The 117,129-nt window shown below is 38.7% G+C and overlaps 7 protein-coding genes and 1 long non-coding RNA gene across 16 annotated transcripts in view; 4 read left to right on the forward strand and 4 right to left on the reverse strand.

The window, feature by feature from the left end:
• Positions 1-355: 355 nt before the first annotated feature.
• On the reverse strand, positions 356-2,963 carry LOC116336428 (kallikrein-2-like). The gene is made up of 5 exons (XM_031760308.2): positions 2,817-2,963; positions 2,550-2,712; positions 1,050-1,351; positions 832-971; positions 356-731 (listed from the first exon to the last, which is right to left on the reverse strand). The coding sequence occupies exons 1-5, from the start codon at positions 2,854-2,856 to the stop codon at positions 582-584; spliced, it is 795 nt and encodes a 264-aa protein (XP_031616168.1). The 5' UTR covers positions 2,857-2,963; the 3' UTR covers positions 356-581.
• A 10,956-nt stretch (positions 2,964-13,919) lies between these two features.
• On the reverse strand, positions 13,920-24,625 carry golm1 (golgi membrane protein 1). Of its 5 annotated transcripts, none has more exons than XM_039621021.1 (11): positions 24,446-24,625; positions 23,202-23,343; positions 20,830-21,009; positions 20,542-20,596; positions 20,339-20,432; positions 20,047-20,167; positions 19,530-19,680; positions 19,173-19,400; positions 17,943-18,107; positions 16,943-17,044; positions 13,920-15,919 (listed from the first exon to the last, which is right to left on the reverse strand). In XM_039621021.1, exons 2-10 carry the CDS (start codon positions 23,328-23,330, stop codon positions 16,944-16,946), a joined length of 1,224 nt encoding a protein of 407 aa, XP_039476955.1. In that variant the 5' UTR covers positions 23,331-23,343; positions 24,446-24,625; the 3' UTR covers positions 13,920-15,919; position 16,943. The 5 variants fall into 5 exon arrangements, with proteins under 5 accessions (XP_039476955.1, XP_031616162.1, XP_031616161.1 ...); XM_031760302.2 differs by having other exon boundaries at positions 19,530-19,683; positions 24,446-24,624; XM_031760301.2 differs by having other exon boundaries at positions 20,330-20,432; positions 24,446-24,624.
• Positions 24,626-24,836: 211 nt separating this feature from the next.
• On the forward strand, positions 24,837-29,331 carry LOC120442960. Its single transcript, XR_005615019.1, has 4 exons — positions 24,837-24,903; positions 25,962-26,045; positions 28,830-28,931; positions 29,262-29,331. It is a non-coding gene; the product is annotated as an uncharacterized LOC120442960 (long non-coding RNA).
• On the reverse strand, positions 26,817-35,855 carry lmbrd2a (LMBR1 domain containing 2a). 2 transcript variants are annotated; one of them, XM_039620345.1, is made up of 18 exons: positions 35,777-35,855; positions 34,876-35,103; positions 34,626-34,735; positions 33,263-33,361; positions 32,473-32,640; positions 32,166-32,376; positions 32,003-32,077; positions 31,794-31,898; positions 31,476-31,656; positions 30,982-31,163; positions 30,561-30,694; positions 30,229-30,334; positions 30,045-30,142; positions 29,228-29,331; positions 29,027-29,073; positions 28,806-28,914; positions 27,574-27,667; positions 26,817-27,446 (listed from the first exon to the last, which is right to left on the reverse strand). In XM_039620345.1, the coding sequence occupies exons 2-18, from the start codon at positions 35,047-35,049 to the stop codon at positions 27,383-27,385; spliced, it is 2,061 nt and encodes a 686-aa protein (XP_039476279.1). In that variant the 5' UTR covers positions 35,050-35,103; positions 35,777-35,855; the 3' UTR covers positions 26,817-27,382. The 2 variants fall into 2 exon arrangements, with proteins under 2 accessions (XP_039476279.1, XP_031616146.1); XM_031760286.2 differs by having other exon boundaries at positions 35,717-35,848.
• Positions 35,856-47,186: 11,331 nt separating this feature from the next.
• Positions 47,187-60,314, forward strand: slc1a3a (solute carrier family 1 member 3a). The gene is made up of 10 exons (XM_031760332.2): positions 47,187-47,340; positions 47,785-48,109; positions 48,955-49,092; positions 54,515-54,719; positions 55,056-55,098; positions 56,689-56,951; positions 57,032-57,265; positions 57,535-57,729; positions 57,996-58,130; positions 58,738-60,314. The coding sequence occupies exons 2-10, from the start codon at positions 47,926-47,928 to the stop codon at positions 58,943-58,945; spliced, it is 1,605 nt and encodes a 534-aa protein (XP_031616192.1). The 5' UTR covers positions 47,187-47,340; positions 47,785-47,925; the 3' UTR covers positions 58,946-60,314.
• A 2,245-nt stretch (positions 60,315-62,559) lies between these two features.
• Positions 62,560-88,818, forward strand: nipbla (NIPBL cohesin loading factor a). 4 transcript variants are annotated; one of them, XM_031760281.2, is made up of 49 exons: positions 62,560-62,937; positions 64,470-64,538; positions 67,258-67,407; positions 67,671-67,836; positions 68,399-68,499; positions 68,633-68,738; positions 68,903-69,066; positions 70,564-70,712; positions 70,920-71,010; positions 71,247-71,468; positions 71,620-71,868; positions 71,996-72,723; positions 74,042-74,255; positions 74,354-74,530; positions 74,704-74,877; positions 75,170-75,331; positions 75,424-75,530; positions 75,632-75,718; positions 75,976-76,207; positions 76,474-76,625; positions 76,732-76,812; positions 76,961-77,061; positions 77,262-77,391; positions 77,492-77,574; positions 77,890-78,022; positions 78,308-78,451; positions 78,616-78,702; positions 78,971-79,191; positions 79,283-79,385; positions 79,468-79,566; positions 79,769-79,915; positions 81,258-81,392; positions 81,499-81,597; positions 81,727-81,780; positions 81,871-81,979; positions 82,107-82,237; positions 82,453-82,593; positions 82,707-82,800; positions 83,045-83,199; positions 83,422-83,512; positions 83,725-83,898; positions 84,075-84,265; positions 84,530-84,637; positions 85,241-85,441; positions 85,996-86,142; positions 86,237-86,622; positions 86,722-86,896; positions 87,210-87,407; positions 87,520-88,818. In XM_031760281.2, exons 3-49 carry the CDS (start codon positions 67,344-67,346, stop codon positions 87,880-87,882), a joined length of 7,626 nt encoding a protein of 2,541 aa, XP_031616141.1. In that variant the 5' UTR covers positions 62,560-62,937; positions 64,470-64,538; positions 67,258-67,343; the 3' UTR covers positions 87,883-88,818. The 4 variants fall into 4 exon arrangements, with proteins under 4 accessions (XP_031616141.1, XP_039476596.1, XP_031616143.1 ...); XM_039620662.1 differs by having other exon boundaries at positions 75,427-75,530; XM_031760283.2 differs by having other exon boundaries at positions 71,996-72,171.
• Positions 88,819-90,542: 1,724 nt separating this feature from the next.
• On the forward strand, positions 90,543-97,799 carry ndc80 (NDC80 kinetochore complex component). Its single transcript, XM_031760330.2, has 17 exons — positions 90,543-90,688; positions 91,147-91,245; positions 91,620-91,703; positions 92,051-92,177; positions 92,371-92,543; positions 92,704-92,806; positions 92,955-93,044; positions 93,260-93,353; positions 93,852-93,952; positions 94,050-94,194; positions 94,462-94,667; positions 94,913-95,062; positions 95,217-95,306; positions 95,413-95,505; positions 95,752-95,882; positions 96,074-96,176; positions 97,361-97,799. Exons 1-17 carry the CDS (start codon positions 90,681-90,683, stop codon positions 97,487-97,489), a joined length of 1,926 nt encoding a protein of 641 aa, XP_031616190.1. The 5' UTR covers positions 90,543-90,680; the 3' UTR covers positions 97,490-97,799.
• Positions 97,800-115,731: 17,932 nt separating this feature from the next.
• The window catches only part of LOC116336438 (glial cell line-derived neurotrophic factor-like), a 2,042-nt gene continuing 644 nt past the window's right edge, over positions 115,732-117,129 (reverse strand). Inside the window, exon 2 of the mRNA XM_039621116.1 lies at positions 115,732-116,516. Within this exon, the coding sequence (XP_039477050.1) occupies positions 115,930-116,516 (587 nt within the window). The 3' untranslated portion in view covers positions 115,732-115,929. The remainder of the gene's footprint in view (positions 116,517-117,129) is intronic.

Raw genomic sequence — 117,129 nt, forward strand, 5'->3', positions numbered from 1 at the left:
TTTTGTGCAGAAATATTTTTATTGTGTTACACTTCAGGTACTTTATATTCTAAAATTAGAAAGTGTATTTTTAATAGAAACTGCAGTTAAATCGAAATTCTACAGCATAGTCTCAATCATCTTGTATGTTGGGGGTATTCTAGCACATACTATAATCTGGAGTTGTGCTGATTTAACATACATGAAGGAGATGATTTATTCTGCCAGCGCTCAATCAACCATGGGTCAGCTTGACATTACAGAACGTCTCATAAGAAGTAAAAGTGTGCATGAAATTTGAAAGTGATCAAATTTTTATGGAAAACAGACATCTGATATTCAAATGCCTCAAACAGACATCAGATAAGACATGAACTTCAGGTAACCATATCATTTTTATTCATAGATGAAAACAGTGGTTTCAGAGACAAATGGTTTAACTCATTCAGTGTACAGAACCAAGCTGTTTGCATTGTAACTGTACTTGACTTCAGTTTCTCCGGTCTCTGGTCTCTTTTCCAGTTTATTTTAAACTCTCAGAATAAATTAGGAAAAATAAGATATGACATTTTTAAGGGAAACATATTTCCTCTGTGGTTTACTCATGGATTGTTCCGCATGGTGTCAGCAATCCACTGTCTGTAGTGACAAATATTCAGCATTACAATAGGATTTGCACACTTATCAACAGGGTTACTGACAATTATTCCATGTAAAATGCCGTTGTACTCCACAGCTGTACCAGCATCACCCTGGAAGACAGAGTTCAGAGGTTAGATCATTTTAAATATCAATGTTTAAAGTTTAATATCAAAACCAACTTGGGGTTAATATATGAAACAGTTTGCTTACAAAACAGGACTCCACGCCAGGTTTATGGGCACACATGGTGGTAGTCTCATCACTAAAGTATTTACTATCAGGTTTATCGTTGTCTCCACACGCAGCTATCTCAGTCATAGCGCACTTTAAATTCTTGGGGTTGCTGGCCACTGAGGAAATAAGATAAAGCAATATTTAACTTATTTCTATTTCCAAAAACTGAATCTATTATCTGAGGGTTTCCTTACTTTTCACATCAGCTGTCTTGAAACCCCATCCTCCAATCTGAACAGGATCGTTCATATTTGGTTTTTGACACCCATCAACAGGAGGAAGCCTGATGGTGGGAAGTTTAGGATTCACATCCTCATTCAGTTTTATCAGCATAATATCATGGGATTGTTCACCATCTTTGAAGGTAAACTGTTGTTTAGGATCAATGTCCTGCTCAAGATTTTTGGGGGATCCTGAGAAAAGATTCTTAAAAAAACCTTTAATTTGTTTCAATAATGGTGCTTTGTTGTTTAAGCCAATCTTCACTTTGACCATCCTGCAAAAAAAACAGAGATTTGTTTATTTCAGTTCATAATATAATAACAACAATATTACTGAGCAGCCTAAAAATTTAGTCATTCTGTTCTATCTTTCATTTTCACTTCACCTTCACTTTGTGCTCCTGATGACCAGAGATGGGCACTGTAATCTGATTACTTTTTTCAAGTAACGAGTAATGTAAGGGATTACTATTGCAAAAACGGTAATTAGATTACAGTTACTTTCACGTAGGAACGCTGCGTTACTGCGTTACTAAAACCGTGATTTTTTGCGAGAATGTCTCATGACAGTGACGTAAGCGCGTGCGACGTTCGTGACAACAGCTGTGTGCAGATCAACAATGGATAATATATCGAGTGCGGGAGAGAGTGTAGCATGCAGCGTTTAAAGCGTGGAAGTACTGACCTTATTTTGAGTTTGATTCCATAAAAAGTAACAAAAAAATTAGTGTCCGTTGTGCGTGGGAAGAAAACTTCTTTTTACAGCGAAAAAAAACCCATAAACTTCCAAGCAAGCGCCGAGTGCGCTACGAGGTAATGTGAAATTCACAGAGAAACTCGCGGATTCTTCCACTGACCGCTGCGGCTCACCTGCACCAGGGTAAACCTCCGCCTACCCCAGTCCTGCTTTACAGGTGAAAATAGAGCAACAGGACCGCTAGTCTTTGATTTTATTTATTTTCTGCTGTGTTTTACTTGCATCTATTTGAAAGAGTGAGTGTAAACACAAAAAAATATTTTATTTTATGTGCTGGAATGTGCAGAAAATAGGTTTAAATGTTAAACAAATTTCTTCCAGTCAGAGAATGTTGCATATAATTAAATTTTTGCTTGATGCATAAAGTTAAAAGATTTAAAGTTTAAAGTTTTAAAAAGAGAGTTTTCCATTTGATTACATTTTGTATGATGGATTATGCAGAAAAAGTAGAATTGGGCTGAAAGATCTATCGCTTTATCACCTATTCAGGTTGTAAATCGTGTTTTAAAAAAGTAACTAAGTAACTAAGTAATTAATTACTTTTGAAAACAAGTAATCAGTAAAGTAATGGGATTACTTTTGGGGGGAAGTAATCAGTAATTAGTTACTGATTACTTTTTTCAAGTAGCTTGACCAACACTGCTGATGACACACTAGCTTTAAACACCATTCCCTCTCATTAGTGAAGTGACTCAACAAAAGCTGCAGTTTCTTACTGCTCGGCACAATGAGAAGCCGTGATGACCCAGCGGGTGTTAATCAGAGCGCCTCCGCAGGTCTTGCCCCCCTGAACAGAGTCTATCTGGACATGATACTGCCTGTCCTCCTTACAGGATACTCCCCCAACAATCCTCTTCTCAATGTCTCCTGATGCACAACCTGACATGAGGAGGGAGAGACGGGTGAAAAGGTCACTCACGCTAAGTAATTTCTTCCTTTTAAAAACGTGAATGTAGACAAGAATATGAAGAAAAACAACTCACCAGCGAGCACAAAAACAAAGACAAGGGAAAGCATCATCATGGTCTCTCTGGATGTGGATCACTTCAGGTGACCAAAAGTCTGATCCTGCATCTTTTTTATAGCATGAACCAAGTGGCGTGAGATGCCTAATATGGCAGTCACATGTACCGTTAGGGTGGGACATGGAGAGGATTGGAGAAATGGGAAGGAGTGTATTTAAAATACTGAGCAGGTTTTTGCATACCAGCTCCACCTGTGACCTCCTGAATTCGAAGAACCAGTTTGGAGCCCCTTTTCTGTTTACACTTTTTACCTCAAACTAAACTTGTGGGATTCATTTCATTTTTTAAAGAATTTTCCAAACTTTTAAGAAAAGCCTTTTTAAATTTATATCACCTTAAACTTTACAGTTTAAAATAAAATAGTTTAGCAGCCTTGTGCTTTTTCCATGTAACTTAGAGTATATTTATTGCAATATATGATGAATGATGATTGGATTTGGGCTTAAATTAAAAGTTACTTCTTTATATCACATTGGGTGGAGAATCCTAGTTTCCTACTGTCTCCCTGGAAAATCCTGCTAGAGATCTGGGTCAATTAAACACTATCCACTTATATAAAAATAAAACACTTAGAATTATGGTATATATGACAACATGCTACTGAAGTCATCCTCCAAATGTATTTATTTATTTATTAATTTTTTAATCCTGTACTGTCTGGCAGCTTTTACAATCAAAATTCTGATCTGTATGCAGCGTTGTGCCAAACACATTCGGGTTTTCCAACATGAGCTCTATAAATTTTCTATAGGTTGCTTTTGCTCATGTATGTATTTCTTTTAACTGTTTATTTATTCATTTCTATTAGTATTAGTTCAGTTATTTCACTATATGTGTCATAGTATCCTCCACATGCGTAATTATTTTAGTAGAGGTAAGCCCAAATTATAGGCTTACCTTTTGTTTTATATTGAAGTTGCCTGCTATAGTTTTATATTGTATTTTAGGTCAAAGTTAAATGGTGCCGCTAAACAGCTTAATAGCCCAATGTATGATAATGTATACACAATATTCCTTTAGTCGCTAGTCCTTTAGCCCGTATCAACATTTCTATAGTATTTTGCATATTCAGTATCATGACGAGATACTTATACAAATGCTTAACCAAATCCTTTGTAACCAAATGTGATCATGCTGATACTGTTTTCCGTTTGATTGTATATTGCTTTTTATTAGTTTTTCAGTTGAACTACGTGCAAAAGTTATAGTTAAAATGTGTAAAACAGGTTTTTAAAACCCAGTCTATTCAAAAAAGTAATTGTTCTAACAAGAAAACTTGTGAACTTAATGTTTGATGATAAAGTGAAGACTACACAATATCCTATTCAATAGTATAGTATACAGCAAAGATACTGCACAGGACCCGCCTCTGGCAGAGGACCCGAGCTTGAAGGATAGACCGCCCGCAGGGGCGAGAGGGGAATTTTATATATATATTTTATGTTTATATATATATGCTGCAGGACTCCAAAGGAGTTTCCCTGTCTCATTGTATCCCTTTAGGCCTGTCTGCAGGGAACAAATTTTACAGATTTTACATGAGATAAAGTTCTCTATCTACTATAAGTGCAATTTCCTATTCTGTGTTACTAAAAGGACATTTCAGTCATTTCAGGTATCACTAATTCAAGAAATCACATGACTGATTTTAGGCACACAAGCATTTCCAAAGTATTTGCAGAAAAGTTACTTTTTGAAAAATGCCATCTTATTTTGAATAGTCCATGTAAAATAAGCTTGTATAAGCCTCTCTTAGGCCTTCAAAGCTGGGGAAACATTTACAGCACACATATATATATATATAGTCTGTACTTCTGCAGGGAAGAAAAAAACATTGTTACATTAAGTTTATCAATATGACACGTAACCGAACTTGAGCCTTTGCTGAAGAAGTCTGAAGTGAAATAAATGACAGTTTCCAGGTTTTATGTTTCAGTTCTTTAATTAACTCCTGAACCTTTGAATCAGCCAGGAGCACAAAAGCTGAAGGCCATGGTGTTTCAGGAATACTTGGAATGGTGACTGTAGCATTATGAAAATTACAGTGATAACACATCTAACATCATGAGATAATGTAGCTGTATAGTAAGTTTCTACACAGAGCAGAACATCTGCACAAAACAAAAGGCTGCAAACGATTCATAATATTCCCAAAAAGTTGATTCTGTTCATTTGGATGGAGAAACGTTTCATCATTCATCAAGACAGATCCATAATATTATTACTTATTCTGTTAGTTGACGTTTAATAAAATTAATTTCCATTTCAGCTTTCCATTCGAAAGTCAATTTAATCCCACAAAGAGACGTTTGGTTACTTCATTTTTCACAAGGGGTCTGTAAATTTGATTTGCAGATTTGTATTTATTTTACACTGGATGCCATTAATTATGCACCCTTATGCATCTTTCACTTGCTGGGTGAATGTGTAAACATTACATTGCAGAGCCACTAAAGCAGAGACTGAATCTGCACAATAAAATCATTAAGGCTGCTATCCTGTATATATTGTGCTATCCTGTATATATTGTACTTACTATTGTTTGTTTTAATGTACCTTTTATATTCTACATTTATATTTATTATTGTATTTTTGCACCAAGGGAGTGGCACTCCAATTTCGTTGTACCCTGTACAATGACAATAAAGGCTATTCTATTCTATTCTATTCTATTCTAAGGCAGTATCAGACAGCTGGATGACAGTTTTCAGCTGCTGACTTTTTTCATTTCGTTGCATAAGCATTGCACGTATCAGATATTTGATTGTATTCATTTGCATTTTAAGCTCCTTTCACAAACTTCCACTTTCTTTTTCTAAAGTCTTTGCAATAAGTTTGATGCCTCATGTTGCAACCGCAGCTTCAGCATTCTTAGTTTCTGTTTTCATTGTCACATTTATTTCATTCATATTGCCTTTGTGGAAATTAAGCAGTTCAGTAGCAGCGTTTGCAGCAGACACAGCCAACAAAACAGTCAGTATACATTTCTCCACCAATCAGTTATTTTTGAATCCATCGTTAACACAAGAAATCATACGTCATTGCTCAGGCAACATAGATATTAAAAGGGCAGACAGCGCCCCCCAGCGGACAGGTCAAATAGTCCCTCCACTCGGTGCTTTAGTCATTGCAAATGAAGAGCGAAAATTTCATTTCATTTAATTGCATAGTTCAGTAATCAGTTTAAACAACCCGAGCACGAAGCACAGCATTTAACATGCACACACAAACACAAGGGGAAAATAAGGTGTCAACTTATCCTCTCTGCATGCCACCACACCGTGAAACAACTGATGGTTCTCAACCCAGAAACAGACGTGCAACACAACATATAAAGGTTTATAATACTGGGAAATCCCTACATCCCAGTACCTTATTATCACCACACTGTTAAGATACTGGATCTGTTATGTACTTTCTGTTTGTCTATGGTCATTTGATAAACAAATTTTTGTAATTATATATATATATATATACATATATGTATGTATATGTATATATATATATATATATATATATATATATATATATATATATATATATATATATATATATATATATATATATATATATATATATATATATATATATATATATATATATATATGTATATATATATATATATATATATATATATATATATATATATATATATATATATATATATATATATATATATATATATCTTATTTTCACCCCATGGGGAGTAGTATGTGTGTGATACTAGAGCTCTAACAGAGCTTGAGGGTCCTGTCAGGATCTTGGCTGTTCCTAGGATTGCATTCTTCTGGACAGGGACCTGATGTTCAAACTGGAATCTGCTGGAGCCACGCTTCCAATTTGGTTACCACTCCTAATGCTCCCATTACCACTGAGACCACATCTTCCAGCTGCCTACTGTAAGCGCCATATCTATCGCAACTACTGTCCTCTGCTCCTTGTCAACTGCCTGTAGGTGCACCTCCAGATGAGAGTAAGGCAAGTCCGGAGGAGTCAGCTGAAAGGGACGAACAGGTGTTGATTAACACCTATGATGTGAAGACTGTCAAATATCCGGGAGCAGACAGAAGCCACTGACATCAAGACAAGAAAGCTCCTTACTTTGCATGGAGGGTTTCAACCCAAATCCAGCATCCTGAGACTGTAAGCTAAGCTAAGGATAAAGACCACCGACAGGGCAAGTGGGGAATTCATATATAAATATACATACCATATATCAGAAGTGTTGCTTGGATCTTGAGGCTTAGTCCAGCCCTGAAATCTTTTGGATTTAAAGTGTTAACAGCACCTTTAAAAAAAAAAAAAGTTATTTATTATTTTTTAATTTATGTTTTCATTTTGCAGTACTTTGTTTTTTGAGTATTTTAATAATTACATAATACATGAACCTCTATCATTTTCCTCTTATTGTGGCACAAGAGCAACAAATTGTAACCAGAGAAATTACAGAAAATGCACTCAAGAGAAGGGTTCATATTGGGTTTTTTATGAAATAATATTATTGGCACAGTCCTCACATTATTGTCAATGGAATGATGAATTCACCTATTGTTAATGTTACAACAGTAATATACATATACAATGTATTTCTTTTACTAGATTACAGTTTGATATCGCACGGACATAATAACCTCAGATCTTTTACTGGGCATCATGAGGTTGTCTCTGAGCAGCTCTGTGATTTCATGTTTACACCATCGCAGAGCTGTGATTATTTCTCTCTGTCCCCTGATGTTCTTAATAACTTTGTTATGAGTGATGAATTTGTTTGTTGTTTCAGCCTACATGAGAAAATTAATGGATGTGTGACTCAGTGTGAGAAGTGTGTGAATCTTAACTTTCCTTCTCCACCTCCTCTCACGTCACCTGTGCCCTCGTCACTTTCAGAAAGATTTAGAATGGCCATTGCTGAAGCATTTTAGCAAACGAATCATCACCAGATTTACTTGCTTTACAGCGAGAGGTGGGAAGTAATGAAGTATAAATATTTTGCTACAATACGTAGACCCTTCAGGTATCTGTACTTTACTTGAATATTTAGTAAACAGTTTTTAATGAACACTTTTGACAGTGTTATATTATTAACAGTAATCTAGTCAGTTTTAAAGATTAACAATGACTAACACTCAGCAGTGCTGATTTTCTAACACTGGAAAATAACTAAAAATGCTAGTATTATTCCAGTGTTAGAAATTAAATTAAATTTAGATTTAAACAACATTTGTATTCCTGTGTACTAATATTATTTTTATATTACATTATATTAGATGGTAGAATTGGCCTTCAGGGAGCTACTTTTTTCTTTCTTACTTTAAAGACATTTCAGAGCCTGTACTTTTCACCTTTACTTCTACTGTATGATATTTAGTGCAAGTATCAGTAGCTCTACTTAAGTCCACCTCTGTTTGCAGCACAGCTGCTGAAGTCCCGCACGTTGTTGAATTCTGCTAACCAACCTGACCAACCAGGACAGGCACTGATGTCAAGGTGGACCTCCTGGAGGGATGCTCAGCTGTGATTGGTTCTTATTATTAAGGTAGTTTGGGCAGACAGAGACGGAAGTCCTTCACATGTGACAATGGTTATGATGCTGTAAAATTTGGTATCCTCTTGAAAACCAAGGAAAATAGGTATCTTTAACTTTTTGGGGGGCCACTATAGTGGACGTAGTGAATAGGCTGGGTTTCAGGAGGATACCTATCCAATACCAAGTAAATACAGGGCCAGTATTACCGTTACCAGTACTGATACTTTCAACTTATAAAGGCAGCTTATGTAAGGGGAAGTAATACTTCATTACTTATGAGATGAACACATTTTAATGACCACTAAATCACTGTGATTTCCACAATCAATTATTAGTTACCATAGCAAAACACACCTTTCAGCTTTTCATACCTTTTGAAACTAGGTTTTTTGAAGACCTGGAATTTCGCCTCTCTTTAAATCACTTGGATCAACCTCACAGTCACCACACTGAACTCAGGTTCAGGGTTATTGAAATTGCAGGTGTGCTAATGTGCACTTCAAGCATCCAAGTAATGAGAAGCACAACATGCTGTCCCTGAAACATTATAGAGGAAATATGTTACCATACTGTTTTATAATGTTACAGTAATTCTTCTGCAGAAATCCCCTTCTCACTCTCTGCTATGTGACTTAATCTGACAGAGTAGAGACCAAAACCAATCAAAAATCCAGGTAAAACCATTAACGTCTGAGCAGATTTAAACATTTCCCACAACTCTACACATTGTTCCAGAAGATGAATAGGAGGGAAAAATGTGTAAATATGTGTAAAAATATGTAAAAATATACATATATTACGTACTTTAAAAGATTTAAAATTATTGCAACCCTGCAAACTCTAAAGCTTCCCCATTCAGCTAACCAACAGTACACACACACACACACACACACACACACACACACACACACACACACACACAATTTATTCTATAATTTTTCAGCCGAGCTCTGAGCGTTGTTAAGCCAGTGCAATACTTCAAACAAATCCGTGATATTTGAACTACAGAAAATGTTCTGCAAATTTTCTGCAGATACAAAAAACACAGCCAATATCAACCTTCACAGTTTATACTAAATTTTGACCTGACAATGTGGTTGTATAATGTAAGCCAACAGAACGATGAAGTCAGACATGTCCTGTGCCCCCAATCGTCCCTGTGGCTGCAGCTGACACAGTTTTATATGCAGTTTTTGTTCCCCTTTTTTTCCCCACTCACTGTGTTTGTGTGCACCTTGTGTTGGCTGCAGGTGTGCTCAGCTCACCTCAGCTGTCTCTTGTAGAGACTTTCTATGAGGCTCCAGCTGAAACTATTTTATCTCTTTTACTCTGCAGCTGGTCAGCTCATACAGCCTGTGACATGTACAAAGACATAAGTATTGGATTATTTACCACTTTTATTTAGGCTCATAGTAAGAATTATTTAAGACTGGACACAGATGATGATGGCAGCGAAGACAAAAAATTTAAAAAAAAAATGTAGTTAATGAAATTATAGAAACTCTATCATAAAAAATACAGTTAATAGTAATAGCAATAATAATACCTTGTTTGATAGAAATATATAAATTCTAATGCATTTCTCACACACTTACAACAAAAATCTCAAATGAAAGTCTGATTAAGAACATTGTAAGAATTGACTCTAATGGTACTCCTTTGGCTCTGGCTAAAACTCCTTTGAGACCTCCCAGAAGCCTGAAATAACAGCAAGACATCTGTTTCATGTTTGTTTCATCTTAATGTCACTTACACCACAGAGAGTAAAAAGTAGAACAAATATTAGCTGCAGAAGTGTTTGACTGCCCTTAACTAAATTGAAAATGAGTAGTTAAGGGAGCACATGACCCAGGCGTTAACCTCACTGAGAATCTTGGGATGTGCTTTGTGTGAAAACACACAGACTCACTATGGAGATACACAACTGGGAGAAGTGTAAATCTGGATGGAAATAAATGTCAAGATAGCTGTCAAACTACTGCAATATTTCAAACAAATGAAGAGGTTAAACATTAACAGTTTCTGTTGAGTTCTGTGTAATGTTTGAACTACAGAAAGTGTTCTGCTCCCCAAGATACAGAGTCACACCCAATATCAAGATTCACACTTACTTTACAGTTTATATTGAAATTTGACCTGATAATGTGGTTGTTTAATGTGAACCAATAGAGCGAGGAAGTCAGACATGTCCTGCGCCCAATCGTCCCTGTGGCTGCAGCTGACACGGTTTAAATGCAGTTTTTGTTCCCCTTTTTTTTCCCACTCACTGTGTTTGTGTGCACCTTGTGTTGGCTGCAGGTATGCTCAGCTCACCTCAGCTGTCTCTTGTAGAGACTTTCTATGAGGCTCCAGCTGAAACTCTTGCATTTCATCTACTCTACTACTACTCAACTGGTCAGCTCATACAGCCTACTCTGTCACACGTACAAAGACAAAAGTATCAGATTATTTGCCACTTTTATTTCTGTAATTTATTTAGGCTAATAATAGTTTATCAACCCTAATTATTAACATGTTGTTCTGTTAATTAAGTACATCAGAGGAACAGCTCAGCTCAAGTGTTTTAGAGACAAAGTTACAGAAGCAAGGTTTGGACATGTGTGGAGGAGGGATAGTGGATGAATCATGTTAATGATGGAGCTGCTAGGGACTTGGGAAAAAGGAAGACAACAGAAAAAATTCATGGATGTAGTCAAGAAGTACATGCAGAAGATTGGTGCAAAGGAAGAAGATGTTAGGGATAGGATGAGCTGGAGGCAGGTAATTCCCTTATGGCGATCTCTAAAGGGATAAGCTGAAAAAAGAAGATATAGGAGTTGAAATTCTGTGAGACGTTGAGAATTCTTTTTGGTTTGTTTGTTTATAGTAAATGGGAAAAGACTTTAGTGAGTGCTTTCTTTTAATGTTAACAGAACACAACCTTGTGGGTCAGAGAGCTGACCTGTTATCATAAGCATTCAGCACGGCATTCCAACGCAAAATTACACCACTAGAGGGCGTAACACACCCACAGTTGGGCTTCATGTGACCGTACATGCCCTCAGCTACAGCTACAACAAAAGTGTACAAAAAAAAAAGTCCAACCACCAAGAATGGAAACATACCATATTACGGTATATGCATAATAATTAAATTTGTGGATACGCCATACAAATTCAAAGCGCCAGTCATCCAGTTACGTTATCCTCAACTTACACTTTTACAGTACAGCGTAACCCCTGTCCCCATGCACAGGTGGGGACAGGGGTTACGAAATCAATATCAATAGAAGAATCAATAGAAGAAGAGAAGAAGAAATCAATAAACTTTTATGTTTATCGAGCGAGTGCAAGATTGTTTGGGATGTGATCACTCCACCAACCTTCATGGCATGCTGACACATTTCCTGACCTTACTTTACTTTCTGAATCAGAAACAGAAACATAGTCTTAAAACTATTCAAACTAAGCTCATTCTCAATTATAAGGAGGTGATTGATGGAAGACATGTTTAAACATGCTCCAAGATGAAGCAAAGTTTACACTGGATTTTAATGAAAAAAAACTCTATGAAGAATATATTTAATGCTTCCACAGGAATTAAGAGGGAACATATCAGCCATCTGTTGCTACTCAAACGTGCTTGATTAATTAATCAAGTGTGACCATCTGCACAAAAATGTCATTTTTGGGAGTTTGCTGGTCCAGAGCATTCACTATAATCTTCCCAGGACTGGACACCCCAGCAAATTTACCCCAAAGTCAGACTGCACAAAAGCTACATCGCAGAAACTAGAGGTCTCAATTAGCATGTTAAAGTTCATGGCAGCACATTTAGAAAAAGACTGAACAAGTATGACTTGTTTGGAGTTTTTGTCGGTCATGTTAAGTTTAATTATGATGACACTGAAGCGCCCTTTCTTTCAATCTTGAAGTGACTGCTGTTGTGATTGGCATTATATAAATAAAATGCAACTGAGATGAATTCATCTGGGCCTTAGCACAGCTAGGAGCATTGCTCACCAGGCTTCAGTAGGCGTGTGCAAAGTTAAGAGATCATAGAAGTAAGGAGGCACCAACACATGCATCGTCCTAATAGCAAACAATAACACCTTGAAATCAATTCTAAGACTGACTAGTAGTCAGTTTAAGGAAGATATGTGATCTTGCTGGCATGTGCCAGATAAAAGCTGAATTACAGCATTTTGGATGAGCAGCCTCCGACCAACCAATGACAGACTGGCACCTAAAAAAAAAGAAAGAAAAAAAAAGACTGTTTCCGCTTTCAGACATGCGGCATATGGTCACCTGCTCATCCAACTGAGCTAAACCAGCACCAAAATCAGTACTTTTCTAACCAGTATCTGACTGTATGCACTTTCATCTTAACCTCCTAAGACACGAACTCTTCCACGACATGTATTTTTAATTTCTCTTTGATATTTGGGCATATTGGGCCCCGATGAATGTAAAAACAAAGAATTTTTTTTACCTTATTTTTGTTTTTAAGAAAAATGAGAGCCACAAATGAGGATATTCATTTAAAATTTTGATAGAACAGTAGCAGTATAATGTCCTTGTAAGTGGATATCAGGCCCATGTAGAGCAAAATTGAGTATTTTGGTCTAAATAACCCAAAATGTGATGTCCACATATGTGGACGGCAGGTCCTAGGAGGTTAAATAAGCTTATTGCATCTGTTTGTTTGTTTTTTTTCACTAGCTTAAACCTGTAACTAAATGTGTATGTTTACAGTGAAGTTTTCTCCAAAGCTCTTCTGCAGCTTCACCCAGATCTGCAGACACAACTGTCCTGACGGAGACACAAGTTGGGACACATTCTTCAAGTCTGCCACACTGCAAGAGGTGAACTCCAGCTAAATGTATAAACCAACCTTTGTAAATGTTATGTAAAGGTTAAAGAGCAGTGGACCAAGGACAGCAGCTTGAGGTACCCCTGCGTAAATTTTTATTTCTGCACGTCTAAAACTACTAATTGAAGCACATAAACGTCAGTCTTACAATTTGAGAACCTGGCCTGTTAAACAAACGCAATCATGAGGCCTTTGAGTTAAAATATTTTGATGAGCAGTGTTGAAGGCAGCAGTGAGACTGAGAAGAGTTACGACTAAAACGCTCCGTGAGTCATTCTCGATCTTCAAGCCTTAAATAAGAGCTGTTTCTGTGCTGTGATTAGTTCTGAAACCTGACTGGTACTTATCTAAAGGTATTCATTCATTTTTTTATGAACATTTTTTCAAATATTTTGCTGAGGAAAGAAAGATTAGAAATAGGTTTATAATGAGTTCTTTTTGTTGAGTAGCGGTGTGATTAGAGCACTTTTGAATGAAACAGGGAAAATGGAAGCCTGTAAAGAGCTGATCATTTTTACTGAAGGATTTACACCTGTAAACTTTCAGATGATTTGAGCTTTTTGACATATTACTCCCTCATGAAAATGTATCGATAGAGGAAATAAAAACATTTTTATTGTCAATAAAGGCTATGATTTTTTTTTAAAATCTTTCACAAAATTGTTCAGCAGTTCAGAATAAAATAAAATGCAAATTTCAACAAATCAAATTTTAATAAAAGTTAATCTAATTAATAAAAATCATAAAACATTCTGTCTCGGGCTACACATACTTTTGAGTTCAGTAAACAAAACTTCCTGAAAACAATGCAGTAGTTATCAAGGATTGCAAAGTTAGACACTGACACAAACAATAAAAAACATAAACAAAATAACACAATCACAAAAAAAATAAATCTGTAACATAAGTTCCCTGCAGACGGGCCAAAAGGGAGACAACAAGGCAGCAAAATTGCATTGATTAGTTTTGAGGAGTGCTGCTGCAGGAGTGATGTTGACTGATGTTCAAGGATGAGACAGTGCTGCTGCCTATCGACTATCATCTCTTAGTCCGTGTTGCTAAAAGGAACAAAGCTACTTAAACTAGAATTTGAAATGAACAGTTGCTTCCCAGGCTCTGCAACTTCTTATTAGGTCAAGAATTTCACAATGACACAACATTTTTTTAACATTTCAGTCATTTCAAGAAATCACGTAACTGATTTTAGACAGAAAATTATACAGTAGACAAACTCCATCTATGACACCTGAACAATGTTTTTGTATCCAAGAAGCTTTTAGTTTACCTGTGTGTGCTTCAGAGCTTGAGAAACATCCACAACTAATACATTCCTCTACATATATTCTGTCTGTGCTTCTGCACTGAAGCTAATGCGTTTAAGTGTAAAGTGAAGACCACATTTATTTGGCGGCTGCACACTTTCTACCAAAAGACAGATCGCGTGCTTTAAAATCAACAGAACAAAATGATGGTACAGGACATTTTAGGTGCTTGAATTGAAAATAGAAGTTTCTGTGGGTTGAATAACACCAGCAGTCAAACCCATCGTCACACCAGGCAGATGAATGTCACTGCGTTAGAAACCTACTGTACTTTAACCACCCAAAGAAAAAAACAATTCAAATTGGCAAATGAAAAGTAGCCTAGGAAGAGAAATTTGTACTGCACGCGTCGGGATACTTGCAATGATAATCACGGTGTTATGAAAATTACAGTGATTACACTTCTAACACTGCCTATAATTGCAGCTCTTTAGTCAATTTTTCCTACAGAGAGCAGAGCGCAGACGAACCGGCATAAAGCAAAAGGCAGAAAATAATCTGCATATAATTACACCTGACATCTAGCTAACATTACTTGACATTTGCCTAACTGCTTTCAAATTAGTGCAGGAGAAATAAAGCTTGAGGTGCCATCCCTGCTCCAAGGAAATGCCCTTCATAATGTAACAGCAATTGTCAGACCCCCCCCTCCCACTTACAGACATATGCACAGTCCATTTAGCCCCGCAGACCAAAGACGGTCAAAATGTTAACCTATGATCAGGTAAAGAATGTACTACATGTCAGCATTTTCCAGCTATTCCATTTCATTATAATTTAAAACTCAACTAAAAACACTGCACACGTTTGACATTATCACACGCTGTGATTGAAAATGCAGCTCTGAACAGTTTGATAATGGCGCTTTAGAACTAACATAACTATTAGCATATCTTGACCTCTGACCCGGAAGTCAAAATAATTTCTATGAGTGAGTTAAGGCTTTGTTCAACGTGCTGTTGAATCTTGTAGAGTGGCGGCCAGATGGAGCGACTCTGTCACAGAAATTACTCAGATCTTTAAACTTGTTGCAGCTTTTAAAACCTTAAAACCACTGAAAACTAGACAAACAGTGAAAGTCAACACGTCATTACAATGTTTGCATTCCAGGTATTCAGTTTTTCCAAGTCGACAGTCTTGAGACATCTTGAGTTACATAGTAGATGATAAGAAAATATCAAACTAAATGATAAAAGAAAGATCATCCAGGAAGCTACTTTTAACCAGTTTTTTGTACAGTGACTTCTATTTGATGTTTATTTTCCCCCGAGCTGCTTGAACCAGTACAGCATTGTTGGCTTAGATGTAAAGCAGATCCTGTTTGCCCAATCTGATATCCAGCATCCTTCTCAAGCTGTGCCCTGCAACAAAAATACATTCAGGAAAAGATGCAAAATATCAGTGAGCGAATGTGCCAACTGTTTCCTTAACTGTCTGTACTTCTGTGTGCATGATGTACTGAGCTTTTCATGTTCACTGCGTTCTATCTTGGTACTTATTTACTAATTTATTACTACATGCTGCTGTATGAGAGGTTAGTTCCCAAGTGTAGCTTTTCCTTTTTATGTTTATTCATGTTTTTGTTTCTGCATTAAAATGACTGGACCTGGCTCCAGCCTGGCCATCTCCTACACTCATCACCACAGGATATTTACATAGAACTGTATCATATTTTCTCTGCTTTGTTGCTGGCAGCTTTCCTGATTCTGCTGAGCTCAGTCGGGATGCAGGGGGTTGTCTTTTTAAAAATAATTATCTCTCACTTGCTGAACTTTTTGACATGTACAGTTTTGCCCAGAAGTTAATATGCAGACCTTCAGCTTTAATTCAAGTTTAACAAAAGTACTGTGAACTGTTCAGAACATACAGTCATTTTTATACATCATCTCCCATTTTTAAAGGCTGAAAAGCAACTGGACGATTGGCTGATTAACAGCTTCAGGGCCTGGTGACACCAGTTTCCTTGTTATTCCACAAATAATTAAGCAGATATGAGTTTATTCTAAGTGTTGAACTTGGATATGGTAACTGTTCAACTTTAACTCTAAATATGAGGTTCATACAGATGCTGAAGCAAGTGAAGTAGTCCATCATTAGGTTAAAAACCCTTAAGGAAGGCCAGATCAATAACTCCAGATGTCTCATCTTTGTAATTTGCAGTGGAATAATGCAGAACGGGTGGATGCTAAATAGTCGTTAAACTGATAAAATTAAGTAAACATAAAGAAAATCACATTCAGATTGCTCTCTGAACACTGGACATTATTTCAACAATTACACTGCATATCGTGTTGAGTCAGTGTTTTTTTCATCACGACCTGAAGAATGATACAGTATGTGAATGCCACAGAGCAAGACAACAGTGTGTGTGTCCGAGTGTATACCTTAGTTTTGAGCTAGCTCAGCTTGTTTGTCTGCTTCAAACTCCCCTTCATTCTCATCATCTCCATTGTAGTCAGCCAGTTCATCCTCCATGACCTTGTCTACTAACAAGTACAACATGGTTATTAAAAAGAAACAAGAACTTTGTAAAATGACAACGTACATTTATTTTTGTAATGATCACTACTATTACCGGCCAATATGGCCTCAAAGTTACATCCTGATATTGAAAAAAAATATCTAATAACAAAATAAATACATAAATAAAATAAAAATACTGAACAACGCTTTGATGCCTGCAGCTTGGCATGGAGGATTATATCCAGTGACACTTCAGAAGGCGTATTTTCTCCAGAAATTTAAAGTAAAAACTAACAGCATAATACTTCTGTCTGACAATAACTAAAGCGCCATAACTCTTCAGTAGCAGCACAGTATTGTATAAAAAAGGAAAAAATATAGAAAATAGAAAATATTTTCTAACTGGAATGTTGTATCTTGACTCAGGCTTTTTTAGCAAGTTGCTTACAGGCCTGCTTTCCCCGTGTGTGAGCACATCCAGTCTTTTGCTCTTCCACATCACCAACTGCTACTTCTCCTTCTTGGTTGTACTCAATTGTGCATTTTGCCTCAAATGATGAAACCATGCGTACTGTTTCCACTTTTTTTTTTTTTTTTTTTATATTTTGTAAAGTACTGTGCTTTAGTAAAAGTAGTTGAAGTAGCTTCCTTATTAGTTACTAAATCACCAGGGAAGGCTGACATGCAGCTCTTGCCTGTGCTTGTTCTGTAGCTATAGTGATTATATTGCGATATGACATTTTTACTTTGCATAAAAATTTCTACTAGGATTACCAAGGACTATACGATAAAGTTTGATTGAAGGACAGTGGTTATCTCTGGCATTCAGAATCGTCCTTCCTACTGACATGAAGCCTGTCGAGACCAGAATGTGCTCACTCTCTAAATGCTTCGCAGCTAAATTCTATTTGACACACATACCTATATTTTCATCCTGTTTGTTCTCCTGTGGTTTTTCTAAATCTTCTCCGCCCACGACTTGTTCATCTGCGTCGTACTCTTCTGGTTCCTGAAGTTTCTGACCATCTTGAGTTTCATCAGCCTTTCCTCGACCAATCAGCATCCCTTCCATTCCAGGGTCTGCTTCTGAAAGAACAAATCACAGATAGGATAAAATACATTAAAAAAAAGGTATAAAAGATGTCAAAATATAACCATATAAAACAAGCGCATTGTTTTTGCTGAAAAGTCTGTAAGAATAGCCTAAAATCTATAGAAAGATAATCTCTTGCTACTCAGTCAATAAGGTTGACGGTAAAACATGCTGGCAGGTTTTCTCACACACACTCCAAGTTATAAATATATTAGCAAAAGAAATTATTATCGTTAACTAAAACTAATCTTAAAAACTAAAACTAGATGTGAAAAAACATTATAGTTAACTCAAATAACAAAAAACCAAAAAACACACGTTTGAAAAACATTTAAATGAGCTGATTTTCCTGAATTTTGTCTCTAACATATTCCCTCCATAGACTAATAAATAAAAGACTAAAGCTAACACAGAAACTAAACATTTTCAAACAGTTAAAAACTAAACTGAAATAAGAAAATCAACTCTGGATGCTAACTGAAATTCAAAGTCAAAATGAAATAATAAAATCATAATTAGAAAATGCAAAACAATAATAACACTGTTGCTTGCATACATGTGCACATGTACAGCAGCTTTTGTGGAGTGATAGCACCAATAATGTGACACTATAGGAAGAAGTTTTAAAAAAAATACCTCTAATAAATACGCTGTTACATAACAATGAGGTTCTGCCCACTTAAACTGAAGAGTTTTTAAATTTTAAAAACAGTAAGAAGAAGTAAATGGTAAATGGTAAATGGCCTGTATTTGTATAGCGCTTTACTAGTCCCTAAGGACCCCAAAGCGCTTTACACATTCAGTCATCCACCCCTTACACACACACATTCACACACTGGTGATGGCAAGCTACATTGTAGCCACAGCCACCCTGGGGCGCACTGACAGAGGCGAGGCTGCCGGACACTGGCGCCACCGGGCCCTCTGACCACCACCAGTTAGTACTGGTTTGGGCCTTGTGGTAAAGTCTTTCCACTAAACAACAGGACGTGTGATTGCCAGGCAGGAAAACACAGCTGCTAATACATTAAATGTGTGTGACTACCCAAATTCTTTACCTTCTATCTGAGGATCTTCTTCATGAGCATTCATCGCCTCATTCTCTTTGTCTTCAGTCAGATTATTCTCCACAAGTTTACCAGTCTCTCCTTCCACCTCATCTGCTTTGTCAGCTCCCTCTTGTGGCTGTTTGTCTTCCTGTTTCAATGCAGCAGCTGAGGGAACAGACTTTGGCCCTGCTTTGGAGAGATCCTTTGATGTAGGCTGCTCCACTGGAGCGCTGGGAACTAGACAAGAAAATAACAAAAGCAAGTGCAATGTGAGGTTGTCCACTAACTATGACTAGTGTGCTTAGACACGCAATATGTACAAGTGTATATTTCAGTAAAGCAGACTATTTATGTTTTTTGTCTTACCTATATCCACCATGATTTCATTTGTCAGTAGTTCATGAACTTTATTTCCTTTCAGTTGAGAGAGACTTGGTGTTTGGCTTGAAGCAGTTGCTGGAATTCCATCAGACAGGGCCTTGACTGATTTGTTGATTTCCACTCCTTCAACATTTTCCTGCTAATAAATGAATATAAAATGCTGTGTCACAGCTCCATAGCTCCTGCCATGCAGAAATATAAGGGGTTTTTTTGTTGTTTTTTTTTGCCTGGATCCGCAAACAAACACGAGCAAAAGGAAGTCAATTTCCCCATTTGCATGTAAAAACAGTAGTGACGATAATCATGTATGGTAGGAAAATGTTTTCAGACATTAAGATTTTGCTTTGTCCTGATTAACATAAACGGGGTTGGTGACAAAAAAAAAAATCATGTTTTAAAAAAATCAGCTCCACCCCTCTGCCCAAGTCTCAATCATATGGAAAGACTAATGACTTTGCATCCTTTCACATGCTTCACTGCTTAACAGGAAAGCCAAACCCACCTGTGAGGAGACAGGTGTATGGATGAGCTTCTGCATTTTCTTGTCAGCTTCAAGTTTAGCGGCAGCCACTCTCTCATCGCACAGCTCTTTCTGGGACAGCACCTGGGCGTTACACTGGGTCCTATATGCACAACAAACAGACGGTAAACAGTAGCATATTATAGTGGCATGTACAGTGATCATACTTTTTTTACAAATGAAAAATATAACTCTGCACAAAATAATGATATTAATAATAATAAATAATAATAATAATAATACTAATAATGAATCATTTTCTTACATGTCATACATAAGTTTGTTATTAAGGGTGTTGATGTTGCCTTGGCAACTCTGCAGATCTTTCTCAAGTTTCCCCAGAGCATCATTCAGCCGATTCAGCTGACCTACAGTACACACAAACACATACATGAAATTAACTGCACAGTTTTTCAGCGGCCATGTTATGGTTGCTAAGTCAAAGCAACACTTACAACAAGCTAAACATTACATTACCTTTGAGCTCCTGTATGGTTTTTGCACTGGAGGAAATGTTCTGCTGCAGTGTGGCCTAAACACAAACACACAACACATGTCAATACTCACTTATCACACTTATTTATAGTTCATATGAAAATTTTCCCTGATAAGTTGTTTATTTGGTGTGAACCGCAACAGTGAGTAAGTCAGAAAAGTGTGTTTATTGCCCATAGATTCCCTTGTGACAAGAGCTGATAGACAGCACCTCTGAGGTAGTGTTTGTGCACATAAAGGTTTTTTGTCACCAGTTTTGTTTGTATGCACCTTGTGTTGGCTGCAGGTGTTCTCAGCTCCCTCCAACTGTCTCTTATAGAGACTTTGTATGTTGCTGATCTGATCCTTTTGTTTCTGGATCTCCTGCTCGAACTCCTTCTTCTTCAACTCGTCTGCTCCTCGCTCTGCTGCTCCACGTCGCACCTGGCCCTCCAGCTCATACAGTTTAGTCTGTGTCACATGCAGCAAGATCAGTATCACGTTACTGCTTTTTATATAGGCCACTTATTTAGAATTTGTCATGGGTCATGATAACATCCATATGAAGAGAACAAAATGACAGAAACTTCCTGGTTCAGAATGAGTCTTTAAGGGTTAACTATGCATACAGATATATATAGTTACACATGCATGTGTTACCTTATTTTCTGTGTCTAATAAGCTAAAACAGGAGTCTTTCTTACCTTATTTGACAGAAATTTCTGAATTTCTTGCCATTTAATGCAATATATTAAACAACAATAAAAACTGGACTGGAAAAAATAAAACCCTAATTATTTGTCACCTTACATGCTTCAGATCATGAAATGTTAAAATTTGATAAAGATAAACTGATTAAATTTTTAAAAAATGCAGTTTTTAAATGATCAATTAACTGAGATTAACCACATTTTTTGGAATACTGATTCAACTGATTCAATGTTACTATTCACTATTCACTGTCAGACCCGTTGAATTAAGAAGTCACTTAAATAGAACCTATCTGACAAAGGGAAGTAGGCTAAAATATCTCAAGAAGCAACACATCATGTCGCAATCTAAAGAAAACTCAAAAACTCTCAATGGAGTTGAGTCACTTACATCTATCAGTCTGAAAAGTGTTACAAAGCCACGTCTAAGTGAAACACAGTGAGAGCCATTTTTCACAATTGAAGAAAACCTGGAACAGTGGTGAACCTTCCCAGGAGTGGCCAGCCTACCAACATTACACCAAGAGCGCCTTAAAGTTCATCCAGGAGGTCATAAAGGAACCCAGAACAACATCTAAAGAACTGCAGGTCTCACTTGCTTCAGTTAAGAGTTCATAATTCAATAGTAAGAAAGAAAGTGAGCAAAAATGGCATCCATGGTTGAGTTACATTGTGAAAAAAAAAAATCACAATTTAAAAAAAAAAAAAAAAAAAAAATTCACTCAAAGGCTCTTCTTACATTTGCCAAAAAACATCTTGATGATGTCCAAAACTTTCAGGAAAATATTCTGGAATACTTTATAATATGAGCTGTGACTAAGGGTGTCAATACCCTGTAATTAAACCTGACCTGTTACCCTGTTATTTCAGTGTACTTACCTTTAAGTATTTAAGTACTTAAAGGTAAGAACACTAGAATAACGGGGTAACAAGTCGGGTTTTCACAGGAAACAAAAAATAATTACACTTTAATTACATTTAAGTACTATTTAAGTAATTTTAAGCAATTTGTAAGTAATTTTACGTAACGCAGGAGTACAGTCAGTTACTATTGCCTAACTTCAGGTATTTTACAGGAAAGACGAAATAATTACATTTTAAGTAAATTTAAGCACTGCCTAAATTATGGGTATTTTACAGAAAAGGAAATACAGCAAGAAATTTATAAGTACTGTATAAATAATTGCATGTGTTGCATAACTTCCTGGTGATTGTTTGGAAACACAAACAAGCAAACAATATTTCCCCATCTGTCGTTTTTGGGGTGCGGTAGGGCAAGGTAGTATAAACCTTGCCTAACTTCTAGGTATTTTACAAGAAAGGAGACACTCCTTTTCAAAGTTATGTGTGAATGGTGATTGTGAAAGAAAAAAAGAATAAAGTTAGAATTGGTGCAATCATTACAAGGTCACACAGGTCTCCAAATTGTGATAGTATTTATATTTTCTTTTAAGTCAGTAAGCGAGAACAGGCGATCGTGGCTCAAGACTTGGGTGTTCGTCTTGTAATCGGAAGGTTGCCGGTTCGAGCCCCGGCTCGGACAGTCTCGGTCGTTGTGTCCTTGGGCAAGACACTTCACCTACCGCCTACTGGTGTTGGCCAGAGGGGCCGATGGCGCGATATGGCAGCCTCGCCTCTGTCAGTCTGCCCCAGGGCAGCTGTGGCTACAACTGTAGCTTGCCTTCGCCGGTGTATGAATGTGAGAGTGAATGAATAGTGGTATTGTAAAGCGCTTTGAGGGGTCCCGAAAAGCGCTATATAAATGCAATCCATTATTATTATTATTATTCTTGGCACATTTATATTGGTAAAATAAAACACATGTAACGCAACATCAAAGTAAGTACTATTAGAGAAAGATGTAAAAAAAAAAAACCCAAAAAAACCTGTAAGCATGATAATTATGCAAAAGAAATAAGAAATGAGGAAGAGTTTTAATACTTTTTAACCCACCTGAAGCTCCAGGTTGCGGGAGCTGGACACCCAGTAGTTAAAGCCCAGAACCAAGATACAGGCGATCAGAGCGGCAATCATAAGAGGCGGTGACCTTCCTCCACGACGCCCGTTCCCCAGCCCACCCATTGCTGTCTACCAACTGAAAACACACAAAGTACAGCCACGGTTAGCACACTTCTCCACACTTTATTTTCTAACTGCATCTTTTAAACACATATTTTCTGTGCATTTCTGGCAAAAAGGTGGTGGTTTTGCAAGTTGGTTGCAGACATGTAAAAAAAAGCTCGCTGTCGGTTGTTGCAGCTTTTGTGTCAGCAAAAACACAAAAAGCTTACACAGGAAATGTTATTTGCACATACATACAGACAACAGTATGTTGAGTGATTCTGTTGGAAACAACACATACACAGCTTTGGTGTTATGTTTACAAATATTACACACCTGTACGGTGTCACACTGAAACATACCCAGCACCACAGACAGCAAAAAGATGTGCTCAAAAGTGGTGACTCAGTTAAAATGTTTTTAATGGGGAGGGGAAAAAACAAACAAGCTAGAAGGACATTCCCAAGGACCAACGGGAGCTAAAATGCAACAACTACATACTAAAGAGCAGCATTACACATCACCGACGAAGTGCCGTATTGCCTAGTTTGTAATACATACTGTCGATGTAAATAATATGCGGATTCCTGCTTTCCGTGATTCTCCTTAGTCAATCAAATGACCAAAGGATTGCAAAGGCGCAAAGAACTGTTTAACATGTGACAGCGCAATTAGTAACAAAACGAACAACCAGCTAACCTTCAATTTAATATCACGTTAGAAAAATCTGATGTGTACTACTAAATCACAACACAGGCCTGGAGCCAGGGTATACCTGTGTTGTGTTTGGCAGTATAAATCAGAGCCACCCGTATCGTGACGGTGGCGATAACACGGAACAACTCGAGAAAAATGGGTCCTTCGTATAATCGATTAGGCAAATTCAGGTCAAGAGAAAGCAGAAATACTAATTTCGAATTTTTTTATGTATATTATTTATTAAATATGTGACAAAGCAACATAAACGTGTAAAGAAATGGCCACATTCTTTTCTTATTTGGGCCAGTGCTGAAAGAAGAAGCGAAGGAACTCTACGCCGCAAGCTAACGCTAACATTGTTAGCAGCGCTGCTCCTTCACAGTTGCTGTTACCGTTTTTAGGTCGCTTAGCTAAAACTAGCAGCCGAACCTACTTACCGGATATGTCTGCCTGTCAGAAATCAGAGCCAAATCCGTGAGGCGATATATGGAGTGACACCTCGTTTTATATTCTAACAGCTTTCGTAGACCGTCAACGTCGGACGATTAGCTTGTATCCATCATTGCCACACAGACAGCTCAGTCTGTGTGCTCTGCCTGCTGCCTAGGACTGAGACGTTCAAGTACTTCCTCGGATTGCTGTAAAAACAAATCATATTTAGTTTCACATAAATAAATTAATAGACAACGAAATCCCCCTAAATCCTAAAGTATTTTGCAATATCAGCTTCGAAACAGTTTGCTTTTGACTGCTGTCAAGTAATAAATACTGAGAGACTGGTAGTCTAGGCTACTTTAAGATCTAAGAATTTGTGTTTTACGAAGTGCCTGGAAAGGCATCACCGGCAACGGTCAACCGGTCCTCTGCATCTGTAACATTAACGTGTCATATCAAGGTAAATAAGATTTAAATAATAAATGTAGGTATATTAAAAATATTAATACATGCAAAACATTAATTAAAAACTAAACAATAAAATATTATATTATTTATAGATAAACTAATGTAAGCAGGACAGGGATTTCTCTACCCAGCCTTTCTTTCTTTCTTGGGCCTGATCTGAAGTATGACTTTTATCATTTAAGTGGGAACTGTATGGGGTTAGAACGATGCCACCTTAAAATAAAACTGAAAAAAATATTGAAACTGAAAAAAATATTGAAACTGAAAAAAAAAATATTGTAAATGAAATAAATGTACTGAAAAATTTTGTATTGAAAGTGAAAAAATTGATAGTGATAAAAGATTAAATTGAAACTGTAAAATTTTTCAGTTTCAATTTTTTATGTTTCTGTTTTTTTCAGTTTCAATATTTTTTTCCAGTTTCATTTTAAGGTGGCATCATTCTAACCTCATAGAACTGGTGTTGTTTTTTGGTCATGCAAGGAAGAGTGCTCCTTTCTCTGTCTATTTTGAGTTACATTTTAGTATAATTTTATTTTTTCTTGTGCATTGTCTTTCTTTTTTATGGTTTAATGGTTTTGAAACTTAATGACAATTTTCATGAAGAAAAAAGAAATAAACTAATATTACTTCTTTATCCCATTTGTCTTTTGACTTCTTTTGAATTTTTTTTTTTGAAAAGATACATTTAATATTTTAAAATTAAACAACATTTGTCTTATTCAGATTGCATTAATTGATTTTTCAAGTTGACAAACTTTATGATTATGGCTAATTATAACATAAATATGGAGTCAACGTATATATTTCAACAAGAGATGTAAGATGGTGTGTTGAGAAGTATTTTGAGAAGCTGATGAAAAAAAAATGAAATGGGGAACAGATGAAGTTAAGTTAGTGGATCAGGAAGTGCAGAGAAATAATGAGGAATGAGAGGATCTATCAAGAGAATGGAAACAGGAAAGGTCCAGATGACATACCTGTGGAGGTATGGAGAAGTCAGAGAGAGAGGGCAATGGACTTTAACCTGATTGTTTAATTCAATTTCAGAGGATGCCTGAAGAATAGAGAACTGCACGGTACTTCAAGAACAAGGATAATGTGAAGAGCTGTATTAACTACAGAAGAATAACGGTAATAAGCCATAGCATGAAGCCAGTGTGCTTCATGTGCTATGTTTGCCTTAAGAGTGTTGATGGAGATGTATAGAGAGCGTCATAAGAAGTTGCACTCTCTCAGCACTTACGATAGGGTTTCAAGAGAGGAATTTTGGTACTCCACGAGGAAGTCAGGAGTGGTAAAGAAGTATATGAGCATGGTGCAGGACATGTATGAAGACAGCGAGACAGTGGTGAGTTATGTGGTAGAAGTGACAGATGGGCTCAAACTAAGGGTGGGCCTGACTCAGAGATTCAGCTCTGAGCCCTTTCTTGTTTTTGTGATGATGGGCAGGACTTATGTTTGCAGACAACATTGTGCTCTATTGTTAGAGCAGGTGGAAGAATGCCTGGAGAGGTGGAGGTATGCATTGCACTAGCAAAAGTCAGGGGACCAAGCTGGATGTGGCAGAGCTGAAGATCCTCGAACTGGGAGTGACCAGGATGAGAAAAGAGTAGATGAGAAGAACAGATCAGGTTGAGTGGTGTGGAGAAAGGGATAGTGGATATATTGGACAAATTCTGTCATTAGGACATGCAGAGGGCTGCAAAAAATACATGTAAAAAAAACTAAAACAAAAAACAAAACTCCGTACACTCATGGAATTACAGTATAAACCTCTCTCCATATATTTGCAAACAATTCTCTTGCAATAATTATCTATTTAAAAGAAAAAAAACAACAACCCTCAGGCCATATGGTAAAATAAACATGGTGACATTTGAAAAAAGGGCTATAAAGGACATCTTGGGATGCTGCTTTATATATTTTAGGTCACTCAAAATCCAACAGCAGATAAAGTACACGCAAAAACATTATGTTTTAATTATACAATAACAGTCGAACAGTTCAAAATTGTATAAATAGATGCCTGGAGACTGCACCACATGAAAATGATGCTATTTAGCAGATACAGTTGAAAACAACTTTAAACATGTTTATGTTTTTGATATATTCTCTTTGACATTTTGCTTTAGGCACAAGAATTGAATTTCAAATTAAATAAATATAAAATCTATGCACATACTATGAGGTCTATTATCCACCAATTTTATTATACAACATAACAATATCAAGCACGCATTTACACACATGTGTTAAGAAGTCCTTCTAGTTACCGATCGCTATAAATACCACCTGTATTTATGCTGTTGATATAAAACCCTTTATTAAAGTTATATTTTACATCTTCACGTTTTTTTTCTTAAGAGTGAATTATCTGCATTCCCTTTGCAGAAAATGTTCCATTTGAATCATTTATTCTATTTACAGCACATATTAGCTTTTTGATTTCCCTCCAGGTCCTTCGTGCATCACACGTCGTCAAACACGCCCTTCACTGGAGGTGACAGAGTGAGGTAACTTCCTCCTGTGGATCTACAGCATTAAACACAGTAACACAGTGCGACAGAGAGGGACTGTTAGCATTCTTTTAAAACACAATATTATTCAGATTCATTTTAACACTAATCAACTATATTCTTGGTACTGAATGACATTATACCTTCTGTTGGGCGACTCGTCATCACTGGAGTCTTCCTGCAGTAAGCCCGTCTGCTGCTCGTCGGCCTTTTCGTTTCTTCTGGTAAATGTGACAACTGTGAATACAGAGAAGAAAAGATGCACAACACTAGTAAGCAGATTGACTTTTTCTACAAGGGGTGGCTATAGCTCCAGAGATAGAGGTCACCTACTAATTGGAAGGTTAGTTCGACATATGCATTCACAGAAAAAACGTACCTGTAAATTGGGTGAATGACACAAGTTGTATAATGAGTGCTTAAGTAGAGTAGAAAAGCACGATATAAAAACCATTTTATTTACAATATAAATCATGATAATCCATCAAAAATCCATGTTTGGTGTAATTCAAAACAAAGGGGGAAAGGTGGTGACATGTTAAAAACTCTAAAAATGTTCTTCGTAATAATCATGTGCAGCAAAGAAATGACCGTTATCTACCATCTGCTAGATATTTATATATGTAGAAATATATATAGATGTAAAGCAGGCAGTTGTTCATGTGCAGCGTATTAGGTTCTCGCCACATAATTTTAATCAGATTGAGATCTTGAATTTGACTGTAATTTTACAAAACTTTGATTTCTTTTTTTTTTCAGCCATTCTGCTGTAGATTTGTTGCTGCAGCTTGGAATCATTATCCTGTTGCATTACCAAGCTACAACCAAGCTTTAGCCATCAGACAGATGGCCTCACATTTAACTCCAGAATACTTTTTGTACAGAGCAGTTTGTGGTCAACAGGTACCCAGGTCCTGAGGCCCACATCATTACACCTGCACCACCATGCTTGATAACTTGTATGAGGTGTTTTCTTGCTGTCTTTGGATAATAATTTGTAAACCAAAGCCATGCTGCCATGTTTTTAGAGAGAAGAGGCTTTCTTCTGGCAGCACTTCCAAACAAGCCATACTTGTTCAGTCTTTTGCATAGATTCCTGTATGATAAGTTCTTTTTACTTGTGTCATGTTCATAGAAACCTAAGAATAACTTCCTGTGGGAACACAGGGGTGGTGCTTCTTCCACAGAAACCCAACCAGGCAAGCTGTAAAGCCTGTATGGATATGTATCTCATGTGGGTGGGGTGCTCTAGGTCTAAAATGATAGATTTTTAGTTTCTTGTATGAGCAGCAAGTTAGGTGGATAAATATCGATTAAAAAAAAAAAGTGTGAAGAAAATATTAGATAGATGTAGTGATATGAGAAAGAGCCTTACCACTTTTCTTGATCTTTGTTACAGGCTCCTTCTGGTTATCCTTTAACTCAGTGTAACCAGCTCTGTTCCGCCCAGTGGCCCGATCGACACCATACCGCTCCCTCCACGCCTGAAGCACAAAACAAAGTAGGTACACTATACACACAAACCAGTAGAACCGGGGAGCCAATAGGCTGGATAGATTTTCTTGTCTTGAGCGACTAAAGAAAGAAAATATCTACCCATCTTCGATTCTCTCCATCTTCAGCTCTTTGTCTTTTCCTTCTTTCTACAGAAGAACAAATTATAAAACATACAGTTTTAAAAAAACCTTTTTCATAGGTTACAAATTTGTACAAATTTGGATATGTTTAGCTGCTAAAACTGCTCTGATGCACAGAAACTTCAGAAACAGTAAGTGATTGAACTTGTGATCAAATTACCTCTTTTGATGAGTTCCCTGCCTTCATCCACCAGGTCAGAGGTCAAATCATCATCAGTGATGTACTGATGGAAGCCCAAGAGGTTCAAACAGCGAGACCCCAGACTACAAAACAAAATGAATGACATACATACTGTAACACATAAGTTATTATACTCAAGACAAAAACGTGATGGGTTTTTCAGAGCAGATTCCTTCGGCAAAATGGCCATTTTATTGCTCATAATTAACCTCCATCTTAAGTGTATCAGAGTAATACAAAGTATAAAACTAATACATCTCTACCGTCCACTTAGTGATAAACAGGTGGGTAGTGTATAGCTGGGATGATTTTAACTACACTGGATTAAATTGGTAAGCAGTATAAAATAAAGGGCGTGATAATGTGTTTGGAAATGTGTTTGCACTACAGATTCTGGACAAAAGCAGAATTCAGTAGAAAAGCTAAAGTCCTATCAACTCTACTTCAAACACTGAGTCCAACAAAAAATGAAAACGCTATTTTTAAGCATAATTTAAATAAAGAGTGTTTTACACTCACACAATATTTCACATTATGACTCACAAAACCATCAACACTTCAAGGATTATAGACAAGACAGATTTTTACTCTATTATGAGATAAACTGTAACAATGTTACTTACCCTAATAATAGTATTAAAACTTGTTATTTATAGCTCTCTTTAAATATATACACTTCTTAGTTCTCATGTTTATACCTGTACTTATACATCTTAAATCAGCCATTGGAGTATTTTCAGGTGGGAAAAATACACAAGAATGTGCAAAAGCTGTTAGAGATTGCTGGTTACTTTACTTGCAATATGTAGCAAAGCACAGCAGCAACACCAGCATGGGATAATAGATGTAGAACCCATCTGATATAAAAGACAGCAGCTGCATAGAGCCCATGATCTGATAAAAAAAATAAAGAAAAACACACATTTAATTTACAGGTACAAATGTCTCTGTGTGTTGATACGTGAATTTGTGGAACCCACAGAGGTGTAAGATGTCTGTACTCTGTCCTTGTGTGAGATGGCAGAGTCCATGTGAATCATTCCCAGAAGGTTGAGGCATAAAGGTGGAGTGAGACGACAAAATAACCTGAGTCATACAGGGAAAAAGAGAGAGAGAGAGAGAGAGAGAGAATATTAAAATTAGGACAACACACATTAAGCATATCAGACTAAATTGTGCTTCGTGTTTGGAAAGTCTGACCTGTAACCTATCCTTCCACTGATATGAAACCAAAAAGCAAAGATGTGTTTGACTAACTAACTTTCCATTTCAACTCACTTCATCTCTTATAGTGTAAATATGCTGCACATACATGCCACTGAACAGCAGGCTGTAAGCATCAGTCTGGTGATGTGGCACCAGGTAATAGTAGTTGAAAAATCGTATCCTGAAAACTGTGGAGTAGACGCACACGCACATGAACAGGATAACGACAAAGCACACCATCTGTTGGAGAGAAAAAGGAAACACGTTTGAAGGTTAGACTTGAACCGAAGAGAACAAAATAACCAACGTGTTTATGCTCACAGCAGATTTCTGTTGGTTTTAAATAAAATAATAATGTGGGAGTCCAAGTGTTTGAAAGGCAAACTTTTGTTTCTTTCACCAATTTTTTGGCAAAAAGGAAAAAAAAACTTTAAATAAATTAAAATACTGTGTTACTCCTTGTAGTTACTCCTTGTAGTAACGTCATTTTAACGAGATTAACGCTAACAGCACTAATACATACTCACCTCAATGCAATGATAGTTGTACCATTTTTCAGCCAACTGAATAAAGACCGCAAACAGAGAAAGGACAGGGTGTGTGCTGAAGAAGGTGCACTCAGACCAGATTACTGCAGCAGAGAGTAAGCACAGGAGGACAGCCAGCAGCCTGCAGAGGCCCTGTCTGAGCACACACTCCCAAAACCACTCTGAACACACACACACAAACACAAACAAATATGTGTGTAAGTGCAAACTCACATTTATGTTATACAAAAAAAAGGCACATGACTGCCACGAAGAATTTATTATTAGACCGAGTGTCCCTAAAAGTTGCATTTTGTTTGCCAGACGACAAAAAGTTCAAAAAAGAGAAATTATCGTGTTGCTAACTGAAAACAAACCACAACTTTCTATTATAGCAGATATTCAAGAACATTTTTTAAGGATGTATTAGATATATCATCAATGCCATAATAAGTTTTACTTTTAATACTCCATCTGGGAATCTAAGAACTCACCTACAGTTGGAGTGTAGATGAACCTACGGATCCAGCCACGGTGTGCTAAAGGAAAGCTGTGGGTGAAGTGTCGGAGCGAGCTGTTCTGGCTTTTTGCTACATCTTCCAGATGAAAGGCCTGCTCTAACAGGATAGACCACTGAACCTGAGTCTGATTGTGTCTCTGCACTGCGCTGACCACCTGAAAACACACATGCAAATACAAAACATACAGGAAAGATGGGCAAACACTTTTTACAGGCATTTTAATGTGTAATCATATTTTTTTGCTTTATTTTTTTTTTAATTCACAGTGCACTTTTAAAAATAATTAATTACTTTTTCATGAAGTTTAACTAGGACTCTTTTGGTGGGCGGGGCATTCTGGTCCACGCGAGAGATTTCCACATTTATTCCCATCTCTTCTTGGTACTTTGTGGGACACTGAAGTGAAATGACACTCGAATGAGCCCAGTGTACAAGCTGAAAATGCAACAATGTACGCATGAGGAAAAAAACTGTTTGTGGAATTTGGTTTGATTTCTTACCTTTGTCAAAATTATGTCCACATACTTCCTTAGAAAGTGGTTTTGCCTGACAGAGGCATGGATGCCTGCAACCTCCTGATAAAAAAAAAGCAGATTATTTTTGTAAAGAAAAAAATTAATATGCTGCAGTTTATTCTTTATTCTGTTATAAGTAAACCCTTGCCTCCATGACATCTGCAAGTTTCTCATCTGCCTCTGCTTTCTCAGTAGCCATCTTTGCTACCTTGAAGTAGCTCTTGGATAGCACGTAATCGTGGGAAGATGACAGCCAATAAGACCGTGGGATTTCCACCAAGCCATAACCTAGCAACAGGACCAGGAGGAAGAGTCCCCAGGTGTTGGCAGCTGTAATCCCTATGGTCTGGAGGTCCGCCCTACATGATTTAAAAGAAAGAAAATAGATTATGCTGACTATGCTAACCAGAAAGCACACATTGAAACATAGTGCATACAGCTCCAACTCGACTTACCAGGTCAGTTTCCACTTTAGCTGAACAGCCACATAGATGAGCAGAGCGATGAAGATGAGAAGGTATGTGCCATAATAAAGTGCATTTTCAATTAAAGCTGTTTTGATCTTTCCAACCACTGAGAAAGCTCCTGAGCGTGCATAAGACTGCATAAAGGGCAACAGCAGCCTGCACGCTCACACAGAGAACAGAGAGAAAGAAAGAGAGAAAAGGAAAGTCAAAACATTTTTTAACTTAAGGTAGAATGAATTAGCGTGTAAAAAAAAAAAATGAACAAATTATAGCCCAACTGAGATAGGAATTTTTTCACCGATTATTGCTGATTTAAAAATTTAAAATATCAGCTAATATTTTTTTGAGACACATTAAAGATAAACACACTTCCTTAACATTTTTAATATTGAGTTTACGGACTCTATATAAGGTAAAATGATAACGTTTTTTTCAAAACAATCTGGTTTTAATGTCACAACAACTTGTGGACAACTCATTTGCACTCTGCCTAAGCCTGATCAGACCCCATAACCCTTTTTTCCTAAGTGAACATCGGCAGGTCTGTTTTCACATCGCAAAACTATGGCATCACAACAATGTGACTGGTCACATGCAATGATGGATCCAGACCAACATTAATTATGATGATCCAGAACCAACACCAGCACAGGGATATCCGATACACTTATTGCCAACAGGGAGGATAGAGAGTGCCCTCTGGTGGAACACTTAGACATCCTGACTCCTAACATGGGACGCTTTATTTATCGTATGTTTATGAGTAAGAGGATCTTACCATGTAAGAAACTGAGAAGTCCAGTATACAACTCTCCAAAACACTCTGAGGGTTTCATTTGGAATATAAGTCCAAGGCTCCTCACACTTGCCTGGTGGACTAAAGTGCACACAGAAGATTAAAGAATTAGAGAAAAAAGCACGCTGGAAGCCAGGTATAAAATGCTAAATGCTCACAAGCCACATGATACATCATCACAACTTTAACACAACCACACCTTGAATCCATAAAATATACACTGTATGGATTTTGTTGCCATTTCAAAATCACTCATTGCCCCTAAAAGGTTCAGTGCCCCCAAATTTCATGACAGACTTCTAATAAAGAATAGCTCCAATAAAATAAAACAATGTACGAACTAAATGCGGTAACATTTTTGTAAAGAAGTATTACTCCTGAATTCTAAAACTGTATTTCTCAAAGCTGTGAGAGCCACGAATGGAATTTAATTCACCTCCATCGTATTAGGGTGAAGGGTGAAATCTGAGAGATGACACTGATCAGACACTGTATTAGATACACTTGCTTGTTCACGCAAATATCTGACAGGAAGGCAAGAGTAAGTTGAATAACTACTCATTTGTGAATTTGGCATAAACAACATGAAAGCACATGTTGTTTATGCCAACAGGTATCAACACTTCAGGATGCTGCTGGCTGTGGTGTAATGCTGTGAAGATATTTTCTTGGCAGGCTTTCGTCCACTTAATATCAACTGAGCATTGTTTAAACACGAGAGCCTACTGGAGTATATCAAAAGGTCTCCACAGTCACCAGATCTCAATTCCATTGACCACCTTCAGAATGTGGTGGAATGAGAAATCATAATCATGCAAGTGCAGCTGCCTGCAGGAATTATGTGATGCTATCATGTCAGTGTTGATATGAGCGACTCGTTGAATCTATGCCCCAAAGAATTAAAGGAGTCCATTGCTAACTAGGTGTAACTAATAAAGTGGCCGGTGAGTGTATGTAACAAAAAAAAATGATGAGTACTGATATCATCTAGGGGAATTACAAATAAGCAAAAGACACTGATTCTTAACAGTTTCAGAACACCAAACAAAACAGCAGAGCAACTTGAACTGAGTGAATAAAGTCTGTTCAGTTGTAAGGCTTTACTTGGGCTTAAAGCAATCAAATACATGGAGAAGTCATGTGAAAGATGAGCAAATGAGATTATGAGATCCCCGTGGAATGCTGGCTCCTTTGCTAAACAAACACGGACAAAGTGGATATGTGCAGATCAGCAGATTGTCTGCTGTGTTGTGTATAATGCTGCATGGCGGTGGAGCAAATCTGGAAGAATACTGAGTTAGTAAACTATGGCCCTATTTTTGATAAATCAAAGCAACGTCTTTACCTCATAGATGGAAAAGGAGAGAAGTTGGCCTCGCTCCTACTACTGGGGTTCGTTGGAGTTGCAGGAGTAGTGTTGTTTGTAATGTTAGAATTGCACTGATTGTAGACAGTCTGGCAGAAGAGTAGAGTTTGCACAGTTAGGCAAACACATGTAAAAGTACAGTGAAAATAGTGAAAAAGCACATAAAAATCTGACTCTTGCCCCCCCGAAAAAATAAAGTTACACTAATAAAGAAATTCATGTCTAATACCATGCTGACATCAAGTGGTAGGATGAAGACGATGAGGAAGCAGAGGTACCAGGACAGCAGCGTTCCAAACAGGACCAGCCTCTGCTGCTTCCACAGATCTCCATAACGCTGGAGGAGGTAGAGGGCCAAGAAAAAAACGACCACCACCACAACAGCCAGCGCAGCACCACTCATGATTACTTATAACAAGACAGGCATCAAGAGCTCATGACGGCAGACTGAAAGGACCTGGAAACAAAGAGAAAGAGATGAGTGGTGAAAGCAGACAGAATATCAGCTCTTATCTGCTGGACAACAGAGAGAAACAGCTTGACCAGTTGAGATGTGGGGAAACAGAAGTGACTAACATGCAGTAACATAACACACTGCCATGGATTAATTAAAAGAAAGCTTTATTTACTTATGAGAGGAAAAGAAATTAACGAAAACCAGCAGGACCTTGAATTAATCCACAAATCTGAAACTCTAGTGTGCCCAAAGATACTCTTTGACATTTCACAAACACTCACAGAGAGTTAGGCTACTCTGATAACCTTCAGAGCGAACAACTGGCTTTTAGAAAGTTTTTAAGTGGGATATTTTTCACATAAAAAAAGCTCTAAATCGTGTTTTCCAGATATTTTGGAGTGATAACTACTGTTTCCAAGACGGTCATTTAGCTATTATGGTTATGTTTTCTTTTTTAAAATCCAGAAGCGATGATTTTCGATGCATTTCCGCGCCGTGTTCTCCGCACTGTTAACTAGTCAATGCTGTGTTTCACTTCATGAACAAAGCAGGCCCACTTTTTATATACATTTTACATACATATTTTATTTATTAGAGCCACAGAGACTCTTACCTGTGGAGGGTTTATTGTCACTCTGAAGTTCAAAAAGCACAAAAAACTTTCTTAACTTACAGTCACATCATATTTCCTGGACGGGAACCCCGACTGATGTATACAACCTTTGAAACTACGTTGCGTAACTAACGTTCGGTACGCTAGCTTTGCTGGAGCAGCAGGGGGTTCTGGGTATTGTAGGCACTAGTGACTGCTGAGAATTTCATCGACAACATTGTTGGCTCCGTAACGCCAAGTATATCATATTTGATACATGAGCTGTTGTTGTTGTTGTTGTTTTTAACTCATATATGCCAATTAATACTTATTTACTTATTTGATCAGAAGGCATAATAAACACTCCAGTTTAAAAAAAAATATGGTAATTATTTCATGGTTCAGGCTTTATAGAGTAGACACACGTAACTCTGCATTTTATTAGCATTATTGCATCATTGGGATCCATACATACATATACAGTGTAGACAGGTAGACAGATATGCTCATACAAATAATTGTGAGTTCAAAACCTGAGAAACATACACAAATATAAACTTTTAAACTGTTCTAGTAAATTAAAAAAGGCGAAGTAGCTTCATTATTTTGTAGTCATTCCATTTGTACCCAGTTCGAAGGACAACTACATACTTTGCTAGAATGTGTTGTGAGCTGACAGTACTATCTTTAAATATAAGTAAAAAGCAGAGATAACAGAAAAACTTTGCATTAGTGTCTTATAAGGAAACCTCACTCACCCCACTTTTTAGTGCAAGATATAGGATGAGGAAAGAATCAGCAGCACAGAGTCAAGAGGCTGGAACGTGGACAGAGAAGCAAGCATATGAATAATGTCGACCTTATTCAGCACAAAAAGACGTGTGGATTGCATAGCATTGACAAGAGAAACATCATGGTGTTCTGTAGAAGACAGAAACAGTTTTTATCTCCAGAGACATGGATATTTTGTATAACACAAAGCTACACAAGGACAGTCTAAAATATAACAAATGAAACAGAAAAAAACAATGCTACGTCTTATTATTATACTCCTGATTCTGAATTTAACAGAGTGATAAAATTTATGAAAAATAAAATTCATATGAACTTCAAAATCTATTACAGGGTCATATACAGAGTCAGCCTGGCTGATTTAACTTTTTTTTAAACTTTTTTTTTCTTTGATTCAATGGCAAAGTGCTGGACCTGAAAGGAAAAAGTAATTTATAATGATATAGCACTGACTAATGAGCAATATTTTAAAACAGGACAGCTTATCTTCTTCTTTTTTTTTTAACATCAGTACAGTTTATTGCAGAAAGACAAAATCGTGCGTCAACTTCTTTTTTTTTCTCCATATTTTTTAATTCTGCCAACATACATGTTCTTTCAGATATGGATTCTGATATTCTGATATGATATAAATTAATTTCTGTCTGTCCTTGCAAACTACCTTTTAAATCCGTTAGTTAAAGTTCTATTGGTTTGTATGCACTTCTAATTGCAAAACAGGCAAAAAATGCATAAATCTAAATTCTTTAGTCTAGAAAAAAAAAATCAAATCACATTTTCAGTCATGTTTTCTTCTGATCGTGTGCTCCTCTTCTCCTCCACCCTGCTCCCTGAAACATTTGTACTTATATCCAGATAGAGTGCTGACTGAAAGCAACACAGAATATTTTCAGTGCGTTTCAGTTGTGGAGGTACAACCATACATAAGGGTCGTCAGCATACATGGGTCCAAGTATGTTCATGCACACAGCTCGGTGCTCCAGCAACAAGTCCATGTGGCCCAGCAGATCCAGACACAGATGTTCAGCGAGATTCACTAAAACGGCCCAGCCTTCAATGGCTCTGGTCACACCCAGTGCATCCAACCAAACCGACCCCAAAATGTCCAGAGAGGCTGGCCAGTCCTCTAGAAGACTGTCTGTTAGCTCCATTTTCCTGCGTCTCGTTTCTGCAGTGCAAAGCTTATTGGCCTGATTCAAACTGTTACAGCACAGATAAAACCCAATGGCAGGTGCTTAATGAGGCCATCTGTCACACACACCCACCCTCCCACTCCTAAAAGGATTAAAAGAATTAGGTGCATGACCATTCAGGGCCTTATGAGTTAAGTATGGTCATTGATAAACCTGTTTGAATGAGACTCAATCCTTCAGTCACTGTAGAATATATGTATGTCCTAATCTCATTGATCAGATACACTTTTCAAATCTGAGGCAGAGATTATCCTGATTATTATTATTATAGCATCGCCATCTAACTGGAGGCTAAAGTTATGTATGTTTATAGTCATTAAAATTGTTATTAATGTGTAATAAGATAATGTGTTCAGCAGGTTATTAAAATGAGCAGCTCGTATACTCACAGCAAATCCTTTCTTAACCTTATGAAGGGACATTTGCTGATTATAAAGACTAACAACGTTTTACGTCACACATTTTGGACCTGTCGGCATTCATCAGTACTGTTTTTGTTATTTTACTGTTTTTGTTTAGTTTTTACTTTAATACCAAGCAAACAAAAACACAAACAAAACCAATGTTTTATGTATACTAGATAAGGAAAAAAATTGCTCAGGACCAATATGTCTTTAACCACTAGATTTAAAGATGCAAAAGAAATTGTTCCTTGGGTGAACTTTAACAGGGTGGATTGAGTTAGTGCAGTTGTTTCACCACTAGATGGAGGTAGTGAATTTGTTTCTGAAGGTTCAGCTTTGCGAAAAGAGAGAAACAGGATCAAGCAGGTACACATTTTAACAATAAATAAATAAATAAGTGAAAATAATATACAAACATCATTTATTTTGACATCAGTTGAATTTCAGAGAATATAACTAATAAAACAAACCACTGTATGTGTGGTGATACAGTTTCATATTTGAATGCCAGGAAGCTGCTGCTCACACGGTCACAATCGTGATTACTGTGGGGACGGTTTCTCTGGTGATCATGATTATTTTACACAAAATTTCAGTGCAATCTAAATACATACCATTCAACAGAAACATGGAACATGACTGCAATGAGGCTCAAAGACAGTTCAAACCCCCTGATTATCTCTTCTTCATGCTATTATCTTCTCCCATTGTTACAAGTCTCTTGAATCTTTCACAGGTTAAATACATGAACCCCTTGTTTTGATACAAAAGACGGGCGTGGCATTTTAATCTCTGAGAACTTCAAACACAATTTTGAAAACCTTGCCAGGTTTCTGGTCACACCCTTTGGCACAACAGTATGCAGATTATTTGGGAAACCTTGTACACTGTGCTGTTGAAATGACTTATACTGAAATCATATCCCTGCCACCCGAGCAAGTTTATTCATGTTTACTCATTTTAGTGAGACATGTTGTGCTTTTGCTGGTTGCTTTTTTGTAGTTTAATAAGGAGCATGTGATATTCAGGAAATATTGTTGAAAAACAGATTTTGGGCCCCACTAGTGGAGTGTGGTGACACTACTGACAATTTTAAGAACCACTTTATTTTGGGGGATTTCAAAGGTTGAGCCAAGACCCAAAATCTGAATCCTTGTCAGACTGGTGTTTACATGCAATGAGCAGCTCTAATCTAGCAATTAGAAAAACAAAATTTAATTTCTCAAGTTCATGGGTGTAATTGGGTCAGCTAGATGATAAATTGCATTAGATTGCTCAAAATACTGAAGCAAAAGTTAATAAGAACATAGTTTAGATACTCAATTCTGGTGTTCACTTAGTGCTCTGTAATCTCGAGTGACAACATTTTGGTTATATTGACAGTATTGCACATAATCCGTTAATGAGTGGGACATGGTTATCAAAACTTTGTCATGTAATTCCTTTCCTGATTAAATGATAGTGTTAATGATAAACTGCAGCTGAAGATGTTGGAATTGTTGAAGAAAGAAGGTAAAAGAAAACCCACAGCTGTTTGTTTTAAATGCTACGCAACACTGAACGCGACTCAGAGAGACATTATAAAGTTCATAAATTTAGAGACATCAGAGTTGCTGCTATAGTTAAAGTATGACAAAACAGCAGCAATAAGTCACCTATTTGTCACAGTGCTGACAAATGAAATTTTTGGTGTCACGTTATTGTCATTATTGTAAAATTGGCAACAAACAACATGCTGACTTGTTTCTGTTTCTTTCTTTGTATTGTGAATTTAACGCTCACAGAACACATTATTTTTAGTCTTCCTTCCTTTGTTCTTTTTTTTAAGTCAAAGACATAAAGTTGCAACACAACGTTTTAAGGTCTTAACTATGTTCAGCTCATTTTTGGTTTGTAAGGTTTATCATATTCTGGCTTAATGTGTAACCATCATTTTAACATTACAATGGGTCAAAGTCGGGTTAACTATAACTGTTATAACTTTAAATACAACTTTATACAATATAAATGCTGTGTCAAAGTCTTGAGCCACCCTTCATTGCTTTATATTTTGCATCCAAGGAGCAAAATGTTCTTATAATTTTAAAAACTGGTCCTGAGCAATAGTTATTTCTAAACTTTTGTCCATCTAAACATAGGAAATATAGGAAAAACCTGACACAGGACCTGAGAGATGCAGAAGGTCCTTCAGTTGAGTCATCTACTGTTCACTGAAGCCTCAGCAGAAATGGTCTAAGTGGAAGGCTGATGATCAGGAAGCCGTTCTAAAGGAAGGGAAATAGGGAGAAAAGGCTGAAGTAAGCCAGATTATACAAGAACTCGACTGAACATCAGTGGCAGCAGGCTTTGGTTGTCAGTATGTATGGAGGATGACAGGAGAGAAGTGTCTACAGCCATGTGTGAAGCATGGTGGAGGCTCTGTCATGGTCTGGGGTTCTGTTTCAGCCAGAGATGTTAGAGATCTCTTCAAAGTTTATGAAACTATGAAAAGCATCATCAGATTTTGATCAACAACACAAGACCATGTGGAAAGCATCTGATTGCTTCAAAGCATCAGTTAAAGCAGTGACCTTAAGCATGATGCAGTAAAATTATACCTGGATAGAAAAAACACACCATAGAACATACATGGATTGGCCTCCCCAGAGCCTGGACCTCAGCATTGGAAGCATTGTGGGATCATCTTGACAGAGAATGGAATGAAAGTCAGTGAGCATCCAAAGAAGAGCTTTGAATGTCCTTCAAGCGGACATGAAAAATATTCCTGAAGACTATTTAATGTAATTAATAGAAAGTTTCAATACATGGCTGCACCGATTTCCCATTTTCCTATTAAATTATAAAGAAATGTAGCATAAAATTGAATTTCCTACTAAATGCTGTTTCTAAGGCATGTCTGCTACTATTACTGAGTGTCGAGACTTCTTCTTCTCTTTTGCTGTCATTAAGCACTCTCTCCAAGTATTCCTATCTGTATGTCTAGCATCTTATGACTCCCTACCATCACACTCCTCCTCTGCATCCTGTTGACGAGCCACTGGGACAGCATCCAGTGTGGCCTTATTGAGATCAGTGAGAAATGGTGTGTGAACGTCTTTGCCTCCCATCTGAACAGCTATGAGTGCGCTGAGACCCCTGGGTTTGAAGTCTGTAACATTTGATCCATGGGAAACCCTCGTGCACAATGATGCCGCTGAACAATGTGGCCCCAGTTCGGTGTGTCCCTAGAGGGCCACTGTAGACTGAAGATCTTATAACCTGTCCTGGATACATCACCCCCTTGGGACCGGACCACTCCCATCTGAAACTACTGGCCCGGTAGTTCAGCCAGAACCAGATAGAATTACATGATAACTGGTGCTGAGGCTGAAGGCATGATTTATATGTGTTTGTGTATAAAATGCCAGTGTGTGAATGAGTGAGTAAAAATCTAAGCGCTTTTGACATCAGATCTAAATAAGCAAGCAGCTTGCTCATGGCATCACTTACCTCTTAGTTACCAAATAATCTAACTTGTTTTTCTGGCTTTCTTCAAAGACTCCAACTCTTTGTGTAGCCAGTTGATAAGGGAAAGCATGGATGATCACTGTTTCCTCTTTATTCAATGGATTATTAATAAACAATGCTTCTGACATTATACGATTCTGCACTTTAATCCCAGAAAAACACAAGATACCATTAAAACACATGGCTTCTACAGTGAATCATCAGATCAGGACTAAACCTATTTTGTCCCACATTCCTCCAATAATCTGTTTAAGAGAACTAAGATGACACCACTAACTGCAGTGTTTGAGGCGCTGCAGTTACCTAAAGAAAGCAGTGATTCGTGTTGAAACAAGATGTCATAAGATTTGTGAAAATATTACATGATGAAACCTGTTCCCACCAATACCGTCCCGTTTTTCTGGCACATCCCAGCTCAGAAGCCGGAAAAAAAGTTAAACCCTCCAACAACAAAAAATTTTATCAATCAGTATCAATAAAAAGTATTTAAGATGGGTTTGGCAGATGCTGGACTATAAGCCAAGCACACAAAAACCCACAGTCATGATAATGAAGACATTTGTATACACACAAGAGAGAATCCAGACTCCAGAAATGTGCCACAATTATGTGTTTCTCTTTTACTTCTGCATTTTATGTCACGGCACTGATTCTTGTTTTCTTTCTTCTCTTTACAAGTTCAGCTCTTTGGTCCAGCCAACCAGCTTTACCCTGTGACAACAAAGGAGGCTGTTGTTTGTTGTTCCCTGTTCGCTTAGCTGTGTGACAGATGCCATGTGGGTCTCTGTGGTGAGCATTGGGAATAGTGTAAGTCATTCCAGATGACTTGAGGCTTAATGAGGAGAGAGCAAAAGTTTTGGTATGATATTACTCCCTGTCAGGACTCGGTGTCGCAGACAGACAACATTCAGCCATTCAGTGTGCTTTCACATTAATTAGAACAAGCAGTTCTACACTGTGAGCAAAGTGTGAGCAAAGTGTAACCAAAGCCCTCATATTGAGGGCTGTAGTGAAACACTGACATTTTATATTGTATCAAACCAGTTACTGAAGTTAATGAACTACCATTAAAAAAAACAAAAACAAAAAAACCCCCAAACAACAAAATGTAGGAATGCAAACTGGGAACTGTGACATCACTTCTTGCCCCATCTCTGTTATCTGTTCCCTTTGGTCATTATTGCTTCTGTTCCAAGTCATTTTACATAAGCTGCAAAGAACAGTCACTGACCTTTATTTATGATCTTAAATGCGCTGTTTTTCCAGAAATATTTCTTATCTTCCAGTATAACTGTATTGATAAAAACTCTAAAGTTTATAAAGAAAATATTATTTTTTAGCTTCCACTGATTTACATTTGTGTATATAAAGTGGGATCAAAACCTCCCTGAAAGTCTCAACAAAAATGAACGTCATTATCATGCTTTTATTTTATTAATGTACAATTCATCATACAGCCACACCTAGTGAAAGTGGAGCTGAGCATATGTTTTTCTTCAGATTATCACATAGTCTTTACAAAGATGTAGAAGGACCCAGGTGCTGTGATGCCACTGACTGGTCAGTAAGTCTTGTTTGGAAGTTTCAATCTGAACATTTTTGCAATCACTGTCTTGATGTTTTGTATCTGGATGTGAGAGGAGAGAACTGAGTGACACTGCATGCTCATGTGGTAATGACATGCCAATCAAAAAGCAGGTATACCCTAAAGTGTATCCTTTTTGACTGAAATATATCCCCAATATAAGACTTTCATGGAAAAGTCAACACTGAACTGTGTTATCTTGACTGGATTGGGTTGCTAGGAGAAGCTTGATAATAAGTATCTGATGGTTGGGCTTTCTGTCATGGGGTTTGGGCAGGCTCAGCCTGAATGAGTCGCTTGGGCTCCTGTGGACACCACCTGCAGAAGGGTCCATTGCAATGTGAACCAGGCGGCATTCATAGGCAGAGGCCTTAGCAGTCAATTACCTGGTTATTGGAAGTTGCTTTGGATACATGGAACATCAGCTGTCTGGTGGCAAATGAGCTAGTGGTTGCTATGGAGAGACATTGGCTCACATCATCACACAAGGGTAGCTATATTTGTATCGACCTGGTTCTGCACTTCCATGTTGGGGTTTTCCCCAGTGGACAAGAGGGTTGTTTCTCCATGTCTTCAAGTCAAAGAGCAGGTCTCGACTGTCTATGCTTAAGTGCTGAACATCTGACCAGACAACCTTCTTGGTGTGACTGGAAAGGGTTCGGAATGGTGCTCCATCTGGGGACTCTATTGACAGTGGAGGGCTGTCATCAGGAGAAATGGCCGTCTGACTTTAACCCAAGTGATGGTTTTGTTTTTTTGTTTTTTTTACTTCTGTGCTAACCACAGTTTATCCATAACAAATACCGTATTTAAGCATAAGGGTGTCCATAAGTGCATTTGGCTTCAGAACATCTGAGGCCGCAAGTTGGTTAGCGATTTTGTAATCATATTGTCAGTTCTGCAGCCTTCTATAGAGCTTTTACAGTATTCTGAGGAAGTCTGGGGATGGACTTCCTCTGAATGGAGTATGTTCTGCACTTCCATTGCTGATGCAGCTGTGCTGAACTGCAGCTGGGAGAGTGAGGAGAGCTGTCAAGCTGAAGAAGGAGTCCTATTAGGATTAGTTAACTTGTGTGGCTTCAGAGGCAATTGATAGGTACTGGCAGGCCACATGACCTGCAGCTCTGGCAATAGCCAAGGCAAAGAATTTTAGGTGTAGGAGTTTGGCAAAACTATTCAGCCTCCAAGCAATTCTAGCAAACCATCAGACCAATCAAACAATTTATGACTGGGAACTGACTTCGTCTACACTGTATATGGCGGGAATTATGCTCTACTACCGTGGCTCAGGGGGGTTGGGAAGGGCACCTGTAACCGGAAGGTCACCGGTTCGATTCCCGGCCTCTCTGTCCTGGTCGTTGTGTCCTTGGGCAAGACACTTTACCCTACCGCCTACTGGTGTTGGCCAGAGGGGCCGATGGCGCGATATGGCAGCCTCGCCTCTGTCAGTCTGCCCCAGGGCAGCTGTGGCTACAACCGTAGCTTGCCTCCACCAGTGTGTGAATGTGAGTGTGAATGAATAATGTCATTGTAAAGCGCTTTGGGTGCCTTGAAAAGCGCTATATAAATCCAATGCATTATTATTATTACTAAACTCGTCTGAGAACATAGTCGGGCAATAAAAGGAATACTGCTGACACACCTTTTGTTCTGGAAGCAAAGTTTAAAGATGGATGGATCAGGTTCATGTATCAATATCAAGCATTAGCCTAAACTCCTTTTGAACACTTAGACATGAGGCCACAAGCTAGGGATTAAACCACAAAAACTACAAGTAATAAACCTACCCAAAAGCAGAAACAAAAATTACACTCTGCAACAAAAATCTATTTATCACAGAGTAACATGACAGAAGAAATTAGATTTTACACCAAACTTTACACCAACCCTGAGTTTCACAATCTTGGTTGGTTATCTTTTATAAAGTTATCAGTCTTTAATATTTGGAACAAAAATAATTGTAATTATAAAGTGTCAAATATCAAACCATCCTTATGAACTCTGAGGGCCTGAAACTCAAAAAGTTTTCAAAGTATGAAGGTAAAATTTTGCATTCCTGCATCAATTCGAATAAAGCAATCGTGCAAAACAAATCAGCTGGAAACTTTTTTTCAGATTTGATTGATTTTATGTGGAATGATCCAATAGTAAGACAGTCCTTGAAAAGAATTGCTGTGCCACCACGATGTCTTTTCATCAATCTCTCTTCACCTAAACAAATGTCTCAGCGGTATGAGTACAGTGCAATTAGCTGTGCTGACAAGACAGCTGCAGACATCACTGTCTGTGAAGACATTATGGATCTGTTCAGTGTTTCTGAGGCCCAGGGCATGCCAAGGTATATAATAACAGCACAGACAACTTTTTGTTGTATTTCAAATATAATTGTCTATTTCTCACAAGGTAATGATGGTTATTAAGGTATTCTAGTGGGATTCCAATGTTGCCGATAACTCTTTGCCTTTCTGTCTGCTCCATTATGTTATGAATAAATATTACAGTCTGAAACCTCTCCAAGCATTTGCTCTTGTGATCTGAGTTGTGTGCTCACATGTTTGTATTTGACTAAAATATGTTCCTTGAGGGGAACATAGTTTCCCGTTAGGTATCTGGACCAGTTTCATTTCTTTAAAAAAACTAAAAGTCATCTGCAAAAACCTGGACCAATGAGTTGTAGTTTCATTGTAGTTTAGCTATGTAGAAATCAAAGCAGCAAAACATCAGTTGAATGTGCTTGATAGCAAATTCTTCTCTGGTGTATCTACTGATACTGTAGTAATGCACAGATTTTTCAAATGCAAATATTCTTGAATTTACATGAAAAGCATCATTGGTCTAGATCACTGTGAATGACTGTGTATAAAATGTTTTACTGCTGAATTTGGTGTTGAATTACTTTAACCAAACTTTAAAATAGAATTCAGAGTATCTGGATGAATGGCTGGAAAGAGGAATGATGTTTTTCGCGACCATGTTGAGTGGTTTCTGCCATAGACTATTGCAAGGCCACAGATTCAATTAGCTTTATCTTAATATCACGGAATAAACAAAGTTGCAATCAAGAAACATTTGCACCAAGGTCACATGAAGAAAGAGGGACAGTGGGCATTTGTGTTTGCGCAGACTGACAGCTTAAACATTTCAGAACATTTTTGCCATATTTGGGTTTCCTCACTATAAGTCAGAAAGGATACCTCGGGACAAGCCTGACTCTAAATTCCTACATTTCAGTGCCAAAATAAAGTCCACATCATTGCTTTCAAGCCACTGGGTCCCGTGTGGTAAATTTTGCGTTTGGGTAACAGAAGTGCAGTAGCACTACAGTCAGCTCATTTTTAAAAACACGCGTCACTATTGGAACAGTCTGTTTCTTTAATGTCCCGAAGCTGAGCACCACTTGTACGATAGCCACTTGGTAAATATTTACCTTCTCTTTTTAGTTTAACAAACTTAAAATTCCACAGGTTTTTAGAAAAAAGGGCAGCCAAAAGGACTTTGTACTCTATGGAAAGATGTGCAATTTAGAAAAGACAGGGGGAAAATGAGAGAAAGAGAGACTGAATAATGTGTCTATTGGAAATGTGCCAATAAGAAAATGTATGAATAGGTAATCCACTTCCAGATTTTTTTGATGGATGGGGCACTTTTATTTCTCTCTTGACTCATTCGCTGCAGGAATCGCCAATCAGGCTGAACTTATCAAGCGTGAAAAACCATGTGAAAGAGAGGCTGACAGAGACAGAAGAAAACAAGAAGGTTCTTTCTCTTTTTCCTACTTGGAAAGCTCATTATTCCTCAAGCTTCCCTCGTCTGAAAAGCGACCCCCTCCTTTACCTAACTTCACTTTTTTTTTTTTTAGTCCCCGCCTCACCTCCCCACAAGCCCACACTATATGAGTGACTAGCTAGTTTTTCTTCTACTCCAGCACCGCCTCCATTCTCTCACTGGCTCTTTCATTCCCTCTGTCCCACCACTCCTCCCTCCTTTCCTTTCTCCTCCCCTCTCCTTTTTCTCCCGTTTCTCTTCATTGCTGGTTGTTCACGCCAGCCAGCTGAAAGCCAAAGAGCTCCTCTGTCCGTCTCCCACTGATCAAGCTTTAAGACACAACTTTCCTCAGAGAAACTGAGACTTTACTCCAAAGGAAGCATTCACTTGAGTCTAAAGGTACAGAAACAACTTCTACTTTTAGTATTTTATACCAGTTTATGTGTCTGCAGATACATTTACCCATCTAACCAGAAGCTGGGTTTGTGTGTGTGGATGTCTGGGAAACTGTACACGTGTGTTGAGGCTAGTGTGCATAAGAGGAAGTTTGCAGCTCTTTGCATAGCAGCACATGGGCTTGTCATAAGAAAGCATGTCTCCAAGGAAGGGTTAAAATGTTTTCTTGTGGGATGGTGCTGCTAAATTATTACTCTCATCTGTCAGAAGTTGCAATGGAATAATAATAATTTTTCAGTCTCATTTAAATGTATGTTGTTCATCTGCTGTAGTAGTTTCAAAATATGATAAAGTCACTAACCTCTGTTATCTGATTCAACTAACTGCATGACTGTCTAATCTTAATAGTTGGGTAACTTTTAAAATGTTTTCTTCCCTCTCAACCAGGCAATTCCAAAGTAGAAGGCGTGACAGAGAAGAGCAACGGAACAAGTGACTCATCAGCACCTTTAAGGTGCTCCTGTCACAGCTGAGTGGAGCTCAGGTTTTCCCACATTCATAACAGATCTAAAGATTTCACTTGCAGCTATGACTCAAAGCAACGGTGAGAACCAGCAGAAGACCCAGAGTGGTCTCAAACAAATCCGAGCCGGAATCCAGTCCCGATCAATGAAAGCCAGGCAGAAGGTGGAGAACATGACAAAAGAAGATGTGAAGGGATTTTTTACCAGAAATGCCTTTGTGATTCTCACTGTTGCTGCAGTTATTATTGGTAAGTGGGGGAGGATTTATTTTTTACTTCAGGCATGTTTTAGATGAAGAATAAATCAGTTCATTAAAAACTGAAGATTACTGGGGTACACCACGTAGCCCTCCTCTCTTCAAACTTGTAGAGTGCAGCACATTTTAAGCATCATGCAAATAATCCATGAATTTGCGACCAACAGCACCATGCTGTACTAAAAAAGGAGGACGAATAAAAAGAAACTCTCCAAATGAAAGAATACAGGGAACGTAAATTAACTTCTTAACTGGCCTTTAGCCGACCCTTTAACTGGCCTTTGGCATCAAGCCAAAGGTCAGCTCAGTGCTCTAACCTCTGACTCTTACTCAGTAGGATGCAAGCCGGCCCCGCCTGCTGCCTGGACATCTGCAGCCCTGCTAGAATTACACCATGCCACAACAAACACATTTGATTGATAGTTAAACTCCGGATATTCCTCACTTCAGGCTGCAGGGTCAGCCACCTGGGCTTATCTGCGGATTACTGATGGAGTGAACAAACAGCTCATTGAAGACACAGACTTCACTGAAACCGAAGATAAAAACAGACATTTTAACAAGAAAATCTCATTTTAAAAATCAATTAAAGCAGTCGCAACCATTGCACAACCACTGGTGTTTTGAAGAGTCGAAGTGCTTTTCATTTTCAACACTATAGCGCCACCTAGGTTGAGATTATCTTATTTTGAAAGTTGTCACAATCGTTATAGCCTACTATTAATTTAAACTCATATTAAGGATGTATTAAATCTAGGACTCTATTAAGCTCATGTTCTCATGTCAACTTAAAATGGTCACATGAAGTTTCTGCTTTGCTTCTGCTTCACACTGCAGGTATAATCCTGGGATTTGCCCTTCGGCCATATAACATGTCTTACCGTGAAATTAAATTCTTCTCTTTTCCTGGAGAACTGCTGATGCGAATGCTTCAGATGCTGGTGCTGCCCCTGCTGGTTTCCAGTCTCATTACAGGTATGGGCATCAAAACATTTTAGAGCAATCAGGACACAGAAAGATACAGATGCATCTCCATGAAAAATGCATAAACTGCTCGCTGTCAGAGCCTTGTTTTATTCTTGTTTTAGTCACATGTACATCAGATTAGGAGGTCAGAGAACTAACCCCCATCAGCAACAACAACAACAAAAATAGTCAAGTTTTAAGGGTTACTTTAAATCCTGGATGATGACTTAGAAAAGTCATTTACGAAAAAATGTCTCAAATGTCTCAAATAGAAATGATTTAGTTACTCTATGAGTAACTGCGTCATAAAGTTAAATATATCTGACACACCCAAGGCCACATTTTTAATATATTATTAAGGTAAGTAACTTGTAGTCATTGTCTATTTCTGGCTTAACTCCCCAAAACGTACACTTGTATTGAACAACAATATACCCAGTACTTTACTCCCAATATCATAAATACATAATACCACCCTTTGTCTTAGCCACACATCCACAGCAGTAATTCAGAGTGCCTACTCAGCATGTCTCCACAGCTTTCTTCAGATTTGTAATACAGTATCTACTGTAGAAATGCCTCGCTTCTACTAATGTGTACTCGGAGTCCCTGCTATCCTGTTGCGGAAGTGCAGCAAAACATCAGTTTCATATGAAAAAGGAGCACATGACTCTGTTTTTATGAGATTTTATGTATGTGGATGTCTTAAAACTCATTTGTGTTTATTTTAAGAAGCTGATAGTGTTGTTTGCTGTTTTGTGGCTTGCTGACCAAAATGTACCTCATGAGTGGCAGAGTGTGTTCAACTAGTGGTGCTTGTTTCTTTTAGGCCTCACAGTAGATGTGGTTAGGATGACCTCATAAGAGAGAGAGGGAGAGAGAGAGAGACTCAATCACATGCTTGATCATTGTAGTAATGCTCTAATCTTGCAACAGCATGTCCACAGCAGTCACAGTACATTTTGTTTTATGTGAAGCCATTCAGAATTTGTTGAAAGATTTGCCTTTTGTTTATGCAGCTCATGTAAATTTGGCCAAATATTGCAGAACAAAAACAAATGACACAAAGTTTTCAAGTGTGTAATGCAAGTCAGACACACGTGAGTACTCGATTGTAGCAAGTGAACGAATGAATAAAGTTATGGAACGTTTAAATTTCCAAAATACGAGTCAACACCATTGACGGAGTAGATAGGAGGGCCTAACGTCCAGTCATTGAGCACTGATTGGAGGGGATCGAAGGGGCCAGTCTCCTGAAGGGATGACATAGACAATTGTCCGATAATAACCTTCTTTGTGCTTCAGCAGGGCGTAACAACAGCATCCTCTGACATCATGTCACATGACCACAGCAACAGCATGTGGTAATCAAAAAAAAGAAAAAGGGTTCTGCCTTAGTAACAAACTAATGCAAGCTATTAGACGCTATGTTGTTTCCTTCAGAACCAGAGACAGTCAAACACTATACTGCTGCACGTAGTCGATGCTGTAACAGCAAACATCATCTGCATGAAGAGATAAATAGTAGCACATGGAAAACAAATTCCAGTAACATTATAAACAGTATAACAATAATTTGCAGAAATCTGATTATTGTAAGTAAAAAAAAAATCACTTCATTCATACATTTTAATTACAAATACTTTGTTTAAAAATAGATTTTCATGCATATTCATAAAACCAGAGGGTTTTTTTCTCATCTGTATTTGTCACTTGATCATTCAGGTATCTTTATTATTTTAATGGGGTAAAGTTATTGCATTACAAGTTCTTTTAGAACACAGTCAAAAGGTGTCCAACTCTAGATGAGCTGAATGTAACATATATTTCATCTTTAAGTATTTTCATTAAGCTCTATAGGACTGATTGCTTTGCATACTTTCATGACTTTGAGAATAACATATTATAGAGCATAGGAGCCTCACAGCCATGAGTTGTTTTTTGCAAATCTGTAGCCCTGTGCAATATGACTGTCACGCTCTCAACACTGGGTAGTGCTTCTGTGTGAAATGGGTTGTTCTAGCTGAAAAGAACTTGCCTCTGAATTGATCTCTTCTAAAAGTGAAGTAGAACTCGGAATCAGTTTAAAGACCTCAAAGGTATTTTGAACAAAACACACAGGAGCAATGGACAGGCAGGAAGGAGAAGGCTTATTAGAGAAAATGGTTTTTAATGATAGAATAAGAAAAAGAGAATACAGAGAATGTTTCCCCTTTTCAAAATTACATTTCATTCAGTTTCTCTCTCTCTCTCTCTCTTTACATGTACTCCTTCACTCGCCCACTCACATAAACTAACCTCTCAATCCATATTGTCCTCAGGCATTTCATTGTGAGAGCCAACTCCACCACAGAACATTTATACAGCCAAGAATGGGCTGGATAGGAACAAGAGACATGGGCAGTAAAAAAATAAAATAAAATAATGTGAAGGGAACATGAGAGGGAAGTCAGGGGAAGTTTCTGGAAGAGGAACATGAATCAAATCTTTTTAAGTGTGCCAGTATAAAAGTGTAATTTTACAAGGAAATAAAGTCCAAGAGTACCAGTGCAGGTCTCATAGGAATGTTCTGCAGCATCATTTTCCTCCTCTGCACTGTCCTGCATGCACATGAGAATTTTAGCTACATGAAATGAGAGGCATTGAAAGGTACAGGACCTCATCAGCTAAGCTGCGAGTTTAAAAAACGCCAATCTAAATATGAAGTGCCCCTTTCTACAAACCTACAGTCAATATGTCTATTTGCAGTTACTGCGCTAAAAGTAAGTTGTTGTTATTTGTAGTTTTACCCACTAAGATGCAGAGGTATTGACTGACCTTAAAATGGCAGGTAAAGAATTGCTAGAACCGTGGAGTTTGTCTTTGCATTACGGGTCGACCTCCTGGAATTGCAATGTCCTGCATTTCAACTTCCTCCCCAAGGCATGCCTACTTTTGTATTTGATGAACATTGCCCATATGAAAAAAGAAAGTCATTGTCCTTCCTCTCCCTCAATCTTTCGTTCTTTTGAAAAGATGGAATTGGTACGGCTGTGTCCGCTGTTGCCTGGACAACAGCCTGGAGATCATTGTGTGTGTCTGGGCTAACTAAGTCAACAAGTTTTCCCAGGGCTGTCGGAAAGGGAATTGGAGGAAAGCAAGAGAAGGGGGTTGATTGGGAGGGAAAGGGTGGCAATGAAAGAGGATTGAAGCAATAAGATCAGTCTCCCCCCAAAAAAAGGAAAAAAAGGGGGAGGAGTGAGGTGAGATGTGGGTTTGGAGAGAAGGAAAAGCAGGGGAGGTGTACTGGGGGACACTCTGAAATAAGGGGTGGTGATGGAGGGGTGGCAGAGAAAGGAGGCGAAGGATTTGGGAGAAGAGAACGAGGAAGGGGAACGGCGAGGAGGGAAGGAAGAGGATCAAAAAGAGTCAGATAAAAGTTTAAGTCTGGCCATGCTAAGACAAGAGGTACAGAGAGGGGCAAAGCAGGGGCAATAGCTACACCCACCCACCCACGGCGAAACAGAGACACACACTCACAATTGTGCTCTTTGTCTGAATGCCGACGGACATAATCCATTTGCCGGCATCTCACCGTAACCTTAAACATCACAACTAAATACCAAATTGCAACCTTTAACCCAGCCCTGATCTATACCCAGTTTTAACCTGACCCCTATGACCAAGTCTTAGCCCTCAATATAACTTTCGAGGCTGTGCCAGTAAATGAGGACAGACCAAAATGCCTTCACCTCCAATTAAAACTCAAACTGGTTCTCACACACACACTGTGGTATACACAGTATCAAAGTGACACATGCGAGAGAAACACATACATCTCCCATCACACAAAGCTTTCTTTGCCTTCCACAGGTCTGAATAAAGATAATGGCCATAATAGGACCTGACACTTTAAAAATACAGCACCACTGTCACGCCCATTGAAGCGCCTTGTCAGTTTCTAAATCCAGCTCTCTGAATGGCTGTATTTCTTCTTGCTACCATTATCCCTACAAAGTCTGTTTAATACTATTAGAACTGTGGAGGACAGTTTAGCCTCCAGGCGCTGCGACTCCCTCACAAATTCTTTCTGGCGGCCGTTAAACTTCAGTTATTCTGCAGCATCGATTTCTTTCTGAGAACCAGATATTTCTTTTAAAGTTTCTTTCTGAAGCTAAAAATTATTTTGTTTATTTGCTTTTATTATAATTTTACTGTCGGTGTATCAAGCTCTATGAAATTTATAACCTATAAATGTAAGTGCTAATATTGCATTTAAATAGCAGAGGTACCTGTCTGGTTGTCAGGCCAACATAGCTGGTGGAAGTATTACACCTTTACGTTGGTTAGTACATACCATAAAACAGAAAAGAAGAAGAAGGAGAAAATAATGCAGTAACTTGCTGATTTTTATGAATCAGAGTTTGTGTAATTACCCAGTATCCAGCTTTTCTCACAGGAATGCGCAATTTACCAGACATAACCTACTGTAGAGCAGAAAGCAACAACTTTTTGGTAACTGGATCTTCAGTTGTTTGTTGTGACTCCTGCTGCAACCCATTCTTTCAGCATAAAATTGTCACATTGTGTTCTCAGCTGCTTCCTAAGCGTTGCCAGTGGTTTAATGTGCTTCATACTTAGTTTTTCCCCCCTTCTGTCACACAAACATTGAGCTGAGGTTAGACTGCTTATCTGCAACCTACATCTCTGCAGAGTGTGTGCACACCAAACTAATGTCAGTGAGGACGTAGAACTTTTTAGTGATAAAGAGAGTTCACGGAACAACGCCAGCTCTAGTTTTTAATTCAGCTGCCAATTCATTTTTACAGAGTTTATCCCCAAAATTGTATTTGATAACTTAGAAAGTATGTGCAGTTTTGCGTATTACATTTTCCCCTGGGCTGTGTGTTTTAGGTGTTGTTTTTCCATCAGGAAAGGTCAGCCAGATTGTGTTTCTTGCCGCTTTTTGTTGTCACAGATAGTCATTCAGATAATCCAGATGGAGATGTTCGATCTATAATTACAGGCTCATTTCCCAAGCTAACCGTATGCTCACAGGGATAGACTTTAGTGATGCATCAATAAAAATCCCTGGGCAGGATTACTGCATTATTCTTTTTATAGAAACCATCACAAAAACAGGAACATACTCTATCTTTACAAACTTCACTGTAGTATTATTGCACCCTATTTAAAAAACATTACCACATTTTTTTTATGCTACTATATACATAAAGAAATAATGAAATATTACAGTCACAAACTCTGTGGTGACTAATTGACATCATGCCCAACACAACCTTTATGGCACTGTTTCTTCATTAGTCCTCCCTATATAGGAATTATTACAGCATGAGTCACTCCATGCTTCTTCCAAAAGTGCAGCTGTGAGTGAATGTGTTTATTTATTTTTAAAACTGTGCTCATATGTTTATGATTTGTCATTTTGCAGGTATTGCTGCTCTGGACAGCCGTGCTTCTGGTAAAATGGGAATAAGAGCAGTTGTCTATTACACCACTACAACCATCATCGCTGTTTTCATCGGTATTGTCATGGTGCTCATTATTCACCCTGGAAAAGGATCAAAGGATGAGTTCTCCAAGCAGCAGCAGATAGAGCAGGTCAGCGCTGCTGATGCCTTTCTGGATCTTATCAGGTATACCTTTATGCATTCTGACCAAATAAGCGTTCGCACAAGATCACTCCAGTACAATGACTGAATCAGCAAAAATGAGGATTCACAGTCCCTTACTAATTGCCCTTTTGATATAGGTCACTGAGATGGAGGTGTTCAGCCTGGGAGAAGGATTTTTAAGTTGTTTTATCTTTTAATGCTGCAAAATGCACAGCAAAATCACACAATGGTTTTAATATCCTATACAATTCCCTTTTGATTGTTTGATTGTTTTGTTTTTTTTAATCGATATGCATTTGTAGTTTGTAATTTATTCATTCTAATTTTTAAATGTACTGATTTTGTTGTGTTTTGCAGGAACATGTTTCCACCTAACCTCGTGGAGGCTTGCACCAAACAGGTAATTCTTCCTCCACACATTTCCCTTTTTCTTTTACACTTACAGAAAATTGATTATCTCACACAGATGTCTCACATCTGTACCTGAGTGCACAGTTAGCATTGTTTAAAGACTCACAGTTAGTAATCCTTTTCATATTGCCATTGTCATTTCTGACCCATGCTGCCGAAATAAACAGTGGAGTTAAATTCCGTGATTAACTCCTTTAGTAGCATCCTTATAAAAACACATTAGACATGCTTTATTTGTCTCAGTGTCTGGTAAGGTGGGCATTGCAAAAAGTTATTAAAATAAACAAAAAGTATATTGGGACGGTGATGGCACACCCAGCGAGCCATTTAAACACATCTCCACACAACATGTGTTATCCTATTGTGACTCATTTGAACACGATTTAGGTACGCTGAGATGTGTTTATGGGTTGTGATATTTTGTGAACATTTGTGAAGGTTTCTTTTTTTTTCTAGAGTTGATTCCACTTTTTCGTTAGGTCTTGTTATTTTGGTGAGATCTGCAAAGGTCTTGTCTTGCGGAACCTACACAGAGGCTCTGAGGTCAGTCTGCTGGTCTGACCTCAGGACCTCTGCTCTGGCATTTCCGGCATCTGATCTTATATTTGCTCTGGCATCTTCTATCTGGGAGGTCTGAAGGATCAGACAGATGTGTTCCCTTATGGGTCATTTCATCTCAAATAAGCAAATTTTTAGAAAATTTCTACTCTACCTTCTTTTATTTTGCATAAAAATGTTATAGTCCAAAGTTTGAATATAATGAGTTCTGTGACATTTTATTCTCATAAATCAAACACTTTACAATAAATATTTTTTGAAAATGGTCAGTCAACCCACATCAGGCCATTTTCTTTGCACACTGAATCTGAGGCAATGTTCGAGTTAAAGATAAAAGCCTGAAATTTTCACTTGTCTTTCTTATCATCAAAATGAATCCAGATCTATAATTTGGGCAGATACATCAGAAAATGTCTGATAACCAGAAGCTTGAAAAAATTCAAGCCTGTAAAGTCTAATATTTGTGCATGTGCTAAAAAAAAAAACTCTGCAAAAGACAATAAGTTACATTTCTGAATCTTGAAAAGTATTTGATATGTAAAACTAAACTTTCACAGCAATAATTATATATGTCAAGAACAAGTCCCACATTGATTTGAGCTGGCCTGACCCTTGCTCTGTCTTGATTGATCCCACTCATCTGAAAGGAAAAGTAAACCTAAGAAAGAATGTTAAAGACTATTGGTGTTAGGGTACATCAGAACTGGATAGCTTGCATTTGCTAATTGTTTCTCTACATTTTATCTAGAACAAATTTATCCATATTTTAAACCATACATCAGGATCATCTGGCATCTTATTCCAGTGAAAACTTGCTGACGTCACACAGACACGGAATTCTTATCCAAATGCATTCTGAAATGCTAATTTTTAAATTATATATTACACATCAGTTTCATAGTAATCTTTAATGCTATCTTTAAGCTAACCCATTTTTTCTGTTTAATTATTTTGAATTACTTTGCCCAGATATTTAGAAACTACTGTTTGAGAGCTGTCTTTTTTCTTTGGTACATTCCAGTTCAAGACGCAATACGCCAAGCGAATAGTCAATGTGACGATGACTATAAACGACACATTAGTCGCACCCAATGGCAGCCAACAAATAGAGGAGATGATCCCTGTGCCAGGATCGGTAAATGGAATCAATGCACTCGGGCTGGTGGTGTTCTCCATATGCTTTGGTCTCATCATCGGGAACATGAGAGAACAGGGACAACCACTAAAGGACTTCTTTGACTGCCTGAACGAGGCCATCATGAGGCTGGTTGCCATAATAATATGGTAAGTACCACAAAGGGTGTTTGTTGGATGGATGAATGACATGTTTAGCTTACAAATTCATAACAGCCATCTTTCTTCAGGTATGCCCCCATTGGTATCTTGTTCCTGATTGCTGGTAAGATTGTGGAGATGGATGACATTTCGGCTATGGGTGGCCAGCTGGGAATGTATACAGTGACAGTCATTTGCGGGCTGCTCATCCACGCCGTTTTTGTCCTGCCCACTCTCTACTTCGTCATCACCAGGAAGAACCCCTTTGTCTTCATTGGTGGCTTGTTGCAGGCGCTCATCACTGCTCTGGGAACATCATCCAGGTAAAGAAGCATCATCCAAAAGAAGTTTAATATTATTCACTTTTGTGTTGTTTTAGTGATCTGGAAGCAGATTTTATTTTTAATAAGCAAAACTGATTAAACATACAAACATGTGTGACACTAATGTCTGTGCTGTTCCCACATGAGTTGAAAATAAACTGCAATAACTTTTATTAACATATCACTTAGCAAAATAAATTGTGTCAGATTAATAATATTAATAATCAATTATTACATCCCCATCTCTCGCTCTCTCTGTCTTCTCGCAGCTCTGCCACATTGCCTATCACCTTCAAATGCCTGGAGGAAAACAACAAGGTGGACAAACGCGTGACCCGCTTTGTGCTCCCCGTCGGTGCCACTATAAACATGGACGGCACTGCTCTGTATGAAGCCCTGGCAGCTATTTTTATCGCTCAGGTCAATGATTATCAACTTAACTTTGGACAGATTCTCACCATCAGGTATGTGCTGTACACTGCACTCCTTTATCAGATTTGTTTAACACTCAATAATTTTCCTATGGCCACGATTTCCCTTAGATTTTCTGTGCATTTACAAATGGTATTTCTTTGCCATCAATCAGTTGGAGAGGAATAAATAAGTAGTATTGTAGCCAAGAGAATACATTTAAGTGACCCTCTTCAGTGTTATTACCATAGAATGACTTAATATGGGACAGAAACTGAATTTTCAGGTAATTCACTCCATCTGCCTTTATTTGTTTTAGTATCACAGCTACTGCAGCCAGTATTGGAGCAGCTGGAATCCCTCAGGCAGGACTGGTCACCATGGTAATAGTGCTAACATCTGTAGGCCTTCCCACAGATGACATCTCACTGATCATTGCCGTTGATTGGTTCCTGTAAGTACTGGCTTTATATTGCTACAAAAAAAAGACAACAACCCCCCCCCTCCAAAAAAAAACTAATGTTCTTTTGTGCTGTCAGTAAAAAAAAGGAGACTAAGCCAGGCTTTTTCACAATTTAGCTGTGAAATTGCATCACTCACTGTACAAACTGGAAATAGTCTGGTATGAGGGAGGACCGGGGAGGATTTAATTTTGAGAAAATAAAACGTAGTGCTGCTGTGTGGTATGAATTCAATCAATTTTGACCTAGCAGAATTATCTGTTGTGCCTTGCACTCTTGATTAGAGGATAAGAGGACAGCTTCCAGAGACACTCCTTTCACATTCCACGATCCTTAATGCATCTGGATTTGATTCAGTCTACAACTATCTCCTGCGCTAGCCCCTTCTTCCTCCCATCTACTGGCGGTGTACATTCAGTCTGAGGATAGCCTGGAACAATTCTGGAATCGTGCTTACAGTTTTCTAATTAAATGTATTTTTATGAACACATGTTGGTGTGCTTTTTTTTTGTTAAGTTTAGCATCTTTTCTCCTGACTTGATTTGGTTTGTCCTCTTTTGTTTCATGTCTAACCTCCTGTTGTCACCTGTCTTTCATTAGGGACCGGTTGCGCACCACTACTAATGTCCTTGGGGACTCCATTGGTGCAGGCATAGTGGAACATCTGTCTCGCCATGAGTTGCAGAACACTGACCCCGAGGTGGGCAACTCAGTGGTGGAGGAGGCAGAGAAGAAGCCATACCAGCTCATCAACCAGGAGAATGAGTACGAAAATGAGCATCCTGTCAGCAATGAGACCAAGATGTAAGGCCAGGGTTCAATTTGCTGCACTGCTTTGAACCACATTTTCAACTCTCAAAGTCCTTTTGACTTCTAAAGTTTTCATCTGATGTGATCGTATGATTAAAGTGATTTACAGCTAGAATCTATTTCAGCCAAGTGAGTTTCACTAATGTGTGAGGCTTCCCTCACATGCCGCACACTTGAAGTGATTAGTAGCTTTGTGCTATTCCTAACAGTACTTTATGTTATGCCAGAGGGTGGCAGCTGTTTACTATTAGGAATGAAAACAGAGCCCAGTGGTCCATGGCGTGCATGTTATCCAACTTCTCCCAGAACTGTGATGACTAATCTTACCCACTAGAGGCCAGTATTGCTGTATCGGGAAAGCAGCCCGCTTGCACACATTTTCTGGCTTTAATTGTTTTTCACTGGTTATGTTTATGAGAAATGTTGTTAAGTGGCAGTAAAGATCTATCAGGAGACTTCATGCACATGGACTAAATGGCCAACATTTTTCAGCCTCTTTGGAGGAAAAAGGGCTATTACAACTTCTGTACAGTCATTTGTGACTTTATTTTTTATGATCATTGTACAGATATCAGCTGAATGAGTGATATAATTTACAAAAAGTCATTTATCCCTTAACTATCCAAAGCAGTATGTGCTGTCAGGCAAACAAAGCTCTCTCTCTTTCTCTCTATAACTATCACCTCAATCACTATAATCATAAATAGTGACATACCAAAACTACTCACTCATGTTTTTTCTCTTTATATCTGCTTAGCTGCAGATTCGAACTTTAAGTCAGTAGATTTTTTTAACCAAAAAATGAGTCTGTAATCCAAATTTCTCTATAGCTTAACAGCAACCAACAAAACATGGTGCAGTTTCAATATAAAGACAGTTATAATGTGGTGACTGTAAGGTGGTGCCTTCAGACTGAAAAATAATTGCCTGGAAAAAAAAAGAAGTTAAATGATAGGTTGGATGTTAAATTTTCATATTTTTCTAGAATACATTATGGTGGATTTTTCGGAATTGAGTTTGCTGTAGAAAATACAATTTTATGTGTACTCTTCTTTGATTTAGATAGAGATGTAACAGATTTTACATCAGAGTCTTTTAGTTTAACACTTAGCTTTACATTTGAACCAATTCAATACAAAGGACATATAGAATGCATAAGAGTTTCTTTGTATAGAAGATCCATCTGAATATAATGTAATTGTATAGGGAAATGTAGATAAATGTGTATATTAATTGTAGCTTAAAATGGCAAAAGGTTACTTGAGGATTGTAAATGTAAAGATGCTCTTACCAAACTAACATTTCCTCTAATTCCTCTTTACAAATGCAAACTGATTAAAGGACCAAATGTTTCTCTTTACACACTTGAGGAAAGTGAATAGATCGTTTGTTTACAGTTGCTGGTGTCTCTCTTGATATGATTTTCTCATTAATTCACAGGTACACATACAGACACACACGAACGGGAAATAATGAGAGTTGTAGTTTTATCTTGCATGATTATTTTGTTTGTTTTGCTTTTTTGAATAAAAAAATAAAATCTTTGGTTGTGTGTTTATTGTTTGATTGCGATTATCAGAAATGTGAAATAAGCAGTGAATTCTTAGCAAAGCCTTTGGAAATATCAGACAGTGTCATTATTTAATTAAGAAAACGATTCGGTCAAAAGGCAGAAATGCAGTATAAAAAATGCACCCTCTCAGGAAGTATTAGGGTAAGTAGCAGCAAGGAGCTGCTAATCAAGTGAACTTGAATAATCGGTCATCAGCAAGTGTGAGGACCCCTATAACAGCAGGTTTTGGTAGTTTGCTGGTCTGAAGCATTCAGGTGTGTGTTTACACAGTGCCCAAGAAGAAAGCCATCAGCAATAATCTTAGAGCTGGCCATCACTCTAGGAAGAGTCTTAAGAGCATTTTCCAAAAAAGTCCCTTCTTCCACAGTAAGAAAGATTATTCACAAGTGAACAAAAAGACAGGTGCAAATGTTCACAAGAGTGGACATCCAACCAAATTCACACCACGTGAGACAGTACAGTGCTCAGTGAAACTGCAAAAAACCAGAAACAACAACAAAGGTACATTTCAGACTCCACGGGTCTCAGTTAGCATGTTCAAGTTCATGACAGCACATTTTGAAAAAGATTGAACAAGTGTGACTTATTTGGTAGGTTTGACAGGAGAAAGCCTCTTCTTTCTAAAAAGAAAGTGGCAGCACAGCTAAGGTTGCATCTGAATAAACCATAAAACCTCTGGAAAAATGTCCTTTGTCCTTTGTTGAGATGTTTGGCCATAGTACACAGCATCATGTTTGGAGAAAACCAAACAGCCCACAAACAACTCATACCAACATTCAAGCATGGAGGTGGAGAGCTGGTTATTTGAGCTTGTTTTGCAGCCACTGGACCTTGGCACCTTACAGTTGTTAAGTGACAATGAACGTAAGTGACGGTGTGGGACGGAGAGATTTCGCAGGTCTTTCCTCCCCATTGCTGTCAGACTCCACAACAAAGACTTAAACTGATCAAACACACACATCCACACATGTGCAATAACACTAAGTGCAATAATCTTTTCTGGCATCGTTGCATTTTTACTCAGTTGTATTGTATTCTATTTTTATCCTATTGTATATTTTATTCTATTTTATTTTACTGTATATAGTATTTTTATTTTATTCTATTCTGTACAGTTGTGTACTGTATTTATTCTTATTGTATTCTAATTTTTGCTTCATAACTTTTGCACTGTCCACTTCCTGCTGTGACAAAACAAATTTCCCACGTGTGGGACTAATAAAGGTTATCTTATCTTATCTTAACTCTGTATAGCAAAAGAGTCAATTAAGGTGTTGGCCCAGTCAATGTCCAGACATCAGCCCATTTGAAATGCTGTGGAGGGAGCTAATGAGAGCTGTGCATAAATATATGTTCAATTATCCTGGACAAGACTATGCTGAGGAGGTTAAACAAATTTTTGTAAATTAGTTAACATGCTTCTCATCCTAATGTAACTCAACAGACACACAAACAAACAAAAAAACCAAAAAAAACCCACACGTATGAAAGGGGAAGCAAGGCAAGGCACCTCTTTAAAAAAAATGCCCCGCTAAATTTCATAGCCGCTAAAGTACTAAAGTAAAGTTTATGGTAATGTTAATGTAGTAACAATGAAATAATATGTTAACACTCTGAAAAAGGTATGCTTCAAGGGTAGTTTTATATCACTTATTAATCTGGTATTCTGATTCCAGTAAAGTATTCCTGCTTTGACTTTAACACTTTTAACACACAACTGAAAGTATTACAGACAGGTGCACTGTGTATATTTTTCAATGCATCTACATAAGCTACATGTATGGGGGGGGGGGGTTATACTGATATATTTGTTGTAATTCCATCGGCTGGTTATTTTCAAAAAAATATATTAATAATTCGTTCATATGGGTGTCTATAGTATATTTACCAAATCCAAAATTTTTAATTGACTGTAAAGTAAACAGGCCGCTGAAAAGAAACTTGTCTTACAGCGCTCCCTAGGGGCAAAAACACGAAATGTCGCATGGCATTTTGTTTGGCGCCGATGGAGGGAGTCACTCCTGAGATCTTTGGTCAGTCAGACGGCAGAACTTCCGGTCGGCATTTTGTTCTACGAGAGGAGAGCCTCTTGATGATCGCAACAATCGTCATATTTCTCATTTACTGTCGAAATTGGCTGCATTCATTGATTATGTCGGCGCAGACCGACTGAAACTCCGAAGAACGAATGTTTCCCCATGATTGTACGCTGAAATATTCACCCTTGAGTGACGGAAGAAGAACGAATCAGCCCGACCCGGATTATTGTTGATAGCTAGCAGGCTAGCTCATCGGCTAGTTGGCAAGCCACTAGAGTTCCTTCTGGAGGAGCTGCGAGAGAGAAGAAAGGGGGAGCTAGAGATACGGACACAAACCAAGCTAAAACATTCCCCTCCCTTTGAACGCAACATCCGAAGGTAAATATAATCACACATCTGTATCTTTAATCCAACTTTTAAAATTCCGACTATTATCAATAACGTTGATAAATGTTCTGCCGTGAGACCACCTACGGCGTCGTTAATCGTTGACCGGGAGGTAACGGAAGCTAGCGAATTAGCCAGCCAGGCTAGCTTAGGTGTGTTTTTGCTGTGCCGAGGCGCACGGCCTCGACTGGATGTCATTTGTCGAGCCCGAGGATTGGGCCGTTGCCACGGAATTAGGAGTCTGTGCCGTTTTCTTTACGTCTATTTACAAATGCGCCGTTTCCTCCACGAACAAAATGGAAATTTGCTAAAAATTCATAAACCCCTAGTAGCGCTTCCTTGTATTATTTGCATTGCCTTCCGTTTATTTGAACGAGCAGCAGCATTAGGAGCTAACTGACAACATTTACAGCTAGTTAGCACAACTGGCTAGCTATTAAAACACGACTATTGTTGTTAGTGAATGTTGGGCAGCTAGCGTTACTCATCTTAGCTGCTATACTCAGTGGTAACACTAGCTTCACGCTTAGCTTGAACGATCCAGACAGTCAACTTCTTGCCAGTGCAACGGTTGGAGAGGTTTTGTTCGCAAGTAGCGAGCTGCCGTTTGCAGTTAGGCTAAGATAAACATTGAAATTGATGCTAATATTAACTGCACGGGAGCTAACTTTTTTTTGCTGTTATTATTAATGCTGTTTGACATCTTATGCTGTGTTTCGGGTTATTGGAGCCTTTGGCAGGGCTAGTAGTGGTTTTGGTGGCGAACCTGCTGTGAAATATTTTGACTACGGTTCGCGCAGAAACGTACGCTGCCCCTGCTCTTCCTTGCTTTACTGTTTGAGTTAGGTTAGGTTAGGTTAGGTAAGGTATGCATGTTGTCAGATATTTTTCCTCTTGACCAGAGCCAGTACAGTTTCGTTGGCTTTCTGGAATTAGCCAGTGTGCAGAATGTGCACGGGGGCTGATGGCTTCTGGAGGATGCAGCCCCCACTACTACCGCCACCATCACAGTGCATCTGTTCCTTTGTGCTGCCTCCTGCCTGTCAGTCTCACAGCTGTCAGCCAAGCCCCTGCATGCATAGGGAAACCACTCTACCACTGAGCATGCTAAAGTTGCCGCGTGCTAATGCACTGTTTACAGTATCCGTCTGTCGGTGCCCTGCAACAGTTTTGCCGCGCACGATAAGTTTTGCCTATTAGGGATCGCATGCTTTCAGTTCATGTCGCGTTGCAGTATGTTGTTTACATATTTGCATGGCTTTAGTGATGTGCGGAAGTTGATCAAAACTTGTTGCTGTCTCTTAGAAGTCAGTGCCACATACTTTTCATTCAATTTTACGGATAATGTAGTGTTAACGAGATGTTCATAGCAAAACAATAATGCAGGCACTGGCATTATTTTACTGTTTTGGTTTAGCTCCATTGGCTAGCTGTAAGCAGAACTTCTTTTGAAGTCTTTACAACTAAGAGTAAAATGCAGTTTTAGGTTACAGAGTCTGATGCAAAGCTATTTTCTTTTTCAGCAGATTGAAGGACTTTTTCTCTGAAATGTCAGTGAGTCCACAGGAGACTGCACAGAGTTCGTCAAAAAGGTATCATTAATTTATGTTTGCAAAAGCTTAAACCACTTACCTTTTATATTGACATTGTTATTATTTCCTGTCTTGATTTTAAAAATAGTGTACAGTGCAAAGTATCTTATCAAGAGCCCATAAGCCATGGGTTGTGATTAGATGTGCTAAAAACATTACAGCTGCCTTTTTTCTTTGCTTGTGTGCCCCCGATACACATTTGTCAGAGGTTAAGGATCTCTAACAAGCAAAGGGATTTCAATCCAAAAAAGGGCCACAGGTTTTCAAGGTTTCTCATTGTGAGCTGTATGGTTTGAAATGAGTGATGTTTAGGTATTAGGCAGTGTAGTTAAATCGTAGTAACACAAGATGAATCCCTATTCAGATTAACAGTGCTTTTGGTATTAGAAATGGTTGTAGCTCATTTACGGAAATGCATTATCTTGAGGCTGTATAATATTTAAAAACGTGTGCTGAGGGGGCAGTCATCCCGTATCAGTCTTAGTCCTTTCATTTAGCTGAGTGAGGCAAGCTTTTAAAGTTTTGTTGATGTTGTGCTATTGCATTTACACCTCTTCCTCAATATTTGTTTGTGTATATTTTGTATTTCTGCTCTTAGGAGAGGTGTGAATAAAATACAATGTCATATAAATCAGTGGTTCTCAAAGTGGGGTTAGGGATCCATAGCCAAGTGCTCTGCCAAATAGTTTATACAGAAAATATTGTTTTGTGTCATTAACAAGCATGGATTGGATATTTACAGTTGGGAATCATTTGCAGTCTGTTCCCATTACTCCCTCCCTCTAAGGTGTTTTTTTTTTTTTAAACACAGGCCACAACTGTTGAAATGACCATTAACCATTATTTACCTGTAATAATAGGCTGAAAAAAGTTAATATAGCAAGAAAAAAGTCAAAGTAAAACAAAAAGGAGGACAGAACCTGACAGGTGTTAAAATGTAACACCGTTTATGTTCAGGTGCTAATATCAGTTGCAGTTACAGTAGGCTCAATCATTTTCTGCTCTCTCTCTCTCGTTCTCTCTTTTTCACCTTGCACTGACAGCAGTGTGTGTGTAAAGTCTGAAGCGGTGAGAGCTACACCTAGGCCTTTGTCACACAGCTGTTTGACACACACACACACACACACACACAGTATGTGGTGGTGCAGGTGGATAATGCCCTAGTAACCTGCAGCAGTTCTGGGTTTAACAACATTTCTGGTGGAAATCCAGCTTCACTTTCTGTGATACTTGGGAGACGGGAGCTGCTGGTAGCACCCACAAATGTACAAACAGTTGACTATTGAATAGCACCCAGAAAGTGCTATTCCCTAACCAGATAACTCAGTAGTATTACTTAGTATTATGTGGGGATCCAGGAAAAATTTGTAGTGTATTTTTAGTGTGACATGTATGTCATGTAACAATTAGTTGTGTTGATCTGTAACTTTGTGACCTGAGGGCTATACGACAAAGCAAGTACAGACACTAAACTAAAATTATGGATATCCCGATAGTGTCTGGCAACTTTATAAAAAAAACTTTTGTTAAATCAGGCTTTTTTAAAAAAAACAACAAAAAAATCAAAAACCTGACTTTGCACGTGTTTTCATAAACAGAATATATTAATACACATTATGAAGAATAATCACAAATTGCAAACAAACTACAACACATCTGCAATTAAGACAAGAGAGGAATATCCAGTTGTATGTGCTTATTTTACCACTCAATGCACACTCGGAGCTTGTGTTTTTTTTTCTGAAGTGACAACTTTACATTAGAGCTCTTAACCTTAAAGAAAAAGTGATATATTTAACATGATTCCCAGGAAGTGCATTTAGGTCCAGGACTGTCTCATGTTAAAGTACAGGGCAGTGTGGAAAGCACTTTAGTTGATTGACTTAGTAATTAAGTTTTTGTTTTGAATCATCTGTGTAATAAACACTGGTGGAGTGAAATTGAGTACTAAAAATGTTTTTGCATCACAGACTGTATGCTTGTCGGTTTGTGATGCATACAGTTCATGCTACTGTACCTGCTTGGTTTTGTACGATGGCATTACCACTGATCGGCTCATTGGTTTTGCATATATAACGTGCCGTCTTCTCTGAGTTGGGAATATCTGTCAGTGAAAGGGTTGCGCATGTTGCCACCAATTTTAATCAGAAACTTTGAATATAAAAATGAGAGATTATGAGGCCAGAATTAAAGAAAGCCACCCTTGTGACATTGAAAACTGGCTACACACACAACATGCCCCAGTAACCATTAATCACGCCTTGTGGTACATTCCTCAGGATTCAGTTCTCGGTGCTTTTGTATCTGTGGGGCATTTCTTCAGAAGCACATCTAACCTGCGCTTGTACTAGCTGCATGGCATTACTAAATGCTGTGAAAAACGTAAGATCATAATTGAATAACCAATGAAGAACACAGCATTTTATTTTGATTGACACGCTGTAGCAGGACATTTATTACAGCGCACACTATTGCCACATGAAACGCAATGTCAGCATAAAGGCAGACAGAGAAAATGCAACAAATATTTGGGTCTATTTTTATATTTAAATAATATGAATAATTATAGCATTTTTGTGTTAAATCATTTCTTTGTATACATTTTTATGTCCATTAACTCATTTTGTAATTCTGTACTGCAGCAGTTCTTTCTCTCTTTTCTTGTCCATCACTGAAGCTGCTTTTGTCTTTCTCTTACCGACCTCTCTGTCTCTGCTAGGTGCCAGGAGATGTGAGGACGGGTGTCGTCCATCGACCCCCTGATCTACCTGTGTATCAACACACTCCCCCACCCTCACCTTCAGCATGAATGGGGATATGCCTCATGTTCCCATCACCACTCTTGCTGGGATCGCTAGCCTCACAGACTGTTAGTGTCACATAGTTATGTTACAAACACAAGTTTTCACAGTTCTGTTATGTCTTCTCTCCCAGTGTTAAATCCTAAACTGCAACATTCGGTCTGAACAGATGTAAATGTGCAATAGTGATTACATGCACATTTTTTTTGTTTTGTTTTTTCCCCCTTTTACTTCTGCTTCTCTAAACTTTTCTGAGACCCTATGTCCTTTATCGCTCACATTTTAACTCCTAAAATGTATATTTGCTTAAAACTCTCTCTTCTTGTATCAGTGTTGAACCAGCTGCCCCTCCCTTCTCCTTTACCTGCCACCACCACTAAAAGCCTCCTATACAATGGGAGGATTGCGGAGGAAGTTACATGCCTACTGGGCTGCCGGGATGAGAATCTGGCCTCCCAGCTAGCCCATGGTCTGAACCAGGTCTCCACAGAGCACATGTGAGTATATAAGTGTCTATAAGACAATATGCTGTCTGGATGAACAAAGACACAAGGCCAACTAAAAAACAAACAAACAAACAAAAAAAACAACAACATGTTTTCATGGAACTGTTTTGGCTGTTAAAGCTCAGACGTCAGGATAACTTGGCTTTAAAGCTGATTTAAAGCAGAAGAGATGGAACGGCATTGCTTAATTCTTTAACTAATTAAAACACAAAAGATTAATTTTTAATGAATCAGAGAGATGAAAGACTGCCATGAATGTTAATGCTTCCACTGCGGGAAACTTTTCTAGGTGAAAATACTACACATAAAAAGCCAAAAACTCGTGTACTGGAGAGAAAACTATTCGTGTTCTCTCCAGGTGCTCCAGTTTCCAATCCAGTTCAAAGATCTTCATGTTAGGTTATTTGCTGATTCCGAATTGGCCATATAGTCAAATTTTTGTTTACACCTTAAAATGTATTCAGCATTTTCTTTCTACTTTTGACATTAAATCTGACACCTTTCTAATCTGCCTCATTGTTTTTTGATGTGAACTCGTTTTGTGTGTTTTCAGAGAGCTGAAGGACAACCTGGGTAGCGATGAACCAGAGGGAGATGCACCACTGTTGCTGCAGACCATGCTGGCCAGGAACCCTGGCATCTTCAGGGAGAAAAGTATGGGCACAATTACCTGTTGCACATTAAGTCGTTATGTTACTAATATAAAAACAAAAAAATCAAGCTTTGTGTATTTTTTTTTTTTTTTTAAAGGTTATTCATTTCAATTCTCAATTTTGTTTCTAAACAGATGTCATGCAGCAGCCAATGGTACAACCTTTTAAAATCAATTCCATGCATAGCCCTGCCCAGTCTGCAAACTTCCAGCCAGCTGCAATTTCTCCCAATCCACCAAGGCAAGATTGACAAGAATCTGGTTTATTCCAACTTTAAATTTTAAATGTTAATTAAAGCACAATACAAATACATCATGTTTGAATTTAAATAAATGTTTGGGTTTTTTTTTGTTTATGCAGTGTGTTTCTTCTTATTTGCTGTCCTTACCTTTTCTCTATTCTAGCCGGTTTGTGACACCTCCAACGGGTTCCAGTAGCCGGTACATGGGCCAACAGAACAGTCCAGTACCCAGCCCATACACTCCTCAGAGCCCTGCCACAGGTTACATACAGCAGTATCCCCACCAACAACCACCCAGCTATAACCAACACCAACAGATTCAACAAGGTGAGAACCTGTGTTTAATGTTAATGCGCATGCATGGAGACGCAGAGCTCATCATTTATTTTTTTTCTAATATTAAATTTGCGACTAAGTCTGATGGCATCTTTGTTTGATTTCGTCAGCCATATCCTTAGCTTTGTCTTCTGGAAACTCTGTTCCCTTTGGTTTGAATAATAAGCAGGGGTTTGACTGAATTCATATTCTTTATACATAAATAAAATGTACACTTAAGTTCTCACATCAGATAATTATGGCTCCTATAATTAAATATAATTTGTTGAAATATTTATGTTTTGTATTTACAAGGCCATTGCTGGTGTACACAAACATTACTTTTTTCTGTTAATTTTACACATGTGTGTGTTAACTGTGTCGTTCAATTCTCAAATATTATTGGCTAAGTGCCAGCAAAAGTTTGGTGGTTATACACAAACAGGTTGACTATACACTGATTAGGTACACATTTTAAACTGTGTGCATATTTTGTGTTGGTCTCTCTTGTTCTGAAATAGCCCTGACACATCTGGGCATGAACACTGGACCTCTGGGTGTCCGAGTGTTTGACACATTTGGTCTGTGGTTTGTGGGGTGGAGACTGTGGATCAGCTGTGTTTTGGTGCATCGAGATTACATTCTTCGTTTATGCCTTGGAGAGTTATTATAATTTAGTATTTTCTAATTCTTTTTTTTTTTTTTTCAATTTTATCTTGACGTTTTTCACAATTTGGCGTAAGTTCAGTTGGTTTCCAAAAGTATTTTTTGTTTCAGTTTAGTTTTTATTGTTTTAAAGTGTTTAGTTTATTGGTTTCAGTGCTAGTTTTAGTTGTTTTGATTATAACTGTATGAAAGGCATATGTCAGAAAAAACCTTTTGAAAGCGGTTTCAACAAACAGCACAGCCTCATCAGGCAAGTTGCAATGTAGTTTTTTTTTTTAAATTGGATTAAAATTAAGGATAGTTTCTCCAATTTTTTCTAATATCTGTTTTTTTTTTTTTTAGTTGAGTTAACTCAAATCTTTCTTCACATCTATTGTTAGTTTTTAGATTAGTTTTGGTAAGGTATAATAACCTTGATGGCTTGGGCTTTTATTCACTTTCTTGGACCATACTTGGACAGTATTTATGCTGTGGTGGAATACATAGTCAGAACTCAAGGTTCTCCTTTCCATTGTAACAAAATCATGAGTTATTCACATGTCAGCAGGTTTAATCTTGTAGCTCATGAGTATTTGTATATGAAACCTAACTTCTGATTGCCTTTCTATATGGTCCTGATGGTTGAAACTATTGATTCACTTATTATTTTGCCTGTTGAAATGTCTTTGAGGAACTTTGAAGTATTTAAAAAAAATCACTGGTCATATGCATACTTACTTATTTTATCAGCAATTTTTGGGTACACCTCCAATTCAAAAGATTTGTATTTATTTTGTTTTAATCAGCAATGTTTGTATTTCCCTACTAGTGGATAATAATAAAATAATGCCTTTTTTCTGCTAGTGTCTGTGGCCAGTCCTATGGTTCCAGGTGGGATAAGAAACATCCATGAGGGCAAAGTAACAGGGCAGATCCCTAATGCTGCCAACCACCACTCAGACAGACATGGTACTGAAGACTACCTGAACATTGTACATCGACTGGGAAATGAGGTACAACTGACAATGTTTTTAAGTAGATGAATGTGTGTTTACTACATACCACAATAAAACCCTGAATATATTTATCTGGTACTATTTATGCGTTAATGCGGATCAGGTCTTAACAGTAGCTGTGTTGATATAATTGAGAGCAATGTTGAAAGTTGAGTGTAAAGGTGTTACATGCTAACTTACGTTTGTATTGTCTCTGTTTTGCAGGAGGGTGATTCTGCCATGAGAAATCCATCTTTTCCTCTGAGGTCTCCACAGTCAGGGTGCTCCCCTGCTAGCAGCGAAGGAACGCCGAAACGTAAGGACACTAGAAGTGGAAACGAGGCACTACAGTGCATACACTTTGCTTACCTTTTCTCCATTATGGGAGAAGCTGCTACATACTCTGAAACACTGCTTTGAGGCTATTATCCCTCATTGGTATTGTTAGTAGTAATCAGAGAGAGATGTCTGGATTTGTGTAGTTTAATGTTTTCTGAAGAATGTCACTTTTTCACTACTTTTATCTCCTCTTCCTTGGTTGCGTCTTCACAGCGGGTTCTCGTCCCCCACTGATTCTCCAGTCACCACCCCCGTATGCACCCTCACCAAGGGAAGGAGTACCTGACCAGAAACAGCAGCTCCAGCAAAGAAAGAAAGTCCCAATAGTAAAAGAGGAGAAAGATATGTACGACATTGTTAGCTCTCCAAGCAAGGACTCAACAAAGCTCACCCTCAAGCTGTCCAGGGTCAAGTCAAATGAGTCGGATCCCCCAGGTAAGATGTTGTTTTTCTCCATCAGTTTCATAGCTATTTGATCTATTAGAAATGCTGATGAGGTACATTGTGATGCATCATTTTAGATCAACAGGACTACCAACACCCCTTTTGAATCCAACCACGTAAAGTGTTTCTGTTAATATCTCAGGTGATGTTATGCCGGGCATGGATCAGAACTCAGACAATATGGAGGCAGAACTGGGCTTTCAGCAGGTTCCTGTTCTCCAGCAAAATCTGGGAGCACGGCTGCAACATCAGCAGCAAGTAGGTGGTGCCAGTGGACTTCAGCCTCCCAGTTCCCCTTATGATGAGGCAGAGCTGGATGCACTTGCTGAAATTGAAAGGATAGAACGAGAGGCTGCTAGTGAGAAGTGCTCCAAGGAGGTGCAAGATAAAGGTGTGTAAGAGAAGTTCATATAAAATTAACATTTACATATAACTCTACAGCTAAAAAAATGTTTTGCTTTGAATTATAACATCTTGTCATGGTATTTAATTTTAATTACTTGTCTTTCTCTTTACAGACAAGCCACTGAAGAAGAGAAAGCAGGACTCCTTTCCCCTGGAACCAGGTGCAGGGGGACCAGGTGGGCCCACAGGTGCCCCGGGCAGTGGATCAACAGGAGGGGGCAATGCTGGCAAACTGACTCCGCAAGAGGCCACTGCAGCTGGGAACGGTGCCAGCCGCCCTCCCCTCATGGTGAGCATCGACCTCCAGCAGGCAGGCCGAGCTGACGGTCAGCTCGACCCCTGTCTGGCTGCCCCTGTCCCTGCCCTTGAGGCCCAACGCTGGCCTGAAGAACCAGCTAGTGGGCCAGCTGCTGTGGAGGGTTCTGACACAGTTTTGCGATTGAAACCAGATGGACGACCGGAAGTCATCAAGAACAGGGTCGATAAGCATGACAGCAGGAGAGAAGGTCGGGAATCATCAAAGCACAGACATGATGAGAAGTCCTCAGACAGACGTGGAGAATTGCCCAAGTCGTCAAACAGGGACCGCGAGTCTGACAGGGATAGGAGGCATCGGAGTGAGACTGGCCGAGACAGGCGGTCCCCTGATTCTCGCTCCCGAAGCGATCGAGATAGGTCTGGCTTCAGGGCTTCCTCCACTGGAGAGCCTGGTCGGAGCAGCAGTAGACAAGATGGTTCCAAACTCCCCTCGTCAGCTTCTGGTGCTAAACTTCCAGATTCTTTCCCTGCTCAGCTTCTGGGAGGGCATAGTGGCGCACTGAAGAACTTCCAGATCCCTAAGGTGATCTGGGCTGACCCAAAACAAATATCTACCCACCTACCAATCATTCAACTGTCACTGCCTGCAATCTCACAAAACCAAATCATACCATTATACACTCTTTTGGTTTTAGTTTCCCATTTGTAAGCCTTTTTTTTATTATCGGTGTTGGTCTTTAATTTCCTTTAACACATTAACCACACTTAACTGTCTTTTACAGTAGAAAAAGTAGAAGCAATTATTTTGTTTATCTTGTATGAATGAAAGCAAGCACATTTAAAGAAATCTTCCACTGCTGTTTTTTTGTGGGGGGGATTGCATGCAAGTAAATAATTTCTGTAAGCACTTGACCTGGTTGAGTGTGACCCCTCTGCCAAAGGTTTTGTGCTTCCTAGCTAGTCCTCTGTTTGTACTAGGCCTGACTTTCCTGTCCATCTTGACTGGCGATGTCAAAGAAAAAGGGCACAAAATGCTTCAATTTCTATGCTTAAATTATCCAGACATAATTAAACTATATATGCACTCTCTTTAGATTAGAAGTTCAAGTGGTTGAAGCTCAAGAGCTCTCTGTGGTTAGGATAGAGGCGAGGCTAGACTTGGAGGTGGGGCTGGACAACACCAGTGGTTCTGTAGTGAATGGACATCTGGAAGTTCTTAGTAGTACTTAGCAATGATTTAGCTGGTAATTGACAGAGCATGTCTGTCTATGGTTGTGTAGGAAATGCTGCCAGTGCAGTGTTCACTAAGAAGTTATGACTGTCCTCATAACAGGTTGACTATGAGGACAATCATGGGAAAAATCATGTTGTAAGAAGTTTTATGCCCAGATTGTTGACATGATGTTGAAGATCAAGAGTGCTACGATGAATATATTCTTAATCTGAACAATGGTTGCATCAATGAGCTCCTGCTCGCTCCCACTTTTCACTTAGCACAATTAGCACAAATTACTTGTTGCACTGCAAACGCAATACAAGTGGGAACATCCAAAATTGCATCCTAAGTTTTGGCTAGTCACTCCCAATTAGGAGTGGGTATTTGCTGTCTGCACTGCAATGTCAGCAACATGACGTGTTCACTGTTTGCTCTACAAGTTAAGACCTCGATATTTTTGGAAAAACAGTGGAATATATCTTTGTGCTTTGCTATCAAGACACTGGAAACTAACATCAAAATCACCAATTTCATTTCAGTTTGAGTCCATTATTCACACCTTATTTTCTGTTCTGAATGAAGCCCATGTTTTCTGTCTAATTGTGTGAAGTGTGGAACATATTGATGTTTCAACTTGACTATACTGGATGTTTTTTCTCACTCCTATCTTATTTTTTCCTCCCAGATCAATCGTGACAAGGAAGGCAGTGGGTCGACTGAAAGTCAAATGTGGGGCCAGCCAAAGGTTAAACTGGAGAGGCTGGGATTGGTGCAGGACTTGGAGAAGCGCCCCAAGCCTGTAGTGGTTCTAAAAAAGCTATCAGTTGACCAGATCCAGAGGATCATTCGGCACAGCAAGTCTGGAAAGAACCGGCTCTCCTCAGGAAAGTCTGGCAAAAGTAAGAAGCTGTTTTTAAATTATATTTACAATGTGTTTTTTCACTCTATACAATGAAATTATTTTGCTAATAATTGAATAATATTGTCAAATTTTCAGGTGGTATGGACCCAGCAGTTTTGAAGGAGCTGCCCCCAGAGCTGCTGGCAGAGATCGAGTCTACCATGCCCTTATGTGAAAGGGTAAAGATGAACAAGAGGAAACGAAGCACAGTAAATGAGAGGCCCAAATATGCTGAGGTCAGCTCCGATGAAGACTATGACGCAACTGGAGAGTGTGAGTCAATTTATTCAATTCTAACTTATTCCAAACTGTTTTTTTACAGGTTCTTTTACTAGATGTGAAAATTTTGTTTTTAATTTAGCTTCAGTTTTTTTTTTTTTTTTTGTTTTTTTTTTTTTTTTTTTTTTTAGAGTTTAGCCTTATTATTTTGTGCTAAATCTCTACAGCTGCAAGAAAGCGGCAGCGCAGAGAGAAAGACAGAGCTTGGGAGTTTGAAGAGAGGGAGCGCAGAGGGTCAGGGGAACACCGGAAAAGTGGGCACCGAGACAGCCGCAGAGGGTCAGGGAGCCGCTACCGAGACTCATCTGAGGAAGATTCGCCGCCTCCGAGCATGAGTGAAGGTCTGCATTTAAGTGCTACAAATAATCTTTGTTTCTCTTCTGAAACGTTTGTAGTAGAAGAGATTATTGTGCATTTGTTGGGGGTTCAGAATTAAATCAAACTGCCATTTTTGATTGCGGAGTTGGGTGTTTACATGTTTAAATGCATTAAAATAAATGCCGCCTTAATTTTGCTTAATGGTATCAGGTAAATCTGATATGTGAAAAACTTGACAGCAGATATTTAGAGTGGGCTTTTTTCCTTGCACACCCCAAAAAGAAAATCAAACATTTTATTTTTTTTCACATTCAGTTGCCAGAAAAATGAAGATGAAGGAGAAGCAGAAGAAACGGAAAGCTTATGAACCCAAGCTGACCCAAGAAGAACTGATGGACTCTTCTACATTCAAGAGGTTCTTGGCAAGCATTGACAACATACTGGAAAATCTGGAGGATGTGGATTTTACTACTATGGGTAAGTATCAGTACTGACTGTCAATGTGGATATGTTGGTTTTCTTATATTTTATTAGAGTTTAGTCCTAATTTATTGGTTTATGTTTTCTAGCAGGAGACGATGATGAGATACCTCAGGAATTGCTGCTTGGTAAACACCAGCTGAATGAGCTGGGTAGCGAATCTGCCAAAATTAAGGCCATGGGGATCTCCAGCAGGGTACTATATTCTATTTATTCATAAAAAACATCATTTGGGCTGTTGTGGGTTTGTAATGGTTCTTCAGATGTAGATCTAAAAACCAGTGTCTGTTCTTACAGATCCCATCAGACAAGTTGGTGAAGCTTCTGAATATCCTTGAAAAGAATATCCAGGATGGGTCCAAGCTATCCACCATGATGAACCATGTGAGCGCCCTTCCTCCCTTTTCCTATTTTTCTTATTCTTTCAGCATTACCTAATATCTGGAGTATTTTTCTCCCTGCAGTGATGCACTGCGGAAATCTATATACAGAAACCAGGAACAAAACATAATAATGCTGAAATAGCTGACAATCATAAAAAATACTACAGATTTCTTCCTGAAATACATAATAGCCTTCCTCATTCTGACACTGGTTTATTGATGTAGAAAGTGTTCACATTCTTTACTTTTTAACCACAGGACCATGACGCTGAAGACGAGGAAAGACTTTGGAGAGATCTGATAATGGAGAGAGTCACAAAGTCTGCAGATGCCTGTCTGACAGCGCTGAACATTATGACCTCAGCACACATGCCGAAGGCTGTCTACATAGAAGATGTCATAGAGCGGGTTCTGCAGTACACCAAGTTTCATCTTCAGAACACACTGTATCCACAGTATGATCCAGTCTACAGGGTGGACCCGCATGGAGGTACAGGAAGAATTCTGCATTCATTTTTCTTTATTAACTTTAGAAACTCTTCATGAACTTAACATTGGTAGTAGACCAAATGATAATTAAGCCAGTGCCAGTTTGCTAAACTGAAATAGATGATTGCTTTATGGAATCAGGAACTATTTTTTTCAGCTTGCAAAATTATACTGTTTCTTAAATTAAGATTCTTAATTTAAGATTTTTAATTTTCTTATTATGTTCATTATTTTTTTTTAATTAACAGACTTCTGTTGTTTTTATAGGTGGCATGTTGAGCTCGAAGGCAAAGCGTGCAAAATGCTCCACGCACAAGCAGCGTGTCATAGTCATGTTATACAACAAAGTGTGTGACATTGTCAGCAACATCTCTGAGCTCCTAGAGATACAGTTGCTTACAGACACCACCATCCTCCAGGTAAACGCTAGGAGTGTTGCACATAGTACATTAGTTTAAGTCAGACATGCGGATATGCATTGCATTTTGGATGATTTCTCATATTGTGCATGTCCCTTCCTTCCAGGTTTCTTCTATGGGAATCACTCCATTCTTTGTAGAGAATGTCAGTGAGCTGCAGCTGTGTGCCATTAAACTAGTTACAGCGGTACGTCTGCACAAAATTTCAGTGTTTATTTAAAAGCATACTTTTAGGGCATTTGGTCCAGAATGTTATTTTGCAATTTTTATCTTTTTACATTTTTTTTTATATTCTGCTGTATACTTGTTCATTCTAACCAAAATCCTGTTTCCAGGTGTTCTCACGTTATGAGAAGCATCGGCAGCTGATCCTTGAGGAGATCTTTACCTCTTTGGCCAGACTGCCCACCAGCAAACGCTCCCTCAGGAATTTCAGGTAACCCATTTTCACATGAATTTACATAAATTTGAGGCTATTCAGAGTTGGCAGGTTAATACATGAATTGAGTATTGTCTGACCATCAATGTAGAAATAAAAATTGTTGTTGATGTTCGTGTCGAATCGGGTTGATGTTATTTTTACTAGATCGTGCAATGCTAGTAACTTACCACTTATCCTGACCTTCTGTGTCTTAGGCTGAACAGCTCAGACCAGGATGGAGAACCAATGTACATCCAAATGGTAACAGCACTGGTTCTGCAGCTGATCCAGTGTGTGGTCCACCTCCCCAGTGACAAAGATGTTTTTGAAGAGTATGACACCAAGGTAGGTGCACAAGCTGACATGAAAACCCATAAAAACATCAGCAAACATACAACATGCAGTCAGACACACCATTTGCTCAAGAGCTCTTTTTTGTTTTCAGGTGGATCAGGACGTGTTGATAACAAACTCTTATGAGACGGCAATGAGAACTGCGCAAAACTTCCTCTCAGTCTTCCTTAAAAAGTAATTTCAGATTGTTTTCTTGCTGTTTATACTTTTTGATGACACTGTTGCATGTTGCTAAGATCCCTTTTGTCATCAGTCAACATTGAGACAAACTAGGAACGTTTTGAAGTAGCTCCAACTCTATAGGATCTTCTAGATGTATTCTGTCAGCTTGTTCAGCTGCATTAAAACTTCTGTCTTAATTCTGATCGTTGGCTGTCTGACCTTGATTATAGTTGTTACCATTAATCATTTCTCATTATGCTCGCAGATTGGACCAGTTATTTCCCTGTTATTTATCCCCTTTCTTCCTTTTTTTTTTGCCTCCCTCAGGTGTGGCAGCAAGCAGGGAGAAGAAGATTACCGGCCATTATTTGAGAACTTTGTCCAGGACCTACTTTCAACAGTGAACAAACCAGAATGGCCTGCTGCAGAGCTGCTGCTCAGTTTGCTTGGGCGACTGCTGGTTAGCATGACTAAGATCTTTCTTTAAACTAGAAATGCAAGTATTTTTCTCAGTGTTTCCGAGAACAGATGATCCAGATTAATAACAAGAGATGACTTTGCCATCCTTTTGTTAAAAGTCATGGAGGCTCCAGGAAAGCAAATGCTCCTATTTTATACAACATTTTCAAAACATTTGTGTCACAGTTGTTCAAACTTGACCTCTGTGTTGTTGTTTTTTTTGGTTTGGCTTTTAAATGAGAGTGTTCTTGTGTTCATCCATTCCTGTGCCTTTTTCTCCTATTAGGTACACCAGTTCAGTAATAAGCAGACAGAGATGGCTCTGAGAGTAGCATCTCTGGACTATCTGGGCACAGTGGCTGCACGTCTGAGGAAGGATGCAGTGACAAGCAAGATGGACCAGAGATCAATTGATCGTATCGTACAAGAGGTAAAAGGACAGCTTCGCATTTAATGATTTAGGATACTGTTTATTTGTTTTTTATGGGGACAGAATTTAGTAAAAAGCAGAAAATGTGTCCTTGCTTGATGATTTACATTCCTACCTTTTGGCACAATAAACATATTTTCTCACTTATTCTTCCCCGTTTAAAGTCTCAAGGCAGCGATGAGACCCAACAGCTACAGAAGGCTCTGCTGGACTACTTGGAGGAGAACGCTGAGACAGATGCCTCACTGGTGGTGGGTATTTTTATTAGGTTGAATGTGGTGAACTCTTTAAGGTTTAGATACAAGTTTCACATTGCATTTGAACTGGCTTTTGAGGAATCTGTTGGAAACTACCATATTAATAAATCTTTCTTCTCTTAAATAAGAAGACATATCTTAAATGGTTTAAAACGGTATTTGCTAATTTTATCTGTGTGCAAATAAAAATGTTCCTTACTGCAAGTAATTTTTTTTCTTTGTATGCTATGAATGTAATACTGAGACCTGTTTTGCATCCTAGTTTGCTAGAAAGTTTTACATTGCTCAGTGGTTCCGCGATGCCACCACCGAGGCTGAAAAGTCCATGCGGAACCAGAATCCAAAGGACGAAGACTCTTCAGACGGCCCGCAACATGCCAAGGAGGTGGAAGCTACTGGAGAAATTATGCAGCGTGCTGAGAAGCGCAAGAAGTTCCTGCGCAACATCATTAAGACCACGCCAGCTCATTTCACCACACTGAAGTAAGGATGTGTGATATATCAGCAGTGTACATTCTTTTATTTGCACAAGTGCAGGTGTGTGACTGCAAATCTGTAACCTTTTTCTCAACAGAATGAACTCTGACACTGTGGACTATGAAGATGCCTGTCTGATTGTGCGTTATTTGGCCTCTATGAGGCCGTTCGCCCAGAGCTTTGATATTTATTTAACACAGGTAACAGTGTGATTTTCTTTTTAGCAAAAGCATTTCAATTCCCCCTCCCCCAGGGATACAAACATTCTTTGTTCTTTACCAGATTTTGCGAGTCCTTGGAGAAAGTGCCATCGCTGTAAGGACTAAAGCCATGAAATGTCTGTCTGAGGTCGTGGCTGTTGATCCCAGCATACTGGCAAGGGTATGTCTCTATCTCTGTTTACAGTAGCAAGTGCATTAATTGTTAACATTTTTTTTACTGCATGATGCTGTCTTAACTTATATTTTTTGTATGGCTTTGCTCTTTCAAAATTTACTTCTTATTCTGCAGCATTCTGTTCAGAAGGTATCTTGTAATTCTTGTAGTTTGCTATACGCTGACTGATTGCTCTCTTTGTCTGTAGTCCGACATGCAGCGTGGCGTCCATGGTCGTTTAATGGACAACTCCACCAGTGTGAGAGAGGCAGCTGTAGAGCTGCTGGGCAAGTTTGTGCTCAGCAGACCCCAACTCACTGAGCAATATTATGACATGCTCATAGAGAGGATACTGGTAAGTTGTCCAGTCACTCACTTATTCCCAGTTATGCTGTGGTTTGCATATAGGTGCTAAAGGTGCAAAAGTAAAAAAACAAACTTGTGACTTCACATGCTAGGTCCATCGTGTGATGATGTCCACCACACCTTGAGTGTGACATTAGGATGCTGGGTTTAGGACTTAGTGGATTTGTCAGAATAGCTAACATTTTTCAATTCTGTACCATTAATATCGACATACCTGATGTTTCTCCATAGATAATGAGGAAATATAATAATAATAATAATAATAATAATGCATTGGATTTATATAGTGCTTTTCAAGGCACCCAAAGCGCTTTACAATGACATTATTCATTCACGCTCACATTCACACACTGGTGGAGGCAAGCTACGGTTGTAGCCACAGCTGCCCTGGGGCAAACTGACAGAAGCGAGGCTGTCATATCGCGTCATCTGGCCAACACCAGTAGGCGGTAGGGTAAAGTGTCTTGCCCAAGGACACAACGACCAGGACAGAGAGGCCGGGGATCGAACCGGCGACCTTCCGGTTACAGGTGCCCTTCCCAACCCCCTGAGCCACGGTCGCCCAATATAGCATTAAAATTATTATTACTATAATTATTTTAGCTTTAACACTGTTTTGGCATATTCATCATTGTACTGTGGGCTTTTAGTTGCTGTGTTTTTGCTTGGGCTATCTCCCTTCACTTGTGCTTTCATTGTTAAGCTGTCCCTAGCACCTGCAGAATGGTTTCTTACACAGATCAATACTAATAATACTCATATGTCTGTTGATGAACTGCATACATGTAAATATTGTGTTTTTCTCTGATTGCTGCACACTTCTTCTGGGCTAGTAATGTGGTTGTTGGCTTGTTTTTTCTTTGGTTGGGGTTTGTTTTGTTTTGTTTTGGAGGGGGGTACACCAAGTGTACATCAGAAATGTATTTGGAGAGTCCTAAAAAATGGTTAATAGGGCAGTTTTGGGTTTTCCATTGCATGAGTTATTTAAATCTGTTTTCCAGCAGCAGTTTAAGAGTTTAGGATTAAAAAGCACATGTGACAACATGCTGTTAGTACTAAAATTCAGGTGAACTCAGTCTTTCTAGTTACTCTCTGTGCTTAGCATCTGGGAAGTGAACAGTTGAGGTTGTTGTCCCTGTTGTCATGGAAATGTTCAAGTGGGTTCATGAGAAGTTCACTCTTCATTACAGTCTTATTCTGCCACCTGTTGGTGAAAAAATGCTACTACACCAAATGCATGCATTTCTCTTATAAACATTGTAGGGGCCTTTTTTAAAATTCTTTTTAAAAATGATACTTCATAGTATTAATTTAATTGCTTTTTATTTTAGGACACTGGTATCAGTGTGAGAAAACGGGTGATCAAAATCCTCAGAGATATTTGTCTGGAGCAACCGACCTTCAGTAAGATTACTGAGATGTGCGTGAAGATGATCCGCAGGGTCAATGACGAGGAAGGAATTAAGGTATGGATCTGCTTACAGATGGTTGTTAAGACGTGCCTTCCATTCTTCATAGAGTTCTTTGTAGATATTTATTTAATTTTTTTATTATTGCATTTCTTATTTATAGAAACTGGTGAATGAGACATTCCAGAAGCTGTGGTTTACTCCAACTCCAGCACACGACAAAGAAACCATGACCAGGAAGATTCTCAACATCACTGATGTGGTACATTTAACTGAATTACCACTTTGTTGAATAATTTAAAATTATAAATGTAAAAAAACAGCAGGGTGTCAGTCCTCACCCAGTAGTTGGTGATTACATATTATTAATGATTTCCTCTCATGTCTTTAGGTTGCAGCCTGTCGAGACACCGGCTATGATTGGTTTGAACAGCTTCTTCAAAATGTTAGCATTTGAGCTTCATTATATAATAGATATCTGTTTTGAGATCTGTTATTGTTTAAAACGTTATAAACATTTTTCTCCTTTCTTTAGCTCCTCAAGTCTGAAGAGGACGCATCATATAAGCCAGCCGAAAAGGCTTGTGTTCAGCTCGTTGACAATCTGGTTGAACACATCCTTAAATACGAAGAGTCTCTTGCAGGTATGCTTGGATATATATTGGTTATATATGTAAATGTAAACATATATCCTTGCCTAAGTATTGTACTTCTGTAAAAGACAAAGTTAAGTAATTTTGCATGTATTTTTAACTCCTTTCCCCTCTGTAGAGAACAAGGGGGTGAACTCAACACGGCTAGTGGCGTGTATCACCACCTTGTACTTGTTCAGCAAGATCAGCGCCCAGCTTATGGTCAAACATGCTATGACCATGCAACCCTACCTGACGACAAAGTGTAATGTAAGTTGTTTCAAAATTACTAACATTTTTTGTTCTTGAAGAGTTGTTCATGTGATAATGTTTACTAGTATACTATAACTTTATATTGGTGTTGATATGTGAACATAATTCAGTTGTTAAGTTAATGATTCGATTGAAAGGGAGAAGGCGTACTTTCTTGGAGTTGATTTTTCCTAATATACTTTTATAACATTCATATTTTGTTTCCCCTGCAGACTGCCAATGACTTCATGGTTATCTGTAATGTGGCAAAGATTTTGGAGCTTGTGGTTCCTCTTATGGAGCACCCCAGTGCAACTTTCCTTGCAACCATTGAAGAAGACCTCATGAAGCTCATCATCAAATATGGCATGACGGTGCGCGGTAGCAGTGTTTTAACAAGTTTATATAAGTTTGCCCAATTTAAGTATATAATCTGTAATCAGTTTTGTTAAAGAGGTAACATGATGGTTTATCTTCCTGTATTCAGGTGGTCCAACACTGTGTGAGCTGTCTCGGAGCCGTTGTGAACAAAGTCACACACAACTATAAGTTTGTGTGGGCTTGCTTCAACAGATTCTATGGTGAGAGATGCTAATGCTTGGAGTAATAATGTTTGTGTTTTACAGGGATAGCATAGCTCTGCTGAAGTGCCACCTTAATCCATTCGGAAGCCAAAGAAATGTAACTATTTATATCCCACTCTTTCTTCAGAAGAGTGGATTTAGTTTAGCCACAAGTTCTCCAAAAAACATTGCAGAAGGCCTATAGACAGCTTAAAATGGAATTTAAAAAATTCCATTCAAATGTTTTTTCGTCCCCTCTTAGGTGCACTTAACAGGCTGAAGGTTCAGCATCAGGAGGACCCAAACGACACAAAGTTGGTAGCAAACAAGCCTTTCCTGCTGCGATCCCTCTTCACCGTGGGTGCTCTGGCCCGACACTTTGATTTTGATCTGGAAGAGTTCAAGGGCACCACCAAGGTAGGGTAGTAGTTCATGATTAATTATTGATTAGAAATGAACATTTCAAATGAAAACTGGGTCTAACTTTGGATTACAGCTTTACGTCCAGTTATCTTCTTCTTTGAGAATCTTGTCCACAACCAAGATTGGCTATGATGAAACAGCCCATTATGCAATTTTACGATTGCTGTTTAAAAAAATGTCTGCAGTTTCATAATTATGTGTTGACATGTTATCAAGGTTGTTATCAAGGAGAAAGTTCTTGAGCTGCTGCTATACTTCACCAAGCATGAAGATGAGGAGGTCAAGACCAAAGCCATCATTGGCTTAGGTAAGAACATTATTTTTTTAATGTGATTAGACTGATTCCAGGACCTACAATGTCATGTTACCAGCTTATAGGACTATAAAATAAAGACCAGAGATGAGCTAAAAGCTGATTTCCAAATGATTCTCTGGCCACAGCAGGTTGAGATTATATAGAAGGATGTGTCATTTACTTATTTTTACATGTATTTGATCTTTGTTATTCTTTTCACACAGGTTTCCTTGTGATCATGCATCCCAGCCAGATGTTTGTGCCCGAGGTGAAGTCTTTGTATAATGGCATCCTGGCTGACAGTGGCTCCTCAATTAACCTCAAAATTCAGATCCTCAAAAACCTCCAGACATACCTTCAGGAGGAAGACACGCGGATGCAGGAAGCAGACAGAGAATGTAAGTAGATTTCTTTTTTTAAACAGCTTTTAGACGTCATCATCTAGGTTCCACAGTGAATAATATGCTTGTTATAACATTTTGTCAATTTTAGTGATTTTATAACTTCACTAGGTAAAAATGAACATCGTCTAGAAGGGACAATCTGTATATTTTATGGGTTTTTGTACTTGTAGGGAAGAAAATGTCCAAACAAGAGGATCTGAAGGAGATGGGAGACATCTCTTCGGGGATGAGCAGCTCCATTATGCAGCTTTATTTAAAGCAGGTGTTGGAGGCTTTCTTCCACACCCAATCCAGCGTACGGCACTTTGCTCTCAACGTCATAGCTCTCACGCTCAACCAGGGTCTCATCCATCCTGTACAGGTAATTGAAAGCAAGAACTTGTCACGTGTCATTATTATATCATTATCAATAAATTATTGTTTGTGTTTAGTGTATTGATAGCACTTTTTTTTCCTCAACGTAATTTTTGTATGCAAGCATCTTAAAGCTAATCAATATTCATTAGTTTGTAGTTATTGTAAAATCACTAGTTACTTTCATTTTAATCTGTTTTCTCTTTTTTTCATGAACAGAAGTAAAATGCATATGCATGTGAACTTCACTGCTTTTATCCTGTCTGTGTAGTGTGTCCCCTACCTCATTGCAATGGGAACAGACCCAGAGCCCAGCATGAGGAACAAAGCAGACCAGCAGTTGGTGGAAATTGACAAGAAGTACACAGGATTCATCCATGTGAGTTGGTGTTTTAATTTTTTCACATTCCACTTTTAGGTCTTACCTTGTTACTTTTTGTTTTTTTTGTCTTCTCTTAACCCTCTTTACCTTTAGCACAAACAGCTGCAAAAAACAAACAAACAACCAACCAACCAGAATAACAGTAATACAGTGTGGACAAGATGAGCCTTAGATTTATGTGACTAAAAAATCCATCCGTGCATTTTCTTAACCGCTTGTCCAGTTCAGGGTTTTGGGGTGCTAGAGCCTATCCAGGTGTGCCGGGCGAAAGGCAGGGTACACCCTGTACAGATCACAACATTTATTCTACCCACTGCACCGTTTAATGCCAGAACAGTTTCCAGTCTCTTGAGAGATCATGTTCTGGATCTTCTGCTGTAAAGAAGATCAAAAAACATAACATTCAGGATTTTGGTCTAATCTAATGATAAATGTACCACAACCATTCATTTATTCACTTTTTTTTTTTTTTTAAATAAAGTCAATGTACATGATACTTTTTTTTTTTTTTTAAGGAACCTTGTCAGGACAATAATTGTCCCAGTAGTTATAGGAAATGCTGTGTTTCTAACACTCATCACCCAATGTATTTTATCACAGATGAAGGCAGTTGCTGGGATGAAGATGTCATACAGTTTGCAGCAGGCCATTAATTCATCTCGTAAATCCATCATAAGAGGATTCAGACAGGACGAGACCCACTCGGCACTCTGCTCCCACCTCTTCACTATGATCCGGGGGAACCGACAACACCGGAGGGCTTTTCTCATCTCGCTGCTGAACCTCTTTGATGACAGTGCTGTGAGTTAACCAGCATTCATCTTAGCACATATTATGACTCCTTAGTGCCAAATGGTGTTTCCTAATTAACCATATGCAATGTAAAAATATACTTTGTGTTTTTTGCTTTGTGGTAAGTGCAATAACAGGTGTGTTTATAACAACTCTTAAGGTTAGAACTAGCCTGACATCATTATGCAAATGTAAATTAGTCTAGAAATGTCGCTCGTTACAACTAGATAGAATTACAACAAATCAGAACAACACAATGTGTACAATAATACCCATATTAGGCCACATGTAAAGAGAGAAAAGGGAATCCAGACAAATGAAAACATGAGCTTTCAGATTCCTCTGGTTGCTGAGGTTGGATAACACTGATCTTAAAGGAAGACCTTTTTATTAAGCGACAAATGCTGAACTTAAGTCTACAATATTACATCTTTTCTGATTTCACCAAACACAGTTAACTTTTTATGTATGAGCATTTGAACTCAAATTGTGTAATATTGCACTATTATTTTGTACCAAGTGCTAACTTTTGATCAAGCTCTACATTTCTTTTCTTTCTGCAGAAGACGGACGTAAACATGCTCCTGTTTATCGCAGACAACCTTGCTTGTTTTCCATACCAGAGCCAGGAGGAGCCTCTCTTCATCATGCACCATATAGACATCACCCTGTCCGTCTCTGGCAGCAACTTGTTGCAAACCTTTAAAGAGGTGGGGAAGACCTGACATTTATTCTTTTTTTTTTAATCCAGAGAATTACACTGCTGGAACAAAAAAATATTAATAGATTTTCCTTTCTGTCCAGCTTCTTTTAAAGGAACCAAGACGTAAGGAGAAAAAGGTCAAGAAAGAGTGGAAAAACACATCAGATGGAGAGGATGAGGAGGAAAAGATGAACTGCGACTCTTGGAGGAGTGAAGATGCAGAGAACAGCAACGGTGAGGACAATGAAGACAATGACGAGGATGTGGTACGACGGCCAAAAAAGACGAAAAAACCTGTTGCAAACTCAGAGAGCTCGGAGTCCGAGTCTGATCTGGAAGATTTGGATGTGGACGATGTGGAGAAAGTAATGAGGCTCCTCCCAGATAATCCCACAGGTCTCTTGGACTTTGCAAACGCAGTTCAGGGCATTCTGCTTCTGCTGGTGCTCAAACAGCATCTGAAAAACCAATATGGATTCTCTGATAGGTTAGTAATTGTGGCTTGATTTAACAAACTCAGAACAACTGCCAAAATGTGACCTTGTGACTTCTACAACTGACCAAAAAATGTTTTGTCTTCCAACAGTAAAATCCAAAAGTACTCTCCAACAGAGTCAGCCAAGGTGTACGACAAGGCAGTGAACAGAAAAGGCAACATTCACTTTCACCCACGACAAACCATCGACTTTATCTCCAACAACATGGCTCACGCCACGCTGACAGATGGTGTAAAGAAGCAGATAGTCAAACAGTATCTAGATGTAAGTAACAAAGCTTACTCAGCCTGACTAAAGTGTTTTGAGTTCACTGGTTTATATTATTGTCTGTCCTCTAAGCAGTTACATACACGAGTTTAGTGTAGATTTTAATTATCACACAAAAATGTTTTTAATAATTTTTTCTTACTTACTGAACTTACTAAAATATGACTTTTGCCTTAAATTTGCGTTTCAAATATACAGCAGTGAATATGAGTTTTGCGCTTTATTCAATACTTAGTTTGCAGTGTTATAACTGCTGATTAGCCTGAAGCTTCATCTCAAAGTTGGTTTCTTGTCTTTTTACTTTTCACAGTTCAAAGTTCTGATGGAACATCTGGACCCAGATGAAGAGGATGAGGAGGGGGAAGCATCTGCCAGTGCGAACATCAGAAACAAAGCCATAAACGCTCTATTGGGAGGCTCTGGCCCCCTGTCAGGACCGAGTCCGCGCAATCAGGCCGGACCAGAGACGGATGATGATGATAGTGATGGTGACGAGAGGACCCCAGGGGTGAGATTAATGGATACACACTCTTTTTGTAAAATGCTAATTAAAAGCAATTGAAGAAATTAAGGAAATTTCTTAAAAACTTTTTTTTTTTTTTGTTCTTTGCTCTCTACAGTCCTCTCGAAAGTCAAGGCGAGCAGGTGACTCCTCGGATCCCGGTCGGATGAGTGAGACAGTGGAGGTTATGGATGTGATTGCGCTTTGCTGCCCCAAATATAAAGACCGGCCGCAGATAGCTCGAGTCATCCAAAAGACCTCAAATGGGTACAGCATCCACTGGATGGCTGGTTCGTACTCGGGGCCCTGGGCAGAAGCCAAGAAACGCGATGGCCGAAAACTGGTGCCTTGGGTGGACACTATTAAGGAGTCGGACATCATTTACAAGAAGATTGCCTTGACCAGCAACCACAAACTGAGCAACAAAGTAGTACAGACTTTACGCTCACTGTATGCAGCACGGGAAGGAGGGGCTAGCTAATGGCTCCAATGTGGTGGGGTTTTTTGTTTTTTTGTTTTTTTTGGGTTCCCCTGTTCCATTTCTACTTTATTACAAATCCTCCTCTTCACTGCTCCTGCTCCTCCTCCTCCTCCTCAACCTGCCACCTCCAACAACACAGCCAAACTTCACTGGATTCCTACCCTCCCTCTCTCCTTCCTCATTTTTGTAAGAAAACACGAGGGCAAGAATATTTGACACTACATACTTTTACATGAGTTATTCTTGCAAAAATGACACAAAACATAAGACTTATATTAGAGGGACTGCTCATGTTTCGTTTGTGTACAAGTTCAGAGGATAGAATCCTGAAGGCATTAAAGGAATAATTCACCCCGATTATCCCTTAAAAGGCTATCAGAGACGAGACCTGGAGGGAAATGTTTTGTCGACATTGTTGTGGGAGCTCCTTCGCTGTTGTGCAGCAGATTCTAGTCGCTCATTTCTACTCCCACTGTATCATAGTTTAACACGACAAAAAATTAAAATGTTTATATCTCTGAAGACAAAAAAGCTGTAAAAAAAAGAATAAAACCTTAAGTGAATGTTGGAAATTAGTCTTTTTGATGTTCTTATTAAAGTGTTTTTGGAGTTTATTATACTACTAGCAACCGGATGGTTTTTTCCTTTTAGCTTTTAGATATTTGAGGAAAAAAACAGATGACAAAAAACAAACAAAAAAACAAGAATTTTTATTTTTGTTCACTTTTATTTGTCCATGCTGTACAATGGCAGAGTCCTCTGAATATAATTTATTCTATTTCGAACTACGCATGCAGTATATGTGGCCTATTGCAGGAGGATATTTTGTAAATGTAGATTTTGTTGTATTAGGTCACCCTAGTAATAAGAGGAAAGGGGATTCATACCCTTTTGGTGGAACAAATACTGCAATAAATTTTCTACTTCTCTTTGTCACTTGTCTGCTCAAAGTGTTAATCCAGTCTGTTCATCTTGCAAAAGAAAATCATTGGACGGATATGACTGAGCGAGTCTTCACATGATGTCAGATTATAGGATTTTTGTCCAAAGGATGATCATTTTATCACAGTTTTTCCTAAAGTGTGCATAAGATGATTTATAGTATAGTTTTTGATTTTGCTGAATCATATTACACAAACCTAGTATTAGAGTCGAAAGTTGTCAGAGGACTTATCCAGTAATATGAATATTGTATTTGATTAAGTCTGGGAGATAAATATTTTTCTTATATTTTTTAGATCTCATTCTCATGTACAAATGAAGCATATTTACATGCATATGAGAGTGCTGCTGTCCTTACCTTTGATAAGCATATATACACTATTCCACCACATCCCAAAGGTACTCTGTGGATTAAGATTTGCTAACTGTGGGGGTCATTTGAGTGCAGTGAACTCATGTTCAAGAAAGCAATTCGAGATGATTTGCGTTTGTGACTTGGTGCATTATTTTGCTGAAAGTGGTAAAATGTGGTCATAAAGGGATGGACATGGTCTGCAGCGGTACTCATGTAGGCTGTGGTGTTTAAACCATGGTGGTAAAAATGGGCTCAAAGGGTGACAAGAAAATATACTATACACTATTACATCACCAGCATCCTGAACACTTGATAAAAGACAGGACGGCTCCATGCTTTCATTTTTTTTATCAGAAATTCTGACAACCATCTTTACAACCAACTTTATCTATATAGTGCCAAATCACAACAACAGTCACCTCAATGCACTTTATATTGTAAGGAAAATACCCTACAATAACATGGACAAAACTTCAACAATCAGATGACCCCACCTATGAGCAAGCACTTGGCAATGGTGGGAAAGAAAAACTGCCTTTTAATGGGAGATGAGTGGAGGGGATAAAAGAAACGGCACGCTATGGAAGAGAGTCAAGTCGTGTTGTAATCTATAATAACTAATTAAGTTTTTTAAATAAACGCAGAAAGTGAAATGCAGCGAGTAAAGAATAAACACTCGGTGCATCATGGGAAGCCCCCAGAAGCCTAAGCCTTTTCCAATCTTCTGTTGTCTGATTTTGTGCCCTTGGGAACTGTACCCCCTCCCCCCCCTCCCCTAGTATCCTGTTCTTAACCGATAGCAATGGCACCTGGTGTTGTCTTCTGCTGTAGTGTGTAACCTATGCTGTATAGACTGTCTAGGCCAAGAAGCGTGTAAAGAGAAAAAAAACAACTGAGTTCCGTTTAATGGTGCCGCGATCCACGACAGTCCCGGGTTTTGTGTGCCTTCTTGGTAAAATTGCTCTTCTGCATACATTTGTTGTAACAAGGCATTATTTGAGTTACTGTTGCCTTCCTATCATGCTGAAGCAGTCTGGCCATTCTTTGACCTGAAATGAACTGGGCATTTTCTCTGCTGCCCACTGGATATTTTCTCTTTTTTGGATCATTCTCTGTAAACCCTACAGATGGTTTTGCGGGAAAATCCCAGCAGATCAGCTGTTTCTGAAACACGGAGCACCCTTTCTGGCACTACCAATCATGCCGTTCAAAGTCACTTAAAGCACCTTTCTTTTCCCATTCTGATGCTTTCTTTCCACTACAGCATGTCACCTTGAGCATGTCTACATCTAAAATATCTAAAACCTGCAGGACAGGCCTGGAGTTCCCCAATCCGATCTAATCCGTAGACGCGGCATCAATCCGAGCGAGACATTCTTGGACTAAATGGCTCTCCGTACTGCTGTGATGTCACCACCCTCCAGTATTTGTATGTTTTTTTGGCGGGGTGGGCAAATCTGCTCGGAAGTTTTGTTCATTTTGTAAACACAACTGACAAAAAATGGAGCGGTAAGTGAAACTTTGGCCAAGAAAATAAGTGCCAAACAACATTCTGATAAAATATAAAGTTTCTGGTAACCTAAGCTAACGAAGTTCAAATTCATTTGCTGTCATTGTTTGCGGACGTTAGCGACCGTTAGTTTAAACGATGTCGCAGCAGTTAATTCAACATTGTTCACAACCATAACACTATTTATCGAGTAAAACACGACTTATTCGTGGTATTGGGTTAGGTCTAGTGAACTTCGAGTCTCTGAAATATTAGAGGTTACGGCGCTAGTTAGCAAACAATGCTACTTCATTACATTCCTGAAGCGTATGTCAACCTTAACGGAGAGTTGTCATTCATTTACAAATGTGGGCAACATGCTCTCCTTAATGGGCGGTGTTGTGTACTCGGCGAACAGTTGTGAATCACTGGAGTGTCTTTCATAAAACATGTTCCCATTTTGTGATACTTTCTCCAGTGTAAGGCTGAGTCGAGTCAAAGGGAGCAGACCATCGGAGCAGTCGCTGCGAGTGCAAGACAGCAACAGGATGAGCTTGATGTACACGACGCCTCAGAGGTTTGTTTAAAGAAACTGGACCTGTAATAAATTCAGCTCTGCAATTGCACTACTTAGTTCACTCATCTATTTGATAAACAGCTGATTGTTGTAACCCAATGCTTTTAATAAGGAGTTGTCTCCACAACATAGCTTAATTTGGACCACACAAGGCTGTTTAGAAATGCGTTGTGACAGACTGGGACTTATTGGTTTGGGTAATCTTATATGATATGATATGATATGATATGATATTGATATTTTGATATTGTATACATGGAGTAAAGCAGGGATGGGGAAGTTATATTTATTGACTCGTTGAAGAAAGATGGCTCACTAGGTATTAGCAAATGAATTATTCAAGTTTTTAAGGTTTTTTTTTTCTTTTTTCACAGTAAACAGCCTTCATTTGGAAAGCTCAACATACCGAAACCGCAGTCTGGGACCTCTGAAAGACGGACCAGCTTCTTTGGTCCGAGGTATGTCTGAATTTTCCAAAACTCGGTTACACTGTTACTACAAAATGACTACTTTTGTAAAATCCTCAGGTGATTGGGCTTAGATATTAGCTTAGATATTAGAAATTTGAAAATAAAATGAAGATTACAAAAGGTCCTGAAAATAGTCAAAAGTGGAATGCATTAATTATCCCACTCAGGGTAAAATCACTCTGACGTATCTTAAATTTAAAAAATATATTTATGCTTTTTCATTAAAAAAGAAACAATTCTCTGCAATGCCATGATTTAAGTGTGAATGCATTGTAACTCTCTTTGTAAATTAAAAAAAAAAAAACCCTGCTCTTTGACATGTGGCATTTTAACAGGACTAGTGGAGTCGGCATGCCTCGCAACAGCACCATGTCGGGGTTTGGAGGAACTGAGAAGATAAAAGATGCTCGACCTCTACACGATAAGTCTTATGTTCAGCAATGCATCAGGCAGCTGCACGAGGTAAAAACATAAACTGTGTCTGTGTAAGGTGGACTGTAAAATAAGGGACTCCAACGTACACCTTATTTCATTTAGCTGTTTGGCATTTTTACCACACCTCTGATGGATATGTTTACCACACAAGGGGTGTTAAATGATTGCAGAATACATTTTAGTTTGTATTTTAACAGTGTATTTCTTTCTTATGATCTAGTTCTTGACAGAGCAGGGTTACCCGGGCACTTTGTCATCCAAGACTCTCCAGTCTCCATCCACCAAGGAGTTTGTCAAGATGTTTGAATTCATCTACTGCCAGCTAGACCCAACCTTTGAGATGCCAAACTCAAAAGTTGAGGAGGAGGTTCCTGCTCTCTTTAAAACCTTGGGGTAAAATGTGTTGTGTTAACAGCTGTTGTTGTTGTTGTTAAACCCCCTCCCCGCACTTAAAAAAAAATTAAGTTAAAGAATATATTATGAAATATCTTGTCTCATTTTCTGTAGTTTAAGACACTTTCCTGACTTGCTCTGTTTTGGCATCTTGTTTAAGGTACCCATTCGTTCTCTCCAAGTGTTCCATGTATTCTGTTGGAGCTCCCCATACCTGGCCTCAGGCTCTGGGGGCTCTCATGTGGCTTATTGATAATGTCAAGGTGAGAAATGACATTAAATTGTCAAGTACATTGGACCATTATCGTTTAAAACAAAGTTCACATACACTAAATATCAAATGCCCCACAAGAAAAAGTGGAAGCTAAAGGTCAGCATGTTTTCTTTATTTTTAATGTGTTTCTGCATCAGATCAACTGGAGTTTGAGGAAACCGAAGCTGCTGTTCAGTGACTTCTGTGAAGATGGTGAAAATATTGAAGAAGGTGCTGAGTTCAACAAGGTACAGGAACTTTACAGTGTGAAAAATATGAAAAAATAAAATCATGTATACTGACATGTTAAGAGAGTGTGCTGTATATTGGTGTAAGCCCACTTTATATAGTTACTGGCACTGTACATTTTGTACCCAATCATGTGTCGTGCCTGTGTTGTTCAGCAAAGCTAGTGTGATTATTATATTGTAAGTTTGTCTTAATGTTCTTTCTTCATATGTAGCTCTTCCTGGACTACACAGCTGAGACATATTCCAAGTTCATGCAAGGTGATGACACATTCGAGGAAGAAGATGAAGCATTCCTCGTTAAACTAAGTAAGAACAACATCTCTGTGTGAAATTATTCTCCATACAAAAGGAGGGAATATGTAATTGCCTGTGGTTGTTTGTCTGTCTGTTTTTTAGCGGTCTGGTGTCCAGTCTTCAAGATATTATTTTTAGGTTTTGTGTAGTTGTAGATACCAATAATAGCTTGAGCTCTTTTATTTGGGTGAAAATTGGATAAAGGTCACACTAAATGATGTGAAAATTGGTAAAAATGTTATATTAACCACTCTTTATGGATCTTATTTAAACTTCACAACAATATACTTGGCCTTGGGGGACATGAGTACTCAGGGTGGCTAAGCATTTGGCCTTGACTTTCATGTTAACTCAGGTGGTATTCTTAATTCAGTGACATTTGTCTAGACTGCACCTACAAAAAGGCAAAAACTGTGTCTGATTTAATTTGCCTATCGTCCCCTTTAATGCACTGCAGCAAGTGCTGTCTGAAAGGCTTTTAACAAGAATAGTGTTTGCTTGTTTTCACAGAGAAGCTTTACAACGTCGATGAAGCCCTGCTGGCCACGATGGAGGAGAAACACACAATCCTTACTGATGAGGTTAAAAAACTGGAGAAGGAGAGTCAGACTGTAAGAATTTTTTCTTTTTTTCCCCTGTATTTTGTCTTTGGGCTGGAATGAATTGTGTACCCAGTTGTGTTGACATGTTCTGTCTCCTCCTGAACAGGACCGTCTGATGACGAAGAGGATGGAAAAGATGAAGCTGCAGGCAGATCTCAAGAAACTCCAGAGCTATCGTGCCAGCTTGGACTCTTTTAAAGACAACCTGGAGAAAAAAGACTCAGAACTCAATGCTGAGCTGGAGACTTCTGGTAAATAACACATTTGATCTAACCATGTTAGCAAGCCACATCTTTGGCAGAAAGCACTGGATTCTGTGATTATGCAATTATATCTGGAGTAGTCAGCTTAACAATGTTCGTCTTTAGAGTTACCTAAATTAAGCAAAGACTGCGCAGCTTTCAGGTTCAAAATAGTAGATGGTTATTGAAGGTAAAATAAGAGTGGTGTGGTCAGTGGGAGTTACTGACTCCTGAATATTAAACATATAGTGAAAATTTTTGGGTTATTGTTTTTAGTCAGCCACCTGGAAACTCTGAAACATGAGAGGAATGAACTGCAGCACCTCCTACAAAATCAGAAGTTTACTCCAGCTGATGTCGAGAGGATCAACAGAGAGAAGAGGGAACTTCTGCAGACCATCTCCAGTCTCACCAAGTCTCTGGAGAACACTGAGCAGCATAAGTGGAATGAAGAGATTGCACTGGCCAAAGTGAAAGAGAAGGTACTATTTACATCTTGTACATGTGCAAAGAGGGGCAGCTGTAGTCCTGTTTGGTTAGCTGGTTTTGAGTAAATGTTTACATTTTAGGAAAATATTATTCAGTGCATCTGTGTCTGTGTTCTACCCGTTTTATAGTCTGGGTAGACTGTTGACATCAAACATTCATCATCATTTTAAAAAAAGTATCTGTGCTTTTTCCTTTTCTCCCTTTTCTTTTCCATCAATGTCAATCCTCTGTGTTCCAGGCAGAGTTGAAGCTGACAGAATACCACAAGCTGGCACGTAAACTGAAGCTGATACCGATATCTGCAGAGAACGCCTGTGGTCACGATTTCGAGATCAGACCTTTTGAATGCGGAGCCGGCAGCATGGTTCAGTGTAAAACACAGATACAGGTGACTCCAGTTAATATTCTGTTTACGCAGCTTTTTACAAAAGCAAATCTCAAAAAATTCACCAGACACAACTTACTTCCCGCTAATTAAATATACTTCCATATTCAGGTTGTAGCTTTAAGTGATGGTGTTTCTGTGTACTTGTTCTGATCAGATGCAACTAAGAAAGTTGGTCGGAGATGTTGAGGAGGAGAACAGTCGATTAACCAACATGAAACTCAGTTTGGAGGAGTCTTGTGAACAGGTAACAAAAATTTGATAGTGCTGTATCATATCCGTTTCTGAATATAGTGAAGTAGTCACATATTAACCTGTCAGCATTTATAATTTGTGTTATTTTTGTCTGTTAGGTAAATTCTATCATTACGGATAAGACCAATGATCTGAAGCAGCTGAGGGAGCAGATCCGCAAGCTAGATGAACGATGGGAGGGTGAACAGCAGGTATTGTCCCGTATTCTGCAACACGACAGTGAAAGTTTCCACTGAACAAAATTATACCCACGTTAATAAAATATAGCTTTGTAACTCCCAAAGAGCTATCAACGCTTCAAACCCATTCATAGTGGAAAAAAGACATTTTCTCCTAGGAGAGGGAGGAAATATTTCTCCTTCTCCTGGGCGACAACCTAAGAAGAAAATGCACAATAGTTTTTCATAAACATGTTGCTGCGTTGTATGTTTGCATAGGAGCTGGCCCGAGAGGAACAGGAGTGGGCGGCAGAGATGGAGTCTGTGGAAAACCACCGTAAACTTCTTGAGAAGAAAGTGAATTATGGTTATGACGAGGCTGTGCAGCAGCTGAAAGCAGCACAGCAACAGTAAGAAACAACAATATATGTACCATATTTGCATTTCTTCAGGATTCTTCTTGCTATATATTCAAAATCATCACAAGTAGTCCTGAAAATACAGATTTGTCATCATTTAATGAAACAAAGGTGAACTTTATTGCGAATGATGTGTCTGTTTATTCCAGTTGATGAGATTTAAGACTTGTTTCTGTCACAAGGTACCACCTCGTGCTGCAGGAGACCAATGAGGAGAGGCGAACAGTCGCTAACAACCTGGCGTCTGTTTTTACCACAGCTGCCAACCACTTGTCAATTACAGAGGTAATGTTCCTACAGCTCTCTCTTGTTCTCCACAAAAGAGTGTGTCTCAGGACATGAGCTTAAATTTACACAAAGCTGTGAGTTTCTGTCAGCACAAAACATTCATTTTACATCAAAGTAAAAGGTAAAAGCACTATGATGTGAGGTTTCCTTGCTGTTCTTCCCCAGAAACATCACAACTATAGGACAGATTAGACTATACTTGAAGTGTTTGTGCCTTACATTTATAACAATGGATAATACTAATACTGAACTTCGATTTGATTTGTACTAAATACATGGGTATATAAGGAGTTTCCGGTTACCACGCAAGTTAGGATGTGCATTTCTGGCAGAAGTATATAAAGCTGTAGACCTCAGTCGCACAATTCTAGAGAGACCAGTCAATGAACATCTGGCAACATGTGGCTAGAAGGGGAAAATGTGTGTTCCTTAGCAGGTTGCCAGTGATTGCTGGAGTTTAATGGCTGTCCCAAGTCCCAGTCACACAAGCCTAGAGATCTGTCAGTGACCCCCCCTGTGACTTAGCAGAAAATGCTTACTTGTGGTAAATGGCCTGTATTTGTATAGCGCTTTACTTAGTCCCTAAGGACCCCGAAGCGCTTTACACTTCTTGCCCAAGGATGCAATGACCGAGACTGTCGGAGCCGGGGCTCGAACCGGCAACCTTCCGATAACAAGACGAACTGCCAACTCTTGAACCACGATTTGCCCCCGGTTGTGTGCAAACACTTAGTTTTGCCAAACTGTAATGGAACTGAAAAGTGCAAACTGGCAATGGAGAATGTAGAAGAAGCTGCGCATCGAGAAATGTGTTGCTTTCAGCTGTAATGCACAACTTCTACTTTGGAGATTAAATTCTTCATTTTTCAGTTTACATCACTTTTAGGTTTCACTACAGCTCGGAGAGTAAATAAATTTTTGTGTATAAATTAGCATCGTCCATGCAAACTACAGGCAGTCACAGCAATCCACTAGGAACAAGCAGGTTTTATAGTTGAGCAACTTCTTTGCGACCAATTTCTGGAAACAGCTACTAGCAGGCGTCGTCGAAAACACATTTTTCGACGACGCCTGCTGCCTGTATGGCTGAGGCCTTAATGTGAATCTGTAAAAACGCAGCATGATTATGCTGCATATTATTTGTACCCTCACCGCTGTCTCCTGTGCTTCCTCTACAACAGAAATGCCTGGAGGATCTGCACAGCAGAGTGCAGCGGATCTGCTCAAAGGCTGTTGAAGAAGACGAGGCTGCCATTCAGAAGCTCCAGGAAACTCTAAAGGACTTCATGTCCAAGGCAAAAAATGTATAAAGGTGGCATGAGGATGGCAAGCAGAGATGATTTCAGATGACTATAAGTGTTTGGATTTCCTGTTATTTGTATTTTCAGATTGTTCAGATCTTCGGACAACAGAGAAATTGAGTTATTCATTTGGACTTGACAAACTTTGAAAGAATATTAAATGGGTTAACACATTTTTAAAAGTGTGAATGATCAAAAAAAGATTCCAAGTTGTTTTTTTTTCAGTAGTTGTCCATGTTTGTGTATTTCCATATGTTTGTGTGTTCTGTCTTTCTATATAAATGTTATGTACACAGTAAAGCTTAATTGAAACCCCTAACTTTTTGTTGGGTTTTTTCTTTTAAATTGAGTAATGTGGAAATTACTAAAAGCAGAAAAATGTCTTCCAGCTCATTTGTAATACAGCCTGATCAGCTTTCCAGGCTGACTAGTTGTCTCACTTCATGTGTGACTGCATCGCGTTGTTTCCTGTCTCGCACATTGAGATAATGTCCTGTGGTATGATTGGCTCTAATTTATAAAAGGCAACCTGCTTGAGTCTCACAACAAAGTTGTGGCTCAAGAAGAGATGTGATCTGTGCTGAAAATACAGAACAGCAGCTGAAATGACAATTGAAATTTTTAAATAGTTATTGGGGGGGGGTACATAGATTTGCGCTACTGCAAATAAATTTGTAGGTCTTAAGTTATATTTGATATAATAAAAGATGTTGAGAAAATTGAAAAGAAATGTAGTGCCTGTCCTGTGCTGAATCTGTAATCGACATGTAGATTTTTAGTCCTCATTGCGATCATGTACCTCATTAGAAGTGTTATGGTGTATTGAAGCCACTAGATGGCAGCACACACCAGCTGCTCAAATGTTTCAAGTTGCTTCTTGTCTGACTGAGAAATGAGATCACTAAAACAATGATGATTTTATATAGTGGTGGAAAAACTGAATTTATTACCTCCACATTCTAGTGGGGGTGATCGTGGCTCAAGAGTTAGCAGTTTGTCTTGTAATCGGAAGGTTGCCTGTTCGAGCCCCGGCTCCGACAGTCTCGGTCGTTGTGTCCTTGGGCAAGACACTTCACCCGTTGCCTACTGGTGGTGGTCAGAGGGCCCGGTGGCGCCAGTGTCCGGCAGCCTCGCCTCTGTCAGTGCGCCCCAGGGCAGCTGTGGCTACAATGTAGCTTGCCATCACCAGTGTGTGAGTGGGTGGATGACTGAATGTAGTGTAAAGCGCTATACAAATACAGGCCATTTACCATTTAGTGAACTTCAGAAATACTGACAGCAGATTTACTGTTGAGTTCTCTCTGTCTTTGTGTAAAGGCAATTTCTTCAATACTACCAAATCTAAGTAATGTTAAGTCTTTATCGATTTTTTGGTTAATCAATATGGATAAGATAAGGAAATGAGCATGCGTACTCTGTTTATTTGGATGCATTTCTATTTTACAAACCTTTTAAAGCTGTGAATTTCCAGTCAGATATCGGGTCAGGAAATAATTACTTAATGGACAAACATCAGGAATAGTTTCCATTTGTGTCAGAGTCATTTATTCTATTTTTTACCGAGCACATAAACGAATTTAGGTTCCACATTATCAGCCAAAGTCCATAAAACTAACTGGATCATTAGTAAATGAAGCGTTTGTTTTTGAAGTGAACATTTTCTGCTCTTCTGGCAGAAGCATTTATTGCAAATGCTGAAGCAAAGTTGGCAGTGAGGACACAAACAGGAAGTGGTACATATCTCTCTTCACTGCTTTCACCAGAAATGGTCAGCATAGTTTAATGTACCTGTTTCCAATTAACTCTACAAACTTGGCATCCAAATATTACTTCTTTTTTTTTTCATCTATACTCAGTCCAGCTATTGAATCCAGATACCCTGTGGCAATCTGCATACTCCAAGCTGCGATTCTGGTTTACTTTGGGTTTTGAAAACACATTCTGAGGAGCTTTAAATCTTTTTGTATGGTGTAATATCGCTCCCGATCCAGGATTTGTCAAACTGTCTCAAAGCTTTAGCGTTTACAGACTCAAAGGATCCTTCTAAAATAAAGATGTCTGTTTTTCTGATTCAGTCTCCCTTGCTGCACATGGTGGTGTTGATTTATGATTTCACACAAGCACATCTTTTTCCAGTTCTCTCATGTTGTTGTGAAACTGAAGCTGCATGTGTTGTTGCTGGTTTGTGGGTGTCTTAGTAAAAAACTAACTAAAAAAACTGTAAAAAGTGAATGATTAGAGGCACCAACATTAAGAGATTGTTTAATTGGAGCAAAAAGACAAAGCAGTTAAATCTGACTTTAGGGTTTCTTTCTTTGCTTTAATGGTTCTGTAGCTGCTGAAAAAAGGAGGTGGCATCTGTGTGTGTTACTTTTGGACTTGTTGCTCTAATTCTGAGTGATGGTTTGTTGCAGTCGCCCCCAAAATTCGCCACCCTTTAACAGCACAGATGTCTGAAGTATCATCCACGGAATTTGGGGTGACGGCCGAACCCTGAAACTCCACATCGTGTCAATACAGTAAAGTCAGAGGTGGGTTTTTTTTGTAGAAGGGAACGTTTGAAAACCTTCAGCACAGCAAGCGTGAGAGAAATGTTTTGGCAGATGTGATAAGGAGAGATGAGGTGATTGTGAGGGGCTCCATGGAGAGAGGGAATGAAAAATGTGATGGATAACTTCCACTGCTTGCAGAAACAATCCCAAACTGAGTGTGTGTGTGTGTGTGTGTGTGTGTGTGTGTGTGTGTGTGTGTGTGTTGGGTGGGGCGAGGTAGCAGAGAGAAAGTTAACAGTCACAGAGGCTTAATTCAACTAAACATGAAAGGCCTTGGTGTGTTTATCTGATCCCATACGGACAGGTGGCATCCATAAAAGCCATTTTACAGGACCCGTATTAGCATGTGTGAGAGAATGAATGTCATGACTTGTGTATCTTTCTACCCTCGGAGGGATGTACGCGGTGGCCCAAATGTGTGTGCGTATGACTCGGCGCGTGGGAATTTGCGTGCTTCTCTCTCTGCAAAAACCTGTGCTCTGTGTTTGTTTTCATGCTTCTTTATGCGTTGTGTGGTGCTTTCGTGAGTATGTGTGTGCTCCTTTACTGGCTGTGGCTCTCAGCCTGTGTCGACCTATTTTCTATCGTGGATTGTTGCAGTCAAAGATGCAAATCCCCCATGAATTCTTAATACACTGTATGCCCTGGCTCTCACACAGGGGAAGTCAATGCGACCTGGGCTGAGTGCAAAAGCTTAACACTGTCTGTCTCAGTGAGAGTGTGTTTTTGTCTAGCTCACAGGGCCTGTAATTTTGGGAGACATGTTAGAAGGATTGCATACGATGGCGTGGAAATACAAAGGTTATCCTGGTGTTTCCTATAGAAGGTGTGTGTTGTTACTTTGCAAGTACCGTAGTACAAGACTTCCAGCAGCTAATTCATCATACCAGAGACTTGGAGGTGGAGTAAAGCACTGAGGTGTTAATGTGGAGTCTTATTAGGGGTTACTCTCATCCATCCTCTACTAGTATGATCTGTTGTACAGATGTGGGGAAATGGGTGCTGAGAAAAGGGGAAAAGAAAGAAAGAAGCATGCTCTGCCTTAAAACGCAGGCACACTCGTCCTTATTTTCTTTCTCCCTGCTCCCTGTCAAAACACCATTGTTGTAGCTGAAATCTGTCTTCCTTAGACCTATATTATGACTAGCTCTGGCATTTTGATTTCTGTTCCAGCGACTAATTGTCTCCAGATTTAGTAGACAAATCAACTTCTGCTATAGCTGTGTGGCAGACGCATGCAGTAGTGATGCAGCTGGGGGGGAAGACAAACTTTACCTTCAGTTCCTAATAACAATAACACAACCACTTTCAGAAATAATTACATGAGCTTTTGTTGGTGTCAAGCGTAGTGCGTGACATATTTTCTTTTTAGAAACTGCTTCTTTGAGCTATTTTGCAATGTGCTTGAAATGCTGAAAGATATAAAGCAGGAGGGCCGTGGTTAAGGTTAGTTTATTCTTAGCATCCTGGAGGATGATTAATGTGTGCTTGTCTACGTGAATTTGAAATTAATTATAGATGGGAACTTACTGGCAGACACAGAAGTGATGTAGATTAGGCTGCTTTGTGTACAAAATGTGTTTTGGGGCAGACAGGTGTGTTGCATTTTCATCTGGAGTGTAGTTTTCCAACTCTGGAAAACCTCTGGCCAATTTTTATTTGAAGTATTTTACTATGCTGCTTCTAATTTGTCTGTGGTTTTCAACAAGATTTTTTCATATTGTAGTTTTCTATTGACTTGTATCCTTATTGCAAGTAATCACAGGGATGAAAATTATTTCCATCAAAGGACACAGACACACACAGACACACACACATACACACACTGTCATGTTTTCATATCTTAGTGGGGACGTCTACTTGACATAATGCTTTCTCTAGCTGCTTACAATAATCCTAAAAATCAAAAATGAATGCCTAACCCTAACCCTTAGTATAAACCTAACCATAACCTAATTGTAACCCTGACACTAAAACCACATTTTGAGTCTCAAAAATGCCTTCAAACTCGTGGCGACAGGAATTTTGTCCCCATAAGGGTATCGCAAGTATACAAAGTATAGACCAGAATAGTCTAAAGCAGGGATGTCAAACAGAAGGTCCAGGGGGCAGAATTGGCCCAACAAATACTCCAATCTGGTCCAGTGGATGGCTCTAAAAAATGTGCAAGAATCGTGTAACTTTTCCTATGCCTTTTCAGGGATACTGTATCAGTTTAACACATCATATCACAAACCTCAAATCTTGAACATGACAGTGAGAAAATGACAATAGGATCCACCATATCAGTCCAAAAGATTCATTTTGGGATGTGGTGGAGTGGGAGATTAACATCACAGATTTGCAGTAACTGTGTGATGCCATCATATTAATATCTCTGAGGAATGTTTCATACTTGTTGAGTTTAGCTATGCTTCTCAAACAGTGAAACTGTTGCATAATTGCTCTCTGTTGTTCTGCTGGAGGACTTTGGCAAGTCCGAGAAAATGACCCTGGTGATATGATATATTACACAGTAAAGCGTTGAGTTTGGAAGATGTGGGAATTTACCAGTCAGGGTGGATCTATTAAAAAGATTAGCTTATGGGAACTGTAGATCCAGTGTTTGTGTTGGATGAGTCATTGTACGGATTAAAACTGTCTTGTGATTCCACTACATTTATGGAAACATGATGCAATCTTGCTGTGGTACCTGATTAACAAAACTTTTAACTAAGCTTGCTCTTCAACAGTGATGAAGTCTTTTATAGTTGGGTGAATGGAGGTTGGTGAGAGAGCTGTGTAGAGCAGCAGGGCTTCACTCAGCCTCTCATGATAGGAGGAGACGGCTCCATGTGCGCGTGTAAGGGCGCTTCCTTCTTGTTACAGTTCCCTTGATGACAGCGTGCCGTGGCGACAATACGGCAGCTTCCTGTGTGACTTCACTGTGTGACGACAGATCCCTGTGTGTTCAGCCTCAGTGTGAAGTGCTACAATCAGGATATCTTTCGTTGTATAATAGATTCAGTGAGTGACCAGCTTAGACACAGCAGGTTTTTCCATTTAAGCTCGCTCATTATTCGACGTAGCCGGTCCTCAAATGTTTTCCTTTCGTGTCACAGCCATTTATCTACAGTGTCCACAGTATGGAAGCTCCACCGCAGATTTATCTACAAAAATAAGACAGAAAATGTTTCCCACAGTGATGCCAGAGTCATGCAGAGGAAAGAGAAGAACAGCTGCAAACCTTCGTGAACTTCACACATAGTGCTGATCTGCGTATCAGGATGTTAGGTGGTGCACTAAACATGATAATAGGATACAACATCTTGAGTGTGTTTTCAACTTGTTCTGGTTGTAGGTCTGGATGTTTTTAGTCAAAGCAAAAGCACATTTTGCTTTTTGTTTCACACTACTTACATACTTTATAATTACAAAAGGCATACATTAAGCTTCTGGGGATTAAACAAAAAATCAAAGAAGGGCAGGTGACACTTAGATATTCTGACTCTGATGGTAAATAATAGCTTCTGCGATTTCTGTGGGTCTACTGGGTCTGCTTAGGTCTGAGTGACACAAATGTCATCATAAGTGAGGCCATATCCTTCTTAATTTGCATTTCTATAGAAAACTACAACAGGAATAACTAGTTGGTTATGTGATAGTGGTAATTTTCAGCAAAGTGAATACCTCTTTAAACACTCGCTCAGAAGCATGAATGCAAAAACTCAAAAAAGCCTTCCATAAAACCAGAATTTGGACAGTCTCTTCTCAACTACGGTAAAAAACAGGAATTAAATTTATTTTTTGGCTTTACTAGAAGAAGCCAGTGGTTTTTTCCCGTCAGTGTGTGATGGAGTTGTTTTTTAGACCCTCACTGCTGTTCTTTACGCCAGAAACAATGTTTGGTTTTCTCTTCTTGTAATATCATCTGAATATTTGCCTGCTTCATAGTGACGTAAACCACTTTACTTCAAGGTACAGGGATAAAAAAGGGCTTTGGCTGCATCTTTTCATCCACTATTTACACACTATGTGTGTATATGTACATATATATCTGTTATGTTCATGTAGAAAAATGTATCGCTCATACAGACAGTTAGCCATCAGTCATCAGTCAGCGTGTGTCTCCGTATGTGCGTGTGCCCATGATGAATGTCTGAGCGCTTGCAAGCATGTAGATTTTCATGTCAGAAGTTGACAGTGTGAGTGAATTACAGAGCGAGGGGGGCATGACAGATCAAATTTCCATCAGTTTTGTCTGACTCACTCAGGCCTGAATGGGGGTTATTAAGGCATTGTGAGGGGTCACAAGAAGGTCATTTGAGGCTATGAAAGGTTGTAAAGGGGCTGTGAGTCAGAAGTTTGAACTGCTGGCTCTCTGTGAGTCATTTTCTGGCTTAGTGGGATCCATTTCAGGGTCCGCTCACCTCAGGCGGGAAACAGATGTCTGTTAGGGGATCAGAGGCTTATAAATACTTGTGTATGTATTTTTGGGATCTCACACACTAATGTTTGGTTTGGATTTGATCACAAGTTCTGTTATTAACAGTAGTATTTTTGGTGGTATTAAAAAAAAAAGTCTACTCTCTATTCAGGTGCTAAAATGCAGTTTGTGCTCGGTACAAGCACATGTGTTTAACATGAAATGTATGCACAGCATTCAAATGTGCTAATAGGGTGATATGAACATGCAAATTTTCTGCAGCTAGTCAGTTTAGTAGAGGTTAACATGAAGGGTGACCATTAGGTCAAATATATATGGATGTATATATATGTAATATGTACTTCATTTTAAAATTCATTTAAAAATGAATGCATTTGCAGTCCATATCCCTTTCTCTTTCCCTGATAAAGGACAAAATGAGGACACACTTGTGCAATGCCGGAAGAATGCTTGCTTGGTTGGGAAGCACATATTGTTTTAGCATCCTGATGAGCGGTAGATTTATGTAGGCACATATGGTCCAGTGGTACTGTATGTCAACTTTTGGCATGCTCTGCTGTTGTTTTTTCCATGTGCTTCAAGCTTAGAGTGTGGTTGTGGCTTTTGTTAGAAGACAAGAGTACAGCTCATACATGTCTGTATTTGTGTGTTAGCCATCTGTTATCTTAGTGATGAGCAGTTTAAGAAGATCAGCGGGAGGACATTTCTGCACCTAGTAAGAGTGCTGTTTCAGTCCTGACTTGGTTTTAGGGTTAAGGTTTTATATAAGCCAGTTTAGGGCTGACATAAGGGGAAAAGCAATGCATTAGACCAATTAATTTCTTCCCAATTATAGCAACAAAAATGTGTATTTACAAGTGTATGTATGTATAAATCTTTCCGTTAAATATTAAATGCAACCTGTTTAATATGACAATTTCTCTACAAAGCAATTAAACACATGTTGCATTGATTTAGAAGGAAATGTCACCTTCCTACCTTTGCATTTTGTAATTTTCCTTTACATGTTTCCAATAACTTTGAGCAAGCGCGGGACTTTTCAGTGTGACTGATGCAAATTTGCTAATTTTTTGAAATAAGCAACTTTTCTTGTTATTTACATGCAATATATTTATCATGGCTCTGGGCTTTATACCCAAGGTTTTGTATTTTTTGGACTAAATCCTTATTTGTTTGGGGTTTTTGTGGAGCTCTTCGTTGTGGTATTGACGGTGTGTTTCATCTTTAGTTCTTTCTGGTTTTGTTATCTGGTTTCTGTTAGTGTTTAGTATTGTTTATATTTGGATCTGTTAATTAATTTAACCATCTTTGTATCCACCTGTGTCATGTTAAGTCTATATGTCTGTTTGTGATTCCTTGTTTAGTTGTTTCCTCTTTTATTTTGATAGCGGTCGATTTATTAGGTTAATTGTCTTCAGCTGTCTTCTCACCTGTTTCCCTTCCCCTCCTTGTCTTGAGTGTATTTATTGTCTGAGTCTCCTCTTGTCACTTGTTACATCATCCCTCATGGTTGTGTGCTTCCTTGTTCTGCTTCCCCGGAGATTCCTAGTTTTTGGAGTGCTTGCTCCTGTTTAGCTACTGTTTTATTCAACTTCTGTTGTATTATGTGTGCTTTTGTGTGCATTTTTCTACTTTCTACTTTCTCAAGTTAGAGTGTGTTTTACCTCTTAGAGCCACCGTACCCTTTGAGTTCCTGTCCATATCCTGCCTGCCACACAGCTGAACCCTGACGAATATGAGGGTTTAGCATGAATTTGTCAATGTTTGCGTGGTTTAAAGGGTTTAACAATTACAGGCATTTATAAGACTTTTAGTTTAAAATTTTACAATTACAAAACTACAAAAAATCAAATCTCTACTGAATTTGACACATTAGCCATCTAGCATACCCGTGTACCAGTTTAGGTTACCTGAAGATGTGACTTAAAGTCATTGTTGTCCCCAGAGTTGCTCAATCCAACATGAGAGGAAGAAGCGTAGCTGTCCAGAGCATATTTTTCTACCACGATTCAAACTTCCGGTCACTCAAAGACAGGAGGTCACTGACTAAAAACAGAAGTTAAAAAAAAACAAAAACATGATTAACAAGAGAACCCACGAGCTGGAGTTTGTTTCATCCTAGCATTGTCCTGTTGCGATACTTCAGCTCACTTGCTCACTGAGGACTCAAAGCCTGGTCCCAGCGGTAAGCTGAGATTCAGCAGATCAGCAATTTATCATGTAGGACTGTGTAACAGAATTTGCTGATAGTAGTCACAAGCACTGCTTGATCTAGTGTCCAGATGCTGTACAAACTACAATCAAAGGCTAACCAAGAAAAAAATAAAATAGTTCAAGAAATGATCCAGAAAGAAAACACAGTAACTTAGTTTGATATTTTCTAACATTTGTTTTAACTCTCATTAGTTGTGTCAAATCAGTTGCCTATTAAGTATGATACTTTGACAAAAATATTTAGCAGTTCTTATTCTGTGTTAGTGTATTCAGTTACTTTACTGAAGTAGAGTCGATTGCTTTCATAAAGGTTGACCCAAGATTAACGAAATGAACAAATTAACCAAAGCATCACCTATTCAAGGCACGAATAGACTGAGTTCAGTGGCTAAATGGATTCATCTCCAGTTCTTTCTTTTTAAGCTGGACAAAAATCAAATAATTTTTCCTTAGTGCCCATTTAAAAAATTGCAACAACTTATTATTCTTATTTAGAAATGATACCTGAGTTACAAAGGCTGAAAGAATCATACATCCTCACTGCAGATCTTTTGCATACCACTGAGGTGTTTATGGAGGAAACGAGAGGTTCCTCCCTTTAACACCAGGGAATATACAGACACGGAGAGAAGTGTAATGTGGATTTACACTCACGTACACGGGAGGCAGCGAAGACAGCAGGCCAGGTTTTGCATCTACTCTCAGGGAAATAAAAAGCACCAGAAAACAGAGGAACAGAGTGAAGAACTGGGAGGGTAAGCAGGGATGTGGGAGGTCGTGAAGGGAAAGAAGATGGAGGGATAGTGAGAAGTGGGGAAGGGATAAAGGGAGGTCTGCTGTTTCCTCATGAGGGAGGATGAATGGTAAGTTGGGGTCTGGTTTGCCTCCTGGGTTTTTAGACACACACACACACACACTCACACACATACATACAACTAGTGTGTTTACAAAGGAGAGTATAACGGTTCCACTCTGTACCTCAGTGTAGCAGAGGTGCTCCAGGGCCACATGTGTAAACGATGAGAGGAATGCACCACTGATGTATTGACATTGTGTGTTATGGACATTTTGTAACATTCATAACCTTTATGACCCTGAAGGGAACAGCTGTAGCATGTTGTCATGTAACGTCTAAATTCATGTTTTATTTTATGTGACACAGGGCGCCTCGTGGATGGAGGAAATAACATTAAAGGCCTGCAAATTTAATTATTTTGTAAAAAATATATACATGTATATCATGGCTGTTTAAAGTTAGCGTTTGATGTTGTTTTTCCTGATTCTCATCTTTACAGATTTAAACGGTTTTGAGCCAACCGCAAAATCAGATAAAGAAGTTATGTATGTGTTATTTGTCAGTCTAAAACAATAAATCCAAATCTAAAACACTGTATAAGTTGGGAAGGAGTGCACATTCTGGACCTTAGAAACAGCACTTGACTTTTTTATATAAAATCATGACCTGCAGATTCAAAACTTTCTAATGAAAGAAACAGATGTACTTGAAAATATACATTTAATATACTGAATACAGTCAAGGTCAACGGCCAAGACTGAACCATAGACTGTATATCAAAGACGGACATAGATATTGTGACATCAAGCAGCCGCCCCATTTGAAGGCACGCTGAACATTTCGTGACAATGTGGGGAGTCTGTGGTTGATATGCTTTTATTCCCACGTGAAGCACTTTGAAATAACTTCCTGTTTTAAAAAGTGCTATATAAATAAATTTTACTACTATTTACAACATTTTCTGCAGTTTTGCAACCGGACATGACGGTCAAGATTGGATCTGTCTATGAAACCAAGAAACGCTGCATCTGCATTGGCTAATGACTTATGATTGACAGGTCACTAGCCAATGGGCATGCCCTATCTGACCCTAATAATGACCAAAACTTGCAAAATAAACTTCATCTTGCATTCAGCGTGACTTCCTACTAGCAACTGAGCCCATGGGGTCATCATGAAAGTGTTTATTGAGGTATCAGAGAACTAGAGCTGACCACTGTTTTCCCATGAACTTCGATACAAGTGGAAGTCTTTTTGCAGTGCCCCCCTTCTGCCCATTAAAAAGAATGGAGGTTTTAAGGTACTTCCAAATGAGTGCCACTTTTCAGATGCAGAAGCACAGACAGCTGAAAAGATGGACGTAGATACCGTTGGTTTTTGAAGTCTCAAGAAGAGCCTTTTCAGCGCCAACTTCATGAAATCTGACCGTGAAATCACATGCTCATTAACTTGTGACTGATAAGTCATTATAACCCAGATAATGATCCTTTCTAAAACATAGTATGACCAATTTAAAAAATAGATGTAACATTTTATTCAGTATGACCTGAAATTAGGGGCGGAGCCAAAAAAAGCTGTAGGAATGTGTTTTTAAAGGAAGTCAGAGAACCGTTGTCCCATAGTCTTCTATAAGACCTGAGATAATTTTGCGTTAATAGGTACTGAAACCTGGTGACCATTTAAAAACTACACATTTGAGGCACTTAAAGCATGGCTTAAGTCTACCTCCATCTTTTATATACAGTCTTTAGGGTCAACTCCTAATGGTTTCTTTAATCATGTACAAATAGTCGTCAAAATGTTAAAAATAGAAACTTGCCCTTCTATATTGCTGAAACTAATTTCTTTAATTGTCATGTATTTATTATGGAACAGTCCAGCAGAGATTCAAAAGGCCCCTATGTTAAAACGCCCAACTTAACGGCAGGTGTGAGCATGTTGTTTGCCTGGTAAAATAATTGGTTTTGGTCTTAATAGCTTTTAGATACACAACTCACTCATTTACATGGTACTCGGGACCTGACCACGTGGTTTTCCACTAGCTTCTACTGATTTGGTACAGTACTAAATTACTGCTACACTTTGTTAACCCAGGCAAGCTAAAATGAATGTAGATCTGAGCTCTACCTTCTTGTTGAAATATGGTCATGTCTGTCTCTGTGTCCAAAAAAATTCTGTTTCAGAACAGGGGTCAGTGATTAATTAATTGTGTTACAGCTAATCTTTTGAGCAGTTTATAGCATTTTATAAAGAAATTAAATTAATACTGACCAGAATAGATTTCAGCTTATTAGTGCGGCCCTCCACAACAGTCCCAGTTACTCAGGTGGCCCCTTGGGAAAATTAATTTCCCACTCCTGATTAAGAATACACATTTCACTGTAAGTAATTTCCAGCTGGTCAAAAAAAAAAAAAAAATCAAATGTAAGCTGTATCTTTGCTGGTGTGTATCTTTGGCAGTGTCATTCGTGGTCTGTCTGTCACATCAGCTCAGCAGCTGTCTCTTTGCTTGATGTAGTGTGTCACATTGGAGCAGACAGTTTCCACTCCAGCAGGGCTACTGTTTGCTCTGCCTGTGAGCTGTTTCTTATCATTACACTCTAACAAACACAGAGGCCGACAAGAGAATCACGTCATTAAACAGCCTGTCTACAAATCTTCAGCTGTGCCTTCTCGAGGTGGCAGCGTTCATTCAGAAAAGGGTTTGTCCACATGAGATCCCGAAAGCACTTCAGTGAAAGCAAAACAGAGAAGGTAAAATGTTGTAAAGGATTTGATGAAATGTCTTTAGAAAAAGCTGGAGAACACAATAGCTCAGAGGGCTTATTGATTTATGACCTTTGATCACAAATTTGAATTATTTCTTTATTTATTTTTGTGGTTTCCTCGTATAGTCCACAGATAAGTATGCGTAATTGCCGTCACCCCATCAGTAGTTCCTAACTGACCAAATATGAATTGCTCAATAAAATATGATACATGAAAAGCCTAAGGAGAGCATGTTTTACTGTGTAATTATCCATTTTCCCTTTAAAATATTGTAAATGGCACTTTAAAAAAAAAAAGAGAGAGCGAAATTATTTAACTAATATGCCTGACATGTAGACACATGCACTTTGAAGCATGAATGCATGCACACACAGTGATGCAGAGCAGGTGTAAAGGACATTCTCTGGTTACACCTGAATATTTAACTATCTGAACTAACACCTCTCACACAGCAACACGCGGGTGATAGTGTTGCATTCACACCTCTCCTCACTTCATATTGCAGAGCAACAAGTCATGCTTAAAGCTGTCATATTTGCTTCAGATCAAACGATTCAGACATATAAAGACTATTAAATGAAATTAATATCTATGTTTTTTTAATGCATTGTACCACCGATGTTACAGAGTTAGAAGATGGTGCTGTCTCCCTCTTGTTGGCAATTGGCTGAAACAGTGCATGTTCCATCTGCAGTTCACTACAGCGATGACTGATAACACGTGTCTCAGTGTGTGTGGTAACAGTGATGAGTGGGGAGTCTGTGGTTGGTGGTCCAGACTGTAGGTTTGGTGATAAGCCAACTGATGATCGGTGCAGTCCGGTTACAGCTCCAAGTTAATTCCCTCTGCCTCTGCTTTGTGTTTCAGCCAATCCAGTGATGCACAGCAGTGTTTAAACAGCACTGACAGGGTGGCAGGCCTGTTTCTTGTATCAGAAAAAAATACGAGTGATTTAGTTTTTTGATATACTTTGTACTGTCTATTTTGATATAGCAGAACTTTGGCACCAAAACTCTAACTCTCTCTTCCTCCCTTTGTGTTTTCACTTGTGAAGCAAGAACTTCTTATTAAAAGACTCATGAAAGCTACTTTTATCAGTGGGGAGTAAAAAAAAATAATCTTGGAGCTTCTTTTGATCTAAAACAACAGGGTGAGACAGCATCAGTATTGTGTTGTCATAATACATCCTGAATTGGTAGCTGTATTGTTTTCATCTATGATGACTCTCCTTTCTCTTTCTGTGGTTGTCTTTGCAATTGTCTTGTCATGTCGCCTGAGTCATACTGACAGATTCCAGAGCGGTGGCACAAAGAGCTTCTTTCAGTTTGACAGATTTCTCATGAAGACCCCAGACATGCTTCATCGAACCATGATTACATTCAGGTTATCATCTGTATCTTTTCTCATGCCAGCTAGCCCAATACTGACTAACAAGACTCTGCCCACAATTGCTTCCTCTTGTAAACAACAATAAACAAGATGAGGAGGGAATATGTGCTTCCAATTTTTTATAAAGTAAATCTTTAAGGACATTGGAAGGTTTGAGGCTGAGATGCAAGATGTGTTTTGGTTTATTTACAGAAAAAAGCCATTTCAAAAAAATCTAAAACTACCAGGGTGAAAATTGTTAGCCCGCCTGATGCTAATAGTCTGTTGCATATCCTTTTTGCTGGATAACAGCCTGCAGTTGTTTGCTATGGTTTCAGTGAGTCTCACACACATCTCCTAAATAATCCCAGCCCATTCTTCTATTCTCCTCCAGATGTAACGGACCTTTGTCTGTAGTTCACCCAACAGATTTTCAGTGGGATTTAATTCAAGGCTTTGTGCAGGCCAATCACTAACGTTCACTTTGGTCTTCTGAAGGTAATTCTTCACCAGCGTCTTGTTGGAAGAGGAAACAATGACCCAGACCCAATTTTGCTGCTGACTGCTCTATTTCACGTCCACTATTGTGTATCACGGTGTTTTAATATACTCACTGGTCATTTAATTAGGTATAAAATGATATAATGCTGGTACAGGGTTTGACACTCTTCCTATAAGCTAATCTTTAAGGGACCCACCCTGACTGGTAATTTCCCAGACATGTAAAATCACCAGGGTTTTTCTTAGAAGGTAACAAAGTTTTCCAGACCAGAGAACAGTGATCAAGTAGGAAATAAGTGGTGCCTTAGTTTATACTTAGTTACCACTTCTTAAGTTACATCTTGTTAGTGCTGGGTTGGACCTCCCCTTGCCTCCAGAGCTATTTTAATTCTTCACAGCATAGACAGATGTAGGATTATAGGGTTATAGGATATTAATTTATACATTCATCTTTTAATTTTTCAAAAATGTACATGCATATATGTTTTATGCTCTTCAAAACCCCACAATATATTATTTGCAGTCATGTTTTAAGACATCATTAGTAGGTTGGATGCTTGAAATTTGTTTTGAAAAGTGGAATCCAACCCAAATATAAAAATAAAAAAGAATTTCTAAATTACAAAAATGGTTTTATTTGTCCAAATTTTCAAGTTCAGAGCCTCTGGGATTTTGCTTGCACTGACCTAGTGACCGGGTCTTTTGCTTTTTGTCAGTGCAGTAGTCTGGAGAAAAACTTCACATTTGGATATACCAGGTTTCCCATGAGCCAGGATATTTTAATGTTTTTTACAGCAGTGAGCAAATGGGTGAACAGTACAGAGAAGGGGTCTCATGTATGAAAACTATATGTCAACACTTGTAGCTCTGCCAGCATTTAGCACCTGTTTGGAACACCGCCCCTTTAACCATTAACACTTGTGTTGTATTACACTCGAGCGGAACATTATCCCTCATTACAAGCTCCTCTAACACCGTGAACAAAAGAACAGAAGACTGGCCTGACTGTAATGACACTGCCTGCTAGGTGTCATTTGGCCCTAATGGTTTCCTCTGTTGTCTACGACTAAAGCACTTGTTATTTATACTTTCCACAGCGCAGCTAGAACAGGTTGCTGTTGCCATCTTTCAGGGTTACATTTAATTGTGCACATTTTCTTCATATTGTCCATCAGACTATATTTTATTATAGTGTTTGGCAACCCGAATGGTGGCTACTACAAATATTTATACACAAGGCTTTTTGAGTGCAACTTGTTCATGTGTGGCTTGGACACTAAAATAATAAGTAGACATAATGACTGGAAAGTGACTCATTCTGTTTACTCTGTTCACTCTTCAGATCTTGATATTACATAACTGGCTTAGTAGAAAAATTACTAGTTGCCAGTTTTTTGTTTTGTTTTTTAAATATATGGTGATTTGTATACATTTGTTAGTTCAAATGACAACTGGAGGGAACAAAAATGCCTTCATTACTTCATGATTTGACCCGTCGTCCTCATTTTGAGCTCCATAGTCTTATTTTTGTACTCTGCCACAGTAGCTTTGGTTAATTCACATTCAAGTAATCCTTACTTATTCTATACTGGGCCTCGGTGCAGACTATCAGTTCAACCTCCGTCTGAGACAAACTATTTTAGCTCCTCTTGCTTAAAGGGCACCTCTACTTGAACACAACTTTGTTTCTGATTGGATGCCTCTTGCAAACAGAAGGTTTGAACACCAGACAGGTGCAGTTCACAGAGAGAGCTATAAGCATTATAAAGGACAGCTCATCTCTTTGACATTGTTAATATGATTAAGAAGAGACAAGTAATGTCTCCAAAGCAAAACAGTGGAGCTACACATGGCTGCCTCTAAAATTCCAATCAAAGCAGCTCTGAGCATGTCTGGTGTAGTGCATGATTTTTCACACGGAATCACATAATGATATTTATGGATGAATATGACACTTAAAAAATGAAAAAAAAAAGGAATCTGTAAGCTGGCGTATGCCCTGTAGCTTTTGAACGAGGTTGCACTGACTCAAAGTTCAGGAGAGAGGCAGAGGAAGGACTGTGAAATGTGAGATAACAGGAGTGGATCGGATAGCGGCCACACACATTAGTTAAACATCTCCCTTCTCATGTTCTCCAATTCCCACATCCTCGTCCTCATTACTGTCGTCTCTGGATATTTCCCAAATTTTTAATAGTCTTTCCTTTCTTTTCCAACATACACTTCAGCTCTTAACTCGCTGCTTATTCTTCCATGCGATTTTGCTCGTGTTGTAAGATCTTTTGACACTCCCCGCCACTTTGATCCATCTTCTTTTCATCACTCCCTGTCAGTCCCACCTTCCTTTTATCCCTATACTATAGGTATTGTACTATCTTGTCTCTCTTGTGTTTATTGTTTCTTCTCGTCATTTGATAACATCAGATTCTGTTCATCTTTTATTATTTCTTTAAGAACCAAGGCCCAATGCTCAATCGCTCCTGTCTTAGGTAAAAAGGGACTTTATATGATTTATATGAAAGCATTCTCGGCTCAAACTGCAAATCAGAATTTTTTTTTTTAAACTTTCTGAAGGTTGGACAGACTTAAAACAGTATGCTGGTGTCTTCTAAGCTCATTAACAAAGGAATGGGGTCTTTTTTTTCTCCTTTTTTTCATTACAGAATACAGTACACTGTAAAAATGCATTTATTAACAATAAAAATAAGACAATTTGAGCACACATACTCTAGAAAGTATAGCATTTGTTTATTTGTTTGTTTTTGAGGTGAGCAATTTTTGTTTAATTCAGCTGGGAGGAGGAACGAGCTCTACGACGAGAAGAAAATGCTTTCGCGTAGCTTCAATCAGGAAACAGTCAAATGAGCTACTTGTACAAAGGCAGAAAAGCCTTTAAAGCTTCCCTTGGGGAATTTTTGATGAATTGAAAACACAACAGCGTGATGTTTATTAGAACAGGTCTGCATTTTGTTTGTGTCGTGCAGACAGATGCCGTACAGCTTCCTACATATTTAAGATGCTCTGCTGATCAGTGGGAGCAACAGAAGTAAAGAAGCAGGAGTAGAAAGGACGAAGACAAATAAGCCTAGAAACTAGTGAACATGGATGTAAACAATGTTAGACCTGAAATGTGTGCTGGCTCATTTGCGAGACCTCAAAGACACCCATACTGTGTTGTGGTGAGAAACCCTGGATGCACTCCTAACATTGTCAAGACAACTCAACAGGGTACCTTTAAGATTAGATACTGATGCGTAAAAGATGGTATTGCAGTGTACTGCTTTTATATCAAAATAAATCATATTTGATTTAAATCTTTGGCACACTCCCATAGATCTGATCACAGTAATAAATAACATTTATTCATTAAAAAACAAATAAATATCAATAACTTAATATATTCAAGATTTCATAAATACATCTCATATGTGTGACGTTTTGTGTAACATATGTGCTGTACAGTAGACAGAGTGAGTTGGCTGAATGAACCACTGTGTGTGACTGTGACTGAGCATAGATGGGAATATCAAATCCCACATAGCCAAGCTGTAGGCTGTAACGGAAGTCATAGAAGCTGTAACCGTGCCGAGGAAACTCTTAAAAGTAATTTCTCCGGGGTGGAAAATTTGTGTAATGCCACTTCCTGTTTATTTACTCCTATATTGCTAAATCCAAGTCATAAATCACCACATGCCAAAAAGCTTCCGTGAGTGAAATCAAAACAAAAGAAAAGAAAAAAAAAAAAACACTTAACATTATACCACTATAGAGTGGGAGTATAAAAAGTTAAAATTACACAAAGCCTGACAACAAGTTGCACTCCCTACACGCAGCCACATTTTCTGGCAGAGTGCTTCCTCACGGTGTGGTAAACCAGGCTGTCGTCCAGAAACGAGAGATCGTCGTCGAACGCTATTGGCCGACAGCAAGCCTGAGGGGGCACGTCTTTGGCAGGAAGCCTCCTGTTGTGAATGAGGTTGTAAAGGATTTTGTCGTAGTTTGTCTCTGACTTTCTGCACGGTCCTGAGCAGTACCTGAATATCATTTCCTCACTGGAGCGGTAGCCCAGACCGAGGTCAGACACATTGAGGTGGATCTGTTTTAGCACGCAGCCCTGTCCTCTACCACCGCCTCTAATCTTCCCACCTGCGCCAGCACCTCTAGATCCCCCTTCTCTTCTGTTACTGTTTCGCTGGCTTGTCCTTTTCCTCTTTCCTCTTCTATGTTGGGTCCTGCTGTCAAAGTTATCTTTGGAGGGGGAAGAGATGGGGACGGTAGTGGCGGTGGTGCTGGTGGTGGAGGTAGATGAGGACACAGTGAGCGAGGAGGAGCGACGCATTCTGCTGATGGTTACTTTGATGAAGTTCACCACATCTTCAAACTCATTTGGGAGGGGCTCCTCAGTGGTGTCTGAAACCAATTAAGAGACATGCATAAGGCTGGACGGAACACACTGTTTCACTTCTACACACCCCACTGGCTATTGGACACATGCAGTGCTGTGTCACTAAACTACACATGCACATCTTTAAATGATACAGAGGTCTCTTCTGTGGAGGAAATACTGATGGAGTGGATTTATGTGTCTTACGAATGAGTCCCATTGTCACCAGACGCTTTTATGTTTAAGTGGGATTAAACAGTGAAGACAACACAGCTACAATGTTGCCTCGTGGCACAAGTTACTAGATGGAAAATGAATTCCTAATTATTACCACTTGAAGTTATTCTTCTGAGGGGGAAAAAGAGAGGCATTGATTGGTTGTTATTATTCTTTCACCAATCTGCCATTAAACTGAGTCTGATGAGACGTGTAACTGCAAAGGTTTCAAGACAATGATCAATCTGAATCAAATATGTAATTCGTTCAGCATAAAATAAAAGAAATTTTAAGTATAAGCAGCTTAACTGGTGACCACTTACACATGTTTCCTATTTGTTGTTAGGTTTGCCATTTTTTGATTTCTTTCTCTTTCTAGTGGACACATCACCATCACATCTTTAAGCAATTCACACAAATCTC

This window comes from Oreochromis aureus, linkage group 12 (genome assembly GCF_013358895.1).
Source record: "Oreochromis aureus strain Israel breed Guangdong linkage group 12, ZZ_aureus, whole genome shotgun sequence".
NCBI classification, from domain to species: Eukaryota; Metazoa; Chordata; class Actinopteri; order Cichliformes; family Cichlidae; genus Oreochromis; species Oreochromis aureus.

Bases quoted from the DNA above. Each gene is read 5' to 3' on its own strand.
- LOC116336428 (XM_031760308.2), bottom strand. From the start codon at position 2,856: ATGATGATGCTTTCCCTTGTCTTTGTTTTTGTGCTCGCTG. The intron at 2,713-2,816 runs GTGAGTTGTTTT...TCCTCATGTCAG, and splicing joins CTTTGTTTTTGTGCTCGCTG to GTTGTGCATCAGGAGACATT. The intron at 732-831 runs GTAAGCAAACTG...TCTGTCTTCCAG, and splicing joins CTGGCGTGGAGTCCTGTTTT to GGTGATGCTGGTACAGCTGT.
- golm1 (XM_031760299.2), bottom strand. From the start codon at position 23,330: ATGGGTGGGCTGGGGAACGGGCGTCGTGGAGGAAGGTCACCGCCTCTT. The intron at 21,010-23,201 runs GTGGGTTAAAAA...CATGTGACACAG, and splicing joins CCCGCAACCTGGAGCTTCAG to ACTAAACTGTATGAGCTGGA. The intron at 20,433-20,541 runs GTAATGTAATGT...TGTGTACTGTAG, and splicing joins AACCATACAGGAGCTCAAAG to GTCAGCTGAATCGGCTGAAT.
- lmbrd2a (XM_039620345.1), bottom strand. From the start codon at position 35,049: ATGAGTGGTGCTGCGCTGGCTGTTGTGGTGGTGGTCGTTTTTTTCTTG. The intron at 27,668-28,805 runs GTAAGGCTCTTT...CTGTATTCACAG, and splicing joins AACAAAGATCAAGAAAAGTG to TTGTCACATTTACCAGAAGA. The intron at 27,447-27,573 runs GTATAATGTCAT...TTAATGCTGTAG, and splicing joins GACGAGTCGCCCAACAGAAG to ATCCACAGGAGGAAGTTACC.
- slc1a3a (XM_031760332.2), top strand. From the start codon at position 47,926: ATGACTCAAAGCAACGGTGAGAACCAGCAGAAGACCCAGAGTGGTCTC. The intron at 55,099-56,688 runs GTAATTCTTCCT...GGTACATTCCAG, and splicing joins TGGAGGCTTGCACCAAACAG to TTCAAGACGCAATACGCCAA. The intron at 57,266-57,534 runs GTAAAGAAGCAT...GTCTTCTCGCAG, and splicing joins GCTCTGGGAACATCATCCAG to CTCTGCCACATTGCCTATCA.
- nipbla (XM_031760281.2), top strand. From the start codon at position 67,344: ATGAATGGGGATATGCCTCATGTTCCCATCACCACTCTTGCTGGGATC. The intron at 70,713-70,919 runs GTACAACTGACA...TCTGTTTTGCAG, and splicing joins TACATCGACTGGGAAATGAG to GAGGGTGATTCTGCCATGAG. The intron at 71,011-71,246 runs GTAAGGACACTA...GCGTCTTCACAG, and splicing joins CAGCGAAGGAACGCCGAAAC to CGGGTTCTCGTCCCCCACTG.
- ndc80 (XM_031760330.2), top strand. The intron at 93,953-94,049 runs GTAAGAATTTTT...CCTCCTGAACAG, and splicing joins TGGAGAAGGAGAGTCAGACT to GACCGTCTGATGACGAAGAG. The intron at 95,883-96,073 runs GTAAGAAACAAC...TTCTGTCACAAG, and splicing joins CTGAAAGCAGCACAGCAACA to GTACCACCTCGTGCTGCAGG.